The 124,036-nt window shown below is 58.8% G+C and overlaps 1 protein-coding gene across 1 annotated transcript; it reads left to right on the plus strand.

Annotated features, from left to right (window-relative positions):
• The first annotated feature begins 5,618 nt into the window (after positions 1-5,618).
• AHDC1 (AT-hook DNA binding motif containing 1) lies at positions 5,619-115,010 on the plus strand. Its single transcript, XM_039511563.1, has 7 exons — positions 5,619-5,658; positions 6,116-6,236; positions 94,054-94,222; positions 100,095-100,132; positions 100,793-105,877; positions 107,875-108,546; positions 114,364-115,010. The coding sequence occupies exons 2-5, from the start codon at positions 6,140-6,142 to the stop codon at positions 105,832-105,834; spliced, it is 5,346 nt and encodes a 1,781-aa protein (XP_039367497.1). The 5' UTR covers positions 5,619-5,658; positions 6,116-6,139; the 3' UTR covers positions 105,835-105,877; positions 107,875-108,546; positions 114,364-115,010.
• The last annotated feature ends 9,026 nt before the right edge of the window (positions 115,011-124,036 follow it).

The following is a 124,036-nucleotide window of genomic DNA, read 5'->3' on the forward strand; positions in this document are numbered from 1 at the left end:
CTTTTATTCTGCTGACACCAGATGGAATTTCCCAATTTGACTCCTAGCCCAGACACAAGTGCTGGCTTAGCCGCCACTGCCGGCTTCTGGGGGCACCAGGAGAAGCTGATTCCCTCTGCACTGCTCCAGACAGCACCGGGAGGAAGGCGCAAAGCTGGGCCGTCCCCATGCAGAAAGAATAACGCGCCAGCGGGCCTGATTCAGAGCTGATGCCCACTCCGTCGCGTGCCGTGGTGTTACTCCTGATTTACACCAGCGGGTCTCTGCTGGCTGCGCATACGCTCTCCCAGAGGCACTCGGATTTCTCTCACACTCGCAGGCACACGCTGGGTGAACCCACGCCCCTCTGTGACACCCGGAGCCCAGCGATGCTGCCAGATGTCCAGCTCTGGACGGTGCAGGGATTGCGTTGCCACGGCCCTCCCGGGAATTGATTCAAACCGACCACAGCGATTTCCTGCTTTTCAGACTTGTAGGCTGCCACAAAGGTCTGCAATAACTCAGTTAAAATCCGGCCTCCTCTGAGGATGATTTTTTGCTCTGAAACCCTTCCTGTGCCCCTGACCGTAGAAACCTGGCTTCTGCCCCCCTGCTCTGACCCCGCTCGTGATTAGACGCAAGTAGGAACAAAATAAGTTTACAGCCACATCGCTGCAAAGGAAGTGTGCGTCTCAGGAGGCCAGTCCAGCAAGCCTGTCTTTAAATATAAGATGAATACAGTGCATAGGGATGTGTACCTTCTCGCATGTTCACCACGTGCATGGCACAGCAGGGCTATACGGCTAGGCCGTAGGACAGCCTGCCGTTCCAGCCTGGTTTTCTAGGGTTTCCTTTCAAGATTACAGATGGAAGGGTCCCTACCGGGCCTGTAAAGATGAAACGAAAAGCCTGGATCCTATGCACAAGTTCAGCGGGCGACAAACCTGCGCCCAAACCCAGGCACGGAGGAGGGCCGGCCAGCCAAGCCAGCCACAAGGTGGCAGCGTAACCCCGCACTCAGGCTACTGAGGCAGCACCAGGTGGGAGAGAGAAACAAGGCCCCTGGGCAAGTTGGGTTCCCGTTAGCCCCTGGTGCGTCTCCGGGAAGATCAGGGGGGAGTCGGGCCCCCGTGTGAACAGTGACTGATGGGCTGCGGGTGCCGGTGGGCGTGCCCCTCTTTGCAGGCGATGGCGGTTTTGGCACGCACTGGTGCGCGCCGTGTCGTGCCCTGCCGTCGACGGAAGCGCTCAAGGCCTCGCGTGTGGGAACTGACCCTGGTTCGCCTGCCTGAGCCCCGAGCGATTCAACACGCACGGGCCCCGGGGACTGCGCGTCACTAGATTTCCCCCTGGCAGGGAATGGACCCATCCAGGCGCTGCCCGTCGGGTCCGCCTAGACCTGCCTGAACCGGGGCCTGGCTCTGGCCGACGCTGGATCTCGCCCAGCTCCCCCTTCTCTCTAGAGCGGAGCAAGTCGGGACCTCAACGGCCGTGGCCCGGAGACGTTTGGCGTCTACGTCCAAGACGCAGGACTGCGGCCTCTGTCTAATGGGAACGGGGGAGGCTACGGGGTGGAGCCGGGCTCAGGACCGCAGCCCGTGTGGATGCAGTCACTGGGTGTAAGTGGGAGGGTTGGCTCAAAAGCCAACGGGGATGATCAGGACAGGCACCCACTCAGGACTGAGGCTTGAGTGGGGATTTGGGCAGCTCAGACCCTTTTGATTGTTTGCCACCAGGGAGCTGAACACAGCGATGGCACCCGCAGCCCCGTGGTTGTAGGCGAGAGGCTCTGTTCTTTTCTACCCCTTTCACCCCATGAGCTCGGCGCCCTTCACACGTAGTAACGAATTAACCTGGGTCTGGTGATTATCCCCGTTTTGCACAGGGAAACTGAGTCACCTAGAGGTGACGTGACTTGCCCGAGCAAGTCTGTGGCAGAGTTGGGAAGAGAACCCAGGAGTCCGGACGCTGAGTCAGTGTGCGCTCTAAGCAGGGTCTCTTGCTTTAACTGTGTGTGTGTCTAGGTATAGGCTGATGCCTGGGCTGAAAGCCATTACATGGTGAAATTCAATCCAGGGGCTTGGGGATAGAATAAGCTCAAGTGGTCTATATTGATTCTTAGGCCCCTCGGATTGAGTTACAGCCTTAGGAATGGCGCAGGGCCCGTGCATTGTTATTCACAATCGGAGAGGCGCACGTATAAATATTCAGCTAGGATTAATTGCTTCTGGAACAGAGACCGATGCAGGTGGCATAGCCGAACAGGGCCTCCAGAACGAGGACTCTCGGTCCGCTTATAAAGTGGTGACTGCCACCAGCACCCCGTATGACATCTGTATGTGCGGTCACGAGCATCGCACGGGACATATAGACCAACAGAAAGCAGGGGAGGAAAGGGGACGTCCTGTCAAAGTCAATGGGAATTTTGCTACCAGTTTCAAACCGGAGCGAGGGGATGTGGCAGGTCCTACCCATCTCCTTTTAATTCCATGGGGCTTTGGGCCCGGTTGAGATGTATTTTTTTATGATAACTATAGAGATGAACTTCAAACCCGACAAAGGACTTGGACAGTTTTAAGCAGCTCTTTGATTAATACGTGACCTTTCAGTGCTGTGGATGAAATTAATAAATCTTTTCCATTTAAACCTATGCCGCTTGCAATGTAATGTTTTCTGTACAGTCTCCCGGGGGGGAGAATCTGCTCCTTTTCTCTGCCTCAGATGTGTGCTATGCCCACAACTCCACTATAGTGCGGCGTGGGCATTTACACCGAAAGAGGCAAGATTCCTGCCAGGTAAAATCCTAGGAGATCAGAGTATGTGGATCCTTCTGGATTTTGATCAGTGACTAAAAAATAGCGGAACATTCAAGGCTGACCTCGTGGGCTAAATGATAAAAACAGCCTCTCCATGTGCTCACTCGAACACCACGGGTCGTGTGCATGTGCAAATTCTATCAATGAGCCAGGTGGAGGACGTCCATCCTGTTTGCAGCTGCAACGTCTAATATCGTGCTGCTCTCTGCATCATCTGCTTACCTACCAGTCCCCGGCAGACCCACTGCCGTCCCTGAGATCAATGGGGTGAGTGCAATGAAGAGGACTTAGTCTTAGGTGTTTGTTGATCCCCAAATATTAATTAGAATTAAATATACAATAAGCACCCTAGAAGTGTATGCATGGATGATATATCCCGGTGGTACGTTTTCTGTTTCATCTGCACCTATGTGTTACTTCATTGATGACTCACGTGTGATTAAAATTCTAGTGATAGTCCCAATCCTCTGGAGTTAACCCTTCACTCATCACTCGGGAAAATAGAATGTCATAACAAACATCAGTCATGTTATGTATTTTAATTGTATTGTAGTGCTGAGCCTATGTGACATTAACAATGAGCGAGTGCTTTGAGATCCTTGTCAAGACGGGCCTATAGAAATGCAAATTAGTATTTAGAGGCGGAGATGCATGGGGCAGGACACTGGACTGAGGGACAGGAGACCTGGATTTTACTCCCAACCCTGCTACTGACCTGCTGTGTGACCTAGGGCAAATCATCTCCCTGCTCTTTGGGGAAAGGAAGTATTTTTTCACACAATGCACAGCCAACCTGTGGAACTCCTTGCCAGAGGATGTTGTGAAGGCCAAGACTATAACAGGCTTCAAAAAAGAACTAGATAATTTCATGGAGGGTAGGTCCATCGGTGGCTATTAGCCAGGACGGGCAGGGATGGTGTCCCTAGCCTCTGTTTGCCAGAAGCTGGGAATGGGCGACAGGGGATGGATCACTTGATGATTCCCTGTTCTGTTCGTTCAGTCTGGGGCACCTGGCACTGGCCACTGTGGGAAGACAGGATACTGGGCTAGATGGACCTTTGGTCTGACCCAGTATGGCCGTGCTTAGGTTCTGTTTCCCCTCCTGTTTTGACTGTAATCTCTTAGAGGCAGAGGCTGTCTCTTTCTACATGTCCACACAGGGCCGAGCATGGAGCGGTACCAATCTTGGCCAAGACTTCTAAGCATTACCATGATAGCAGTGATGCTAATGCAGTTCCTAGGGCTGTCGATCCCTCACCGTGTTTTACGTGAACAAAATAGAAAGTGAGAAATGGTCATGCAGTTTGCTCGTGCTTCAGGCACGGCTTTGGATTTTGCACATGCAATTTTACCATGCATGTTTGAAGTGTGTGTGTGTGTGTGTGTGTGTGTGTGTGTGTTGATTGGGTATATGAGGAATATTCCACCAAGATCCACTTTGTACACAACCCTGTACTGCCAACTCCATACGTTAAAAAATGACAAGTCAAGGCCCCAAGCACCATGAGATTGGCTTAAAAAGCAGGAGACTCTTTCAAGAGAATTCAGCTGGGGCTCTTTTCGTTTGCCTTCTGGTTTGTGACGCTTTAGGGAGCCTCGAGGTCACATTTTAAATCTTTTGGCCACAACCAGGTTTAAAAACTTACTTGTTTTTAATAAAAGCTGAGAATCTCTTGTACTCACATGACTCCAGGGGCTGGGGCTTTAATAAACACACCCAGTACCATGGCAACCCCTGCACCAGTGGACTGCAAGCACAAGTTCACCCACTGAATAAGTCACATGGAGGTGGCTTGAATATTTAGGCTGGTGTTTCCACAGCCACTGTCAGGGATTTGGATGCTTCCTTCCCAATGGGAATCGGGTCTCAGGATCCTCTTGAATGGCTTTGAAAATGTCAGCCAGAAAATACACAGCCACCCCACCTGGAAACAGGGAACCCCTAGACCCTCCAGCACCACTGCCCTGACCCTAGTGCTGAATCCTGCAATCCTGAGGCAGTGCAAGGCAGTCCCTGTTGGTCCTTTGCCAGCACCTGGCCTGAGCCCTTGTCCACGGCTCAGACCCTGGTGTCACCCCCTCCCAATGCCATAGTCTGGCGACTGGCTTACCTTAGCCCCCCCCCGTGCTTTGCTGCACATTGGGCTACCCACATCTGCCATCCTTGCCTCTCAACTGCCCTTCTCTCCAAATCTGACTGACTACCTAAGAGAAAACCACGGGGGTTTTGGCAATGCTGAAAGAAAGTGGATTTTTTCCCCATCCTGTGTGCGTTTAGGTAGCAAGATAATCAACACCTAGCTCCCTGGGATTGTACGGTTCTCTTTGTCTCTCCCCAGAATATCCTAGCAACAGCAGGGAGGAGAGAACTCCAACCCTCCAGCAGCCCCACTGGAGCGGAAGGAGAATCCCCACCAGCAGTAGAGAGCCTATGACACACACACCGCGGAGCAGTTCCGCTTCCACCCAGCAGAGGGCAGCGGTGCCACATCCCAGGAACTAAAAAAACCAACCAAACAAAAAACAACCCCGAACCGGCCCGTCCTGCGGTTCCCAGCGGGATGCGTCCGGCGGGCCCCGCAGCCTGCCGGTGGGTGCAAAGTTCAGCCCCAAACTTTGCAGAAGTTGGGCGGCCGGGCGTGGCGTGGCTTCAAACACCGCCCGGTTCCCCCCCCGCGTGGGCTCCACGTGCTCCGAGCCCACGCACCCAGCTCCCCTCCCCCCGCAGACAGGCCGGGCGCCCCCGGGATCCCGGGCTCCGCCCCTCCCCGGCTCGGGCTTTGCGGAGACTACAATCCCCGGCATGCCCCGCCGGAGCGCTCCCTGGGGTTCCGGCGGCTGCTCCGGCTGCTGACAGGCGAAGGTAAGCAGAGCTCGGAGGCAGGCGGCAGCCGCAGCAGCAGCCCCCAGAGCTAGGGAGAGGCAGGCGGGAGCGAGCCCGTCCCCAGCCCGGCAGGCTCGCCGGAGCCCGGCAGGCAGAGCGCAGCAGAAGGCGAGAGAGGGAGGCGGGAGGAGGAGGAAGGGGGGGTGGGTAACGAGCAGCCTCAGCTGCAAAAGCCCGAGCTCTGCTCTCTGTCTTCATTTCCTTTTCCCACCCAGCCCCGAGAGCCGCGGCGGAGGGTGGAGAGCGATTTCTCCCAGGCTTGCACCCCCCCTCCCTCGGCTCCTGGCTTTTCTTTTGTGTGGTTCCCAGGCAGGCGGCAAGCAAGGAGGGGGGGGGGTGGCTAGGCTAGGCTAGGCGGGGGGGGGGGGGGGAACAAGCCCCGCAGAGTTGCTTGAGGAGAATGTGAGCAGAGGCGATGAACATGCTGTCATTGAAGGTGGCCAGTGGTGCTGAGGGCTCCATGAATCTCTCTGGCAGCAAAGACTCAGCCCCAGTGGAAGAGAAAAACCTCCCGCGGCGGGCGGCTTCGGAAGGGCTGGGTGCCCAGCAGCCGGCTGGTAAGTACCAACCTTTCCCTTTCCCTGCCCCCCCTCGGCCCTTGGGATCCCCACGCTGCTCCGCTCGCCCGGCTCCTCGGCGCTGCTGGGTTTGCCAAGCAACCCCCCCCCCTTTCCTCTCCCCCCCCCCCTGCAATGAGCTAATCTAGTAACTTGCTGCAGAGTGCTCGGGCAGCAAACTCTGTGGGGAGGGGGTTAAAGGGCACCGTGCAGTCCAGATGAAACAGCCTTTGTCTCCCAGTGTAGCGGCTTGGCAGCAGTGGAGGCCAAGTGGGTTGTATTTCTCTGATTTCCTGTCCGCCCTCCCCGAAGCCCACACCACTCCAGCGACTGCCTCGCAATATGCTGCGAAGCAGCCACCTCTCCATCTCTCGCTGGCTGGCTTTCTGGGGGTGTGCCCTCCCCCCCACCGCCACCCTTTACTGAAAACAAAACCAAAAAAAAGACTCAATCCCTCCCGAAAATCGCTTTAGGTGTAAACACTAATCCTGCCTTGCACATGCAGATGGGGGCGATGCAGGCAGGGGCTGTGCATTTGAGAAGCCCCAGAGTAAGAGGATATGTTTACTAAGTGGCGGGGGTGGGGAGTTGCTTTGAAAGGGAAGGGTGGGTGGCGGGGGGGGGGGGGGTGGAATGGAAGATCAAGCCAACAGTCCTTTATTATTTCAGCATGTGGGTTTGGTTCGAGGCAAAAGCGTGGGGGTGTCGGGGACAGACGCCTTCTGGCTCATTCCCCCCTCCCCTCCAACCCCCCAGTTTGGCAGGGCGAAGTTGCATCCGCTGCGAGAGTTGTTCCCAAATTGCTGGAGTTTTAATTGCAGTGCAAGGAGCAAAAGCCGCAGAAATGTTTGGCAAGGTTGATGTGGTGGGGGGGGGGGAAGGTAAAGGCTGGGGTGGGGAGACATTGTCTGGCAAGCAGAGTTGTGTGCACGCGCTGGCGGGGGGTGTTACTAGAGCCAGCGTTACCTGTGGAACAAAGTCGCCTACTTCTTTAAATAAATAAATAAATAAGCCTGGAATCTATGCATTTCCTTTTGGAGGGATGTGATTTCACAGGGTTCCTCTGCCTGCCTCCCCCTGCATGTGGGATTGCTGAGTGACAGCTGTCAGGCTGGCTTCTGTCCACTAGAAGGCAGGCGGCAGTTATAATGAAGGATGTCAACAAAATTTGTGGTGATATTTCTTTTCTCGTGTGTGCGCCTGTATCTCGGTTGTATCAGCCCAGCCCTTCCTGCTGTGCCTCCCCCCTGCCAGCTCCAAAGGGGTGGGGGCTGCTGGACAGCAGAGGGATAGACCTTTGGATGGTGGGATTTGTGGGGGGAGTTTTCTTTGTGGTCCATAGAGGCCTTTAGTTGCAAGCATGGTGAAGGTGCTTGGCTGGGCTGTGCAGGGGGGAATGCTGCACAAAGTTGGATGCATTGGAGACCCTGCTGCTACCTTAAATTCTACAGATCTAGTTCTTAGGGGCCAAATTTTTGTAAGAGTCTTTTCTTTTGGGTATTTTTTTTTAAATCCCCTTGGTGCCAAGGCGCTGCAGCCCCTGCTTGCAAATAACACACTGGAATTCTTAGCTCAGACCCAGACACAGGGTTGCTGGAGTAACTCCACTGAGCGGCACTAGTGGGAGACCAGAACTACTCCCCTGGGTGCTTAGTTGGAAAACACTCAGATTCTTATACATCTAGAAAACCAAACTACCCTAATATCCAGGCTGAGGAGACTGAATACTCTGCGAGCTCACTTGGCAGGGGCCGGTTCCTCCCATGCAAGACCAGGTGGCCAGTGCATAGAGAACTTGGCATGTTGCTTTGGGAGTGGAGATCAAACGCCCTATTCTGAGCTCAGTTTCGCTGCTATAAACCCAGCGGTCAGTGGAGTGACTCCAGATTGGCACCCACGTGACAGAGAGCAGAAGCAAACCCTAAGGACTTAGGCACCCATTCAGCAAAGCACTTGAGCAGGAGATGAAGACCCACTGAATTCAAGGCGACCTCCTCAGAGCTTTGCTGAATCGGGGCGTGATGACTCACCCGGTGTCCCCTTGCAGTGGCTGTCTTCTTGTCGGTGGGATCTGGAGCGGGGGCGGGGAATGCTGTTCTTTATACCTATGCAACCTGAATAGGCCAAACCATGCCTCGTGCAACTCCGCTGCAGTCCACTGCCCCCGGGATCGTTATGTGGCAGGGCGATTTTAGCCCACTGGACCCGACTGTGCCCTCGCTCGTGCTGGTTTTGCACTGAGCAAGTGCCCCACTCCCTTCCTCTAACGCACATGCAGAATAGTCTGGCTCTGTTGCTTTCAATGGAGCTGCTCCCGGTTGGCACCAGTGTTGGTCAGAGCAGGATTGGCCCCGGTGCCTTGAATGTGGGGTTGAAGGGGAAGTATTGGCATGGACGTGATGCAGCGTTGGGAGCTGGAGGCTGGCGAAGGAGAGGCGGTGGAAGGTTATAGGAGGCCTGAAGGGGCTGGCTGGACAGAGTGCCTGCCCGGGGCGCCTTAGAAGAGGCAGCAGGGACCCAGGGCAGTCTGTTTCTGCTGAGATCCCGAGGAAAGCTCTGGGAGAATTGTAGGCTTCTATAAATAGCGTGTGTCAGCCAAGTGGAAACAGGGCCTTGAAATGCTCCTGCTATTCTCCCGAGTGCTGGAAACCAGCTCTTGGTAAACAGGGCTTTGGTGGGGAGGGCTCTTTCCTACTTCTGGACTTGTAATGTGGATGGATGGGGGGGGATTTCTGCCTGGAAATGGAGCCCAGCACCCCATGGAGAAGGGGCTCTGGATACCAGCCTGGGGCTCTGGCTGGCTGGATGTGCGGTGGGTCCTTTGCATTGGAGATCTTCTCCCCTGCCCGCGGGGCACCGTAATGGTCAGTCAGGTATGTGCTGTCCTGTCGGGCTGAGCCTTACTGAAGTGACTAGGGATTCTGGGTGCCCAACCTGAGACCCCGTAAAGGGGCCTGGGTTTTCAGTAAGTGCTGAGCATCCTGCCTCTGAAACTCAGCCCCCTTTAAAGTGGATCAGGTCAGGCCCCCAAAATCCCAAGTCGCTTCTGAAAATCCTGCCTCTCTGTATGAGCGCATGTGATCAATGTATCCATTGTCGACTCGCTAGATCCGTGGGGGGTCATTGTCTCCTCTGGCACGTCACCATTGACTTGGAGTTATTCCTGGTTCTACACCTGGTATGAGCGAGCAGCGACTCAGAACTGAGATGTTTAGCAAACCCATTGTGCGGTGTGTGTGTGTCTGTGTGTAGACCATGTTTTTGGCCAGATCCCTGGAAGGGTCATGTGAAACGTGCAGTAGATCCGTACATTTTATATCCATGTGGAATAAAATCCAGCAGGAGGTGGTGTTACATTTCCAGCCCTGCTGATAACCTGGGTCTCTGTAGGGAATAAGAATAAATGTTCAGCTTTCCCCACCACCTCCATGTCAGGTGATGCATGACGGGCGCTCGAAAGCCCTGGCTTTTGGTGTGTTTGGGGCAGACAGGTAAAGCTTTGCTGTGGAGCATGGGAAGTGTATTGCCCTGTGGCCTGCTGGTTCACAACCCTTCCCACACTGGTACTCGCTGGTGCAATTCGCTGCCCCTTGGCTCTGCTGTGCGGCATTGTCTGTTGCACAAGAGTGCGTTGCAATGCATGCTGTGACTCCGCCTCTCTGTAGCACACCTGTTCTGGTGCTTTGCACAGTTCCCCAGGGCACTTTGGCTCTCTTCTGCAAATGTGTGACTGCATTGCTCACTGGGGCATTTGTGCACTCCTGAGGCAATGCCCTGACCGCTATGACACACCAGCCAGAGAACATATGTGCAAATGCACTGTGCTCTATGGCTCCTAGGCTTTGTGCACGTGGGTGTATTACTCACTGTGAAATAACCGGTGTGTCCCCCTGGCAGGGCCAGTCATAATGCCTCCTCGCACGTACTGGTGCATTGCACAGACCAGCAGGACACCTTTGCTTCTTTGCACACTGTCCTGTGCAGAGCACTAGTGCACCGCCTCTCTCCTGCATGCTCAGACTGGTGCGTTGCACTCACCGTTGCCATGTCTCTTGTGTGCACATGCACTGGTGCATTTTATCATCCACTCTTTCACCTTTGCTTGGGCACATGGGTAAATGTTTTGTTTCCACAGCAAAACATAGCTTTACGGCTGTAATTTTCTTTTTCTTCAGATGTGATCTCTGAGGTGCCTGCTGCGATTCTTAGTGGGGTATATTCTGGAGCCCAGGATGACAGGGATCTGACACACTCTTGAGATAGTTTGGCGGTGTAAAGAAAAACAGCCTGGAGTTTACTGGGCTGCATTCGGGGCCCAGGCTGGCTTGCTGTCGAGAGGGTAGCATGTGCTTGCAAGGTGATAAGGTGTGTGCGGGAGAACACACGAGGAAAGCGTCCCACTTCCCGCTTGGCAGTACTCGTCCATTTGGGCTGGGAGCTTGCTGAACTGGGCTCGGTCTCAGCAAAGCACAAAGATATGTGGGGGGCTGAGTCCCTGTTCCTTTCTGTGGGTTGGCTGCTGGGGCTGCGTATGGGGAAGATGGGCGCGACTATCTCCTCTGCGGGGCTGGCATCAGTCACCGGTTCCATTGGCTGTCACAGAACCGGGTGTCCCCGTGCGTCCTGGGTGCAAAAATCGGCATCAGTGAGTCCTGCCGCAGCCGGGGGAGGGGTGTCACTGGGAGTCGCATCCCTCTCCTTCCTCCCTGCTCCCCGGCACTGCACCTTGCCGAGCCCCGAGACAGGCTGATGTTTTCTTGGCGTGGGGAAGGCTGCGGGCCCCCAATGCCCTCGGGGCGGGGAGGTTCCCGGGGCATGGAGAGACCACTCAGGGGATTTAATTAACTAACGGAGCCCCCTGGCCCAGGGGAAGCAGGGTGCTGGGGGAGGGGGATGTTGGGTGGAGCGGGTTTCCAAACAATGGGTTGCCCTTTGGGGCTAGTTACTTGCCTGGGCAGGAGGGCTGCCCCAGGGGAGCATCTGTTAGAGCTTGCAGGATGCATGCAGAGCCGAGCCGGGGAGAGAGACGCAGCGTATCTGAAGTTGGTGTGTCCCCCTCCATCTGGGAGTGAGCTGCTAGAGAGAAGAGTTGCCTCAGTCCAAGGGAGGGGTGAGGCAGTAGCAGCCTGGGAGACCCCAAGCCCTTCCCCCAAAAGCGCTGACAGCAGTGGTTCTGTTCCCAGCTCTGGGAGTGGGATCTAGTGGTTAACGGAAGTGGCTGATAGCAGCCCGTGGTCCGTAGCCTCCGCTTGGCTGGTCGGCGTCTCTGCCATGGGAGAAGGGTAGGACCAGACCGGGTTTGTGAGACAAAGGTGAGCCTGGCTCTGCGCGCCAGGTGCTGGAGATGGGGAGCCGGCTGCCTGGTACCCAGGCCAGGGGAGTCTGTTAGGGCGGAGCTGTTCTGCGTCCTCTGCCAGCCCAGGTGGGTAGCAGCAGACGCGTGAGGTGGTGGAATGTGACTTGCAGGCCAGGCGGAGGCTGGGTGCAAAGTGCGAGAGGCTAGTGAGAAGCGGCAGCAGCCGTTGGGCCCTCTGGGGGGGTGGGGTGGGAGATCCCAACCCCCCTCCATGGAGGGGGCGAAAGGGATGCAGCAGGGCATGCTGGGTCGGGGGCAGGAGACTAGGTCATGGGTCTGGGAGACTCAGATTTTCATAGACATGGCAAGTCGAGGTGGGTGTTGAAGAGGCCACAATGGGGATTGTGGAGGGATGCCCCATCAGAGGCGCGTGCTTAGAGATGGGGGCTGTTGGGGATCCCCAGCTCAGAGGAGATGATGGGTTGGTGAGCCGAGACCTGGATGGGGAGGGGACGTGTGTGCAAAGGTAGGAAAAAAGACACTTTTTAGGGACCGAGAGACTCCCCCAGGCACACCCCTGGGGTGGAGAAGGGGGGTGAGACACATTGACGTCTGGCAGACACGACCAGGGAGGGCAAGCGACCGCTCAACATAGGTGTATGTGGAGACGTGGTTGAATGCCGACGCATCCTCAAATGGCAAGATATGAGGAGACTGTGGGAAATTGACCGTGGTACCAGTCTTCCAAAAGGAGGATGCCCTGATCCTGGCGTTCACTGGCCAGGAACTTCTCTCCTCCCATGTTAAATAAAGGGGTGCACTTAAGAGAAAAATGTCAAAGGTCCCAAGCCTCTAAAGGCTTGTGCAGGTGCTTAACATCCATGGTTCTACCCAAGCTAAGCCTGGATGTTAGTCTGTGCAAGATCAGGGTCTAAATATCTGGAGGTTAATGGAACCTTGGCGCAATAAAGATCAAATCTTGCAGTACTGTAAATCCAGGTGGCTCTTTGGAAGTGGCTGAAGCTATGCTGATTGACCCCAGCTGGCCCCCAGGAATTTCCCCAGAATAAAATGTGATGGCTTTGGTTGGGGTGGGATGATACAAGGGACGCTCTTAGGGGAGCACGGTGGATGAGCTGTGATGCACCTCGATTTTAGTCGCGTCTTTGATAGGGTCTCACAAAATCTTACGGGGAAAGTTCAATCGTCTTGGTCTGGAAGGGGCACCTGTGGGGACCGAAAAGTGGCTGAAGGATTGTGGTCAGGCAGGGATGATAAAAGTCAGCGCCTGGCCCAGTGTTAGGGGCCTACCAGGGGCTGCTTTAGAACCAGTCTTGATGGTCCAGAAGATACTAAACTGGGAGGAGCCGGGAACGCCAAGACAGACAGAATAACCCCACGGGCTCTGGAGAGATCAGAAAATAACAAACGAAGATTTGAGTTTGGTGGAGGACATTCAAGTTGGATGGGACTTTGCTGCCAGAATGAAATTTTGACCCGAGATTGAAGAGGTGGAAAAGCCATAACGTTTAGGGAATGTTTTCTTCTTATTATTTTGTTCCTTGTTTTTCAGTGTGGCTAGTAGAAAGCCCTGGGAAAACTAGCCGGACCAGATCTTGGATGAGAAGGGAGGAATGTGGGAAGGAGTAATGGCCTGGAGGAACCGAAATGTGACAGTGGGCAGCAGGTTGAACAGGGAGGGCTTTGCATACTCGCAGTGCCCTGTGATAACAAAGGAAGCCAGGGCAGCCTTGGGCCTGTGTGCTCCAAGACCTGGAAGAGGGGAAGCTAGTGTCCTCCTTCCTCCCGGTACCACCCACCCCCTGCTTTGTGTGATGGGGGGGCTGGGATGTATTGACCCTCAGGGCCTGTTGGAAGGACCAGCAGGGGAGACTGACTGGGATCTGGGGAAGGGTTTTATTTGTGCCGTGATTTGGAGGGGTTTCCCTTGAGGCGCCCTTCTCTTGCCTACCGATCCACCAGCCCACTGGCGCCTTTGTAACACTTCCTGCAGCTGCTGGCGTGTTGGGTGCTTTTTATAAGTGGCAGTAAATCTATAGGTGGTTGGATTGTCCCAGCAGCAGTGCCCCGGGTATGCCGTGCTCGGCTCTGGGCATCTCGTAACCAAGGGAGAAGTGGGCTCATTTGCAGAGGGTCGAGGGAAGAGCAGCAAAACCGATTCGGGGCTGGAGAGGCCAGCTGACATGAGGTTGGCTATGGGCTGGAGTGAATGGGGCTGGGGGCATATGCCAAGGCTGCAGGGAGATTAGTTTGCATGGGCCTGGGAGAGGAGAGGAAAAGAGGCGGAGGGAAAACTTCGGCTGCTGTCAGGGGAGGAAGCTTCCTGGCAGTGGGAGCTCTGGGAGCGTGGCCTAGCAGCTCGGGGCACGTGCTAAACCCGTCAGCGTATCGCGGGCTCTGAGCCTGCTTGGGACGGGGAGCTGGGCTCTGGTTTTAGGTACTTCTATGGCCCCTCTTACTATAATCCCTCAGTGCCTCCAGTCTTCAGTGTATTTGGCCTCACGTGCCCCGGGAGGCCAGGCAGCGCTGTTACCCCCTTGTGCAGAGGGGGGACCTGAGGCACAGAGTGATAAAGTGACCGGGGGGGGGGGGGTCTGTGGCAGAGCAGGGAATTAACGCAGGGCTCCCAAGTTCCAGGCTCATGCCCTAACCCCTGGGCCCCCCTTTCCTTGCACCAATAGGGGTTGCTGCCCATCGGTCTTTTCCATCTCTGATTGCTAGGGGTCCACATGTGTTGTGCGTGCTGGGGTGGGAGGGGAGACCCCAGGGATTTCTCCATGGCAAGGGAAGCTCCTGGTTCTGCAGCTGGTGGGGGGCGTTGGGCGCATGCTGTAACATGACCCTGGCCTGCTCTGGCCCAGCCTGGGCTTTCCCCAAAGAATCCTGGGTCAGTGTCTTGGACCATCTCGCTCCATAACCAGGTCTTAGCTGGTTTCTCTGCAACTCCCCCCTGTGCCGGCTTCCCCAATAGCCGCCACTCACATGGCGTGTTCTCCCGGGTGCCCCCAACATGCAGACCTGGTCCACCTGGGTGTTCATGGGATGTTGTGGCGTCTCTCCCCCGCTCCCCAGCACAGCCATCCCTGAAAAGCTGCATCCTGGGAGGGCCGGGGGTGAGCGTGATGAGAACTCCGGGCCAAGAGGGAGGGCAGGGGATAACCCCGTTCAAGATGGGGCAGGACCCCCTGGGTGGGAGCTCTGGGGTGTGCAAACAAGGGAAGCAGTGAGGATGGGCTGGGCCTGCCATGCCCAGGGGAGCTGGTGGGGAAGAGAGAGGCAGGATTGGCAACAAGGAAGCACCCACCTCCCCACCACCACCTCCCCATGCCCACTCACCTGGGGGCTGGGGTGAACCCCCTTGGGGAGGGCCGGGGGGAAGAGGCCTGGGCTGACCCATGACCAAAGGGGGATGCTGAACGTCCAGGATGAGACAGGGTGCCAGGACCTCACGCGGCGGGCAGGTGTCTTCAGGTCCCCAGGGCCCGCTGCTGGGTGCAGAGTGGGGGCTACCGCTGGAGCTGCCGTGGGTCTAGTGGGTGCTGTGCGGGAGGGGCGAAACGGAGGGGCCGAGCTCTGTGTGACGGGGTGGGGGTGGCTGCCCCCCCCCCCCGATATGCTAGTGACGGCCGAGGCCGAGTCCAGCTGCTCATGTTGGCCGTTGATGTGTCCCAGCTGTCTGCTGGCCCCTGGGAGCGGCTGGGCGGCTCTGAGGTGCTGGGGAGTGGGTGTGGAGAGCCTGGCTTGCCAAAGGACGAGCCCGGGGGGGTGTCTGCTGTTTGGCTGCCAGGCGGGCGTGTGTGCGGGGTCCGGCTGGGGCCTGCTCCCCACGAGCCAAGCTGCCATCTCGCCCCCGGGCTTGGGGTGGAGGGGGAATGGAGGCGGGTGGGGGGCGCGGTGCCTGGTTGGTTCCTTGCCTGGCGAAGGCCTGGCTAGCGCGGAGCTGTCGCCTGGCTGATCAAAGGTGAATTCCTGAGCCAAAGGCCCAGGAGCTGTAATCCTCGGGCTGCAGCCTCCTGCTTTCCTTCCCCCCCCCCCCGCCCACCCCCCAGCCCCACAAGCAAAAGGAGCCCAGGTGGAGGTGCCTTCCTCCCATCCAGGGGGCTCCTCATCCCAGGCAGTGTCCGCGTCAGCGGTTTGTAAGGAGATGAAAACAATCCATAAAGCTTGTTCTCAGGCCTGGCATTCTCCCTCCTTCCCTCCCTCCCCCTGTTTTCTCCCTCCTCCTTCTCACCTCTGCTCCTCTCAGATGCTTCAAATGCAGGGATGCCCCGAAGGCAGCAGAAGCACCTAGCGAGTACACACTAAATATTTGAACATGGATGGGCAGCTGGAATTTTGCCTGTGGGCCTCCCCCACCCCCCGCCATGACCCCTTCTCCTCCCAGGGCGATGGGGCAGGAGGGACAGACATAAGAGTGGCCAGACTGGGTCAGATTAACGGTCCATCTAGACCAGTATCCTGTCTTCTGACAGTGGCCAATGCCAGGTGCTTCATAGGGAATGAACAGAACAGGAAATTATCAACTGATCCATTCCCTGTCGCCCATTCCCAACTCCTGGCAAACAGAGACTAGGGACACCGTCCCTGCCCGTCTTGGGTAATAGCCATTGACGGACCTACCCTCCAGGAATTTATCTAGTTATTTTTTGAACCCTGTTATAGTCTTGGCCTTGACAACATCCTCTGGCAAGGAGTTCCACAGGTTGACTGTGCATTGTGTGAAATTCTCTGCCCTCTCTACCCCGCTGGCCATCCCCATGTTCAGGAACGGGGCTGTGGAGGCCTTTGCTCTCTGCCAGGCATGATGAAAAACACCAACCCCCACCCCCTCCGGCAAGCGCAGGCCTCTTTGCTAGAGGGGGATCTCGGCTACCTATGGAGAGCCGAGGAAATCAGCGGGCATCTCTCGGACACAAAGCACTCTCTCTGCAGCCCCTGGCACACAGACACATGCACTAGGAGCCGCAGTACCTGCCTACGAGCTAGCATCTCAGTGCATGCTAGTATCCCATCGCTGACACCAGCGTGCCCCCAGCCCACACTTACGCTCCCCCAAGCCAAGAGGCGCTGTCCCCCATCACATATATCTGCACCCCCGAAATGTTCTGATACACACACATCCCCCGCCCAGCACAGGCCTGCAGCTCCCCACCAGACACAGGCAAACATCTGCTTTCAGAGCCATGTCTCCCCCCCCATGGTTTCCCCCTCCCCCAGGCTGAGAAGCACCCTCCAGCCCAGCCCCGAACCCTGCAGGGGCTCCTGACTCCCCTCCCCTCCCCAGCATTCCATGGGAGTGAAACACACGAGCTGGCAGGGGCTGTCTCTCTCTCTCTGGCCTGCTCTCTGATTCCTGAACAAAGCCTCCCCTAGTTCTCCTGGGAGCCAGGGCTGAAACAGGAGAGGCGGCTTCTGCTGCCGCTGGCCTGGAATGGCTAATGATTGTTGCTCGGTTCCACCTCGGCTTTGCACTGGGAGAGCCAGAGCCTGGGGTAGGGGCACTGGGGAGGAGAGGAAGGGGCTGCACGGGTTTGTAGCTTGTGGGGGCTGGTTTGGGTAGTTGTCAGACTCTGCGGGGGTTTACCAGCACACTCCCTTCCACACCCCCGCCTTCCAGGCCTTCCCCAGGGGGCATGCGGTGCTGAAGGGTGTTCTTGCCTCTGCTCTGGGGGGTTCCCTGTGCTGTCACGGGGCTACAGTGACTGCCCAGCTGCGATCCTTCCCTGGGGACCTCTCAGAGAGGAAGTTGAGATGCAACTGGAGTGTAAGCACCCTACGGGCAGAAATGCTGGGCCAGTTCTGTTCTACCTGCCCCTGGCTGGAGGGCAGATCAGCAAAGCCGGATTCCTTCCAGTGTGGCCGAGAGCAGAACCTGATCACTGCTATCCCTGCACCTCAGCAAAATGCCAGGCACCCAGTGGTGCTCCCAGAATTACAGGGCTCTCTTGGAGAAGGCTTAGAAATCAGTCACCCTGGTGGATCGAGGGGAGGGGAAGCCACGCTCATGGATACTGCTGAATTCTGGGGTCCCCAGCAGGTCCCCTTCACTTACCTAGCCCCGGTCATCTGGGGAGCTCCCTGCATTTTACACAAACCTCACAACTGCCACATTGCGAGGTGGGTCAGTACCATTATCCCCATTCTAGAGAAGGGGAAACTGAGGCCTGGAGAGGGGCTGTGACTTGACCAAAGCCATGCCAGAACAGGGCTTTGTCAGAGCCCAGCTTAGAAGCCAGGATTACCTGGGTCCTAGTCCAGTGTGCAGGCCACTGGACTGTGCCATGACGGTGGTATTCAGGTGGGCGCATGTGAGCCTGCTCACTCTCTAGATACATGCAGCAGAATGAGGCTTCCCCTCCCCATCCGCCTCCGGTGAAGCAAGCCCCTGTCGGAGCGCAGTCCCCGACAGCGAAGGTTATTTTAATGGATGCATTACTTTAAACGAACCCTTCGCCATCTGTTCCACCCCCTAATTACGAATGCAAAAAAAGCCCATCTCGCAGCCAGCGCAGGAGAAAGTAAAGATATAAGTGATTTAAATGCATGTAGCCGCAGCTCTGCAAGCAGCTGGGATGGGCTGACTTCCACTCCTTCCTTTCGTCTCCTAAAGTGGGGCAAGTGGCAGGGGGCAGGGCCTCTGGTGCCCCACGCTGAGGGTATTTCTTCTTGCAAGGGGAAGGGTGGCTTTGCTGGAGAGCAGGCGCTGGCTCTCAGGAGGGGGCAGCAAGGGGGCACCTTGTTCCCCTCCCCCGCAGGTTAGCTTTGCCCCACGGCTAAATTTCTCAGCTCCTAGGATTCTGAGCCTTCAAAGTGCAAGGAACCGTTTTCTGCCTTCGTTTGCTCCAGTGCATTGTGGGAATGCCAGCGGGGTGGGGGGAGTGTGTGAGAGAAAGAGAGAGACACACAGCTGCATGCCGTTTCAGACAAACCCTGGTTCTAATCAGCTCTAAGCCGTGCCACCACTGACACGTTCAAGGCAGCTATTCGGTCAGGATGCTGCTTATTAGATGTTTACGCTGCAGTTGTGCCTCGAGACCAGGCAGTTTGGGAGCTGGGGCGCTAGGCGCTGTACAAATAGCTGGTAAATGACGGTGCCTGCCCCATAGAGCATAGGGGGTGAGACTAGGTGACTTGCCCAAGGTCACAGGGGAAGTCGGTGGTGGAGCAGGGACCTGAATCCAGGTCTCCTGAGTCGTAGGTTAGTGCGCTAACCACTAGCCCATCCAGCCTGCTAGTAGCCCCATGCTAATATAGCTTATATGGACATGTGGACAATGGTGCCTCATAGGCCAATGGCAGAGATGAGCCTCTCAGTCCAGGGAGCTTCCAGTCTAAGATAGATGAAAGGGTCAATAAAAAACAACTGATCACCCCAGGAAGAGAAGCGAGGCTTGGCGAGGGGGGTCAGAGGGTTAAAGCCCACAAAGAGCAATGGGAGAGGTGATGTCTCAGAGAGTGTCGGCCGTTCCCAGGGCAGTGGGTCATACGCCGTTGCCTGGTTTCGCGTCTTTTGGGTCCGTCAAGGTTTCTGGCAGCCTGATCATGCAAGATTTCCCGGTGCCCTGAGCTTGGCACCGTTGGCCCCAGGATTTTGTAATTGTACAAGGAAAGCTAATGCGAATGCCCACGTCTGATGGGTGGCTATTGAAAGGGTTGGCAGGGGGGCTTTGTCAACGCCACCTCCCTGTAAGAGCAGCTGCACGGCTCTTGCTACAAGATTCGGAGGGGGAGCTGCTGGAATCACATGTGGGGTCATGGGACAGCGAGAATAGGGAATGCCGAGACCCACTCTGCGCCCTGGGGGTAGGGTATGTGCGTTAGACTGCGCTGGTGGGACAGAGACCACGAGGTTCACCCGGCTGCAGAGTCATTGCCAGCCTGTTCTTGGAGGACCAAATTCTGCGCTCGTTCACACCAGTGTAAATCGGTTGTCTTCAGAGCGGTTACTCTGGATTTACACCGAGAGCAGGACCTGGCTGGTAGTTTCCAATGTCGTCATTGCGGCTGGCTTTGTTGTATGTTGTACACGTGAAGGGGAAAGACTATTCAAAACTGTAGGGCAAGATTTTCTAAAGTGGCTAGTGATTTTGGGGGCCCAACTTGGGCACCTTAAAGGTGCCTGATTCTCAGAGGTGGGGTTGCTCGGTGCTTTCTGAAAATCAGGCCTCTGTAAGGTGGCACCAGAATCACTACCCCTCTGATACCAGAATCACTAGTCGCTTTCAAAAATCTTGGGCGCATTCTTTGACAAGGGAGCTGAGCAAAACTCCTAGCTGTCCTTTGTCTCGCAGAGCAGGAGAGCCTGAATCAAATGCAATGAGACCATTTCTGCAAGGGTAATGCCCCATTTCACTCCATCGGTTTGACCAGCCAGGTCAGCTGATATGCCTGAAAATCCAATGCCACACGGAAGGTCGGGGTATGTTTTGCCTAAGTGGTGCTGTACGTGTGCATGCATGTGTGCAGCTTGTGCGCTCGGGGACGTTCTCTGGCTCTCAGCAACACCCAGCTCTCATGACCTTTTCTATTTTTTCTTAAAGCCGCAGCTCCTGGAGTCATGTGATTACAGGAGACTCTTGGCTTCCATTTGGGGGCGGGGGGGAAGTGTGTGTTTCTCCCTCCCCCTGTATGGTTGCAGAGAAGCTGGAAAACCCAATCCCTAAAGGGTTAAATACCAGAAAGCAAATAAAAGGCCTAAAATGTGTATTTTTAAAATCTCATTATTTTTAAGCCAATCTCATGCTTGTGGGGGTCCTGACTTGAGATTTTTGATCACTTGTGGGTGATGAGTCTGTCTTCTGTGTATGCGCAGGGCCATGTTTCTCCCTCTGGACGGACGGACACACACACACGGACACACACTCACTCTCTCTCTCTCTCGAAACCGGCAGCTCCCTCACACTGGTGTGGTGCCCTGGGGTCGCTATAGACCACCAAGGGATGAACTCTGCCAGCCCCGCCGTACGGTGTGTATTATCCGCCCCCTTACAGATGGGGAACCAAGGCAGAGCGAGGAGAAGTGACTTGCCCTGGCTCCCGTAGAGAGACTCGGGCAGAGAAGGGCATTGGACGCAGATGGCCAAACTCTTCGCCCTGTGCCTGACTCCACCAGATCCAGCCTTCCTCTCTGGGAAAGGCCAGGGGAACCATGGGGCGGGTTGGCGATGGGGGCGTGGGAGCCGTAGGGAGAATGTCACAGGCTCTGCAGCCAGCTGGTTCCTCCTGTCCTAGGGAGGGGAGGCAAGTGGATGAGGGGCTGCTCTGACCCTTTTTGCTGTTCCTGGGGATGGAGTCTGCCAGTGAGTTCAGGCCCACCCCTAGTCTTGTCTGTGTTCCTGGGTGCTCCAGTCTCTCTGTGTTCAACTGCAGCAGATGCGCCAGCACTGCAGGAAGAGGGAATTAAGTTGGGCTGGAGGAATTTGAAAGCTTGCTGCAGGCCTAAGGGTCTTAGACACCCCTGTGGAGACGGGCAGTCATGCAGAATTAATCCGAGCAGCAGCCCGGCTCAGCTTCAGCCAGTGCAGATCTTCAGGAGAACAAGAGGGGAGTGGGGTGGGATGGGGGAGCGTGCCGAAGTAAAAGGCAGCTCTCGATGTGGAAATTTAATAATAAAAAATTCAAGCTCTAACCTGGCCTTCCCCAGTCTCCAAGGTGGGGAGAGGAGGCGGATGAATTCTGCCAGGGCTTAAGGCAGACTTGTCGGAGATAGCAAATGGACCCCCACTGCTCCAGCAAACAGCAGGCGTGGGCTTGGGGGGGTGGGCGGATTCTGCTCTCATGGCCCTGACAGAGGTCGCCTGGCTTTGCACGGGTGTGACCGAGTGTGTGTGTGTGTGTGTGTCCACCAGAGAGAGCGCTCCCTGATGTCTCCCCCATCTGTCCCCCGATGGGAAACCTCGCAGCCCTTCCCTGGATGGCTTTGGGCCGTCTGCTCCGGGGGTGCCTGGGCTTTAAAGGGAAGGCATGTGGTGTGGGGGAGACGGGGAATCCTGGGCCGCCTCCACATGCTGGACCTCTGTGACCCGCGTCACGTGACCGGGAAGAGCCACCGATGAAGGCTGATCTCATGGAGCAGCAGGCCCCGGATCATGTGGCTGGCGGAAGCCCCGGTCTGCAAAGGGGCTGCGGGAGGGGGAGAGGTGCCTGATGTTCCTTCCCCGCCCCCGAAGGTGGAGCCCCTCCTGAGCGGGCAGAGCATGAGGAACGCCCAGCCGCCCAGGCTCGCCCTTCCACGGGAGGGTGGGAGAAGGGGCAAGACTTCTGCAGACCAATGGGAAAATTCCCCAACCCCCTCCCCCGTGTGCAGCCCCCCGGATTTGGGGCCGTGCCCGGCGGGGTCGTGGCGCTGTCGAGTGCTCTGCAGCTGTTGCCTGGCCCTCTGCTCCTGGGTTTTATAAATAATGCAGCACAGAGGCGTGTTGGCAGAGAGCGGTGCAGACAGTCGGATCGAAGGAGCCTTCAGCACAGAGCGAGAGAGCGAGAGGCTTGTGCAACTTGAACCTTGCGGTCGCTGAAGGTAGCCGGGCTTCGTCTGGCTGGCGCATTCACCTGCCCTCTGCTCAGCCGCCCGGGAACGGCCGCAGGGGCCCCGCCGGGTAGGTCTGCGCCAGCTGCCCGGGGAGCTGTGGAAGGGAGCTAGGCCTCAAGGGAGCTGCTTCCCTGTGTTTTGGAGGTGGTGTCCGCACTGGCTTTCAGCCGAGGCCCGCTGGGTGCTGCCGGGGCCTTAGATAGCCTCACGGCCCCGCTGGGGTGAGGGGAGGTCTCTTGTGCCCACTGAAACCGAGGGACGGGGACTTGGCCAAAGACGCTGAATGGCAGAGATGGGGGTAGGAGCCAGGCGCACTGACCCCCAGTCGTGGGTCCTGACAGCCTGAATACAGCTCAGAGAACCCAGGTGTCCCCAGTCCTCTCCCGGAGCTGGGAATAGAACCCAGGAGTCCGGACACCAAGCTCCGTGCTCTCGCCGCTAGACCCCACTCCCTGTCCCCGGGGAAGGAGGTGTGCATTTTCCGAGTGTGAAGGTGTGCGTGTGCGAGCCGCAAGGAGACCGCCGATCAGCCTGTTCTGGGGGCACCCCGTGGAGTCTCCAAGGTGACACCCACACACCACGGGGGCCCTTGCGCCCGCGCCTCGTGGCTTAGTCGCCCGATGGCGGAGCCTGGCTTGAAAGGTTGCCATAGCAACCTGCCGTTGCTAAACTAACCTGAGTAAACATTAACGAGGCAGCCGAGAGCCCCGCTTGGGTCGGGGTTGGAAGTTGGGATGCTCGGCAGGGGGTGGCAGAGGGAGCCGCTGGGGGAGGAGGCGGAGGGGGCAGTGGGTGGCACACAGGCTTTGTGCGGCTTGGTGCTTGGGCCCTGCAGGGATTAGGGCAGGGGGGGTCCGAAGCCAGTCCAATGTCCATGGTCTTCCCTATGCCCATCTCCCCTTCTCCTGTCTCCGGCAGCTTCTGGTGCAGCCAGCAGGAAAGCCAGGCTCCCAGTGAGGAGCCAGCGACGGACTAGAAAACAGTCTTGTGGAAGTATTTTTTTTTCCTCTTTAATTTAATTTCCGGCTGCGGTTGGAAAGATGCACAGGGAGGAGTGTGGTCTATTGGCCAGAGCAAGGGGCTGGGAGTCAGGACTCCTGGGTTCTCTCCCAGGCTCTGCGTGGGAATGTGGGCCAATGGTTAGAGCAGGCGTCGCTGGGAGTCAGGATTCCTGGAATCTTTTCCAGACGCTGGGCGAGGGTGTGGTCGAAGTGCGGGAATAGGAGCTGTGGCTCCTGGCTGCTGTTCCCAGCTCTGGGGGGAGAGTTTACAGCAAGGGCCTAGGAGCCAGGACTCCTGGGTTCTACTCAGGTTCTGCTGCTGCCTGGCCGGGTGACCCTGGACATGTCACTTCCCCTCTTTGTGACTCGGTTTCTTCTATAAAAGGGGGGTGAGAACACTTCAAAAACCTTTGCGGCACAAAAATCTCTTTCTGCTGTGTTCCTCCAGCTGGCCTGTTTGCTGAGTGAAAAGGTCCGAGCCCAATAGGCAAGTGGTTCCAGGGACAGGGCACGGGGAAGGTTCCCTCCCTGCTAATAGCAAGCCGTGGGGCTACCTGTGTGGAGGGGAGCCGAGCCTGTGAGCGGGAGATCGTGCCTCAGCAAGAGGCGAGGGGGCCTGTGTCCCAGTCCAGCTCCATCAGGTGGTGCTGGGAATTCCCGGAGAGCCCTGCCCAGCCAGGGCTTCTGGCGCTTACCTTGGGAAGGAGCAAAGCAAACCAGGCTCTTGTCCTGGGGGTGAGGATCGTGCAGGGAGCCAGGAAGTTGCACTGCAGAGGGCGGGTTTTCTTTTTGTTTTTTCCCCAGCTCCGGGCTGCCTGCGGGGGCTGTTGGTCTTGTTTGATGGGGGGGGACGGCGGCTTCACGGGCGACGTGCAGATGTGTGGTGCTTCGAAGGGAGTGGGCTGCAGGTTGGCAGGCTGGAGGGGAAGCCCCTCAAGCTGATGCAAAGCGGCTGAGTCCTGCCCGGGTATTAACACTCTTGTCAAAGCGCTTCAAAGAACTGAGCCTCCCAGCCCACAGGGCATGTAGCCAAGTGTCTCCACTTTACAGATGGGGAAACTGAGGCACGGGGCATTTAACTGACTTGGCCAAGGTTGCACGAGGAGTCAGTGGCGCACAGCAAGATTAGAACGCGGCTTCCTGGACGGCCGCCGGGGGCCTGGCCTGTGTGGCATAGGGTGTAAGTCAGGGCAGAATCTGGTCTCCATGTGACATGGGTCTGGCCCCAAGCGCTAGGAGCTGGAGTCAGCGTCTGAAGTCAGTGATGCAATTGACAGCAGTGGCATGACTGAGATCAGAGTCTGAATCTTGGCTCCCGGCCCCTCAGCTATCAGCGAGGCCCTGCCCCGGGTGCAGGTGCATTTCTGCTGCAGGAGTCTAACCTTTCCTTCTCTATGGGTAGGGGGTGAGTCACAGTGATCTGGGGCCGGTTCCCCCACCACCACCCCGGTCCTTCAGCCTGGCACAGCTCCCCTACAGCCTGGGCTCCAGCAAGTGAAGACGTTACCTGTGGCCTCGAGCACACCTGTATTTTTCTCGCGATGGGTGGGTGGCCGCAGCCCCTGCCCTGCCCCCTCGGGCATAGCGGGGTGAGGTGGCACTGGGAAAGGCGAGAGGAGGTGGGCATACTGAGCGAGCTGTTTTGGGGGAGACCCCCCTGTGTGTTGGGGGGTGTGTGTGGGGGGACTGGAAGGATGGCCTGAGCCCATGTGCGCAGCTGCTGAGGTCACCCCCCCCACACACACACACACAACCCCCGCATCTCATCTCAGGGCTCTTGCTCCCTGCTCCCCTGGGGCGTCCGCCCCATATCCCCTACTGTGCTCCCCCCCACCCGGTGTGGGAAGCTAAGCAGCACTTCATCCCTGTGCTCCACTGACTCTGAGCCTGACTCTGGCGGCGGGCAGGGGCCGCTGGCGGCTGTGGGTGGCGGCCAGGCTTGTGGCACAGGGCCGAGGTGCAGGGAGCGTTCCGGGGGCGTGTGCGTGCATTTGTGGTGAGGCTAGGGCGTTTCTCGGCAGCCGCCGCCTCGCCTCCCCACCTCCCTGCAGTTGCCACGATGAGTCAACTGCCCGGGTCCCTCCCTTTCCTGGTGGCTTCTCTCTTGCTTTGTGGGGTATGGTGACCCCGTAGATCCAGCACCCCCTGCAGTCAGAGGCAGTGCCGAGCACCAGGATTTGCTTGTTCCTGTGGCTGTTTCTCTGCCCTGGCCGTGCTGGCCGCTGCGCCGCCTGGTGAAATGGGTGATGATTGGCTCGTGGCAGTCCGGCATCAGTCACGGAGAAGGCGCTGTGCCCCCTCATTTGTGTCGCGGGGCTTCAGGACAGTAATGGAGCTCATTAGAGTCGGAGGTGCAGGTGCCCTAGGTACCTTGCTCATCCCAGAGGGCTGTTAATGAGCGGCGTTAACGAGCAGCTCGGCACTGCACTGCTCACTCCTCCTGAGTCTGAGTGAGGGAAGAGGCTTGATTTGAAAGCAGGACTCACAGGGCTGTGTCTGAAATTGCAGAACTGCCTTTCGGTGGGAGGTGGGAGCGGCACAGCTGTGGCTGGGTTTGACAGGAAGGGGTTAATGAAAGGCCAGTGGTGGCTGGGGTCCGGCTTCTCCTCCCTTACCCTGGGTCTCAAAGGTCCCCCTGGTATTTATTTGTTTGGTTTGGACCTGACATTTATTTCTTCTTTTCAGTGCGGAGGCTTTCAGGTTCTTTTCTTTGCTACCTGCTACCCGCTGAGTATTTGTGCAACAAAGCTTTGCTTGTGATTGCACAGCTGCCTTTGTGCAAAAGTGCTTCCGCGGGGGATCCGTGTGTTGCACGGCTGCCCCGGGGCCATAGTGCTTCGGTGTTGCAGGCGCGTGGTCGCACAGCCTTTGTGTCACCCCCTTGTGCGCTGCTGTTCCTTTCCGGGCACCAGCCCCCTTGGCCTGGCTGCCCCTCGGCTGACTCTGTGGCAGTGCCCTCCCCCTTCCGCCGGCTGCTGCGATTGCTGTCGTCCTGGGAGTTTGCTATGGTCCTAGTGGTTAAATGCTGATTGCACTTGCAGGGCTTCTGGCCCAGTTGTCTAACAGCCTGAAACCTGCAGGAAGATTGAGTGGAGACTCCCTGCCAGCAGCCCGCTGATTTCCTCTCTCACATACATGCTGCACTCGCACCTGATTAGACTCAGGAGCCTCTTTCCTTTTGCCTGCATCACTGCAAAATAAATCCGCCTCTGCTTTTCCCTCCCTCCCTCCCCTGGGCCAAACTGTCGGCGCCTCCCTCTGCAGCTACTGGCTGGGTCTGGCATGCCACAGCCGGGGAGGTGTGTGCAGCCTGGCACGGGGAAAGGATCTGAGTGCTAATGCCAGCTCTGCCACTGACTCCCCATGTGTCCTTGGGCAAGTGACGTCCCTGCTCAGTGCCTCGGTTTCCCCAAGTGCTCTTAGCTCCATTTTTCCAGATGGGAAACTGAGGCCCAGAGGAACCGAGTGACGTGCCCACAATCCGCCAGGAAGCCTGTGGCAGAGCTGGGCTTCAGCCTGAGCCCAAACCTCTACACTGCAGTTAAACAGTCCTGTAGCTGGAGTCCTGGGAGCCCAAGTCAGCTGGCACTGGCCAGCCGCAGGTGTTGATTACCGTGTAGACACACCCACAGTGTACTCAGCACCCACAGCGCCAGCTGAAGCCAATGGGAGCTGCAGGTGCTCAGTGCTTCTGCAGACCAGGCCCTGGGCATCTCAGGCTGAACGTCTGAAAACGCGGGCTCCCAAAATTAGGGGCTACTTCTGAAAAAGTTTGGCTGTAAGCGCCGTGCCTTGGTTTCCCCATCAATGGAAGGGGAATGAGTAACCCCTTCTGGGGTCGGGGGGAGGGGAGAGATAATGACTTCATTAGTGTTCGGGACAAGCAGCTGAAGCTATCGTGGCACTTGCTGGTGGGGGGGACGCGTGGGGAGGTGAGGGTGGGCACGTGAACCCGGCTCACTTCCTGCCCCACTCAGCTCCCCACACCCAGCTCCATCTGCGCCCTGCATGTAAAACCTGGCCATAGCGCTCCGGTCCACGTGAGGCCAACTGCCTGCCTACGGCCCAGTGGGGCTGAGCGGCGAGGCGGGTTCGGGTTAAGGAGATAGTCTCTAATATCCCTTCCCCCGCCCGCACTCTCCCTGTCTCCGACTCCCCCTCCAGCTGTCTCCCGCCCATCAGGTGCCGTCCAGTGTTGAAGCTCTGGCCTAAGCCGAAGGATATTTCACTCTTCCCGCCCCCGCTGGTGACTTCAGCTGCCTCTTGCATGGTCTCTGTGGATGAGGCCCATGTTAGGACGACCTGGTCTAAATAGAGCCCCTGGAGCGGGTGGGTCTCCCTGGTGCTTTCGTCCTCTCTGCCCAGTCGGCCATATGAAGCGGGCCCCGGGTTCTCCTGTCCCTGCCCCACTCTGGCAGTGGTGTGCCCACCCCCCTTGAGCCCGTCATCCAGGTCTCACGTCGTGCGTGCGTGGCCACAGCGCCGGCTTCTAGGAGCCCTCCACGAGGTCTGGCCCGGGTGAAACTGGCACGTTGGCAGCCGAGGTAGCAGATGCAGGAGACCGAAGGGCAATGGGGTCGGCTGAGCTTGTGCGGCGGGGAGTGGGGGCGAGAATTTGGTGCTCGTGGAAGTAAAGGACTCAAGAGGGGGACCAGGGGAAGGAGGGGTGCAAGCAGCTCTGCCCATACACCTCCATGTTAGCCAGTCCCGGGCCTCTCGCTGCCCACGCTGCCAGCTGCACTGGGCTTGCAATCTGAGTAAGAGCCCACCGGTTGGTGGCTGGAGACCCCCTGGCTTGCTTGCTTTAGCGCGGAGCAGACTGTGCGCCTCATAGGGGGCAGCCGGGACCCCCCCACATCTTCCAGGTGGCGTGAGGGACGTTCCAACCCTCTCGTGGCGCTCTTCAGGGGCGGGCGGGTTGGCTGCCCGGGACAGGCATGGCTGGCGCCCATGGAGCTCATCTGTGGGAAGTTGGGGTGAGTTTGGCAGATTGGGGTGAGGGTTGGGGGGCACTTAGCTGGCAAGAGCAGGCAGCTGGGAGGGGGGAGAGGAGGAGTCATAAAGGGGGATTCTGCCCTGGCCCCATCCTGCTCAGTCTGGATTTGGAGTTTATTCTATCAGCCACTTCCTGGCCTGGGGGGAAAGGGGCGTGGAGGGGTAGGGAGCTGAGGAAGGGGCGTGTTACCAGTGCCGGGGGTGGGGAGCTGGAAGAACGGCTCCGTTAATGAGCTTTGGGTTATGTATGCAGCGCTCGGGCTTTATCCCTGTCCCCGGATGGCCACATCCTCCCATTCAATCCGGCCACGGCGCCTCGGCAGCAGGGTTGTCTTCCGGCCGGGGCAAGTGGGGAGGTCAAGGTTGCAGCTGGGCTCTGGGGCCCATCTCTGGGCAGCGGAAACCACAGGGCACCTTCTGCATTGGGGTGGGGAGGGACCCCGGTGTCCGGGTGCCAGAGCAGGGTCTATCGGCTGAGTGTGGAATGGCTGCTGGGTTGGCACCTGCCGTCACAGCACGGCTCGGGCCTACCTAGCCCATGGGAAGCAGGAGTCCCTGCCCGTTGGCTCCTCTGGCCTGGATCCCCCGCCCCTCTCCACAGGGGTGTCTCTCACACACCCCTGCCCCAGGGAGCCCAGCCCTTCACTAGAGGAGGGGGTGCCCCCCCCACACACTGGAAGAAGGGCCAAGGAGGGGGATGAGCTAAGACCAAGTGTTGCCTCCTTCCACCCTAATTTCCCTCCCTCCCCCTCTCCCCTGCCAGGGACTCTTGCCCTCCTCCCACTCCCAACTCCTTCCTCTTTCTCCCCAGCGAGGAGGCAGCTCAGCCCAGCCCAGCCCAGCAGGCAGGCTGCCACCAGCAGCAATCAGCTGGGCCTCTCCTCTGCCACCTGCTACTCTGCCTCTGAGTCACTGCTTGCATCCGGGCCTCCCCCCCCAGCCGTGTGGTCCTGGGGAAGGGGGTGGGATTCTGCCTCGGCTGGCCCCGACTGGCCCCATCGCTTCCTGGCCGAGGGGAGTTTCTCGCCTCCAGGCGGTTCCAGTCCGTGGCAAGGGTGGATCCTGGGCAGGCGGGCGGTTCTGGGCCCTCGCCAGCCACTGGACGCGAGTCCCTGGGCCTGCAGCAAGCTCGCAGCCTCGGTGCTGTAGACGTTTGCTCTAGGGGGAAGTCAGGACACCGGGGTTTGATCCCCAACCCCGCCCCGAGTGTGTTCAGTGATGTGTCCAGGCAGACAATACTCTGTGTTTCCACGTGCCCCAGACACCAGCCTCCATCCCGTCCCGCTCAAGCCAATGACCAGACTCCCGTGGGCTCAGGGGCAGTAGGGACGGGCCCCCGTAAGGCAGGGGCTGGCGTCCCCACGTTGTGGCTGGGGAGGCAGCCGGAGAGGGGAGATAACATGTCCATGGTGACGGGCTGGGATCAGAGCTGGCGCCTCATGGTGCGGGCTGGGAGGTCCTCGATCGTGCCTGGCCGAGGCGATTATGGAATACACTGTTAATGACGTAGTTAATGGCCATGATCCTGCAATGTGGGCTGCTAGTTCGGATCCCCGAGTCTTTGTGCAGTCCCAGTGACATCTGTGTACGCGCTAGCTCTGCCTGGGGCATGGGCAGAGAAGCGTTGCTATGCTCTGTGCCGTCTTATCCTGCAGCCCTGGCCGTGACCGCCTGCCCTTCTCCGGCAGAGCCCTGACCCCCGTCTGGGAGGCATGGGGCTGTGACGTCTTTTAGCTCATCCTCGGAGCTGCTGTAGTGAATGGAGGGCGGACGGATCCTGAGCTAACCGGGGTGGGCGTTTGGATAGAAGGGGGGGTCTCCTCCTCCGAGTGTCCTGGAGAAATGGTGGGGATGGGCCGGGCGTCTCTCCCAGCCTGGCCCTGCTGGAGTATCGAGGTGCCCGCTCTCCTGCCAGGGTGATTTCCCCCTGGCTGGGCCGTGGGGCTGAGGCAGAGCTCCCTGCACATCATTAGTGAGTCAGGAGCACTGAGGGGAGAGTAACCTGGTGGAGCTGGAGTTCACCCCATGAAGGCTGCTGGGCGCGAGGGGGAGGAAGGGGTGCAGACCTCACTGCTGCTGCAGGCGGCTCATGCTTGGCTGCAGATGGAATGGCCCCAGGTGTTGCAGGGAATGCGGGCGGCTCTCTGGGAAGCTGGAGGGGGCCGGGTGGGGGCTGGGCAGGAGAATTTAGCCTCATAAATCAGAGGTTCGTCTTCTCCCCCCCCCCCCCCATTTCATCTCTCGCCAAACCTGCTTTTCCTGCTGGCCGCGTGCAGGGCCCATGTCCCTGATCATCCCCAGAATGCAGAGACTGGAACAGCGCAGTCCCACTCCCGTGCGGCTAGGGGTGGGATCTCCAAAAAACACATTGTCCTCCGGACTATTTCCCCCTCTGCCCCTTGCCTCCCCCGCTGTCTCACCCTTCTCTCTACCCCTCACCCTCCTGTGCCCCCCACCTCTTCCCGCCCCATCTCCACTGGGCTCTGAGCCGACCCGAATTCTGCAGCCCAGGGCGCGTGTGTGAGATGTGCCCTGCACAGCCCATAAACCTCAGCCTACCCAGGCCTGGTTGCACTGGGGACATTAGACCGCTGACGCCGTTTGGAACAGGGACTGGGTTGGTCCGGCGCCTAGCCCAGCGGGGGCCTGACCCAGACCAAGGGCTCCTAGGCGCAACCACCGTGTGGCTAATAACCAGGGGACAAGGGGGGGTTGTCCCCAAGGACTCCTTCGGTGGTTGCTTGGTAGTTCAGCTGCTCCTCCTGCAGAGTCCCCCAGCTGAAGTCCTAATCCACGGTGACACCGCGACCATCTCCGCAGCGGCTAATTGTGGTGTCCCCAGCCGAGGATTATGGTTTAAAGTGGGGAATAAGCAGCGGGAGCAGATGAGCTCCTAAGCAACAAAGCTCCTGTTTTCATGCAAGCGACTTTTATTATTAATATAATTAAAAGCCAACGGGAGGGGAAACGTGCCTCTGCTGAGCGTTCCCTGCAGGGTTGGCTGAGCAGGGACAGTGCCGCAAAGCTTTCTACCTGTCGGTGGGTGCGTTTTAGGGCATCCTGCCAGCCGTCAGGCCAGGAGCAGAACCCAGGAGTCCTGACTCCCTGTCTGCTGCTCTGACCATTCACCCGCGCTCCCTCCCAGGCTGGGAATAGAACCCAGGAGTCCTGTCTCTACGCACTCGCCCCTTCCTTCCCAGCTCCATCTCACACATGCTTATCCAGCACCTTCCATTGGAGGGTTTCCAAGTGCTTCACAGACATCATAGTCTCATAGAAGATCAGGGTTGGAAGGGACCTCAGGAGGTCATCCAGTCCAACTCCCTGCTCAAAGCAGGACCAACCCCAACTAAATCATCCCAGCCAGGGCTTTGTCAAGCCGGGCCTTAAAAACCTCTAAGGAAGGAGATTCTACCACCTCCCTAGGGAACCCATTCCAGTGCTTCACCACCCTCCTAGTGAAATAGTGTTTCCTAATATCCAACCTAGACCTCCCCCACTGCAACTTGAGACCATTGCTCCTTGTTCTGTCATCTGCCACCACTGAGAACAGCTGAGCTCCATCCTCTTTGGAACCCCCCTTTTCAGGTAGTTGAAAGCAGCTATCAAATTCCCCCGCGCTCTTCTCTTCTGCAGACTAAATAACCCCAGATCAATAAACATCCCCGGGTCAGGTCCCTCGCTGTCATCTCTGAGATGGGTTCTGCGGTGCTGTCCCCATTTCACGGGAGGGGGAGCTGAGACTCGAAGAGGGGAAAAGTGACTCACTCATGGTTCCACAGTGAGTCTGTGGCAGGAAGAGCAGCCAGGAGCCTTGATCCCCAGCCTCTCCCTGCTCTAACTACTTCTGCCTCCCCACTCCCCTCCCAAGGCCAGGAAGAGAACCCAGGAGTCCGGGCTGCCAGCCCCGTGCTCTAACCACAAGCCACCCCCAGTGCTGTAATGCAGGCAGGTCTGTCTCTGGGGTAATCTGTGTGCTGAGCGAATCTAAACTCGGCCCCTATGAAAGGGGCTTTGTATACTCAGGGTAGAAGCAGGCCTGGCTCCTCCCCGGACCGTCTCTCGGTCCTGTCCTGCTGCGCCTTTGCATCAAGGCCACCATTTATTGCGTCCTGCTCGGGAAGGTGACACAGTCAGCAGCTGTGGTTTAGCTCAGATCTGTCTGGCCACGTTTCCACAGCTGAGCGATAAGCGCAAGCTCCTTGCAAAAGCCTGAGCTGCTGAGCCCGGCGCAGGCGATGATTCTCTTTCAGAGCCACGGGCCTCAGGTTTGCCCTGTTCTCTGCACTAGGCAGGTGAAAATGGAGCTCGGAGCACTGAAACCGCAGCATGCCTGGCATGTTCTCTTGAAACAGAACTGAAGTGGATTTCGGGCTGGGCGGAAGTGACCCTGGAATGATCCACAGAGCATCAAATGGGGAGCAATTTGGTGAAAGGCTCTGTGTTTCATTGGCAAGCTCCACAGATGAGCGGAGGAGGAGTTTTGTCCTTTCTGTACTTCTGTGGCCGTCCCCACTGGAGATGTCTCCTAGCCTTTCTCCCTGGAGTTCAGTCTCCATGGCCCATTCAGTCCTGGGGGCCTCCGCTGAGCCTGCCACGACGCTGGTTCTCAGGCTGTGGATTTCTGATCAGTAGGAACTGGCCCGAGACAAACCCATTCGTTTCAGGGAGCCCATCAGAAGGGGAGGAATTCGCAATGCCTACCTGTCCGTGCTGGATTCGAACCAGTCACCTAGAGGTGAAAGGCTCCGTGTTTTATGGGCAATCCCCTAAATCTGAGCCAACCGCCCCCATCCCGCAGGTGGCCCGCTCTAGCTCAGGTGGCCTCCCAGGGTGACTATTAGGCTGTTGCAGCTGGCCGCGTGTGGGGCATTTTGCCGCACTCAGGAACTGCCCTCCCATAGCCCGCGGAGCAGGTCTCCCCCATGATCTGAACCGTGACTAGCCTGGCAAACCCCATGGCTGCAGTAAAATCAATCTCCTGCTTTTTTAAGCCCTCCAAAGCCCCTTCAATCCAGTCCCGTATATGGGCGTTTCTGGCTGCGCTGCCCAGAGGGGAGCAAAACGACAGTGGCTGTGCCGGAATACCCAGGCTATTTATGTCACACCTTTGAGTTTGTCAGAGCGGCCTTCCGCCTATCAGTGTGACAGAGCAGTGCCGGCAAAAGGCAGCTCTTTCTAAGCGGGTGCTTCTGCCTGGGAGCTGCCGGTTCCCCAGTGCCTGGCGCGTTTGGTTTCTCTGCAGGGAATTCAGGGAGAATCAGCACTTCAGGGCGCATGCAGGATTCTTTGGGAGCCATCTGAAAGCAGCCGCTTGGCCGGAGGAAGCTTGTTGCTGGCAGAGGGGTGTGGTGATGTGCTGGGACACAGGACTCTCACTTCAGCTGTCTGCGGCGTCACCCGTGTGCCTCAGTTTCCCCTCCCACTCTGTCTGGTTAGGTTGTGAGCTCTTTGGTAGTGGGGCCGTCCCTCACTACTTGTCTGTGCGGCGCCGATCCCAGTTGGGTGCCTCCCACACCTGCTAACTAAGGGTGATGCTGAGCCCCCGTGTCTGTGCTCATTGCCTGCCCCAGGTGCCCGCGCTGGCCTTGCTGAGGCCGCCCAGGAAGGAGAGAGAGAATTTGGTGCCTGGGGCTTGGCTCTTGGAGGACAGCAGCTTTGGGGCAGGGCTGGATGTGCATCGCACATTCCAAAGCAGGTGGGGCCCAGCCTGCCGCCCACCTGGCCAGTCAGACAGGTAAGGGGCCAGAAAAACAGGAGAGAAGCCTCAGATCTCTGGTGCTCCCTCATCTTCCCATGTGCACTACCGTCGTGCCTTCTTGTGTGCGGCCCCCATGGCACGTCCCTGCACTCAGCTGCGAGGCCCTGATCCCGGCCACGTTCAGGTCCCTCCTAAAGACCTGCTTTGGCCATTCCGCTTGGTGACAGGTATAGAAGTTGCCCATTGTTCCCCTTCTCCTAATGCCTGTGGATTGGTCCTTAGACTCTACGGTCCACCCATCCCTTTGTGAGTGTTTGGAAGATGCCTGGCAAGCAGCGGGCACTGCCAGAAACAATGATACACAGTGGACCAAGTTCTTGCTCACCTTAAATATTCCCCTTCAAAGTTAATGTGGGGGAGGCATGATCATGGGAGAAAGGGGAGCGGGATTCAGTGCTCTGCGTCACTCGGTTCCCTGAGCTGGAGCCTCTCGCTGAGCCGTGGTACCCGCGCTTGGTACGCCCACGTTTTGAATACTGCGTGCAGATGTGGTTGCCCCATCTCAAAAAAGATCTATTGGAATTGGAAAAGGTTCAGAAAAGGGCAACAAAAATGATTAAGGGTTTGGAACGGCTGCTGTATGAGGAGAGATTAATAAGACTGGGACTTTTCAGCTTGGAAAAGAGACGACTAAGGGGGGATATGATTGAGGTCTATAAAATCATGACTGGTGTGGAGAAAGTAAATAAGGAAGTGTTATTTACTCCTTCTCATAACACAAGAACTAGGGGGCACCAGATGAAATTAATAAGCAGCAGGTTTAAAACAAACAAAAGGACATATTTCTTTGCACAACGCACAGTCAACCGGTGGAACTCCTTGCCAGAGGATGTCGTGAAGGCCAAGACTATAAGAGGGTTAAAAAAACAAGAACTAGATACATTCCTGGAGGGTAGGTCCATCAATGGCTATTAGCCAGGATGGGCAGGGATGGGGCCCCAGCCTCTGTTTGCCAGAAGCTGGGAGTGGACGATGGGATGGATCACTTGATGATTATCAGTTCTGTTCATTCCCTCTGGGGCACCTGGCATTGGCCACTGTCAGAAGACAGGATACTGGGCTAGATGGACCCTTGGTCTGACCCAGTCTGGCCGTTCTTAGGTTCTTATGAATATTAGGGGATCATAGGGTGGCTGCTGCAGGTACGTTCTCCCAGACCTGCTCACTGCAGGGTGTCTTGCACCTTCCTTCTGTCAGCCACTGAGCAAAGTGCCTCCCTGCTCTGATGCTGTCCTCTGGCAGGTCCTGGGGTGCTAGGAGTGGGCGTGGGAGACACGCCGGTCTGAAAGGTGGCTTTGTGTGCAGAGGTGAGGCTCCGGATTGTCCTGGCATCAGCATATTGGGGTTGATGTCCCCCCTTAAAGCTGCCCTGCCCCTGAAATGGGAACCCAACCATTATTTCCCTGGCCTTTGCTGGGGTTTGAAGTCCTGCCAGTGGCACTCTGCAGATCTGCCTCATTAACAGGCACCAATTAGCACCCTCCCCCCGCCCTTGTTCAGCCCCCTGAGGGGTGGGGACAAGCCGCAGGGCAAGCACCCCCCTCCCACCCTGTGGTCCCTGTAAGCTCTGGCTCTCTGCCTTGTCCCGTCCCATCCTGCTACGTCCCTGGCCTGATGGTTTATTCCCCTTGATTCTGGCGTGTGGTGCCGGGGCTGCTCTCTCTCTGGACAGGAAGACGAATGAATTCCATTACGGGATCGTGATTTTATTCCACGTGTCAGGGAGTCTGAGATTAACTTGCTCACCAGTCTGTGACAAACCCAGACACACACACACACGCGCGCGCGCATAAACACAGAGGTGTTTGCGCGCCTGCTGCAGGTGGGGCTGGAGCGGTGCACCGAGCCCTCCCCTTCCAGCGGCACCCGCAGCCAGGCGTCCTCCTGCGCTGCAGCCCCTCATGCAGCAGGAGCAAATGCCACTGCCTTTGCACGGAGGCCTTGCAGCATGCACCTTTCCTGGGGGTGCAGAGGGGGACCCTAGGGTGACCTACAGGATGAGACCCTATGGACCGGGCAGAGCTCCTCGGGGGCTGGTTCAGGTTCATTTGCAGTGCTGGGGGGAACGGTGGACTGCTCCTCCTGCTTCCTCGGCGTGGTCTCGAGAGCAGCTGTCGTCCGGGTGCCTCCGAGCGCGTCAGCCTGCCCTGGCGGGTGCTGAGCTCCCAGCAGGGGTGCGGTGGTTAAAAAAAGAAGTGGGGGAAATGGCCCTGCGCTAAACTCCATATTCCCCAAGTGAGAAGTGTACGGCTGGCTCCCCAGGTGGGCACCACCCCACCCCTCCCATCCCCAGGCCTGTGCTCCTCAAATAGGCCGTAAGCAGCTCATAAGCGGTGCCCGGCCTTTCTACAGGCCCCCGGCGCAGGGGTAGCGTCGCCTCCAGCGGCTTTCAGGGTGGGGCAGTGAAGTGTCTTTGCCCTGGGGAGGGACGGCCTGGTGGCCCGGGGTGCGTGGTTAGAGCTGGCGGAGGAGGCGTCCCTGGCAGTGTTCCTCCTTCAGCCCTCTGTGTAATCCCTGGCACGCTGGCTCCGTGTCACTGTTGCTAGGAGAGTGGGTCCCAGGCTGCCCTGCGCGGACTGGCCTGTCGGCCGCGTGTAGAGAAACAGGAAGGGCTCCTTGGCCCCCTCTCTGGGCCCTGGCCCAGCAGGCTGCTGGGGCGGGGGGTGGGGCGGGGGGAGACCCGGCAGGAAGGGCTGAGTTAGCACAGCTGCCTGGAGGGCTGGAGCGACAAGCCGTTCAAGGCTGGAATGGCGGAGCCTGACTCCCGAGTACCTGGCTAAATGGCACCGGTTGTCGGGGGCCGTGCATCTGCCGGGGCTGCGTGTGCCACATGGCTGCAGTGCCAGGGAGGGCTCGGCACGGCTCGGCTCAGCTGGCTGCATGTTAACAGCCAGGAAAGAGGCGCACACGCAGGCAGTAATGAGCCAGGGAAGAATAGAAGGGCTGGGGAGTTGCAGTTGACCTTCCCAGTGCAGCTGGCGTCCTCCTTTCCTCTCCCGCCCCGCCCTGCGCTGATATGGGTGCAGGCAGCTGGCTATGTTTGCTGGAGGCTTTTGCATTCCACTTCTTGGGTCACTCGCCTTCTAGACCTCTCCAGGGAGTGAGGCTGCTGGGAGCTGGAGCAAACAACTGGAGGGCTCGGTGGGGGACAGACCCCAGCGTGGGGGCCGGAGGGGGGCTCCCAACACCATGGCCTCACTCCTCTTGCCTCCCCCCCCCCCTCGCCATGTGGGCACGTTTGCCTCTTGGAGCAATTCCTGGGGTGGGCGTCAGTGAGATGCCAGGGGCTGGGAAGCAGGGTGCTCCAGTTACGCGTAAGGAAAGCCTGGGGCACGATATTGTCTGGGCACTGCCTGTATCATGGCAGAGGGCCCGCTAGGTATGGCCTGGTCGCCTGGGAGGTACCCCCGCCTGGTGGTGGGTGGCAGAGTGAAGCCAAGGGAGGGGCGAATGGAGGTTTCACATGACACAATGGCAGGTGGAGATCGGGGTGCGGGTGGGGCCTGTTCTGGAAAGGAGAAGGAAGTCGGCTCTGGCCCTGCTCGGTGGGTCCCCTGGTTCTGAGCAGGCAGAGCTGCCGGGCTGTAGCAGCCGCATTGTTCCTGGGCTTGCCCTGGTTAATGTGTGCTGGAATGCGCTGTGGAATTCTCCCTGGGAAGATTAAGGGTCTGTGCGGAGCCACAACAGCGCAACATGATTCAGTGCTGAAGGGAAAGGGAGGGGGTAAGTGTGGGGCAGGGAGGAGGAGGAAGGTCCATGGGGGTCGAGCTCTCCCAGGGAGCCTGGCTGCATGGGGGAAGGTCAGGTTTGGCCAGATGCAGCCCCTCCACCCTCCCTCCAGTGCTTTGCACATTAATGCAAATGCACAGGCCTGAGTGGTTCATTAGCAGTGTGTGGAATGGAATAATGCATCCGCATCCCATTAGCCTAATGAAAAAAGCGAACGGGCACCTGGAACAAAGCTGCCGACTCTTGGCTAGTGTCCTGGAGCTGGCGGCGCTGGGGCCCCCGCTTGCATCAGCCGGGTAACTTCAGCGGGAGCATCCTTGGGGGCCGGGCATGCCCAGCGCCCTGCGAGGGGAGGCCAGTGAGAGAGGTGCCCGCTCTGGACAGGACCGGGACGCACATGGCCAGCTTCCCTGGCGCCTCAGTGCGGGAGCTTCTCCTCAGTCCGTGCCAGGCACAGACAGCCCAGTGTGGGGTGCATCAGGCAAGGGTGGGCAGTAGAGCTCATGAACTTCCACCCTGCAGAACAGAACCCTTGGCCCCTGGCCTGCTTCTGTGGCTCCCCCATGGCTCTGACCCCCGGGGCGCTTGGGAATCAGTGCCACCCCCTGGTCCTAATGGCCCATGCAGCTTGCTGGCTGTGTTGGTGTCTGGACTGGGGCCCAGGGAGCGCGGCGGGTGTGACCCAGAGCTTGGCGCGCCCATGGTCCCCCATGAACTGGCCACATCCTGATTAGGATTATGCCGGGATTTACTCTGACAAATTTGCTCCGTTTGCTTTGCAGCTTCCCTGAGTGCTCAGCAGGGCGGAGGCTGCTTGGACTCCGCACAGGACCATGCAGAAGCAGAGGTTGGCGGGGGCGGGAGGGGGGAAATTTGGCTCCTCTCCTCCCAGCAGGAGGGGCTGTCCAGACGTGGAGGAGTGTTAGCAGACAGCTCCTGCCCTCCTCCCTTCGCCCAGCCTCTCCCAGCAGGCGGCGCTAGAGGGAGCAGCGGGGGAGTGTTAGGTGTGTGGGAGGGAGCGGGGCAGGATCAGGGGGTTCACAGCAGGTGGCGCTAGAGGGGAGCGGGGCAGGAGCAGGGGGTGCTGGAAGGAGCGGGGCAGGAGCAAGGGGTTCCCAGCAGGCAGCGCTGGAGGGGAGCGGGCAGGAGCAGGAGGGTCCCAGCAGGAGGCGCTGGAGGGGAGCAGGGCAGGAGCAGAGGGCGCTGGAGAGGAGCGGGGCAGGAGCAGGGGGTTCCCAGCAGGCGGTGCTGGAGGGGAGCGGGGCAGGAGCAGGGGGTTCCCAGCAGGCGGCGCTGGAGGGGAGCGGGGCAGGAGCAGGGGGTTCCCAGCAGGCGGCGCTGGAGGGGAGCGGGGCAGGAGCAGGGGGTTCCCAGCAGGCGGCGCTGGAGGGGAGCGGGGCAGGAGCAGGGGGTTGCCAGCAGGCGGCGCTGGAGGGGAGCGGGGCAGGAGCAGGGGGTTGCCAGCAGGCGGCGCTGGAGGGGAACGGGGCAGGAGCAGAGGGTTGCCAGCAGGCGGCGCTGGAGGGGAGCGGGGCAGGAGCAGGGGGTTGCCAGCAGGCGGCGCTGGAGGGGAGCGGGGCAGGAGCAGAGGGTTCCCAGCAGGCGGCGCTGGAGGGGAGCGGGGCAGGAGCAGAGGGTTCCCAGCAGGCGGCGCTGGAGGGGAGCGGGGCAGGAGCAGAGGGTTCCCAGCAGGCGGCGCTGGAGGGAGTGGAGCAGGAGCAGGAGGGTCCCAGCAGGAGGCGCTGGAGGGGAGCAGGGCAGGAGCAGAGGGCGCTGGAGAGGAGCGGGGCAGGAGCAGGGGGTTCCCAGCAGGCGGCGCTGGAGGGGAGCATGGCAGGAGCAGGCGGCGCTGGAGGGAGAGGAGCAGGAGGGTCCCAGCAGGAGACGCTGGAGGGGGAGTGGGGCAGGGGCTGCCCGTCGGCCCCAGCAAGTTTTGAAAACAGCAAAGCAAAGCCCAGCTGCCCCAGCCAGAGTGCCCGACTCAGCTGGGCAGTCGTTCTGAGCCGGGCAGAGAAATGCCCTGGTCTCCGGGGCTGGAAGAGGGGAGGCTGAAGGATTAGGAGAAGCGTCGCCAAACAAACCAGGCTGTGCCGGAACCAATTAGCCTCTAGCAGGCAGCGTTTCAGATGCTGTTATTTCTGCCTCTGCTCTCCCTCCTTCTGTCTCTCTCTGCCGTTCTCTCTCTCTCTCTCTCTGGCTCTGCGTCCCTCCCCTTCCCCGCGCGCCCGCCCGCCCCCAGCATCTCCGCTGTCTCCATTCCTCGCCGTGTCGGAGCTTGTTTTGGGCAGCGCAGGGTTGGAGTGAGTCACACCGCGCCGCGCGGAGGGGATTAGAGGAGACGTCTGCTGTCGCTGGGCCTTGGGCTGCTCTGGCACTGTGGGTGGAGAACGGTGTGTTTTTTGTGAAACCCCCCGCCCCCTCACCCGTCCGCCCCCCACCCTGTCGCCCGCCAGCATGGCCCGGAGGGGGTGGGGGGTCTCTTGGCCGAGGCAGCCGGCGGCTGAGTCACGGATGAAACTTTAGAGCCGTTGGAACTTCCCCCGAGCTGGGGGAAGTGGTTTATCGGGGCGACTGGGCCGGGCATGTGGTTACCCAGTTTCCAGACTGGGCCCAGCGCACCGGCGTGAAACCAGGGGTTTTAAATAGAAGCCCGGCTCTGAGGCGAAGGAGGAGAGATGTCTCTCCCACCCAGGGGGTGCGGGGTGAGGTGGCCTAGTATTTCCTGCTGGCCCCCTCCCCATCTCCTCCCCTCGCCTTGAGCTGCACTGGTAAGATATTGCAGCGCCACTGGATCAGGAGGAGATTTAGGTCAAGTGCTCAAGTGAGTGGAAACAGCCATCTGGGTGGGGAGAGGCCAGGCCATCCGGAGCCCAAGGAGCCGATGGCCAGCGTTGCAGAGCAGGCCTCAAGGTGGGGGAGGAAGAGACCAAGGCGAGGGCACTGGCTTAAAAAGGCGCCGCAGACTCGCCGGAGCGGGCGCTCTTCCCGTCTGCGGGCTCACGGCCTCCCTTTGTCTCCTTCCTGCAAAATAAAAATACCACCCCCCCCACCCCCACCCCACCCCATGCACACGCACACTGGCAGGGCTGCTGTCAAAAGGAGCTGCCTTGGCCAGGATCCAAGACCCTCCTGACATCTAACAGGAAGGTGTGTGTTTGGGGAGGGGGGAGGATAAAACGATCCGAGTGCCAGGCAGAATTAGGCCTCGGGACGGAGCGCTGCAAAATCCCAGCCCTCTCCTGGGGGCAGGCGTGCAAATCTCCCCGCTGATCACGATCTAAACCAGGAGGAAGCATGGCCTAGTGCGTGGAACAGGACTCCTGGGTTCAGGCAGGGAACGAGGGTGGAGCAGCGGGGGACCGGGAGTTCTCCCAGTGTGGTCGGAGGGTGCTGGGGAAGAAGGTATTTTCTTACCGTGCGTTAGCCACCGCAAGGTAAAGCCTAGTGAAGACAAGGCCGTTCGTAGGTTTCACGGGTGAGCAGATCGGGGCAAAGACTCCAGCACGCTAGGGTTTGCCCCAGTCTGCTAACACATGGGAAGACCAAGCTGGGGTAATTTTAAAGTAGGCTTTTACCTCATGTTAATTACAGGGTAGCAAACGTGTGTTAAGGACACACCTTTGTCCTGGTGAAGACAAGGCCTGAAGGTTAGAACCAGGGCCTGGGAATTAGGACTCCTGGGTTTTCTTTTTGACTCTCACTGGCTCATTGGGCAAGTCAGGTCACACCTCTGTGCCTCAGTTTCCCCATCTGGAAATACTATCAGCTTCAGTAACCCTGTACCACCCTCCCCAGAAGGTGGCATTGTATGTGTGGGCGTATATGGCCGTAGTGTGTGAAGACCCCAATCAGGTACCCGCCGTTGTGCTAGTCAGAGGTTTACAAGGTTCTTAAAAGGGCTTTGAGATCCTCAAGGGAAAGGCACCAGAAGAAGGTAAAACAGTGTCATTAATAAGTTCCCAGGCATCTGAGAACGGCAGGATATTGGGACCGCAAGGGATCATCCTCTGGGTAGGAAACCGGAGTCTGGCATTTTCTGTCCTTCACCTGCCGTTCTTGAACGGTCTCTGTGTTTCCTGTGGAGTTCTTTAATTTTCTGGTTGCATGCGTGCATGTGACGGAAAAGAGGAAACCCTTCAAAATCCTGCTGTGGGCGGGCATATGCAAACCAGGCTCTTTCCTGCAGGTGGCACTGACGTGGGGTTGTGGGGCTGGCCGGGGCCTGCTGACTCAGCGTTCCGAAGGCAGCTGGGTCACGGGAGATTTCCTGTCCCGCAGTTTTGGGGGGATCACATAATCTCCAAAGTTAGAGGTGTGTGCAGTTAGAGGCAGTCAGGTGGCCTTCGGCGGTCCGCTGGTCACGCGGATTCGGCGGCGTTTCTGTGGCTGATCTGCCGGTCCCACGCCTTCGGGCGGGATCGGCGGACCACCCGTAGGCATGCCGCCGACTCACAGAGACTGGCAGGCCGCCCCCTGCGGCTTGCCGCCCCAGGCATGCGCTTGCGGCGCTGGTGCCTGGAGCCACCCCTGGATGTGTGTATGCGGGGGGGGGGAGAGGGGGGGCGAAGGAAAAAGCCTTTCTGTGCCATCTCGTCCCTTCCTCCAGACCCGGAGCTGCATCTGTCACTGCAGCGCTTTGCCCAGTCATGTTCTAAATGATCCAAGCCAAGGGGGCTCTCCGGCCCCCTACTCGGGAGGCCGTTCCCCAGGCTCATGGACCCATCGCACTGCTAAGAAGCTTTGCCCTGTTATTCAGCCTGTTTACATGGTAATTTCATCCCCATTTGCTATGAAGGTGAAGCATTGGCTCAGCAAGTGTGTAGCTGTTTCCTGGGCTGCTGAGGACAGAGTTTGTCTTGGTAGAGTGGGGCTGTTTGGGGGGGCAGGGGATGGTGAGATCCCAGTGCACTCTTAGGTCCTGGTCCTTTCCAGAAGCTGGGAATGGGCGACGGGGGATGGATCGCTTGGTGATTCCCTGGTCTGTTCATTCCCTCTGGGGCACCTGGCACTGGCCACTGTCGGCAGACAGGACACTGGGCTAGATGGACCATTGGTCTGACCCAGTATGAGCATAAGAATGGCCACACTGGCCGTATATGGCCTTTCCTAGGTTCCCCTGTCCTTCAAACTGCTGCCAGCAGCTGGACCCCAGCACCCGCTCAGAGTCGCACCAATGTCAGGCCCTTAGTGCCCTGCTGCCTCCACCCCCCCCCGCGTGACGCCCATTAACCCAACGGGGAGGAAAGGCTCCTCAGTGCAACGTTCTGCTTTTAAACTGAGCTGCTCTCTCGCCTTTAAAACCGGGCTCCCGGGGCTCCCAAGCCATCCTCGTCGCGGGGGGGGGGGGGGGGCTTTGTCCTTTCCATTTCCTTGTGTTATTTCGGTGGCTCTGTGCAGCTTTGCTGAATCTCCACTAGGAGGGTGATTTGATTTGATTTTCCCTCCAGGAGTCCTCTCTCCACTTTGCACTTGTTCTGCCGGCTCTGTGTGGGCCGGGGGGTGAGCAGCACCTCCAAGGAGGAGGCATGCGGGCAGCCGGTCTGGTGCTGGGGAGGGGTAGTTGTGGCAGGAAGAGGTGGTGTCGCACATGTGTGTCCGGAGGGATTGTGTGGGGTGGGTAGGGAGAAGGGGGGATCTGGGACGGATGGAGAGGCATATGGGGCAGTGATGGGGGACTGGCTGAGAAAGAGGTGGTGTAGGGTGCTGTGGGGGCGGGTGCCATGGGAGCTTAGTGCTGGGGGAAGGTTGGGGTCAGGGAGTGGGGTGGTGGTTAGGGGAAGGGAGTTACTATGCTGATTTCCCCGAAGCAGGGGATCCTGGGGGGGGTGTAGTGGCTGGGGGCTGGCGGGCGGAAAGAGTCCGTGGATTCCAGGAGCTGCCAGTTCTTTACCGTCTCCAAGGGCTCCATTAATTCTTTAAATATCCAGCCTTTCCAGGTGGGTTTTGTTGAAAATTAATTTCCGGAGCTATTTTAATTTCGCTGTAGTTAATTTGCTGTTTATTTTAATTAATTAACGTCGGGTAAATCTCCTCCCAAGCATCCCGCAGCCGTCTGTGGTGGCCGAACCCGGGTGGGAGCAGGGCCGCCCAGAGGGTTCAGGGGGCCTGGGGCAAAGAGGGGGAGCTGCAGCGCTTGTACTCACCCGGCGGCGGTCCGGGTCTTCGGCGGCGGGGGGGCCCTCAGTCGCTCCGCGTCTTCAGCAGCACTGAAGGGCTTCCCGCCGCCGAAATGCTGCAGAAGACCCGGACAGCCGCCGGGCCAGGGCTCGCGGGGCCCCTGCAGGGCCCGGGGCTTGGGGCATATTGCCCCACTCCCTCCCCCCCCCCCGGGCGGGAAGGGGATGGGGAGGGAGGGAGCCAGGGATGCCAAGGGGATCGCGGGGGCCAGGGGTGCAGGAGGGAATCTTAGTCCCCTGCCCCATTCCTCTGTCCCGCTTGGGGTCTTGCCCCTAGAATGGCCTTGAGGATTTGGCTGGAGAAACGCATTGGGATCGATTAACTGGAGCGTCCCTTCTGTGTCCATCTGTGCTGTGGGCCTGGTGCCCCAGGCCACCATGGCCCAGCAGCAGCAGGAGGCAGCAATGCTCCAGGTCCCTGCCCTGTCGCCCAGGGAGGAGCCCTCGGCTCGTTGAAGTCAAGCTGAGGAGCAGTGTGGTCCAGGAGGTAGAGCGCTGGCCTGGCCGTCAGGGGATCTGGGTTCTGTTCCTGGCTCTGCCGGTGGCCTGCTGGGTGACCTGGGGCCAGACGCTTCATAATTCTGCCCCCTTTGTCCCCGTTGGCTAATCGGGCCGTAAGCTCGTCAAGGCAAGGAGTGTGTGTGTGTGTGTTTGTGCAGCGCCTAGCACAACTCCCTTCCTGCCCAGGAGCTCGGCTGGGGCCTCGAACCACGCCTGTCATGTCAATAATAGTAATAGCATCAACCCCCACCCCCCGGCTGGAGCTGTGGCCTCCTTCCGGCCGGGGCGGGGAGCTGCCTGCTCCCCAGCTTCTCACAAGGGGGTAGAGCCCCAGGGTGGGGGGGCTAGCGGGGAGAGGAGAGCAGGGAGCTGTGGCAGGCACAGGGTCTGCAGGAGCAGCGAGGAGGCTGGGGGGCAGCGTGGCCAGGGACAGGGGAGTGTGCAGTGGGATCTACCTCCTAACCCCTTTGTGACTCCTGGGGAGGAAATGGGGGCGTTCCCCAGGAGCCCCCTGCCCCGGGCTGCTGCTCTCCCCTCCCGAGGAGCATCAGCCGGCCAGGCCGCTGTTGAGAGGGGCCTGCAGCCCCGCGTGTGTCTCCATCCTCCCCATCTCCTCCCCCCCAGTGGCACCACGTGTGGCTCACCTGGCCTGCTCAGGGTGCAGGGCAGCAGCTGACTCCAGCACAGCGGCCTGAGGGTCCCCCGCCCCTCCCACGCAGGGCATGTTTCCTCAGAGACAAAGGGTTTAGGAGCCTTGTCCTGTGGAGGGAGCCTATCTCACCTGGAGGCGGTGGGAGCCGCAGGCGTGGGGCTGGGCCTTGTGTGCATTGCAGTGGAGTCCAAAGGCCCCAGGCGGGAAGGTGCAAGGGGAGGCAGGATGGTTTGAGGGCCTGGCCTGGTTGGTCCTGACCCGCATACGTAGCCGCTGGCGGGGGAAGGGGTCCATGCTGGCAGAGTGGGCCCAGCCCCGGGCACCTCTGCGTGGGGCTATTGTATGGTAGCACCTTCTCTGGCTGTCCTGTGCCTGCCTCCCCATGATGCAGGGACACTGCCCGGCCTGCTGCAGGGGCTCCCCCGGCCCCACGTCTCCTCTCCACGCCCCTCAGTGGCTCCTTCTCAGTCCCAGACTCGCTTCCAGCCCCTGGCACAGAACCAGCCCTTGCTGGGGCGCTGGGTCCCCTTTATCCTGCCTGCAAGAGCTCTCCTGGAGCTATGGGTCCCCCAACGTCCTCCCCTTCACTCTGGGGCTCCAGGCCCCTCTCCTCCTCCCTCCAGACCCCCACAGGACAGCTTTTTCCCAGACTCTGGGACCCCCTTTTACAGCCCTGCTCCCAGCAGCAGCCCCCAGCTGTCTTCTCCCAGCCACGGGTGATGGCTGGGGCGGGTGCCTGTAGGTAGGCCAGGGAGAGAGAACGACTGAACGGGTGGGGATGACAAACGGAGGAGTGCGTGAGAGGGGGAACGTGCAGGGAGGGAGAGGGAGAGGGTGATGGGGCGGGAGGGGGTGAGGTGAGGAACAAGCTGACATCAAAGCAAGGAATAGGAGTGAGACCTGAACGCCCTGGTGGGGTAGGGGATACGGTGGGGCTCGGAGCAGAGCTACAGGTGATAATTGGCGGGGGGGGATGGCCTCTGGGGCCCCAGCTCCTCTGGGATCCACAGGGTCTGGTCTATGCCCCAGCGTGTAAGCAGGCCCTAGGGAGAGTGACCCCTTTTGTGGACCGGGCCCCGAGGGCCCCCACACTTCCGCAGGCTCGCGGCCCTGAGACCGAACCTGGGCTGTTGCTCAGAGGGCGCCCTGGGTATGTTCAAAACTGGCTGCCCGTCTCCTTCTGAGTCGGGCCCCCCTGCCAATTCCACGCCGCCCCCTAGGCCTCCCTCCTCAGAGCCCCACCTCGGCTCCCGCTGTCCGGGCCTGACCTCACGGGTCCCTTGCGTTCATTGCGGGTGAATGCCGGGAATGAGCTGTAGTCATCGGGGGGCTATCGGGGCCCACAACAAACCCACCAAACCGTGTGATGCTCCCAGATGCGCCCCTGCCTGGGTTTGTTGCCTGGCTAATTCCGGAGAGGTCGGTGGGAACTGCAGGGGCTGAGCAGAGGCCCTGGGCCCCGATCCTGGGCTGGAAAGCAGACGGGTCCCCTTGCTGGGAATTCCCCCACAGCGGTGGGGTGGGGTGGGTCAGGTAGAACAGACCGATGCTGCCCCCCTCTGCCGGCGTGGGAGGGGGTGTGGCTGGAGCCCTGTTGCCCTGCTTGCCCGGGGTCGTGGAGTGGCCCGAAGAGGCCATAACTTCAAGCAGCGTCTGGGGCTACCCTGCCTTGCGTGAGCAGCCAGGCGAACCCTCAGCCAAGCCCAGAATTCAACAGGCACAAAGGTGGCTCCTTCCCCCAAATTGGGGCCCTGGGCTCTGGCCCGCCTGGCAGTGCCCTGCACATTTTGGGCACTTGGGGTGACGACCGCTGTTCTCTCCAGCACTGGGGCTGGGTGGGGCTCTGCGTGGACAAGTAAACAGGCCCATTTCTGACCTCCAGGAGCTTGCAGTCTGACTTGGACTCAGAGTAACCCCGAGCCCTGGGCCATCACATGTTGCAACAGCTGCGCGTGATCCAGCCGAATTGCTGGGCTGACTTCAGTGGGGTCCTGAGAACGTGGAGGTGGAAGGGAGTGGTGAGGGTCTCCAGGGGGTTGCAGAGAGCTAGTCCTGGTGCCTAGGGCACTGGTGAACCCATGGAGACCCTCACAACGCCTTGCAGTTACTCAGGGGAAGCTGGGCTCTGGACCAGCGGGGTCCCCGGAGCCTTTCCCTGCTGCGCTGTGGAGCGTTGGAGGGTGGGGTCCGTCCAGAGATCTTTCCCTTGCAAAGCCGTCCAAAGAATGGAGGAGTTGAACTTGCCGGTGTGGGGGGATAAAGAGGAAACCTAAACCTCTCTAGAATGGAATCGACACAAGGGGATGCCGGGCCAGGGCTCCATCCGCGAGCACGCGCGCGCTCGGTGCACGCCAGGGCCTTGACTTCCCTGAGCCGGGGGATCCAAGTGTGGGAGGCTTTGAGGAGGCTGTTGCTAAGAGGTGGCAGGGATGTGCTGAGCCGGGAAGGGTTAATGGCACCAGGACTTTCGGAGAGTCCCCCTCCCTCCCCTGCCTGCCTTGTGTTCTTGGCAGGGAGGCTCCCCTAGATAAGGGGAAGTGCACAGGGGGGAGTCGACCAGAGAGAGCCCTGCTGCTGGCAAGGAAGCAGAGACCTTTATTCAAACTATGTGTCTGGAACCAGCCTCCGGGAGCAACAGAGAGAGAGACAACAACAGGGACCCAGGGGTGTGGTGGGGGAGGGAAACGCCTGCCTCCCTGTTACATTTCACCCTCCGGCCCAACCGTCTGGTGAACGGCAAAGCAGGCTGGGCTGGTGGGGAGGCAGGGAGGGAGCAGAACTGTGTCTGTGCCTAAAGTGAGTCCAGATCCGCTCAAACCGCAGGGCTTTGGAGGCACTGCCTGTCCCGAGTGCTGGGTGCACAGCCAGCCTCTGCAGAGAGCACAGCTCCTAGGCTGCAGTGTCTGCCTGCCTGCCCCTGCCTCGGCCGGCCGCTTCGGCTTGGAGTGCGGGATAGCCCAGCTCCCCACCCCTCCGCGCACGAGTGGGAAGGCGTCTCCCCAGCATGGAGAGGAGCGCCGTATGGCTTAGCGAGGGAGGGAGCACTGCCTCATGGTTAGAGCAGGGCTAGGAGGCAGGCGACCAGAGTGCTGTGGACATGAACTGGAGCGTTTAGGCTCCATCTCCATCACTGCCTGGAATGAGCTCAGCTGGCAGTGCCATATGCCCAGGCCCAGCCATCCAGGCCTTTCACAAGCATTGGCTGCAACGCCGGGGGACGAGCCCTTTATCTCGGCTCTGACTGAGTGGATGCCTCGTCTAATGGACCGAGCAGCCACGAGGGATTTTGCCTGGAGCTGGCTGTGCTCAGCACCTTTGAGAATCAAGCCCTTTCAGGGCCGTGCCTCGGTTTCCCCATCTGTAAAAGAGGGATAATACTGAGCTAGGGAGAGGGGCTTGAGGATTCATTCATTAATGTTTGAAAAGCGCTTAAATAATTCACCACATTCAGTGGCAAAAGAAACCCGGCTAGTGCATCAAGCCCCCTGCGTCAGCCTCTCTCTGCATCCCTGAGCGTCACTCGCAGCATAGCGCATAGAGGCAGGAGGGGAGCAATCCGGAACTAGGAACCTAAATGGGTCAGAGCCTACGGGTGCTGCATGGAGGGGATCCTGCAGACTGGGCTATGCCCCGGGCAAGTCTGGGCTGGAAAAGTTTACGGGTAGCCCCAGTTATGCTGGTGGTGTTTCCCTTTGCATGTGTAAATCCTCTCCTTTAGCCCAGGAACGGCTGCCCTCACCCGTGCAAATGCACATATAAGCAGATGCATTTGCAGATCCAGTGCACTTGCAGATTACGGGGGCAAATTACTGCTGATTTATTACCAATTCATTATTTGTATTCTGGTTGTGTCCACAGGCCTTAAAGTAGGATCAAGGCCCCATTTTACCAGGCCCTGGGCAAACATGGAGAGAGATGCCTTGTGCGAAACGTGGAAGATACTGAAACGCTCTGACTGCCGTAGTACTTTGCACGGGTATAGAACCGTTTGTGCTTACTGTGTCCTTACTTAAGCAGATGGTGTGGACAACTGGCTCGAGCAGTGGACCAGGACTCAGGATACCTGGGTTGTGTTGCCACTTGCCTGGTGGGTGTAAAATGAAGCTATTGATACTGAGTCCTTTGTAAAGTGCTTTGAGATCTGTTGATGAAAAGTGCCATAGAAGAGCTAAGAATCATTATTATTAGTCTCGCAGAGGCGAAGTGATGTGCCCGAGGTCACACAGGCTCCCCATTGCCTGCTTTGTCCACATGATCATGCACCACGATCGATCTGTTTGGTAACACCACGCTACACGCTTGTTGCAAGACTCCACCAAAGATGCTGGGATTTAATGATTCATGTCAGAAGTTTAGCTGAGGCCCGAGAACCGGGCTGGTTGAATTATTTCGTTAGGGATTTTTTTTTGGATGAAAATGGCTTTTTTGGAGGGGAGGTCAAAATAGAAATTTCTGTGGGAAAATGTTGATTTTGAGAAAATGGTGGTGGGGAGGAAGGGGGTGTGGCTTCGCCAAGAAACAACACATTTTCTGTTTCTAGCAACTGAACGTTTTCAGCCAAATCCCTGCAAAATTTTCAGCTTTGGCAGCTCGAGACTGAAGCCGTTTGCAGAAAAATGTCAATGAAAATGAATTTTGTTTTCCATTTGGGGGGAGGGAGAAAGGGAGAGAGACACACAAAAGCATCTGCAGCCGTGTTCTACAAACAGACCTGTGGCATGAGCCTGGCTGTATCAAAAGTTCCTGAAACGTGGGGATTTCTTTTGGATTTGGGAGCTTGAATTGCAGTTTCACTCAGAGAAATGCATAGTGAGTGTGAGAATGTATGCGAATTCCTATGACTCAAATGTGAGGAAAGGTTCCTACAACCCCCCTGTGAACTGAAGATTGTCCTCGCCCTCTGTTCTGCCGGGCTCCAGGAATCTGCAATGCATTACTCTTTGCCTCTTCTTTATCTATAAAGAACATTGCCATGAGAATGGGAGCTTTGTTTCACAGGGTGCATCTACACTAGGCAAGCAAGCTGCTGCAAGGACGCCACTGGCATGGAGTGGCTGGTTCCTGCTTGTCCTTGTATCGGGTCAGTGAATCCAACCCAGCATCTGACGGAAATGCTTTCGCTCCTTCGCACGCGGTGCACGCAGCCTGGCTGGGCCGGTGCATTGTGGGATGCCTGTGGCACCCAGCGCGGTTGCTGGGAGCAGAGGCTTTTGGGTAACTTCCACATGCGGGACAGAGTTAGGAGCAGCAGCCTGGGTTTTTGTTTGGGTGGTTTTTTTCCCCCTAGCCACACCGGGGAGAAATCCATTATACGAGGCATCCACTCAGCCAGAGCCGAGATAAAGGGCTCGTCCCCTGGCATTGCAGCCAATGCTTGTGAAAGGCCTGGATGGCTGGGCCTGGGCGCATGGCACCGCCAGCTGAGCTCATTCCAGGCAGTGGTGGAGATGGAGCCTAAATGCTCCAGTTCATGTCCACAGCTGCCAGTTCTGTTGCCTGCCAGTGCTGGGAAGCTACTGACAGGGCTTGTGCTTTGGACTCCATTGCAAGGCATGGGGTCGGGAGAGCACTGCGTTATTTACAAAACGGGGCCTGCCCCTGCTCGGGGCACCTGGCCCCTCCGCACCAATAGGATTCGGGTGTCAGGTGGGCAGTGAGCAGCAGGGCTTGCAGGATACCTTAAAAAGCGCAAAGCTCCTGTTTTCATGCAAATTCCTTTTGTTCTGAGTGAGCTGGGAAGGCTGGAGGAATGGGGGTGGGGGATGACCTCTGGGGAGACAGGGGTCATCATTCACGTGGAGTCAAGATTGAAACCTAGTGCTCCGTGGGGCTCTCCTCCAATTATAATGAGGGGCGAGGGCTCGGAAGAGGCCTCCCGCTGGGACAGCCAGGCTGACCCTGTTCCACACTGAGAGTCCTCGACATCCTAGGACCAAAGCATCAGGGACGCTGGAGCTCTGTGGGCAAAGAAACAGCGACCCTGGTCCTAGACCTCGCTGTGGGCAAAGCCAGGGGTCTCTTGCTCCATTGCCAAAGGCCTCCCAGATATTAGAAGGTGTTAATCAGGAGAGCGGCCCTCTGTCCTCGCCTTATCTCTGGCCGTTCCGGGCAGATCACGCGTCCCGCCTTCACCGAGCAGGGAGTTGTGGGAGACGAGCTCAGGCCCTGGGGATAGAAGGGTGCCTCTGTTTTTGCGGGTCCAGCTTGAGACACCTTGAGCCTGGCTCTCAGAGGGGCCAGAGCTGAGCGGCTCTACACGCTTCCCGAAACCAGGTCCCTGGTGTCTCAGGGGCTCCTGAAAAGAGCAGCCAAGAAGGCTAGACATCTGAGTGCATCGCCGTGGGACGTTGGAGCCACGCAATAGCCAGCATGTCTGGATAGGGCTCTGCGGAAGCCATCCGTGGAGATACACCCTGACAGAGGGCAGGGCAATCCCGGTATATAAAAACTGGGCTCCTGGTCCTGGAGTCCCATAGGGCTACTCCCAGGAGGAAGGGCTGTGGGGTCAGGGCTTAGTGTACGTGGGTAGCCTGTGGAATCTGGCACTCTCAGGGGCCGGGAGAGCGAAGCTCGAGGGGTTTGGGTTATGGTCAGAGGAGCGCTGAAAGATGCGTATACATGCCGCAGCCTTCATAGCCATTGAGGGCAGGAGGGACTCTTGCCATCCCCTGGTCTGATCTCCTGCAGAGCGCAGGCTGTAGCAGTGCCCCCAGCGATTCCTGCCCCATTTCCTGCCCAGTGCTTTATACGATGAATGGATCCCCAGGAGTCTTAACGAGGCACCCGTTCGGGTGGATGCACCCTCCCTCCGCACGGGGCTGGCCTCGCCGTGACGTTTGCCCTGGGCAGGGCTGCTGTGGTACGTGGGAGATGTTCCGAGACCCCTTCGTGCCGGTCCGAGTTCAGGGCAGCGCAGGAGCGGCTCTTAGCAGGGTTTGCGGCAGGAACGCAGTCCGTCAGGATACGATTCACCTTTGGCAATTTCCTCCCGGTTCTCCAGTCAGCTACAAACTGATATTTTGTAGTATTGACATCAGGGCCATGAAATGTGATGTTGTTCCTAGCCGGCAGTGGAGCAGGTTTATGCACAGGCACCGGTGAGCTATTTAGAGTGTGACCTTTGCGGGGCAGAGGGCGTCTCTTGCTCCATCTGAACAGCACCTCGCACAGCAGTGCCCTGATCCTGCCCGGAGCCTCGAGAACATGGCTGCAATCCAAATAATTAGAAAGACTCCTATTTTGTGTGTATGTCTGTCTAATTAATCCCATAGGAAACTAGGGTTTGCCAGACCAGCGGCCAATCTAGCATCTAAGAGTGGCCTGCAAGCATCGTCCCATAATGCACCTGATCGGTTGTGCATCTCGGTAGATGGTGAAGTAGGAGCAACTTCTTCCTGACCCCTGAGGTGCCCAGCTCCTACCCTGAAGCCTGGAACTGGATCCCCCTTAGCATGTATATAACGGATAGTGGTGGTAAAAATTTTCCAGCCCTTTTAAAATCCAGCCACGGCACATGACCCTGAAACCTCCAGTGGCAGCAGTTCCCATAGGAACAGGGCCTAAAGAAGCAATGTCTTTACCTGGCTCTGTCTTGAGCGACCGACCCCCTCGTTCTCTGATGATGGTGCCAGAAAGCAAAGGAGCATCTGATCTGCCCTTTGCAATTGCAGATCTGTGCACTAAGCCTCCTCATTTAAAATGTAAATAACCCTCTAATTTCTGAAGCTCTTGGGCCTGGGCCTTTCCCATCCTCCACTTGCCGACATTTCTTCAACCTCTCCTGCCCCTTTAAGTTGAGGCAGCTGAACCTGGGTGTTGGAGCTCCCCCTGTTCTGCTCCTGTTTGTACCGGGGCAATTGCAGGGGTGATTTTAGAGAACGGAATTCTGCCCATTGCTGGAAATGAGCGAGCCCTGATTGACCTTAGCAGTTGTCTTCCGGCAGCACCTAGGATCCTGAACCAGGGAGCGGGACCCCATTACGCCAGGGGCTGTACAAACACATAGAAAAGACCATCCCTGGCACACCAAAGCTACAGTATAAATAGTCAGGCCAGAAGAACCAATCTAGACAAACAGCTTGTCAGCTGTACAGCTCTTGTAAGCTACTGTCCCTCCCCACTTTTCCCCTCCCCAAACAAGTTTCCCGACTATCAGGCTGCCACAGCCGACCTTCTGCCCAATCTAATCTGTCTTGCATTATTTCCTGTCTCTTTATTAATGCACCCAAGTCTCCTGTTTGCTTCTTTCACTGAAGTAACCACAAGAGGGAAGTTGGAGCGCTCTATGGTCCTGTCAGAGCACGGAGAGATGTGTATAAACTCATTCATGGGGTCTCCTGCCTTGTGATCTGTGGAGTCAGAAGGCTTTCTCTGTGAAGCAGCTTGCGCTGACCACTGTCAGAGCCGAGACGCGAGGCTAGATGAACCGTGGGTTTGATTCAGTCTAGCGAGCCCTGTGCTCCTATTGCAATTTATTTTTTAACAAGAAGATCATGCTTTTTATCAGAGCCCAGAATACTGTGCCCTTTGCCCTATGGCAGAGTGGCTGCAAGGTTCTGAGCGACCCGCACAGGAGGAAAGTTGCATCAGGATTTGTCTTCTAACTAGAGCTGGGCTTTTCAAAGCAGCCTAAGGGGTTTAGGCACCCAACTTGCACTGACTTTCAGCTGCCTTAGGGCCCTTAGCCTGGATCGGTTTCATGCACGGCTGAAATGTGGTGGGGTGGGATTGTGAGGGGAGTTAAGCCCCATCTGCACCGGAATGGAAAATGGTGCTGCCTGCAGCCATTCTGGAAAGCTGTTCAACGGATGGGCTCCCTGCCGTTTGATAAGTCCGTGCTGCCGGCCTCTGGGAAGGAGAGGAGTTTTGCTACAGCATCCACGCCCCGAGCTGGGATTGGACTGGGCGGGAGGGAATCCTGCAGCAAAGATGAAGTCAGAGTTTTTCCCCAGCTCAAGTCGGGCGGAGGAGATAGACTCCGTCTTGGGACCCCACCCCCGAAGAGAGTAATTGCTGCTTCTGGGTAATTGCACACGGGTGGTAGCAGTAGAGTAGACAGGGCACCGGCACTGTTAACCACTCTCACTTAATCCTGCTCCAAGCAGATCTACCCCTGCCTACACTAGTGCTCTCCTCCCATTGCTGCCACTGGCGGTGCCACCTCTGTGGAGAACCCCGAAAGGAACTAGCAGAAACGCAGCCTAGTGAATTATCTCAGTCCATTCTGTGGTCCTGGTCCCCACCTCGTGTTGATGGCATCGTTTCATCACCCAGTTTGCCAGCACTTCATGTGAACGTAACCCAGGTTACAGGATGCAGCCGTGCTCAGACACGATCACGCGCTCCAGAGTGGAGGTGAAATTCAATTGCTGTTGCTCCGCGGCGGTTGTGATTTCCACCAGCTGAGACTCCGGCCCGTTGACTTCACTGGGCTGGAATGCTCCAGCGGCGTGGGGTTACCTGTGCAGGAACCCAAGTGGGCTTTGTGGTTGGGGCAGCACATACGGGCCTGTTGTGGGAGACGAAGCCAAACGCTAAGTGGCTGAAACCACTTGAGCCATGGAGTAGTTGGGTCTAACTCTGCCCTTTGAAATCATCTTGCTGCCGTAAAAGAGGTCTTGATTATGATGATTTTTTGTTATTGCAGGTTTTAAATAAACTGGAGGGCTGAGACTCAGGAGATCGGGGGTTTCTTCCCAGCTTTACCCCTGCCCTGTTAGGTGACCTTGAGCAAATCATGTCCCCTATCTGGGCCTCAGTTTCCCCCAGCTGTAAAATGGGGGTAATGCTACTGATTCTCCTTTGTAAAGTGCTGGTGAAGAGCACTGTATGAGAGCCAGGTGTTGTTATTGTGGGGAAAATGGTACATCCACAGCCCAGTGCCACTGACTAGTGCTGGCAGACCAGCTGGTGGGACTGTAGAAGCACAGTGGCTGCGGGTGTCAGAGCTTATGAAAAGGTTCTGGGCGGAGGGTTTTATTTTAGAATGCCATCTCTGGACATGGGCCAGAAAGGACCCTGGAGACCTAAAATAAAATATTTTCCCAGTCGGATGTCTGTGATTGGAGGATCTGCTGCTGCCGCCATCGTGCTGAGTGGGGTTTTGCAGCTGTGTCTCTCCGGGTGACAACCCTGCATGGTTGTGTGCGTGCGCAGTGAGAATAATTGGGACGTCTGGAGCACTTTTGCTTGCGAGGGTCTCCAAGTGCTTTTAAAAAAACGTCCATTTGTTAATCATCACAGCTTAACAAATGGGGAAACTGAGGCAGAGAGCAGGGCAGGGATTTTTCTACGATGACACGGGGGGGCTCAGTGGAGGACATGGGAATAGAACCAAGGAATCTTGACTCCCAGATGCCAGTGGCTTTCACTCTAGCTGTCGGGTATCCTGGTTCAATGGAGACAGGGACTGTCTTTCATTATATGTTTGAAGAGCACTCAGCACAATGGGGACCTGATCGTGACTGCCTTTAGGAACTTACAAAATAGTATTTTCACTTCTTATGTTGTCGCTTTAGGATATGAGATGTATGTCAGACACACTCACGCATGTTTTAAAGTTGTAGGAGCATATGAATAGCAGTTAGAGCGGGGGAAATGAGAACTGGGACTCCTGGGTTCTCTTCCTAGCTCTGCCACTGATTTGCTATGTAGCCCCGGTCACTGCCCCCGCTCTGTGCCTCCATCTGTAGAATGGGGTTGCTAACCAACCCGCCAAGATACTGGCGGGGTTCTGGCTGCCAGTGTAAATTTCCAGGTGAATGACCATCTGCAGAGGGCTGGGGAGTCCCCAGGTGAAAGGCAGCTTCACAACACAACGTGTTATCATCGTAACTTAAAATGTGCTCCCTCCTCCCCCCCAATTTGTAGCACTGAAGTTCGTATCCGAAGCGTCTCTGCCACCTCTCAGCAGGCAGCTGAAATCTACAAGGGAGATTGTGTCCTTGCTCCGGTGGATTTTCCCCACTGCCTCCCCCTGTGGAAAAGGGGGGGTCGGAGTGCTGAAAATCAGGAAAGAGGGAGTTAGAAGAGAGCCTCCCTTTGAAAACCCTAACCTTATTTTCCCAGGTCCAATGCCAGTTTCCATGGAAACAACAGCCGGGAGCAGAAACGGGAACCAGAATCCAGAAATGCAAAGCCTAGAGCTCCTATTAATTTCACTCGCTGGATTCCAGCTCCCGTTTCCCCAAGGAAACTGACTTCAGATGGAGGAGAATATAGGAAGGCTTTCTCTGTGGGACCACAATGGCTGCTCCCACCGACTCGGCCAGAGCCCGGAGCTTGCATTCCAGGCCAGAACTGGGCCTCATTTTTTGTTGCTTCAAGCCCTGTTTCTGGAAACGCAGTCAGAAAAGCAGCCGGCAGCTGGGGCCAAGGCCTCGCCTTGGGAGATTTCAGCTGCTGGCTTCCTGCTGGGGGATGCGAGTGTTAGGTTCCAAAACCAGCTACGGATTTGGACCCATCTTGGGACAGGCAGTGGCTGGGCTGAGGGTTAATGAGCTAACACGTTCCAGCCTGCACTGTTAGCAATTTCATTCGCACACATACCACGGGGCAGCTGGAGATCACCGCAGTCGGGATCTGTGTCAGCCAGTTGGGCTCCTCCTTTCATGGCAGCCGTTCTTTCCTCGCTTTAGAAACGGTGCCACTTGGGTTGTCCTTTTAGGCGTTGGGGCTCTTTTTTCTGATGTGGCTCATGGCGATTTAATCGTCCTCTTTATTATTGCAATTGTCTGAACGGGGCCCCGAGCACCTTGGCCGAGGAGGGGAAGGGCATGGCTTCTAATGTGTACCTCTCTGCGGGTTAGTGTGTGCTCTGGGTGTGTATCTGTAGTGTGGTGCCCGGCGTCTCAGTCCCGATGGGCTGGGTATCGCACAGACCTGCCCCTGCTTCCCACTTGCCATATAACCAGACACAACAGGTGGGCAACACAAATGAAAAAAAGATCAAATAAGTTGAACAACCGTGAGCAACGTAAGAAGCAAGGAAGATATTTATTATTTGTTTTCCGATTGTGCCTAAGACCCCCAGGCATGGCCAGGCCCCTATTGGGCCAGGTATTGTACAAACTCAAAACAAAAAGACGGTCCCTGCTCCAAAGGTGACTGTGTGTGTGTGTGTGTGTGAGAGAGAGAGAGAGACGTAGGCACTGAACGCCGTGCACTACCTGTATATTGCTGCACCTGGCAGGTCTTGGCAGAGGGCCTGGGGAGCGAGGCCCATTTGCAGAGTTCCTGTTCAGAACAGGGTACGGGATCAGAACCTCCCCAAGGTTTGGGTGTGTCCGGGACAGGGGTTTGGCCAGCCAAGAAGTTTAGCTCCAGTTCCCAACTCCGCAAGCCCCAGGAGGATCCAGATCCAGTGTTTTGATTTGGGGGCACGGGGGTGCTGGAGTGAGGGGGGGGGCTGAAACTGTGCAGGGAGGGCTAGTGCTAAGCAGCCTGAGTAGAGGCTCTGGGAATGCGGGAGGTGTCTTAGCCCGAGTCCGGTGCGGTGCAGTGAGGGTGCTTTGTGTCTCAGCAGCGCTGGCTCTGGCCCCGAGCTCCCTGCTCGCGTTCTCATGGCCGGATGAATGCTTTTGCCGAGGGTTTCAGGCTATTCCTCGGGGTCTCTTTCCCGGTCTGCTGGCTTGGCTGGGGGAGGGGTGTTTGCAGCCTGACGGAAGAGAAGCAGAAGCATTGTACTGGAGACAAGAGCAGAACGTTCACGTTCAGAGAGGGGTCGGGCTCCTGTGTGACCCCTGCATCCATCTGTCCTTGCTGTCCTGCCATCCTAGGGGGGCATACAAACATATGCAGAGACCTAGGCTGGCACCCAGTTAGAGAGAGGCTGAGGGGCGGGGCAGTATTTTAATCAAGTCCACTGTATGTGCTACGTGCGCACCTGGGAATCAGGTTCTAGTCTTGACTCTTCTCCCTACTGGCTGGGTGACCCTGGACAGATCCCAGCCCCTTCTGGGATGTAGGTTTTCCCATCTGCAAAATGGGAATAAGGAGACTTGCCGTCCTGTGCTGGAGTGCTTTGAGGGTCTCTGGTGACGGGTGCTGGTCAGATTCAAAGTTGCATTATTGGTCTGGGTGGCTTGCTGTTTCGCACGTGTTACGAGGTGCCCAGAAGCGACTGAAATGGGAGCTGTAGAAATACTTAAACAGAGATGGGCCCGTTGTGTATTTGGTTCTGCAAAATCCCCTGTAGATTTGGTTCTGCAAAGCCTCCTGGGCCAGCTGCATGTTCTGCAAAGCCGCAAAGGCCTTGGACCTGCAATCCCATGTTTTTGGGCTAAGCTGCCTGTGTTTTCCCAAGTGCATGTGCCTGCAGGCTGGAGCTGAATGTGCTCCTCGGGCGGTGCGTGTGCAAATCCCTGCCTTGCTCTAGCAAAAGTGCTTGTGTCGTAACGCGCACGGCGTGTGAGGTACACATGCCCTAGCGTCTCGAGGGTGCGCTATGGAAGATTTCTGAGGGGGTGGCATTGCTGCAGAATGGCCCAGGAACCCAGGAGCGTCTTGAAGGCAAATGTTGGCGCCGCTACTAGTGCCCTGTGTAATATTGACCAAGTTGCTGATGACCTGATTTTCCAGAGCACCCGAATGTCCACTGCGGTGAGGGATAGCTCAGTGGTTTGAGCATTGGCCTGCTAAACCCAGGGTTGTGAGTTCTGTCCTCAAGGGGGGGCCACTTAGGGATCTGGGGCAAAAATCAGTATTTGGTCCTGCTAGTGAAGGCAGGGGGCTGGACTCAATGACCTTTCAAGGTCCCTTCCAGTTCTAGGAGATTGGTATAGCTCCTATTATTTATTATAAGTTAAGCGGAGTTGCTGAGTGCTCTGAAAACCAGCCCATTAGGCTTTCCCAGCCTCTGCTTCCCCATCCATACAATGGGCACAGGGCAGCAGCCCTCCCAGGCAGGTGTGCTGCGAGCGGGGCTCGGGAGTGATTGTCCAGGCCGAGCTTTGGCGCGAAGCGTTGAGTGGTATTTCTCTCCTTCTCCCTGTGCTGTGTGTTGAGATTCTGGGATCTGTGCATTCTGACCGCTTAACATCGGCGTTGTGTGCCCACACCGGTATACATCATTTGCAGACGGACAGGTATTAAGATACATTATGGATAACTCACGAAGAGAGACGCTATTAATAATACAGACACATACAGAGGGAGGAAAGTGCACACTTGATTCTCATGCTGCTACCAGGAGTTCTGAAGCTGGCTCTGGCTGCCTCTTCCCACACGTGACTGCAACACAGTGGGTAGCTGACAGCCCAGAGAGACTGGCTTGGGGCCAGGAAAAAAGCAGAAAACACAATGTCTGTGCATATCCTCTCTCTTAAAATAACACTCCAACACCGTCTGAGACGAATTAAAATAAGATCAGGAGCGATCTTGCAGGGAGAGACGGAGGGAAAGGCAGGCAGGGAAATGTACATGGCTGGCTTTCGTCAGCCGCTGCCGCATGGATGCAGCCGCCTCCCCGCACTCTCTCTGGGTACAGGGCTCTTGGGTTTGAAACTTAAGTTTAAAAAAAAAAGAGAGAGAGAGAGAGAATCCAAATCCATGTCAGGAAGCGGGAAGGTGGTGGGGGGAGAGAACCATGACGTCGTGTGTACTGGATGCCCAACACATGTCGGTCCTTTAGGGGAGACTTGGCAAGGCGAGGGATTGCGAGCAGAGCCTGCATGATGGAGATCATCAGGAATTTCCTGCAGCTGGAGAACACACCAAATACCAGAATGAGCGCGCGAGAGAGCGCGAGAGAGCACAGGGCGGCCGAAGGGGGGAGAGGAGAGAACTTTAAATAATCATTAATGAAAGCGCCGCCAACGACACAAAGCTGCTGCTGCCCCAGTGGCTGCGGGGGGGTTGTCAGGAGCGAGCGGGAGCCGGGGAGGAAGGTGCTGGATCGGAGCAGGGCTGGGCGGAGGGGACCCTGGATCGAAGAACCTTGGCTCTTGGGGTTTTTTCCATCCGTTTGTTTGCCTTTTTTTTTTTTTTCATGGCATGCCGTGGGCTGGGAGGCTGCCCTCGGCTCTCCCAGCGCGATCTACAGCAGAGACGCTGGCTTTTGCTTCCTTCTGTCCGACCCTGTCCCCTCCCCTCCTGATATATATAGGATGCCTTTCTCCCCAGCTGCATCCTGGCATGGAGCATGGTGGGAGGTGTCACTGATTCCTTGACACTGGGACGTGCCCGAGACCAGGGGCTCGGGTGCGCGTTTCCCTGGTGGGACTGTGGCTTGGGAAAAGCTTGTTGGCTTCAATGTTTGTTTTTGAAAAAAAATCAGCCCCTCAAGTGCCCAGCCTGTTTGCAAAACACTGGCTGGACTTGGTCCGGTCGACCTCCGCTCTGCTTCCTCATCTGCTCCCTTGGCTCATCCACCATTTGCTTCCCGTCTGCCCCTTCACACCAGGAGTCGTCTCCTCTGCAGCGCCTGCCATGTGGCTCCCTCCCCCTTAGATCTTACCATCCGGGTTCTTCCCACCCTAGTCCTGTAATGGGGCAGGAGCTGTGGTTGCCCCCGTGTTTCTGGTTACAGGGGATGGTTCATGTTTGCGGTTTTCCCTCTGTAGATCTGCAATGCAATTTGGGAGGCCTGGGGGGTGGGGGAGGCAGATTGTTACTTATCTGTATTGTGGTAGCACCTACAGGCCCCGGTGGTGGATCAGTGCCCTGCTGTGCCAGGCGCTGTACAACGCAAAGCTAGTCACAGGGGATGGAGAAGGGTTAAAAGCAATAGCAGTGGGAGCCTGCTTCCCGTCAGGGCCTGTGTTGCAGGGAGACAAGTTAGTGCGGTGACGCCACAGGCCCCGAAGGGCAGAGATCTGCAGCATCCGTGGGTGTGCTGAGTTTGCAGGGCATGCAGTGAGCTGAGCACAAGCAGCTGTGCGTGGAGAACCCTGCAGGCTCCTGGCTCCGCCACTCTCCGCAGCCCCGGATTAATGTCCTGGGACAGGCTTTGTACAAAACGAGCCTTTTCTGGGGCTTGGAGCCGCTAATGCATCCAGGTGCAGGCTGCCCCCTCCCCCTCCCTGGCTTCTCCCCCTTGGATTTAGTACTTGGCTGTGCAGATGCTCACTCTGGCTCCCTCGGGCGGGCGTGTGGGGGGGCGAAGGGGGGGAGAAGAGATCAGAAGGGGGCATCTTGCAATGCAGGAGCCAGGTAGCTGAAGGTCACAGGGAAAATCTGGAAGTGGAGTTTGGAGCTGGACTGGAGAGCCCTCCGCCTTTGATGGCGGGGAGATGGGAACAAAGCACGGCAAAGGAGTTAGAGGGGAAGGGAGCAGCATCTCTCTTCATCCGTGCCCTCCTCTGCCAGGGGGCTGAGCGCCAGGCACCTCGTCGCCACAGGAATGGGTTCCTTGGGATGTCCCAGACAGGCAGCTGGTGGCAGGGGGTGGGATCTTTGCAGTTGGGACGGTTTGTTTATCACGTATTTACCTGCAGAGCCTCTGTAATTAACCAGGCGGAAGGGCCGGAGAGGGGTCCCGGGGACCGGCTTGTGCGTTATTGCCAGGTGGCAGCCAGCTAAGGTCGAAAGCAGGCCCTGGGTTTGCAGTCCCAGAGCCGGGCACCTCAGTAGCTCCAGCACCGAGGGAAAAGGCTCCATTTATTCCAGGCCACAGCATCTCCTTGCCCACCTGACATGGCTCCTGGGCCCGTGCTAGGGATGCTGGGAAACAGCTGATCTTATTAGCAGGCCTCAGACTTGCCCAGCAAACCTGAGTCCAAGTGCAGTGGCCTGGGGCAGAGGGAGTGGGACGTCTGACTCCTGGCCTTCTGTGTGGGCTTGTAGCCGAGAGCCGTGGGCATGCTGTCTTCCCCGCTCCCTGTTTTTGATGTGGAAGGAGCTGCTGCTTGTGCTGTTGGGGTATCAAGCTGGGCAGTGGCTTCCTGGGCCTCCAGGTTGTCTCCGTAGCCGGGCGCGTTCCTGGCCTTTCTCCCGTCTCGCCGGCAGGTTCCCATTTCCACCTGGGGCGGCGGGAGCATGAGGTGCTGCCAGTGAGGGACCTGACCTGCAGGAGGTGCTGTGCCAGTGACGGAGCTGCTCCCCTTGCCGGCACATGCACGTTGCATAGACTCTAGAGACGATGGCGACCCCCTGTCCGTGACTCATCCGGACAGATCCCAACCCTGCTGCATATTGCTCCGGCCCCTGGCACCTGAGGAGCCTCAGCTGCTTTGCAAGCACTACTTGGTGACACGCACGCACCCCCCCGCACGGCGGCAGAGCGCCGTTCACACCCAGTCTGGGACTTACCCAAGGTCACGCGGCAAGTTAGAGGCAGAGTCCAGGACGGAATTTGGCAGCCTTGGTGTCCAGTCCGTTGCTCCAACTTCAGACTGTGCTCCCCTCCCCCAAAACAGAGTCATCCCCCCGCCCCCCCCCCCAGCTGGCTTTTGGCCTTGCCTCTGGGGTGGCTGCTTCCCAAACAAACCCCTGGGGCGGGGGACACCCTGGCTGCGCCTGTGCTGCCGGAGCGATGCGGCTCGCTTGTCTCAGCAAACGGACCGAATGGGGAGTTAACCCACTTTGCTTTTTCCATTGTTTCCCTTTGCAAGAATCCAGAGGTGCCCAAATGCAGCAGGGAGCCTAGTGATGGCAAGGGGGCAGGGGAGGCCCTCAGGGGGTGACTCAGGGCTGGCTGGGGGAGGAGGCGCCAGCAGGCTTGCTCCTTCGTCTTTGCTCCTCCTCTCCCCTCCCTATAGTTCTTCTCAAGACTAGATTGTAAGCTCTCGGGATCTGTGTACTGCGTCTGTGCGGCACCTTGCACAATAGGGCCCTGGCCCTGGTTGAGGTCTCTGGATGCTGCTAGACTACAAATAACACTAACAATTCGTGGGCAAAGGAAAAGCGGCTACTGCAGGGAACGGCACAGGGGTGGAGGATTGTCCGGGGAGCACAGAAAGGCAGCGGGCCATACAAAGCATAGACTGATTCCTGCCCTAGCCAGCAGGGGGCACTGCAGGGGACGGGCTGGGAAGGGCATTGCGTATGCTCTGCTAGCAGGGGGGGCTGCCTCCCGTCCCATCGCTGGTGCCGAAGAGGGCACTGGGGCCATCTCCCTCTCTGCCGAGATAAGAAGTTGTCTCCGGGATTTTTGCGTGACGGGAATCTCTCCTGCCCCGGCTCGCTGATCCGCGAGGCGTCCCTTTGATCTCAGCGCGAGATGCCGCAGCCGCGGCACAGAGAGGGGCTTCGTTTTTACGTGTAATTGCAGGTCCTCTCCGGCTCCTCAGTGGGGGAGAGAGGGAAGAAAAGGAAGGAAGCAAAGAAAGAGAAGTGGGGGGAAGAAAGGAAAAGCAGAATGGATTTTTCGCTAACAAGCTTGAAACCCTGGGGAGGAAATTCGGGGTGGGGGGCTGGTCCTGGCGGCTTGGTGCTGCGGGTCTCTGCGTGACGTGAGGAGCCGAGGTAACCCACCCCTGGCATTGTCAGTCAAGGGTTACCTTAACATTGGGTGAATTGGGCACTCTGAGAAGAGCGCTGTGGAGGGAGCAGGGGTGCAAAGCATCCACTGCCCCTCAAACCTCTGCCACATCCCCTCTTCCTCCAGTCCTGGATTCCACCCAGCTGTGATCTCGAGCTGCTGTTCCCGGCGGCTCTCCGTCCACTCAACAGCTCCCTTAATGCGCTGCTAGGCCAGTCTTGGGCTCCCCACTCAGCGCTGCTAATGCGCTTCGTTCCTGACCCTCTCCCAGCTCTGCCGAGGCCCCTCGGCCCTGAACGGCAGCCCCCCTGCTGCGGCAGGGCTGGGTCTCTCCTGCACAGAGCGCGCTGGAGCCTTGTCTGCTCTGTGCCTGTTCTGGTTTTGGGTGCCCAGGCAATGCGCTGATTCATCCCCATTCGGATCCACAACAGCCCCTGCCATCCTGGCCCCACCCACCATCAAGTGCCTGCAGCCCAGCTGCCAGCGCCTTCTCCGGGGAGGGGCTGTTCTGGTCCCCGCCCAGGCCCATCCTTTGGGTCACTGCCTGGGATGAATGCAGAGCATCTGCAGTGCTCCCGCACCCTCCCTGCCCAGGGACTGAGCTACCCTCTTGGGAACCCACCTGCGTCTTGGTGCTGCGGTGGCAGATGCCCAGGGGGCTCCCCTCCTACGCATGCGCTGAGACAGGCTTGGGGTCAGCTCCCTAGAGCTGAGGCGGGTTCCCCCCTCTCCCCCCAGCCACGAGGGAGCGATGCCCCCAGCCAGCCGTGCTCCTAGGTCTCTGTGCATTCACTTACACCGGAGACGGGATGCTCCAGATCTGACCTGTGGATCAGTCTGTCCGCTCGTGAGCGGTGGGATCGGCTGCTCTGCCTGAGGGAAGTGGGGGCTGCGAAACATGGGGGTGATGAGTTAAAACCAAACTAGTTGAGTTCCTCCTTTGCTGGGTTTTCCGGCACGTCCGTTCCTAATTCTCCTCCTCTTGCTCCATGCCCGTCATTCTGCACAGCCTGTTAGCTCGACAGCCCAGGGGCCCGTGGCCATTGTAGCCAGGGCAGTCCCTGGAGTGGCCAGCAGCAGCATTGTGCTGCTTGCTGCCGTGGGGGTGGGCAGGAGGAGCTGTGGGTCCAGGTGGATGTTATGCCGTGGGAAGGAAGGAAGCGGTGGAGGTCTGGGAGCAGCTTCCACTGCAGTCATTGACCCGGGGATGGCTGGAGCTCAGAGCACGGGTCTCTAGGTTCGAGCTCCCGCGCCAGGCCTGCGGCTGGGGCTTGTAACAAACTGGCACACTCTGCAGATGGAGGAGGCGGAACGGGCACTGCCCAGGTTTCATCCTGGGCACACAAGAAAGGAGAGCGAGATGGCTCTGGGCTCGCTGGGGCCCTGCCTGGGCTGAGATTTGAGCCTTCACTCAACAAGAGCCCAGCTCAATCAGCCACTAGCACCGTTCAGGGGGTGCAAACCCAGGCATCAAACCCTGCCTTAAACTGGGGACCTCCCAGCCCTGTTCAGCCGACGGCAACGTGCCCGTTGGCTTCAGTGGGACCGGAGCTTGCCCCGCTCGGCGTGGAGCAAACCATTTTAACTGCTGCCTAGTTTAAACAGGACCCTAAGGGTCACTAGCTTCTAGCAGCCCCTTCGCCTTTGCTAGCGGGGGGGCGGAAGGAAGCACCCCACCCTGGATCTCTTCTTCTAACCCACACCGCTCCATTTTCCTAAGCCTGTGGCTGAATGGCACTTGCAGGGGGCCGTAATCATTGATCAGCTTTGCTCCGGTACTGAGAAGAGTCTGTCAGAGGGGAAGGTCAAGCCGGCTGCAGGGGGTCCCTGGCACAATCCCCTTGGCCCTTTCACCAGGGGCCGGTGCGAGGCATGGCTGGGGTACCCGCCCGCCCCCTTGGGCTTGCTTGTCCCTGGCTCAGCTCGCAGGGAGGTGACCGGGGATACTGGCTGCAGCAAGTCTGAGCCTGGCATCTGTCGAATGTCACCTTACCCAGACAGTCTGTGCTTCCCTCTGTCTCCATATCAACCGTTCTGCTCCAACCACCTGCACGGGGGTGCGGTATCGAGTGGCTGGAACAGAAGAGCCATTAGGCAAGAAGTATTAGCTCGCTGCCTCGGATCTGCAGCCAGTTCCCCACCTTCCGCCCATTTGCCTCCTCCCCCGGATGCTGGGCTGAGGCCCATAAATCACAGCTCTGGGGCCTAATCCCGAACGGCTGACTCAGACTCTCCTAGTGCCATGGTGAAAGAAACAAGCCGAGAGAGCCTCTTTCCCCGCCAGGGCCACTCTGCACGGCTTCATTTACTTTAACCCTGGGAATCGAGGGTGACGCCTCCTACGTGCCAGGGCCAGCTCGGATGGGCTGGCAGCTGCCGAGGCCCCCTGGTCCCACCCTGACGAGGATGGTGGGATGGCCGCTGTGCGAGCTGCAGGACCGCGCAGTGAGGAACACAAGCTGCTGGGAGCCATGTGGGGACAATCCCTGGAGCATTTAAGCTGCCTCCCCCAGTAGGCAGGGACAACGATCCAGTGCGGTGGGTGCTCACAAGACGTGGGCTCGGTTCTCTGCTCTGCAGCCTTGGGCAAGTGAAGTCAGCTCGCGCTGTGTGCCTCGGTTTCCCCGGCTCTGAAATGGGCAGGGGTGGCTACTGATCCGTTTGTGAAGTGATTGGAGACCTATGGGTGGAGAGCGTTCATGATAACGCTCTCTCAGCTCTGCTGGGGACACAGCACAGGCCTCTGTACCGGGACAAATCCAGGCCTCGCAGAGAGCAGCTGTGGGGAAGGAGGAGGGGGCCCTGCACTGTGTCCTGCCCTCTGCAGACGAGGCTCGGGGGGTGGGAGGGAAGCTCCCTCCAACAGACCAGATGTTCTCACCCCACTGAGGGGCGGGTTGGGGAGTGAGGGCTCTGTCTGTGATTGGAGATAATGTGCATGTGCCCCAATTACATTGTGCCTCTGGGGTCCGAGCGGCCCAGAGCAGAGAAGCCCGGAGGCTGAGGGCACCTCCTGACTGCAGTAACGCAGGGAGGACAGCAGGGGCCCGGGGCTTTGTTCTGAGTGACCCAGCGGCGCTAGGCGCTGCGCGCTCCCCTTCCCCACGCCCAGCTCCAGGCCACGGCCAGGCCCTGCGTTGGGCTGAAACTAGGGGAAGGGGCTTTGTGAGCTGTACAGAACCCGAGGAAGCTCTCAGACAGACAGATGGACAGATCCCTGGGGCGTGGGGAACGCGGACGCTAGAGCTCTCCTTTGGCAGGGCCTCCGTGTTGCTAGGGGAGCCCTGTGTTCAGTGGAGCTGAAGGGATGTTGGTGTGTTGGGGTCGGGGGATCCTCCACTGATGTGACTCGATGGAGCCCCATTGACGTCAGTAGATCTGGGCCAGTTGGCATCCGCCAGCGATCTGGCCCCAGGAGCACGTGGGCACGAGAGAGGCCACGGGCCTGATTCTGAGCAAACGTAGCAACCGTTGCCGTCGGTGGAGCGGCTCCCAGTTGGGGCCGGTGCCTGCGATCGGAAGTGCGCGGGTGCGTGGGATGGCAGAGTCTGGCTCCCTGCTGGGGCAGGCCGTCTCCGCCAGCATCCGTGCTGGGCCCAGCGCGGTTTGAATCCACTGCAAAGGGAAGGGCTCAGCCCCGCCTCCCGGCACCTGGTCCAGATCGGGAGGATGGGGGGAGAGAGATGGGCCACAGATAGCGAGATTTGTTTTCCTTCTAGCCCTTCCACTGCAAGTCCGCCTGCTAGTCTGTAATTTTACCACGGTGCCTAAATGAGGGACAGAAGTAAATTGACCTTTTCACCCTTTTTCCTACCAAGGGATTATAGCCTGTTTCCTGTTAAATCTCCTCAAGAACCGGTTTCATCCTGCTTTGGGGGGGGCGGGGGGAGTCCAAGGGGCTTTATTTTTCCTTCTCTCTCTGCAGTTCCAGTTGGGATTTCCAAGGCCTGCTAATTATCCCAGGCTGAGCGCTGGTTGTTGTTCCCGGTCCGTGGCCCGGGCTCCTCTCTAGCCCGGGAAGGTGGAAAATCGCTAACAGGAAGGAGCCGAAGGCAGGAGTGATAAATATTGAAAGGGTGGGATTTGGATGTGGGCGCAAGCAGCTGCGGTGGTTCCAGTGTCACACTATCTCTCCACAGGTTTACTGACCCATTTCCATTCACAAGGCTGCCAGTATCTTAGCAACTGCAACAGTCCCCCAAGAACAGGCATATTGCCTGCTATTAGTGACTGCTGCAACTGTGTCAAGGTTAGCCTGCTCCCTGAAAGCCCTGCAGTGTTTGTTTTTCACGAGAAGCCAGCACAGGCTGTTTTCTGACCCAGGCGCGCATGCGCAGGTAGAAAAGACTGGGTGTGTGTGTGTGGTGGTGGTGGTGGGGGGTGGGGAAACAGCCCCTCTCTCCAACCCAGCCCCCTTCTTCCCCAGATCGTGAACCGTCCGGCTGTCCCCTGTGTCAGCTCCCTGCAGCTTTCCCGGGGTGCCCCCAGCATGCTTCTCGGTGTGCGGGAAGGAGCATGCGGTTGGATGCGCCTAGCTGCCCTGCTGTACAATGGAGCTGTGGGTATGGACGACCTTAGCCCTCGTCTGGGGTGGGGATTTACCCCCATTCCAGCAATCTGTGGCTGGCCACCCAGGGGAACCTTCTGGGGGACTTGCAAGGGGGCAGTCACCAGCAGCCGGCCAAGCTCCCAGCACAGATGGCGAGTGCCTTGGATTGGGACGCTCCTTGGGGAAAGAACTGTGGCTGTTTTCACCGGGAGATAGGCATTTGGGCAGCTAACTCCTTTAAGGTCCTTTGAAAATGCCAGCTTGTGTCCACCGATGGGCCTGCTGCTTGTGGGTGAGCTGCACTCATTGCTTCAGAATAGAGCCCTGCGTGGGACTGGTTTTCTTAATCCCATCCCCACTCCCACCCGCTCCCGCATTGTTTCTTGCGTTTTTATTCCACTCCCATCTGCAAAAAACTTAGATCCCGCAAGCAAGACAGATTCCCCCATGCTTCTGGAAAAAAAAAATCCCAAATGCGGTCGGTTAATATATATAACAATGGCATTCAGAGACAATTTTCACCACTAAAAGAATAAAACAAATCTTGCTTAAACCATTTAGCGTTTTCCCGCAAATTACCACAGTCTGGTTTGGTTTTGTTTTTTTGCCACCCAATCCCGCCCGCAACAAAGTACATTTTACCTGCTCCCACTACTATGGCAGCGGGTCCAGTGGGACCCGCAAGATCCCAGTCCCGGTCTTCAGAGCCGTGACATAGCTGCAGTTCCAGGTGCAATGGGCCACACAGCTCCCAGGTGGTCAGGCACCTAACTAGCAGAGAAGATTATCACAAGAGCGTATCACCCAGCGGTTCCCACTGGGACCCGTGTGGCCTTGTATCCCAGCAGCGGGGATCTGGGCCTGACTGCAGGGCCGGAGCACTTTGGGAACTCACCCTCCATGTTGGTACTCCTAACACAAACGGGGCAGGGCTCCCGTCAGTAATAACAGTCACTCAGGATGGTTAACGCGGGTCCCTAAGACAGGTGCTCCGGCCTAAGAATGCACTAGCCCCGGGAATCAGTTTTTCCAAAAGGCTTTTTGGGTTGTTAGTCTGAAGTTGGATCCGTCGTGTGTTTTCCGTTACTGGAAGTTTCCTCCATTTGGATGTTTATCTCGTATTTTTACCATTCAAAACCAGGCTGTTGGGATATTTTATTTTTTCCTCCCTGATGAAGTTTGGCAGGTGATTAGTCCTGGATGTGTCTAATCGGTTTTTTCCTTCTTCTTTGGCATCTTTGTATTGAAGAGACATAAATAAATCAGGCAATGGGGAGAGAGAGATTTAACTTTTAAAAGAGTCTCTCCATCCTTGTGCTCATCGCAATCCTCTGGTGCGACGGTGCATGCCTGCTTGTGTACCACTGCCCTCTACTGGATAGAATCAGAACTGCACAACTGTGTGCCATAGGCCCTGTATTCTCAGGTGATCGGGGATCTATGCGCTTTGGCGGACCTGAGTTCTGCTTCTGCTAGGATCAGTGTGGGGAGCAGTACGTTCCCGGGCATCTCAGAATTGGTTACGAGAAGCATCTCCATAACGGAGCTGCTAAGTGATTAAAGCAGATAGGTTGGTTGGGGGAGACACCCAGTTTCTCAAAGTCTCTAAATACAAATGAACGTAGTATAGTGCTGACTGTCTGTGGGGTAAGACCCCTGCCGTACTGTGTGTGTTGGGCGGGGAGGGGTCTGAGCCTGATTTACATAGAGATTTACAGAATGTTTTACAATCAAAACTAAGCGCATCTCCTCCCTGAGTGCAGGGCAGGAGCTGTTCATTGGCAGAGCTCACCCGCAGGACAACCCTGCTGCCGGCTCTGTTTTGGCCTTGCCACACGTTTGCAGGGCGAGGCTGTGCTTGCCCCTCCAGAAGCCCCTGCCGTGCACCACCACAGTGCAGGCTGCGCAGAGCCACCGTGGCAGGGGTTTGCCTTTGTACCCTTTGCCTGTTCAGCCATTGCCGCTAACACACCGCGGGCCTTCCAGGCGCACTGTAGGCCTTTGCCATCCCCGCGAGCTAGCACAGTGTCAGTAGTCTCATATGCAGATGGGGAAACTGAGGCACAGAAAGGGGCAGGGACTTGCCCCCTGGCAGTATGCTGAGCCAAAGGCAGAGCTAAGAATAGAACCCAGGAGTTCTGGGTCTAGGGCCAGAATATTCACAAGGGTCCAGCTCCTGTTTAGTCACCAAAATAAGGGCCCAGATTTTCAGAAGAGGTCAGGATGGTGGGCGCTGAGCAGGCGGAAAACCTGGCCTTCAGTGTCCCACTCGGAGCTGTCAGGTGCTATTCCCCTCGAGCTTTCGGAAATCGAGCCCCAAACTCCCTTTGACTTCAGTGGGAGCGGGAGCAGGCCCCTGCTGTCTGTGCATCTTTGAATTGAGACCGGATCCTGAGTGTTGGTTCAGTGCCCGTGTGCGTTGGTTCAGCAATACCTCCAGGCCTCGTAGTGAGACCGTCCAAGCCCCATAGTGCTTGTGAGCTGGATGGAAAGACAGACAACCAGGCACCAAGGGGGAAAGGGACTTGCCCAAGGTCACCCAGCAGGCCAGTAGCAGAGCCAGGAATAGACTCCAGGTCTCCTGACTCCCAGTCCTGTGCTCTTTCCATTAATCATGCTGCTGCCCATGTAAACAAAAGGTGTCCCTGGCCACCGCTGCTAGGCAGTGAATCATAGACGTGTAGGACTGGAAGGGACCTCGAGAGGTCGTCTAGTCCAGTCCCCTGCACCCATGGCAGGACTAAGTATTATCTAGACCATCCCTGACAGGTGTTTGTCCAACCTGCTCTTCAAAATCCCCAGTGGTGGAGATTCCACAACCTCCCTGGGCAATTTCTTCCCGTGCTTCACCACTCTGACAGTTAGGAATTTTTTCCTAATGTCCAACCTAAACCTCCCTTGCTGCAATTTAAGCCCATTGCTTCTTGTCCAATCCTCAGAGGTTAAGGAGAACAATTTTTCTCCCTCCTCCTTGTAAAAAACGTTTATGTCCTTGAAAACTGTGATCATGTCCCCCCTCAGTCTTCTCTGCTCCAGGCTAAACAAGCCCAGTTTTTTCAATCTTCCCTCATAGGTCGTGTTTTCTAGATCTTCAGTCATTTTTGTTGCTCTTCTCTGGACTTTCTCCAATTTGTCCCCATCTTTCCTGACATGTGGTGCCCAGAACTGGACACACAACTCCAGCTGAGGTCTAATCAGTGCGGAGTAGAGCAGAGTAATGACAGGGCTGCCTGTAGAGACCTGGGGTTGAGAATGGTCAGCAAACTAGGCATGGATTTGCAGTTGGATCGGGCGGGGTCCTGCAGGGGTCCCCATGCCCAGAGGTATCAGCCCAGCCCAGAGCAGGGAGATGAAGATTTCTCTCTGGGCGGCCCTGGTGAGCCCCCACAACCAGCGAGCTCCTGAGCATCTCGGTGATGTGGACAAATTAGAAGGAAGCAACAAAAATGATTTAAGGGGTTGGAGGGATTGATTTATTCAGAACAATTAAAAGAGCTGAATCCGCTTATCTCAGCCAAACGACAGCCAGGCAAGGTGGGGCTGAGACCTGTCTGCCTTGTCCAGAGTAGCCCAGGGGAGGAACCATGCAGGTTAGGGTGGGTAAAGGGGACGCTCCTGGGCACCATGGTGCAAAGGGGTGGGCGAGTCCCGGCTGAGTAGCCAGGACATTGTGCCCGTGGTGGCATTTGCAAGGCCTCCCTGGTGGTGGAAGCTCCACTGGCTCCTTGAGATAGTGCAAACCAGCCTGCCTAGCCCAGGGCATGGTCCTGACTGGCTGGGGGGTGGACTTGGCCATCAGCTGTTTTTTGTCAGCGCTGTCCTGGCACGTGGGGCCCAGGAAGGGACCCGCCCCACCCCGCTGCTGGAGCAGCTCATGGGCATCGCAGAGGTCTGGGCTCAGAACTGAACTCCAGCTGGGAACGGAGAGAGACCAGGAGCCGGGGCTCCCATAGCGAACGCAGGGGCAAGAGACTGAAAGAGCCGACGACTGAGCCCAGGCAGGGAGGGCCGCCGAGCTCTGCTCTGGATTGAGGCGGGGGCTAATCTTGTTGGCCTCGGCGGAAGTTGCAGCCAGTTACCCCAGGGCTGCCTTTGGCCCAGCGTCTCCGGGTTCAGAACCAAGTGGATGGCAGGGGCAGGTGTAGGGGTGGGGGGCGCAGCTTGATCCTGGAGCTGGGCTAGCTGCCATCCAGGTGTCCCAGAGCGCCGGATGCCTCCCAGGCGTATCCTGAGATGGATGGCAGGGGAGGCTACAGCCTGGGTTTGTGCTGTTGCCAGCTGCTCCCCTTGTTGAGTCGCATTTTGAATGAGACAAAGTTAGGAAAAAAACCACCCCCCACCCCTATTCTAAAACTAGATTCTGGTCTAAATCCTGGTGGGCGGGTAGCTGTGCTAATCCCTGGGGTTAATCCGCGCCCCAGGAGCAACCCCTAGCGGGTGCCGTGGCAGGAGAGTTGGCAGGACGTGTTTCACTGTCCTCACCATGCTACCCACGCAGACTGAGGAATGAGGTGTCCCGTACCCAGGCGATCCCCCGGGGAGAATTTCCGAGGTCGGCAGGACGTAACTACCTGCCCGGGGGGTCTTGTGATGGGATTGTCAGGGAGCACACGGGGCGGGGGAAAGGCGGTCGGGGGGGCCTCTGGCTCTTCCAGGAGTCAGCACCTCTCTCAGCACGGGGTCCCCTCGGACCTGTGCAGTCACTGAGTCACTGCTGACTCAGAGGGAAGTGCACCCCCTATCGACGCGCCAGTGCCGCTGCTTGAAGCACGTGAGGTTTTCTTTGAAGATCTCCTACCCCAGTTCGGCACAGGCCATGCCTGGCTTGGAGGCTGGGATCTGCTCCCAGCCCAGCCTGGAATGGACACAGACATCGTTTGCTTTCCTCTGCTCCCGCCTCTCCTTCACTCAAACATTTTGTGGGTCTCGCCGTCTGACCCGAAGCAACTCAGTGCAGGAAGCTCTCCCCAGCTCGGCAGTCAGAAAGCAGAGAGCTGCCTCCTTTACTATGGGTGTTTGTAGCCATGTTCAGGAAACTATAGCTTAAAACACTCAAGCTAATGAAGCCAGGGGCCCTGGCAAGGCTGGGTTGGGGGGTCTAGCCAGTACGTCTACCCGCCCTGCGGGACCACGGGGAGAGAGGATCCTTGTCTGAGTACTGGGAAGGGAACTAGGGGCATTCAGTGAAAAGACAAGGTGGCAAATTCACAACCGATGAAAGAAAATACTTTTTCACCCAAGGTGTAAGTAGACAGTGGAACTCATTGCCACAGGAAGTCATTGAGGCCACGAACTAGGCGAGATTATCTGGATGACACCAATCCAGAGCTGGAATAGTTCCCACCAACATACGTTTTGAGAAAGAGAGGAATCCTCCATGCGAGGAGGGCTCAAGCCAACCTCCAACTACTAAGATGAAACCTAATGTTAAGGCCTCTGTCCTCTGAAGCATTTGGGGCTGATGCTGCTGGAGACGGGCCCCTGGACTAGACGGACCTTGGTTCTGATCCAGTCTGGCAATGAGTATGTCTCTGCACTCCAGGCACCGCTCGGCCCCCACCCCCAAGCAGCACCGTGCTGCTCGCTCCTGCTGCTGCAGCTAGGGAAGGGGGAGGGTGGGCAGGCTCGCGAGAGGGTCTGGGCGCTGCGCTCAGGGACTCTGCCCGTGTGTGCCCTAAGCTCCCCCATCATCTTCCCCCGCCGGCCCCTAGCGCTGACTCTCGCAGGCAGGATTTGCAGCCAGGAAGTGAGGGAGGCGTGTGCCGGAGGCCATCAGACAGATAGGAAAGCCGCCCCCCCCACCCCCAGCCCAGGAAATATCTTGGGATAAGCAGGGGTGGCACCAGTGTAACCAATGGGGATTTGGGCAGTTCCTGGTGCCCTACCCTTTGCCAGCTGCCGGGGTGGTGAGGTCAGCCCTGCTCGGGCCAGCTGTGGCTGTGGAGACGCTCCAGCACCCTGGCCTGCCCGGGGCAGGGTTGCTGCCGGCAAAGGGGCCCGTGGAGAAGGGAGGCCTTGGAAGGCCCAGCCGGTTTCAGCAAGTACAGGTTGAAGCTTCCTGCAGCTCCAGCGTAGATCTTCCCGGGCCCGCAGCAGCGGGAGCCGTGGCAAATTCTCCAGCTGCTTCTGTCGGGAGACGTTAGCCTAATTAAAACAGCCTTCCACCTGGCAGATTGGTTAGCGGCTCCTGGCTGCCAGAGCCACCGGGGCTGAAGGCTCTCGCCCAAAGCATACGGCTCCGGGAGTGTGTTTGAGAGCGAGGGCACAAGCAGGGTGCCCAGCCGGGGCGGGCGCACAGAAACCGAATTGCCTTTTCAAGGAGATTAGCTGGGCAAGGGCCACTCCACTGGCTGCCCCCGCCCACCAGATGGGTTCTGCCACAGCCAGCTCCGTGCCCCTGGGCGGTGAGATCTAGAGCCAGCCGGAGCTGGGCCGGAGCCGGGAGGCAGCGAGGAATGTGATGAATAGGAACAAAAGGTCTAATATGCCATTGGATGGGGTGAGTGGAGCCAAAAGGTTTTCTGCTGACCCCGCCACCGCTCAGCCCCATCCTGGCTCCCTCCCTCCCACACACACAATCCCTTCTGTTGACATGTCAGCATTTCTTCTTGCTCGGGCCACCAGGTGTGGGGCCTGCTTGGGGGGCTGCCAGCAGCCAGGTCGGTATGGAGGGTGTGAAGATCTATTTGTTTCACAGAGGGCTGGGGAAGGAGGTTGTTAATAATGTGTAGCTCCGGTGTAGATAGGGCTCTGCAGCCGTAAAGCACTTTACAAAGGAGGCAAGGGGAAACGAAAGAAAGGGAAACTGAGGCACGGGCAGGAAGTGACTCGCCCGAGGTCAGCCAGCCAGCCACTGGCAGAGCTGGGAATAGAAGCCAGGTCTTCTGTGTCCCCGTCCAGCGTCCTGTCCGCTAGGCCACACAGCTTCCTGGTGTGATATTGCATTAGACCAGGTTCCCCCGTAGAGATCTTCACCTTTCCTCTGGGACTCCAGGGACCTTCTGATGGGCCTTCCCGTTTGGTTTGTGGGGAGCGATGCTCTGTGTGGCTCTAGTACTGGTTTGAGGCTGGACTCCTTTATTTGCGCCGGGAACGGGTCCAGAAGCAGTGCAAGCTTTCCTGGGGTCTGGCCAGTGCTTGCTGTTAAGGGGGCTGGTTCATGCTAGTTACAATAGATTTCATTCTTCTTCTCTGTGCTCCGTTGCGCTAGGTGCTGCACGAGTACATGGGCGGTGTCTACACAGGAGTTGTTATAGGCGGGAACCGAGGCCCAGAGAGAGGAAGTGACCTGTCTGTAGTCATATGGGGAGAGCTGGCTCTCCTGAGGGCTTTTAGCCACAAGGCCATCCTTCTTCCCGGGGAAGGAAGGTGTCTGTGATGTACCCCCTACTCACTGCACACAGCTCCCCCCCATGCGATCAATGCCTTGGCATTAGTGGAACAGGGAAGAAAACACTTTGCATTGACACTTCCCATCTCTCATCACCGCCGACCTGGCCTGGATTAACACCAGCATCCTAGGAGGTAAAAGCTGCTCCCGTTACCAGTCACTAGCCAGTCAAGGAGGGGAAGTCAGCTAAGAAACACATAGTAAAAGAAAAGACTTCCAGAGCTCCAGTCTGCTCTGAATCACCCCTCTCTAAATCCAGAGTGACTCCGTTGGATTTACACGGGGGTAGCTGAGATCAGAATCTGAGGCACCGTGTTGGTCTGTGTGTCTAACCTATATTGAGCTCATCAGCATGGTATCTTGGCACTCTAAGAACTGGGCCTGTTTTCTAAATGGGGACGTGATTCTGATCTCCCCGGAGGAGGTTTTACACCCATCCATTGACTTCCTGATTTACCCAGGGGTAAGCTTGAGGAGAGTCAGGCTGTGTCAAGCAAACGGCCCCCCCGAGCTGCCCCATTTCACCTCCTCTTTGCCCCGGCCCTTCCAGATCAGCAGGCGCTGCCCGAGTGATGCGTCACAGGCTGGGACCCTGTTGCTGCTGTCTGGACGTAAAGCGTGCAAGGGTGTTTCTGTCCCCACGCGCGCTGCACCAAACCAACACCCTGCATTAGAAACCGAAGGGGCCCCGGCGAACGAATCCCTGCTAGAGTGAGGCCTGGCTCCCCTGCCGCCGCGTGGTGCCTCTCGGAGCCCTGTGCCCAGAGACTTACAACTCCACGCCAGCAGCAAATCCTACAGTGCTGTGCTGGGGAAGTGATGAGCAGGGTCAGTTCTCTGCAGAGTGGCCCGGGAGGGGGGACCCATTCCACTCCTTTGCAAAGGGGGGGGTGCACCCCCATCTCACTTGGGTCCATGGCCCCCTGCCGTCCTCTCAGCCTCCGAGGGGCATCACCTTCTGCTGGCAGAGCCAGCGACTCAGGGCACAGTGGGACGGGGAGGTCTGCAGGGGGAGGTAGGAGAGGGTTCGCTGGCCATGGGTGCATGCAGGTAACTCCTTTCCCCCAAAGGCTGAGCCAAGGACGGCCACCCCAGATGCCCCTGCCTATGACTAGGCTAGGAAGGCAGCTAGGAATTGGTGCCTGTAGTTGTTTAGCAGAACTGTTCCTCTCCCTCCCCTCCCATCTCCTGTGGCCTGAATAGAACAGGCAGCCGTGGGAAAAGTCACGTGCCCTTTAGCTGGCTCACCTTGCTGCACGGTGCATGACACTGTCCGAGCTCACCGGGGGTGTCCGACGCTGCTCCCTGCTATGGAGTCCCACCCCCGTCACCCTAGCCCCATTGATGCACCAAGTTTTGCCAGCATTAGCCCCATTTTGCATGGGGGAAACTGAGGCACAGAGCGATGCGTGACATGCCCCAGGTCGCCCAGTGGGTCAGTGGCAGAGCTGGCAGTAAAACCCAGGGGTGCCCCGCTCTAACCACTAGACAATGCTGTCTGCCTTGGTGAGTGCTCTCCACCTCTCCCGTGGGCGGGTCCCAGCTGCCTCTGGCCGCGAGGCGGCTTGTGGCCCAGTTTCTGGGGTGGGCCAGGTGGCAGTGGCCTGGCGCAGCGACCCCGGCAGCGGCCCGGGAAGGGTTAATGGCGAGTTTGCTGCTCCTGCAGACAATTAGTGCCATCTCGCTGACAACGCCACAGTGAGCTCCCAGCCTCCTCCACCTCCCTCTTCCCGGCCATTTCAGCTGTTTATTCTGAGCCTTCACAATTGGGATTCTGACTGGAGGAGCTGGCTCCCCTCGCTGCCCTCTGACCCGCTGTTGCTGTGGAAACTGGAGCCAATGTAGGACTCTGATGGCAGGATTACTGAGCCTGAATTCACAATCTCTAAACTCCCTTGAACATATAGAGAGCTCCCCCCCCCACCCCGTTCCCATGGAATCCAGCTCCCGTCCCATTCGAAGTCGGGGCGCTGAGTCACGTGCCCTGGCCCCAGCAACCCTAACGCCAGAGCCTGCCCTAAGGGGGTCACGCTCCCCATGCCAAGGGAGGGAGCATGGGCCTGGCAGCCAGGGACTGTGGCTCCGAACGCCTGGGTTCTCTTCTCAGAACAGCGGGGGGGCGGCTTTGTGGGGCTAGAACAAGAGACTGGGTGCCAGGACTCCTGGGTTCTATCCTCAGCTCTGCCCCTGACTCTCTGCATGGCCCCGGTCAAGCCTTTGCCCCTGCCTATGCCTCAGTCTCTCCAGCTGTAAATTGGGGCTAAGTGCCCTTTAACCATCTCACAGGAGCGGTGGGAGCTTTCAGAGCTTGAGCTTCCCAGGCGAGCCGATGACAAAACCGCCAGTGACGGCCACGGGAGCAGGGTTGGGCTCAGCTCGCTGGTGTTCGCTGACGCTCAGGGTGAGCCTTGCGTGGAAGATGGCGCGGAGCGGCAGAGGGTGCTAACAGCCTGGCCCGGGCCCGACCTGAGTGCCCGAGATGGCGCCCACGGGCTGTTCTGCGGGCTCTTTGGGGCTGGCTGGGTTGGGGGGATCATAAAACCTCCTGCCCTGTAATAGCAAGCGTCTTCCTTCTCTCTGCCAGCTCTCCGGGCTCCCCCGCGGAGCCCCACTCCCATTTGGGTGGCTAGATCCATCCCTGGGGTAAATCCCTGGGTCTTGCAACTTTTCTCCTCCCCTCTGTGGCCTCAATTCCCCCTCCCAGACTCGGGGCTCCTGACGGCTTCTTGCTGGCTGCCTTCCCGCTTCACTCCCAAATCTCCCCACCGCTAAATAAAGCGGGAGTGAGCCGAGGGGAGAGCTCGGAGTCTGGGCTCGGCTGTCAATTGCCTGGAGAGAGCCCAAGAGGTAGAACCGATAAATCCACTAGCCCTTGATTTCCCCTTCCCCTGCGCTGGGCGCGCGCCCTCTGCCCAGCTCTGTAGCCAGACACCCCTGCCCCAGCCCAGCCCCCTGGCCAGATCCTTTGTGCCTTCGTGCGTACGACCCCATTGGCTCCGGTGGGGTTTGGCTGGCAGGAAGGCTGCAGGATCCGGCCCCCGTGTGCAACGGGGAGACCCGCTCCGGTGCCCAGGAGCAGAGCTCGCTGTTGGTCCTTGTGCTGCCCGCTCGTTTCCCCCGAGCAGCCAGCTGGGGGCGCAGCCCTTGTGAGGACCCCGATGCCGCATCGCCCCCCATCTCGCCCCCCGCGTGCCACAAACAGAGGCAGCATTGCACGCACAGCTGGGCGGGTGGAGGACCCAGGGAGAGTGGCCAGCCTGAGGGGCGCTGCCAGGTCCTGGCTCTGCCCCGGGAGCCATTGCTCTGTTCCCCCCCCCCCTCCCCGCCAGGCTCCGGCCCTCTGGCCTTTCCTGAGAAACCAGACCCCTTTCCCACACTCTGCTCCCAGCCAACTGCCCCCAGCTGAAACCTGAGCCAAAAGCATCTGCAAGCCTCATGCCCCAGCTGACATTCCAGTTGTGAACAGAGCCCTCCCCTCCATCGCCCACTCGCCCCCTCCCCATCACTCCTCTCATCTGCTCCCTCCTTTCCTCTCTTGCCTGCTCCCCTCCTCCTGTCTCTCCCCCTGTCACTTCCCCCCCCCCACCCCCCACCTGCTTTCCATGGATTTTCTTCAGGGCTGCGAGCCTGATTTGGCTTCTGATTTCTCCTTTCCCTCCTGCAGGCGCCTGAAGTGGACCTCGTCCACCCTTCTGCTCCCTCTTCTGTCCGGTGCTGTATCCCAGCGATTGAGCTGGGGGGAAGGGCATAAGCCTTTGAAGTCTTTTGAAAACAGGGAGCCCTGTCCCCCATTTTAAAGGTCGTCCCCTCTTGCTCATCCCGGGGGCGGGAGGGAGGGAGAGGCCTTGTTTGGCTGCGCCACTGGCTGGGTTGGTGGCTGAGCGTCAGGCTTCGTGCTCCGGGCCACTCAGAGAACCCGGAGCTGCGTTAGTCATGATCAATTAGTGCTGCTTGCCGCCCCTCAGTTCTCTGTGTCCCCGCGTTGTGCCGCTCTGGGCCGGCCCCTTTCGGTACCGATCGCACCTTGCAGGCGCACGATGCCCCCCAGAGCCCCTCTGAGCCAGGGCACAAGCGCTGGTGCAGCTGGGACAGGCAGGGCACCCTCCGTAGCAGCAGCGTGGTGTGCTGGCATCCTGCAGTGTGGGCCGCAGCGGGCGCTGGGGACTCAGGAGAGCTGTTGGGAAGATTGGAGAAATGGATGTTTTTGGTGCCTCGCTACCCGACCAGCTTTAGTAAGTGCGTTTTGTCTGTGCTAGATGCTGCGTGCCCCAGTGCAGACTCCCTGATCTGCGTCCAGACGCTCATTCTGAAGTATATCGCAGCAAATGCCCCCAGATCTGCCCGCGAACCTGCTGGTTCCCTGCAGCATCCTGCTCCGGGCTGCCCTGCCAGCCAGTCTGTTGTGCATCGGGCTGCAACCAGCTCCGTCTGCACTACAGTCCATTTTGCTGCATTATCCTGCAAGGGTAGGACGCTGGGCTGCGACCAGGCATCTCATTGCCAGGAGCCCGGTTCTCCTCGCTCTTCCCGCGGGTAAATCTAGGGGACGTGTGCTGAAGTCAGCGAAGATCAGAATCAGGCCTCTGGGCTTTGGAAGGTGCTGTGAGCAGCACAAGGTGGAGGGAGGAGCCCGCTCACTGAACTGTGGGTCGAGTCAGGTTTGCAGGAGCCGGCCCCCGTTGACATGCATGGAGATCTAAGCTCCTTGCCCCTCCCTGTCACATGCCACTCGGTGGGCTGGATTCCCCTGGGCATAAGCAGGTACAGCTGCACCAGGGCGAACAAAGCTGGCTGCAGTGGCCTTGTGCATGCTTACAGCAGGGCTGAATTTGGCCCAGGCTGTATTTCCTGGGGGGTGGGGGGTAGGTCTCCTCGAGGCTCATCCAGGGACTCGCCCCAGATGCAGTGAGCGCCCACCTCAGCCCCCCAAAATACACAGCCCCCTCGCTGTGCCCGCTGGAGGCGTCGCTGGGGTTGAGCCGAGTGCTGGGAGAACCTTGCTGGGGCAGCGGGAGCTTTGCGAATGGTGCGTCAGGCCCTAAAAGGAGCTTGCGTGCCCCAGCCGTCCAATCCAGCAGCGCTGCCCCTGCCCTCCCCAGGCTGGGCACTCAGCTACACTGCCTGGCGCTGTGGCCATGTCCTCTGGAGCCTCAAGGGTTTCCACTGCTTTGTATCAGAAAAAGCAGGAGGCGTCGTCAGGACGCCAGCCCCATCCTCTCCCTCCCCTCCGTTGCTCCCCCCTGCCCCGGGTGGGGGTGTTCCTGGAGGGGAGGGCTGGCTGCACTCTGCTCTTTGGCAGACCCCTTGTTCCTCCACAGCTGTACCTGTTCCCAGATGTGTCTGCCCCTTCCCATTCTCTTTGGTCCCGTCCTCTCTTCGCATCGTCAGGGTGCAAGGTCCTACCCTCCCCCTGCCTGCCTGCCTTGCAGTTTTGGAGAGCAGTTTGCAGTTCCCACTTCTTGAAGACGCGGCGGCGGCATCGCAAAAAGCAGAGGCGCGTTCAGTCGGCCAGCGCCGTACGCCTGCCGGGTCCGTCTCCGCCATCACGGCATCCAGCCAGGCAGGACTCCAGCACTTCAGTGTCCTTTGCACCAGGCACTGGGGAGATCTGGACACGTCCTCTCCGGGGAGGCGGGAGTAGTCCGTGAGGATGGATCTCGGTTTGCCTGCGCCTCTGTCCGTAGCGTAGCTGAGGGTAAAGGCAGGTGAACGGAGTTGAGGAATATGGAGTTTACCCACATCTCGCCCTTGGTGTCCACCATTGCCACTGGCCTGCCACACCAGATAGCCTAGTTCACCCTCTTCTACCACCACCCCCTCGATAGAAGACCTCGGTCTCCTTCACCTCCCCTGCCCCTCTGGCTCTTATCCTGCTGGAGCCCTGCCCCAAGCAGCTCTGCCCCAAGGGCTCAGCAGGGCGGGTCTGCATGGGCCTCCCCGCCGAGAAGGCGCTGCATGCACAGGCCAATGGATCGTTACTTCTCTCCCAGGCCTAGGTCTTCAACGTCCCCACCTGAGACCCATCCTCTTAATGTGGGGAAAGTGCTTTGAGGCACTTGGAGGAAAGCCCTAGAGAGTGGCAAAGCCTTCGCTCCTCTGCAGCTGTGGGATCGCCGGCGTCATGACAAATCCTAGCAGGAGGTAGCCTCCTGGCAGGTCAAGCCCTGCCCAGTGCTCCGGCTGGATATTCAGTTTATGCCCAAAGCTTTTGGTGACGGCTTGATTGCCGGCCACGTAGCCCCATTCATTGGTAAACACGCTTCCGAGTTCATTCGTCTTCCATCTGAATAACGTGGCTGTACCAAGAAAGCTGCTGAAACCGAACCAGTGCTGGGGCATGGACCCCCCCCCAAAGCGGTGCCCTGGGTTTGCCGTCACAGGTGCAACGTGGCTGCGTTTGTCGCTGGGCATTTCTTAGGCGTGGTATTATTTTGTCTCTTGGTGGAGCTCCCAAGCGCCACCGGAACCCGTCGACAGAGAGCGAGCCAGCCTTCCAAAGGAAGCCGCTCCGTCAACGCCCCTCAGCAGCTGCGTTCTCCTCAATTAGAAGAGGTAATGGAGCAATTTATGGGCATCTCCAAAGTGATGCCTGAGTGACAGGCTGCATACAATCAGCGCCGGGGCTCCGCCAGCAACTTGTGTTTTTCCAATTTGAATGGAAAGCTCCCTGGCAAAAATAATAACAAATCCCCCAGTGCGGCAAGCTGGCCTCTCTCCCCAGCTCCATCATCAGCTAGGAGTAGGGCTGGGTCCCGCCGTTCCTTGCACTAGGGCTGGGACGGGTAGCCCAGGATGGGTGCCCACGTTCGGGTTCAGGTTTACTCCCAGAGCTGGCAATGCCATGGCTGGGGTGGGGTTGGAGGAGAGCTCCTTGCAGCACCCAACAGTGCCCCCTCTGCCCACGTAAGGAACAGCATTCGCTCCAGCCCAAGGATGGCGACTGCAGTGCAGAGGCATGGCGGGGCTCTTAAACGGAGAGGATCCTCCTGCAAGAGCGAGAGATGAAGGGCCTCGCTGCTGGGTCTGGTTTGGGGAGGTGGGGCTGGGAATCAGGACTCCTGGGTTCCGTTTCTGGCCCTGCCGCTTGCTTGCTGTGGGATCTTGGGCAAGTGGTGTAATCTCACCACGCCTCACCGGTAAAACAGGTCTGATCAAACGTACCTGCCTTGCAGGTGTGCGTGAGGGACCCCTCGTTAGTGTGGGGAAAGTGCTCTGAGATCCCAGGGCTCTGTACAAGTGCCTAGTGGTGGTGCTCTCCTCTCTGCGCCGTTCTGCCTTGGGGCCCAGTGTACACGCTCTGGGAGGGGTTAGGGGACAAGGAGAGTGGGGCAGGAAAGATTCCAGGAAGCAGTGGGTTTGGGGGTGCTTGGCAGGGGAGGACAGGGGGGCTGGGTGCCGTGGGGCATGTGATTGAAGGAACAGAGGGAAGGGGAGAGCTGAGCGGGGAGGGGGTCTTGCAGGCGAGGAGCTTGGACACGGTGCAGTGAGAGATGGAGAGTTTGAGGGGGCGGCGAGTGGCCTTCCAGGCAGTGTCCTGGCTATACCTGGGAGGTGGGGCAGCTGGAGAGGTGGAAGCTAGAGGCACAGGCACCGTGGGAGGATTGCGGGGGCTCAGCCCCACGGGATCAACCCTGTCAGCCAGGGGAATAGACACAGCTGCCCTCCACCGGTGCTCCCACTGCCCCCCTCAGACCTGCTCCCACTGGGCACAATGGCAACCCCCAGCTGGGGACTGAGCCAGGAGCTGCTGGGCCCGATACAGTGCACGGCTTGGATCCAGCACCCCCCCACACCCGCTGTGGTGTGAATGCCTGCGCGAGGGGTGGGGCTGGGGGACCCAGGACGGCTGTCCCAGCTCAGTGTCCCATGGGGGCAGCATTGGCCCGGGCGGGGGGGAGCTCCCGTTCCCGTGGCCCGCTCCCGGGTGCCGTGGCTAGCCGGCCTGGGTCTCTCTCTCTCTCTCTCTGCAAATGGCAGATGGGGAGCTGTAGCTTGTGTGTTTGCTTCACATGCCTGACTGGCATGCTCACTTAGGCGTTATGCTGTCCCTGGGTGTTCACCTCTCCAGCCGCCGGGGTCTGTGCAGCAACATGCCTCCTTTGGCAGCCTCCCCACAGGCCCCTCTCGATCCCCGTCAGCCCTTCTGAGCCTCCTGCGCCGACGTCTGGGTCTCCCGGGAAACCGGCTCCTCGGCCAGGAGTTTCCGCTCAGCGAATGCGCGCCTCCCAAAGCCCACCAGCGGGCTCGTAAATCCTGCCGGGGAATTCTGCCCTTCTTGTCGAGCTGGTTTCTAAAATTGGCCGAGGGAGGGACCTGTGTGTCTCCCCCCCTCCCCCTTATCTGCCCTCCTCCCCTGCCCGTTTTGCTAGTGAGTCACCAGCATGGCAGGCGAAGTGCACAGGGGCTGGGCGGATTGAAACCCAGCCTGGGTTCATTGCGCTCGCGCTGGCCTATAATAAGGACAGCGTGTAGGGGTGGGTCACCAGGCGAGGGTGAGTCGGCGCCCGGGCACTGCCAGCCCACAGACTCGGTTCCGCGGGCTAGGAGGGCAGACAGGGGCATGGTAGCTGGGGACACGAACCGCTGCAGCCGCTCGCCTTGCACACCTGAGCCAGGCTCGGGAAACGGGCCCAGCGATTCCTCTGCCTCTCTCGCTCCCTCGCCGCCTCTTTCCCGCTCTGTCCATCACGCCCTCCGCTGCCCGCCCTGCAGCTCCCTGGCTCTCTCCTCCCCCCGCCCCACAGCTTCCTGCTCATGGGGCTAAAAGCCGAGGTGGGCACACAGGTGACTGGAGCCCATGCGGGGCGCCGCACACCCGCCTGTGTGACAGAGACCCAGAGCGGGATCGCTCTGCCTGCCCTGGGTGTGTGCGTTTCCACCCTCCTGCCCCTCTCCCCCCGGCTCTGGGGAGCACCGCCTCTAGAGCTTGGGACGGGCACGGTTCCAGCTGGCACCTTCCAAACATTACTTACCTCCCAGCATCCAGCCTGCCCAGCATTAACCCCCCGCGTGCCATAGAAAGGTTAGAGCCTGTCCTCCCCACAGCCTCCCCCCCCCCACACCCCGGCTTGGCTCCATAGCCAGCCTGCGATGGGAAAAGAGCCCCCTCCCTGCGCAGAAAAGCCAGCCTGTGCCATGAGCCGGCGTGGGGCGGGCGCTGGGCAGGGATACACCCTCGCTCAGCCTCGTGGTCTGTCTCTAAGGGGGGGCCCTTCTGCAGATCCTTGGGGGCAGGGTGGTAGCCACCGTCCTACCCGGAGGGGGCAGTGGTGGGCACGAGGCCCAGGCGTGGAGCGTAGGTGACTGCGCAGGTCGGGCCCGAGGTGCGAAACAATAAAGCTGAGAGCAGAGGCAGGCGTCGGCACGGCCGCTCAGCCCTGCAAGGCATGCTGGGCCAGGGAGCTGCTGGAGGAGAGGAGCACCGTCTCCAGCTCAGCGGGGCGGGCGAACAAAGCTGGCACTGAGGAAGGCAGCTAAATTTATCCCCTTTCCCTGCTAGCTCTCTCTGAACTGCAGCTCTCTGTTCCAGCCGGCCGAGGTGCCACGGCTTCGGCAGTCCATCTGTCGGCTGATTTCCCAAGCCCCACCTCCTCCGCCGAAGCACCTTCCCTGAGCCCCTCCGAGGAAGGGGAAGGGGTGGGGAGGGAAGGGGCTGGAGGGAGGCAGGCCCGGTCGCTCCACCCCAGCCAAGTAGGAAACAAGGGTCCGAACCCTGCCCAGCTCCCCTGGATCCAGGGGTGGTGAGGCAGGGAAAAATCTGGCCTTTAAGGATAGAATCACCCGCCCCCCAAGTGTGTGGGGGGAGGCTAGTTTGTTGCCTGGCAGCCCCTGGCCAGACTGACTGGCTCCAGCAGGGAAAGGCCCCTTTCAAGAGGCACCAGCAAAGCCCCCTGGGCTGACCGGTACCAGGCGGGCCGAGCATCAAAGGCCCTGTCTGCCCAGGTGGGATGGAGCCGAAAGAAGCCGCAGGCTGGGCCCCTTGGAGCGCGCAATGCCTGGGCTGTGTCAGCCGCCCCCCTTGACAGCTGCAGAGCGCTGGGGCGCCCCGGGAGGTTGGTCTGTCTGTCCGTCCGGTGTGGCTGCAGCTGCAGCATCTCTAGTGGTTTCCACCCAGCATGGATGGGGAGACGGACGCGTTGAGCTGCTCCCGGGTCAGACGGGCTCCCTAATCCTGTCCCACCGGGCAGTGCTTGGGGGTTGGAGGTCGCCCGGAAGCCCATGCTCCCAGAATGCACTGGGATGAGCCGCATTGGTGAGGTGCGTGGTTGGGGGAGGAGGCCGGGCGGTTCTCTTAGGGTCGCTGTGTGACGGCCGTGCTGAGCCAGGGCAAGGGGGAGCGGGGGGCGAGAAACCAGCTCTCTGCTGCCATCGGTGCCCCTGCGGTGGTCTCGTCTCTCAGCGGAGCTGCCCCCGAAGGGAGCACGCTCCTCTCGCAGCACTGGGAGAGCAGACTTTGTGGAGTTAGGCAGCAGGGCGGGCTGCGCCCGTGTGCCCAGGAGTGGGAGGGTCATGCCTGCACGCCGGGCCCAGAGCGGGCGAGAGTGGTGGTGCTGAGCCGTTGAAGTCAGTGGATACATGTTCTCATGGGGGTCGGTTAAGCTGATTGCAGCAGGGAAGCGTTGCGGCTGGAGAGGGGGACAGAGGCGTCTGTCCACTCCCCGGAGCGTCCCAGAGGCGGGAGGTGCCTTCACCTTGCGTGTGGCCTGCCGTGAAGATCTCTGGGATGCCGCTCTCTGTCGGGTGAGAGCTTAACTCTCCACTGCTTGTGTCTAGCGAGAGCCCTGGATGGCTGGACTTTGTGCATGGGTTTGCGTGCACTGCTCAGATCCCAGACGTGCCAGAGTCGTGAGGAAGGAGGGGACTGTCTCTAATGCACCCTCCAGGGGTCCCCGTCTTCTGGAGCCTGCATTACCCCTGCGGGGGCCAGCCAGGTGGCTGTGTCCAAGCCTGCCGCTGTAGATGCTCCACAGATGGAGGCTTCTACCCCTTGCCGAGAGCTAGCTTGTCGCCAGCTCCGTGTGCCAGGTCTCCCACCCAAATCCAAAGAGTGGGAGTTTCCCAGGCGGTGCCCATAACGGGGCCATCTGCCTAGCAATTCTGCACCCCGCTGCTAGGCTCCCAGCGCCCGCCATGGAGCATCTCACATGTGACATTTCTCTCCATTCGCTGTCGCCGCTAGAGTGGAACTGGGTTGTGGCCATCTCTGCTGGAGAGAGCTTCCCCAGCTCGCTACCCGATTCCGCTCCATGCGACCTAGGAAAGCTCTGCTCCCATGACCTTGAGCTCCAGTGGGGCTATAACCCCCTGATACCGTCAGCGGAGGTAAATCTGCTGGACCCGTTACCTAAGATGAAACACTCTGGCCATCTGTTCTGTCTCCTCATTATAAATGCCAAAGAAAAGAGTCGGTGGCGGAAGGCTCAAGTGGTGTGAATAGTGATGGGAGCACGGGGGAAGAGGGTTGTTCTTTTCTGCAGGATGATGGCTATCGTTCAGGTCAAACAATCCCTCCGCACGCACACACCCTCCTCCTAGTCCTCCCCTGTTCCACCTCCAAAACCCCGGCTGCCCAGCTGGAATGAACTGGATAAAATGGCTTTATCGGTCTCCACCTGCTCCTCTGTCTTCACGCAGCCCATCTGCGGCCGCGTTGCCGACTCTCGTGGATTGAGCGCGAGTCTCACGATGATTTCATGGGTTTCCTACAGCTCCAGCTCCTGGAGTCTTGGGAGTTTATGTGAGAATCTCCGTTTTCATTGGGGGCGGGGGATAGTTTCTCGCTTGGAAACATGCAAGACAAATACAAAAGACCGCCGCCACGTTTTGTGATTTTTTAAAAAAATCTTGTCTTTTGGGGGGGGGGGGTCTGACTCCTGATTTTTTAACACTGGGGTTGGCCATGCTGCCGTCACCACCGCTGTTCAGTGAGAGCGGCTGCCCCTGCTGAAAAGTAGAGGAGATCTGGAAGGCCGTGGGCTGCCCCAGGACTGCAGCAGAAATGGAGGGGCTGCAGTTCTGCTCTGGTTTGCGTCAGGACAGAAGGGAGTTGGCAGAGATGGGGGTGGAGCTAGGAGTAGTCTAGCCGGGGGGCGTTCTCAGGTCAGGATTCTGGGGCACTGAAAAAGCTGTGTGGACAAATTTCTCTTCTGGGGTCTCTGCCCTCCCCCAGGGTGTCTGTGTGACTGGGGGCGGGGGAAGCCGAGGGTTGCAGTTGCTACGCCGAGGTACCCCCCAACACAGGCTCATTGTGGGTGGTCCTTGATAAAAGGCTGGAGTTGCGAATCCAGACCAGCTCTTCACCGACGCAGCGAGCGGGAGCGTGCCCAGGCCGGTGGGGGGCTCAGTGGCGCGTTGGAGGAGCGGGGCTATCGGCGAGGCAAGCCTCATGTGCAGTAACATGGACAGGAGGTGCCAGGGGGTGAGAGCAGCCGAGCGTGTGCCTGATTCATCTCCTCTGGAAAGCCTGCTGCAGCGCCCTGCGGGGCTGGGCAGCCAGTGAATCCCGGAAGAGGCTTATTCCTGAATCCAGCATCAGTCACAGGCAGGTCTCTGAACTCCATGTGCATTTGCATCCAAGGATTTGGTGACAGGAGGTCTGTGGCTGCACCGTCCCCGCTGCCATCAGCCCTGAGCCCTTCACTGATGCTCTGTCAGCTGTCTCACCAGAGCCGGGGTGGGGACGCGATCCCGGGTAGTTCTTCCGGTTTGCGTCTTAAGCCGTCAGTTCTTGTTCTCCAAGCCCCTAGCTTTGAAGGATTCTGCGTTTACAATGTACCGCCGCTTGCTTTTGGGATAGCACCGCTCTAGGGCAGGGGGAATCAATCAGCAGCCCGCGAGCCAAATCCGGACCGCCGGATACTTTTGAACTGACCCCGGAATCTTTTTTATTTACTTATTATTGTCGTCGATGTTATTTTTTATTATTTTCTCTGGAGTCTGGATCTTGACTCTACCTTGACCGAGAAATTTGGACCTTAGCAAAAATCTAAGTGACTACCCCAGCTCTAGGGTAGTACCCAGAGGCCCGCTGTGCCAGGCACTGCACAGAAACAGGGTGAGACAGGCCCTGCCCGGAGACTTTCCGGTCGAAATAGACAACAGGCGGGGTTATCACCCCATTGTGCGGATCGGGAGCCAAGACACAGAGAGACTAATTGGGTTTCCCAAGGAAGGTTGTAGCAAGGCCAGGGATTGAATCCCACTCTGCCGCATCCCAGTCCACAGCCATCACCACAACACCATCCTTCCTTTCGCTCCTCTGCCTCCCTCTCTTCCCCCAAGAGCCGCAGAGCGCTCAGCATAGTCAGTGTGATGACGGAGAGGGAGAATGACCTTTGGAGGTCGGGCAAGGGGAGGAAAGACCTGCAGTTCGGCAGTGAATACAGCCAGGAGCTGCAGAGGAGAAGGCTCTTGCACCAGATGGCGAGAAAAGGCGGTTGAGGAATGGGGCGGGAACAGACATGGGCATGGACAGGAGAGGGACAGAGATGGCCATGGGGCCAGAGTCTTCCTGGGCATCAGTGTGTCAGAACCGGGACTGACTGCCCCGGAGAAGGTGATTTAGTTGGAACCTGCTGAAAGAAGAACTCTGGGTTTCTTTTGGCGTTTCAGTTTCCCTGTTACATCGAGATTGTGAATTTGTTTCTCTTCACAGCCCTGCAGCCCGGGGCGGGGTTCGGACCTGGCCAGCCCCGGCCCGGGCATTTTTCATCTGCACTTTGTATCTCGAATGAAACTAAACAGAACCCCCCGGTTGTGGGGGTGCGCCCGAGGCTGGCGGGGAGAAGAGCGTTCTGGCACTCCTTCCCCCAGCCCAGTGCAGAGCTCTGCTGGGTGGCACGGGTGAATACTTCCTTCTGTTCTCTTTTGATATAAAGCAGCCCATTGGATGTGCGGGGAATCGGTTGAAAGTTGGGACTTTCCCGGGGAAACCCCAGGGCTCCCTGTGCCTCCCCACCCAGGTAACCGCCGAGCTCCTGCCCCGGGACGCTACACACCGTCTGCTCCTCTCCCCAAGTGACCTCCACCTCCCCGCCCCGTCCACCCTGTCTCTGTTGAAGGCCTCTTCCCCTCCCCACTGCTCTGAGCCCTTCTCTGTGGCTCCCCCCCACTGCTGAGGTGTCAGCGTGGGGGACCCGGGCCTGGGAATCCAGGCCGGCTGGGCTGGGCTGTTTGCCTCACTGTTTGCTTTGGCTTACGGCCCTTCCCTGATTTCCCCAGCTGTGGAAGGGGGGGTGATGAGACTGCCCCGCCATTGCGAGCGCTGGCGGGGGGGAGCGGTGGTGGTATTTGCACTGGGCTGGGCGTGATGGCTTTCTGAGCTAGCAGATGCTTGGACATGTTCTGGAAAGGCCCAGGAGCATGCTCAGGGCAGGTCTATGCTGCAGCCATGGGGTGCAGGGGGAGCGGGATGGGGAGCCACAGGAGTGCGAGGGAGCAGGAGGATGCGGGGGGCAGGGCTGCGTAGGGCCACAGAGGGGAGGGCTCCTAGAGTTTAGACTCATGTAGCTTTTAAGTCCAGAAGGGCCCATTAGATCATCTCCTCCGACCCCCTGCGGAGCTCAGGAGAGGAGCTGAGTGCGGGGAGGTTGGACAAACACAGGAACCCTCTGAACCCACCTGCCGGGGAGTCAGCACCCTGCTGATCGCCATTCACGTCAGCAAGGCCCGGCCTGGTTCCCGGGACATTTGTGCAATGGAGCAGGTTGGGGCCGGCGGGGGCTGAGCAGTGACTGCCGGGGGCGTGGGGGGCCCACAAAGCACCATCTACAAATGGCCGAGGGGCAGAAAGAGCGAGGAGGGAGCAGCTTTGTTTGGGGTAAGGCTGTGAGCAATGGGGTGGTGTTGAGAGAGCTCCGGATTTGCGGTCTCGCCCCCCAGCAAGGACGGGCACTGGGGCCATTAGGAGGGTGGGAAGAATTCTGGAGCCAAGGACAAATCGGCCAGGCAAACTGGGAAGCCAGGGAAGGGTCAGGTGGCTGCGCCCAAGGTGGCCAGCGTGTGGCGCTGTTTCAGTGCCACATCCTGGGTAGTGAAGGAATTAGCAGGCGCAGTCCAGACCCGGCAAATGTCCCTAGCGCTCCAGTCTGCACAGCTGCTGGGTGACTGCCATTTGCCTGCCCATCCCCGTGGTCTCCGGGTGGGCCCCGGGCCTCCGTGCAGAGCCCGTCCCCGTGGTCTCTGGGCGGACCTCAGTACCAGTGCTCATCCGTGTCCTGCAGGGCATTCCCACTCGGATCTCATCTCCGGCATTACAAGTCCCTTCCCCATGGGCCGCCGCCGCCCAGCACTAGGTGGGGTTGGGCTTTCAGCCGGGTTGGTGACAACTCACTCCCCCACCTAATGCAGTCTCCCCTGGCACCGCTGGCCAGCAGCTGTCGCATGGGTGGGCGAGCGGCAGAGCGAAGCTTCTCTGTTACCCCATCGGCCTGGTGCAGGCGTGCAGGGCTGGGCTGTGGCACTGACCGGGGGGAGGGGGGGCGCTAGACCTTGGGGCAAACAAGCCCTGTCTTAGCTCACCCCCTCCACGCTTGGCCTGGGCCACCCCATCCGCCTGCTGGGCTCAGAGCGGTTCAAGGTGGGCCTGACCACAGCTGGCTTTCCTCCCCCGGCCCCCAGCTCAGCACCAGACTGAATTAAACACCTTGAAAGAGGCCGTGTCCTTCCTGGAGTCACCTCCTCCAGCCGGGGGGGGGGGGGAGGTTGGAGCTTCAGAGGGAGCCCCCTGTGCCCCTCATCCCTCCAGCATGGGGCAGCGGGCGCTGGACAGCTTCCCAAGAGGGGAGGGCTGGCGGAGTCTGTGTCTCTGCTTCCTGCCACCAGGAAGCCTGAAACTGCTAAACTAATTAAAGATTTTCAGCAGCAGGATTAATCCTGGGAGGGAGGGGGGGTGGCGAGCCCAGGTAGTCGGGAGGATATTGGATTTCTGAAAGGCGAGTCAGCACTCTTCAGGGCTGTTATCTTCCCGAGGCTCCGGGGGTCAGGAGGTGGGAAACAGAGGTGCCTGCAATCTCTCTCTCACACACACCCTGTGCATTGCTCCTCTCTCTCCTTCTGTGTCTCTTCCTCCCTCCTGCTTCTCCATGCATCTCCCCCCCACACACACACACCATGCATCTTCTCTCTCTTGTGTGGTCTCTAGCCGTGTTTTGTAACCAGAGAGAGAGAGAGAGAGAGAGAGAAATCCCCCTGGCTAACAACCCGGGAATGGTGAAGTCCAGAGCTCCTAATGCAGAACATGTGGCAGGCTGCCTGAGGCGAAGCAGAGGAGGTGAAAGTGAACATTGTGTGGAGAGCATCCGCCTAACGGGCCCCTCCCCCGGACCCCCTCCGCAGTCCGCTCCCACCCCTCTCTGGGCTGGGTCTGCCGGGGGCTCCCAGCGGAGGGGGGTTGAGCTCTGCCAGGCAGCAGCTCAGGGTGGGAGCTCACCGCCCCCTAGGCACATGCAGGGACGAGGTGCCTCCCTCCCCCCCCCCAACTCCCTCTGGGCATTGGAGCTGGGCGGGCAGTGCACTAGGCCAAGGGGGCTGCATTCTGGTGCACCCCCGCCCTCCATTTGGAAAAGCCCCAGAGCAGGGGTGGAGGGCAGAGGCCGCAGTCTCTCTCTTGGCCAGGTGAGCATCCCCTGTTCACCCGGCATACGTCAGCAGCAGCTGAGCCCGTCAGATATTGCAGGTCCCCATGCCTAGCACAGAGCTGTGTGCTCCAGTCCTTCTGCCTTTTGGGGGCCAGCGGTGCAGGGGGAGTCGCCTCCTGCCTCCCCTCTGTCTGCTCAGCAGCTGCTCAGGCCTGTGCCTAGTCGTTAAGAGGCTTTGATAACCCAGAGCAAGTGTGGTCTTGTTACAACCAGAGAGGGGCCCGCGCAGAAGCTGGCTGGAGCTGTGTGTGCGCGTCGGTGACTGTCTCTCTCTGGAGCTGTGTGCGCGTCTCTCGGGGTGCGAGTGGGCCCATGTGTGTGCGTGTGTTTATGTGCAGCGTGTGTTGCCCTGAGTGTGTCCGGGTGACTCGGTGTCCTTGGGACTGGGGGGGCGCAGGCTGTGCGTGGCATGAGCTTGCATCGCCCTGGCCACGGCCTGCCCTGCTTTATCCCGGCGTCGGGCTGGAGTAACTGCCCCGAACCCGACGGACGGAGCCGCTCTTGATTAACGGACACACGGCTCTGGCCCCATCCCAGTCCCTGACTGGTTTTCAGTCTCTCCACGTTTCACTTGAATTAAAAGGGAAAGCAGCATGTGCGGGGAGGGAGGGGGGATTGGTACCCCGGGGGCTGTTCTGGAAAGTCGTCTGTGCGCTTCCTGCCTGCCTCTCCTCCAGCAGCTCCCAGCTCCGGGCACATTAGCAGCTGCAGGAGAGACTAGACCGGTCTTTCTAGTGCATATTTTGCTGCTCCACGTTGCCCCTTGGTGTAACTCGACACCGCTCTGTGCAGGGCTGGAGGCAGAGCTGCCTGCATTTCCCTGCCAGCCAGGAGACCCAAGGATGGGGAGGGAGGGGAAGAGATGGGGATTGAGTAACTGACAGGTTTGAATTCTCCTTCCCTGCCTTGTTGATAAGTTGTCACGCTAATGCAGGCAACGGGAACAGTGTGTGTGTGTGTGTGTTGGGAGGACACAGGCAGACAGGGAGAGGGACAGTCGCACAGGCTAAGGGTGGGGAGCAGACAGACACACATGGGAGAGGCAGCGGCAGACACACAACGATACAGAGAGACACACACACACACAAAAGGATACAGAGGAAGAGAGACGGAGACACACGTACAGACGCGGGCGCACAACCCAGGAGAGGCTGGTAGCCACACAATAACACCGACTCACAATCGCACAAAGAACGAGCGACACAATCCGGGAGAGACATGCACACACACACTAGCGCCCGCACATCCGCACCAACACAAAAGAGAGGGTGAAAACCACAACCCAGCAGCACACCCACAGGCAGGGGGAGCCCTAATGCAGAGCTCAGAGCCTGGCTGACTTCCCCTGGGGCTCTGGTAGATCCTGAGTGAGCCGGACAAACGGACACGAGCCAGAGGAAGCCAAGAAAGAGCGAGATGGGGATGGGGCCGGAGTGACGAGTGGTCAGGAGGGGAATCACCCTGGAAAAACACTGGAAATGTCAGCACGTGGCCTGCAGCTGGTGCCGCCGGGACAGGCCGAGGGCCTGTGTACGTCCGTGCTTCCATCCAGGCTGATGGAAAGCCGTCCGTGTGCAGAACGCTGCCCAAGCAGTGACCTTGGGAGGGTGGGGGAGAAACGGGGGGAGAAGGAGGCGCCGTCACCCCTCACTCGGTGGCCAGAGGGAGCCTGTCAGTTCTCTCCGGCACATTTGGGTGGAGAGGGAGAGAGAGCGGCTTAGACAAACAGACAGTTGCAGACAGATGGGTAGGCGTGAATGCCTGTGCTGCTATCTGTACCCGCTCGCTCTCTCTCTCTCTCTCTCACACACGCGCACACAGGCTGAATAACCCTGTGGGAGCCTGTGTTTAAGATGCCAGAGTGGAGCACGATTCAGCAAAGGGCCCTGCTGGGCTCTGTGCTGCTGCTGCTGCTTGCATAAGCCTCCCCAGGGCCTGCCATGCGGGGGGTGGGGGTGGGCGAGAGCCGCTGCCCCTTTGCGCCCCAGACGCCGTTGCTGCCGCCCCTCCCCCCGCGGGAAGGGCATTTCTGGGCCCGTTCACCTGTCGCTGGAACAAACCCCCGTCACCACCAAGTTCCCCTGCCTCTCCCTTGCCCCCAGCGCGGGACCCTGCGTTCCCCCTCGGCTCACGCGCCCGGGTCTGTGTCCTGCTCTGTCACAGATGGGAGCTCCCTCGCCTGCCAGCCCATCGGCCTGGAAAACGGAGCCAGCCCGCCAGCCGAGTGGTTCCAGCGCGCCCAGGGCTCCGGGCTGTGCCAGCCCAACAGCGAGGCGGACGGCGGCGAGAGGAACTTCAAAGTGAATCTGCACTGCAAGCACTCGCGGCCAAGGTAATAGCTCCAGGGCACAGGGCAGCCTCGTGTTCTCTGCGGGGGGCGGGGGGAGCAGCCCCGTGGTATCTGGAGGGGATGGGGGCAATCTTGTATTATCTATAGGGGATGGGAGCAGCCCCCGTGGTATCTACAGGGGATGGGAGCAGCCCCATGGTATCTGGAGGGGATGGGGGCAGTCCTGTGTTATCTATAGGGGATGGGAGCAGCCCCGTGGTATCTGTAGGGGATGTGGGGAGCGCCATGTTATCTATAGGGGATGGGGCAGTCCTATGTTATCTATAGGGGATGGAAGCAGCCCTGCGGTATCTGTAGGGGATGTGGGGAGCACTGTGTAATCTATAGGGAACAGGAGCAGCCCCGTGTTATGTACCGGGGATGGGGCAACCCTGTGTTATCTATAGGGGGTGGGGGAGCAGCCCAGGTTTTCTTCAGAGGATGGGGGGAAGCCCTATGTAATCTATAGGAGATGGGGTAGCCCCATGTTATCTATAGAGGATGAGGGGCAGCCCCGTATTATCTATAGGGGGTGGGGGAGCAGCTCTGTGTTTCATTTTTCCCAGCGCACTGGAGGCCGGGGCCATCAGAAATTGGGCCTCCGGATCTGATTCCCACCCCCTAGGTTGGCCTGTTCTGGGGCAGCCATGCGGGTGGGTTGTGCTGCCTGTCTCTCCCCTGAGCCGGCGTGCTGCAGAGGGGCTGTGCCCAGGGTTGAATGGGGCCTTTGTGTTTCTCCCCCCACCCCCAGCAGCTGAATCCGGGCTGGGCCTGCCAGCGCTGCCTCCCCTGGAGCACCTGCCTTTGCCCTGGGGCGAGCGTCTCACTCTCCGCTGCAGCTGGCCTGGGGTGGGCGGTGAGCGAAGGGAGTGGCAGCACCTGGGCACTTTGCCGTAGCCTGGCAGTCCAGACTGAGGATGAGTGAACTGACTGGGGCCGTGAGGGGTCAGGTCTGCAAACCCTCATCAGCCTGGGTTTGGAGCCAGCTCCGTTCATCAGAGCACCCAGCTTGGAGGGGATGAATGGTCGGCTTGGGTAGGGTGACCAGATGTCCTGATTTTATAGGGACAGTCCCGATTTTTGGGTCTTTTTCTTATATAGGCTCCTATTACCCCCCACCCCCTGTCCCAATTTTTCACACTTGCTGTCTGGTCACCCTAGGCTCTGGGCTTTGCCCACCTCTGTCCAAGACCTCCACCTGTATTTTGTTCTGGGGGGGCACCTCAGTGTTTCTGGCTGTTGGATTGTTCTGTGCTGAATGGTGACCCCAGGGCTTGCGTAGTGGGGGGGGGCTGCAGGTTGGGATTGGGGGGCCCTGGCAAGGCTATGTAGGGAACGCTTGCACTTGCCCATAATACGCTAATGCTGCCCCTCACCAGCTATAAAACCCACCCAGCACTTAGCCAAAACCCAGCTTTGCTGGCCAGTCAGTGACTCCCCATGGAGCCTGCCCCTTGAGCACGCTGCGGGAGCGCAGGTCCCGGGCCGCATGCTGCACAGAGAACCGGCCTGTCAATAGCCACCCTGGGCCGTGGCGACTTGCCCAGGCAGGCAGCCTGTTTCGTAAGTGCAATGAAATAACCCAGTCACCCCAGCCCAGTGCCCCTCTCTGCGCCCGTGCGGGGGAGAGACAGGGCCCAATGTCCGAAGCTTCCCCACCGCCCGGCACCGCGTCCTCTGTCCGTGGCAGTTCTGCCCCAGGGAGGCTGGTCAGTAGCATTAACTCAGAGGGGAAATTGAGGCACGGGGCAGTGACGCGACTGGCCCAAGGTCCGAACTCGGGTCTCCTGGTGTCCCCGTTCCCCCCTGCTGCAGCCGCTGGCTCGCCCCGCCTCTCCTCCCGCCCCGCACATAACGACAACGCCGCTGCGTTTGATCCCTGCTGGCGCTGGTGCTTTTCCATGGGATCCTGACCCTGCTCACTCCACATCTGGCCAAGCGTTGCCTGGAAACGGCAGCCCTAAGCACCGGGTGTCCTCAGGGGGAGGGGGCGGGAGAGGAAGGGGAGCCAGGGCCCCTGCCGGTGTGTGAAAGGCAGGCCCCAGAAGCCAGGATCCTGAGCCGAGCCGTGGGGCGGGCGACGCTGAAAAAAGGAGGGACACGTGGTGGGGCTGACATGCCCGCGCTGGGGCAGGCGGGGCGGAGACGGGGGCCTTCTGTCCCGGCCCGCAGAGGGTGCTGGATGGCGCAGCGCCCGGCCAGGCCCTCACGGCAGTGCCCAGCAGGGCCTGCCAAAAAGCTGAGGTCACTTCCTGCTGCAGCAACTTTCCATGAGCGGCGCCGGGGCGGAGGGGCTTCGGGGGTGGAAGGGATTCGGAGCAGGGCAGGAGCCATTGAAAACCACAGGGAGGGGGCAGTAAGGTTGGGGGGGACGAACGCTAAACAGGGAGTGAGAAGGAGGGGTGCAAAGGGGGACGAGGCCTGGCGGGAGGGGGCAGAAGTTGACCCTCGGGCGTCCTAGCCTCCTGTGGAGCTCCAGCCTGTGGGGAAGGATGCTGAGTGCCCTCCCATGCCCACCCCTCCCTGATTTACCTTGCACCTCTGTGGCAAGGGTGGGGGAGGGGTGGACCAACCCCTCCCCCTCTCCTGCTGCCTTGCAAATGGGTTTTGTTTGGTGCTGCTGACAGGAGGGGGGAGAAGACTCCTGCCTCATGGGGAGGTTGAGGGGGGAGCCAGCAGCTCCTCGTTATTTAGCCTGTTTGAAGCAACAAGGCCGGAACAGCTGGGCCCAGTCTGAGAGCAGCCTGCGTCCCTGCTGGGTCCCATCCCAGCCCCCCTGCTGCAGTCCCGGCACGGGGGGTGTTTGCTGCCTGTTTAATAGTGCTGGCGTTCACGCCCCACTGGGCCGAACGGGGGAGCCTCCCGCTTCCCTAGGTGCTGTCGGTCCTGGCAGCATGCGCTCCGGAGGAGCGGCTCACCGCAGGCCTGGTCGCACACCTAAAACGCAGGGCGACCGGGCTGCGAAAAATCCCCCGCCCTGTGAGACAGAGCGTGGTGGCCCTGATGGGGCTGGGCGGGCAGAAGGGATTGTCCGTTCACCTAGCGACTGCCTCTCGGGGAGGTGGATTGACCACAGTGATGGGAGAACCCCGAAGCGTCTGCGTACAGCTCTTCAGGGAACGGGGTCAACCCCCAGGAAGAGCTTGGCCCTGTCAGGGGGCTGGGTTCCTGCCATCCAGAGGGGCCAAGTGATGGGTGTGGGGGGGTGGAGATTTGCTCGGTGCTGGGGGTGAGCACCCCCTATTGCAAGACGAGCTGACCATCCAGGTGGGGGACATTACACACGGGTCTCTCTCCTCGCTTCGGGCTGCGGACGAGGGTCCCCAGCCTGACCGCCAGGTGCCAGACCCCGGCCCTCTCTGCTCTGGAAGGATGAATGAAGCCATGTTCCCTGAAGAGCCCCTCACTGCCTGTGGGGCGCGGGGGAGATGGGGCCTGGGCCGTCTCCGCTCCGGGCCCATCCATCCATCCTCGGGAAACGCTGGGAACAAAGAACTTTTCTTTCTCTCGTCCCCTTCCTTCCTTCCTTGCAGACCCGGGATGGGGGGGAGGGGACGACCAGGCTGCAATGGATCCATTTCCAAACCGTAGTGCCAGGTGCTTGCTTCTCCAGGCGACTGGGTGGAAGGAAAGGGCTGGCTGGCCGGGCACAAAGAGGAATACAAAGGGGCTTTCTCTCAGGCCACAAGGAGCGCAGGTTGCAAACTTTAAGCAGTAGGTGGGAGCAGCTCTGCCGACGGGGAAGGGGAGGGGGCAGTGGGGAAGGAATCCAGGAGTGCACAGGCTTAGCTGGTTAATATGCATCCATACTTGGAGGAGGATCCGTAGCTCACAGGGGACACCTAGCGGTGGTACGTCCGCAAAGCCCTTTCCCTCGGTGTGGGCTGCTTGGCACTCTCTGCCTGCTGCAAAGGGACCAGGAGGCTGAAGGAGCAGGCTGGAAAATGTGCAGAAGGTCCAGGGACTGTGGAGCGGGTGCACAAAGCCCAGGGGCAGCATCCCTGCCCATGAGACAGGCTGCAAAGCCCGGGGCAGATCCCCAGCTTAAGGGCAGGTGTGCAAGGCCCGAGGCAGATCCCCAGCCCGTAGCTCAGACGTGCAAGGCCCAGGCAGATCTGTAGCTCAGGCGTGCAAGGCCCAGCTCATAGCTCAGGCGTGCGAGGCCCAGCCCATAGCTCAGGCGTGCGAGGCCCGAGGCAGATCCCCAGCCCGTAGCTCAGGTGTGCAAAGCCTGAGGCAGATCCCCAGCCCGTAGCTCAGGGGTGCAAGGCCCGAGGCAGATCCCCAGCCCGTAGCTCAGGCGTGCGAGGCCCGAGGCAGATCCCCAGCCCGTAGCTCAGGTGTGCAAAGCCTGAGGCAGATCCCCAGCCCGTAGCTCAGGCGTGCGAGGCCCGAGGCAGATCCCCAGCCCGTAGCTCAGGCGTGCGAGGCCCGAGGCAGATCCCCAGCCCGTAGCTCAGGCGTGCGAGGCTCAGCCCGTAGCTCAAGCGTGCGAGGCCCAGCCCGTAGCTCAGGCGTGCGAGGCCCGAGGCAGATCCCCAGCCCGTAGCTCAGGCGTGCGAGGCCCGAGGCAGATCCCCAGCCCGTAGCTCAGGCGTGCGAGGCCCGAGGCAGATCCCCAGCCCGTAGCTCAGGAGTGCGACGCCCGAGGCAGATCCCAGCCCGTAGCTCAGGTGTGCATAGCCTGAGGCAGATCCCCAGCCCGTAGCTCAGGCGTGCGAGGCCCGAGGCAGATCCCCAGCCCGTAGCTCAGGCGTGGGAGGCCCGAGGCAGATCCCCAGCCCGTAGCTCAAGCGTGCGAGGCCCAGCCCGTAGCTCAGGCGTGCGAGGCCCGAGGCAGATCCCCAGCCCGTAGCTCAGGCGTGCGAGGCCCGAGGCAGATCCCCAGCCCGTAGCTCAGGCGTGCGAGGCCCGAGGCAGATCCCCAGCCCGTAGCTCAGGCGTGCGAGGCCCGAGGCAGATCCCCAGCCCGTAGCTCAGGTGTGCAAAGCCTGAGGCAGATCCCCAGCCCGTAGCTCAGGCGTGCGAGGCCCGAGGCAGATCCCCAGCCCGTAGCTCAGGCGTGCGAGGCCCGAGGCAGATCCCCAGCCCGTAGCTCAGGCGTGCGAGGCTCAGCCCGTAGCTCAAGCGTGCGAGGCCCAGCCCGTAGCTCAGGCGTGCGAGGCCCGAGGCAGATCCCCAGCCCGTAGCTCAGGCGTGCGAGGCCCGAGGCAGATCCCCAGCCCGTAGCTCAGGCGTGCGAGGCCCGAGGCAGATCCCCAGCCCGTAGCTCAGGTGTGCGAGGCCTGAGGCAGATCCCCAGCCCGTAGCTCAGGCGTGCGAGGCTCAGCCCGTAGCTCAAGCGTGCGAGGCCCAGCCCGTAGCTCAGGCGTGCGAGGCCAGGCACAGGTCTGGTGCATTACCTGTTTGAAAGGAGCAGACGGAGCTCCAAATCCCATGCTCCTGTGTTGGTTTTACCCTGCTCGATCGCAGCAGAAGGGCACGTCCCCCTTGGGGGCCAGGCAGGGGTCAGCCTGCGTCGAACGAAAGGGTTAGCGAGATGCCTTCAATCCTTGCCTCGGTGCTAGAGCTTTGGGCCAAATCCAGCCCATGCCATAGGCGCACGCAAGCCAGGCTGGTTTCCACAGGAGCGGCCCCTGCTGTGGAATTCTTACCGTGGCCCCGATACCACAGTGATGGGCACATTAGAAATCTACAGGCCGTGCCAGCCGGGGGTGAGTTAGCCGTCCAGAGTCAGCGCCAGCCCAGGGTGAGGGAGGGGAGTCGGGTGGGGGGGTGCGGACACAGGGCTGGGGTCTCAGCTGAATCTAAGCTCCAGGCTGTGCAGGGAAGGCCCCGCTCTCCGGGCTAAACGCCTCTTCTCTTCCCTTTGCAGAGAACTCAAGTGTAACAGCCGGAGCAGCAAGGCCGAGGGTAAGTGCCATTCCTGGGGCCTTTCACCTGGGCCCTGCAAGAGGGGCTGTGGGGCAGCCGCAGGACTGGCTGGGGGGCTATTTGGGTATCGGCGGCCTCACCCCTGTGAACAATTCCCAGCAACTCCCGTTCCCCTGCCCCCGCGGGTGGGCTCTCCCTAGAGGGGCTTTCAGTGCTGACCCCGTAACGAGGCTGTGAGTAAGGGGGCCCCAGGGATTCCTGGGAAGCTGCCATAGAGAGGGGTAGGGGTCCGGCCCTGGCAGGCTTCCGCTGGGGGGGCGGGAGGGATTTTGCTAGCGGGCATTGGCTGTGGCTTCTGTGTCGGGCAGGGATGGGAGTATCACAGCATTGTGCTTGTGATGGGCTGTGGCAGGAGAAGCTTTCCAGCTCTCAGGGGGTTCAGCTCTGGAGCAGGGTCCTTAGGGCGCTTGTGGAATCCCCGTTTTTGAAGGTTTTTAAGAACAGGGTGGACAAACACCGGCAGGGACAGTCTAGGTGTACCGGGTCCATCCCTTCCAGCCATCCGCAGGAGGCATTGCTGTACCGTGCTTTATGGAGCATTCACCCCTCCCGTGGAAGCCTGCAGGGTGCCAAGCCAGCTGGCCCAGTGCTGCCCTGCCCTGCATTAAGAGCCTGACTTTGCTTCTGTGCCCGTTTCAGGTCCATGCATCGGTTTCCCCGACACCCATGTCAGCAACTGTTCCACCAAGAGGCACCCGGGGGAGGAGGAGTTCAGGATGCGCGTGAAGCCCCCAGGCCCAGTGGTGACGTCTGGTGCCATCCGCAGCTCACCTGACTACGTCCGCGAGTCCAAGTTCTACCAGGCAGGCCATCCTGGGCAGAGGCCGGCAGCGTGCCCGGCAGAGAAGGCCTTATCCTGTAGCGTGCTGAGCTTCCCTGAGGGTTCCTGCCCGGCGCTGGGCCGGGAGCACCAGTCCAGCTCGCTGCTCCATGGGGACCCGGCTGACAGGTGCCAGAGCCTCCACGCCCTTGGTCCCACCAAGGGAGAGGACTTCTCGGCCAACGCTCTGGGCTGCGCCAGTGACCCCCGGATCCTGGTGGGGGGCCTGGATGAGACAGCCACCCACGACCGCGCCCCCAAGACCTTCTCCAATGCGACGTTGGCCTCCGGCCGCTACAACGTCGACAACATCATCTTGCTGCTGAAGAGCAAGTGTGGCAACGGGCGAATCAACCTCCACCCGGTGGTGCAGCTGATCGACATCATGAAGGACCTCAACCGGCTCTCCGAGGACCTGAAGAACAGCGGCGTCCACCTGGACTGCGGCAGCCTGCGGCTCAACAGCCACCCAGCCCTCAGCGAGGAGAGCCGGACGCCGGCCAGCACCGGGGACCGAGATCTCCAGTACAGCTTCTTCTCCTCGGCCACGCTGGCCAACAGCATTCGCAGCCCGGAGGAGAGGGTGGCACAGTGCAACGCCAAACCCGAGCCGCCCAGGCAGACTCACCCTGCCCCCTCTGAGGAGGAGATGGAGGGGGGCAGGGAAAGTCCCCAGGCACCAGGATGCCAGAGCAGCGCTGCCTCCGCCTCGAAGGCACCCGGTAACCCGGACGAAGCCAGCTGCTCCGAGCCAGACCCCACGGATTACTCGGAGCTGGCTGACGCAGATATACTGAGTGAACTGGCCTCGCTGGGCTGTCCAGGGGCCCAGCTGCTGGGGTCTCAGTCTCTGGAGCCCCAGCCCCAGTTGCTATCAGCCCAGGAGCTCGATTCCCAGTCCCAGTTACTAGATCCTCAGTCTCTCGAGTCCCAGCCTCGGCTCCTAGATGCCCAGACCCTGGAGCCCCTGCCCGAGTCCCTGGAGCTGCAGAGTCTAGAGCCGCTGCCAGAGTCGCTGGGGCTCCAGTCTCTAGAGCCCTTGTCCGAGTCTCTGGAGCTCCAGTCTCTAGAGCCCTTGTCGGAGTCTCTGGAGCTCCAGTCCCTGGAGCCGCTGTCTGAGCCTCTGGGACTCCAGTCCCTGGATCCTCTGCCCGAATCACTGGACCCCCAGCTCTTAGACTCCCAAGCCCAGCTGCTCGACCCCGAGGCCCAGTTACTGGACAGTCCGTCCCTAGGCCCCCTGTCCAAGTTGCTGGAGCCACAGCCCCAGCTCATGGCAGCCGAGCCCCTGGGGTCCCATGCGCTCCAGCCCCGCCTCAGTAGCTGCCGGCTGGGCGAGGTGATGAAGCGGGGCTCCTGTGCGGGGCGGGGCGTGGGGCGGGGCGGGGACGACCACCGGAAATACGCACTGCGCAGAACAGACAAACCAAAGATGCTCGGTCGCCGGCGGCGGGCGGGGCGGGGCCGGAGGGCGGAGGTCTCTGCCGAGAGCCGAGTCCTTCCCCTGGCCATGCCAGCAGAGGTAGTGCCGGGGCCAGCCGAGCCCAGCGTCTCCATCCTGCTGGCAGCTCCCGCCCCGGAGGCCGACGACGTCCAGAAGGCAGCCCTGCAGGCCAAGAAGGGCAAATGCCGCGGGGTGCGCAAGATGGTGGTGAAGATGGCCAAGATCCCCGTCTCCTTGGGGAGGAGGAACAAGACCACCTACAAGGTCTCCTCCCTCAGCAGCAACCTGAGCGTGGAGGGCAAGGAGCTGACGACCCGCGCCTCCATGGAGCCCACCCCGCTGCTGAAGATGAAGAACAATGGCCGCAATGTGGTGGTGGTCTTCCCCCCGGGGGAGATGCCCATCATCCTGAAGCGCAAACGGGGGCGGCCCCCCAAAAACCTGCTGCTGGGGCCGGGCAAGCCCAAGGAGCCCACCCCGGAGGTGAAGAAGAGGAGGAGGAGGAAGCAGAAGCTGGCCTCGCCCCAGCCCTCCTACATCGCCGACACCAACGACAGCAAGGCCGACTACTCGGATGTGCTGGCCAAGCTGGCTTTCCTGAACCGGCAGAGCCAGTGCTCAGGGCGCTGCTCCCCACCGCGCTGCTGGACCCCCAGTGAGCCCGAGTCCATCCACCAAGCCCCCGACACGCAGAGCATCTCCCACTTCCTGCACAGGGTGCAGGGCTTCCGCCGGCGCGGGGGCAAGGCGGGCGGCTTTGGGGGCCGGGGAGGGGGCCATGCCGCCCGCTCGTCCCGCTGTTCCTTCAGCGACTTCTTCGAGGGCATCGGGAAGAAGAAGAAGGCCCCCGCGGCCGTGCACGCTGACCCCGTCCACCCGCGCAAGAGGGGCCGGCCAGAGCCGGATTCCCTGGGGAAACCCAAGCGGAAGAGGCGGGCTCGCAAGAACGGGGTGCTCTTTCCAGAGCAGAACCCCAGCCAGAACTTCAGTGACGGCACCTCGGAGTGGGCCGGGGACAAGGGGAGCCCATGGGCGCCCCACCACAGCCACCTCTCCAGCCAGGCTAGCAGGAACTGCAGCTACCAAGGGGCAGAGTCCCGGGCATTCCACTCCTCGGCGCTGGAGTCCAGCTCTTCCAGCCGGGCTGGCTTCTTCACCGGGAGTAACCCGTCCTCCCAGACGGAGGTCAGCCAGGAGAGGCACAACCTCTTCACGGGCTACTTCCGCTCCCTGCTGGACTCGGACGACTCCTCAGACCTGCTGGACTTTGCCCTGTCAGCCTCGCGGTCCGAGTCACGGAAGTCCTCGGCCACCTACACGGCCCCGCCCAACACCATGCCCAGCCAGCGGGGCCTGGCCTCCTACGCTGGCAGGAGCGCCAAAGTCACGCCCGCTGCCGCCGCCACCACTGAGACACCGTTCCACGCAGTCATGGCAAGCCGGCAGTCCTTCTCCCACAGCCGGGCAGCCGGCTACGGGGTCTCCCAGGCCGCCTCGGATTGCCGCGGGGCTGACGCTTTCCAGAAGCTGGTGCCACCCTCAGCCGTCTCCAGGTCACCCACCGCTCACCCCACGGCCACCGCCAGCTATGCCCAGTACGGCAGCTACGGCTCGGGGCAGAGCGTGACGCCCTCCAGCGTGTTCCAGCCGGGAAAGCAGTACCCCGCTGCCCAAGACTGTCCCAACAACAAAGACTGCAGCTTCGCCTACGGCAGTGGGAACAGCCTCCCTTCGTCCCCCAGCAGCGCCCACAGCGCCGGCTACGCCCAGCAGACAGTGGGGCCCAGCTTGCCGCTCAGCAAGGCCTCCTTCTTCACCAGCTCCGAGCCGGGCCAGTTCTCCAGCTCCTCGCACACACCCCTAAGGTGCGACAGCCGGGCCAGCACCGTGTCCCCCGGCGGCTACATGGTCCCCAAAGGTTCCGCTGCTTTCCAGCCCTCGTCCGAGAACTGCCGACAGTTCCCCAGCGCTGCCCAGTGGACTTTCCGACAAGGCTATGGGGGGCTGGACTGGAGCTCCGAGGCCTTCAGCCAGCTCTATAACCCGGGCTTCGAGTGCCACATCAACGAACCCAACGTCATCCTGGACATCTCCAACTACACCCCCCAGAAGGCCAAGCAGCAGACGGTCTCGGAGACCTTCTCGGAGTCCTCCTCTGACAGCACCCAGTTCAACCAGCCGACCGGGTACAGGCGGGCCAACAGCGAGGCCTCGTCCAGCGAAGGCCAGTCCAGCCTGTCCAGCCTGGAGAAGCTCATGATGGACTGGAACGAGGCCTCCTCGGCCCCGGGTTACAACTGGAATCAGAGCGTCCTGTTCCAAAGCAGCTCCAAGCCTGGGCGGGGCAGGCGGAAGAAGGTGGACATGTTCGACGCCTCCCATCTGAACTTCTCCTCCTCTTCCTCCTCCTCCTCGGTGTATCCCTCCAAGAGGAGCACGGGGCCCAGGCAGCCGCGGGGCTCCCGAGGGGCCTGCGCCTCCAAGAAGGAGCGGGGCACAGGGAAGGCCAAGTTCCCCACCAAAGCCCAACAGGTCAACGCGCTGTTTCAAGAGAGCACGGACTTGGGGCTGGATTATTACAGCGGCGACAGCAGCATGTCCCCACTCCCCTCCCAGTCCCGGGGCTTCGGGCTCGGCGAGCGAGAGCCGGGCGAATACGCTGGGCCCTACTCCATGAACCCCTCCACCCCTTCCGACGGGACCTTCCTCCAAGGCTTTCAGAGCGATTCCCCCGGCCTGGGCCAGACGGACTTGGAGAGCAAACACTTCCCCGCCCTGCCGCACCAGCTGGCCGCCCCGGCCCAGCAGACTGTGTTCGAAGCCAGCTTGCAGAAAGCCTTCTCGCCCAACTGCTCCCCGACCCTGGCCTTCAAGGAGGATCTGCGGCCGAGCGACATCCGCAAGCTGCCGGCCTGCGAATCACTCAAGCACAGCATGCCGGGGAGCGGCCTGCCCCACCCTGCGCACATGGCCTGCCGAGACCTCCCCATGCCTCAGCCCCTCTACGACTCCCCCAGCTGCAAAAACCCCACCTACTGGTACTCGCCCAACTCCAGCACCCGGAGCCCCCCCTACGAGAACAAACCTGGGGCCGGCCTGCTGGTGGACTTCATGGGGAGGGCTGATGCCTCCTGCCTCAACCTCCACCTGAGCAACCCCAACCCCTCCAAGGGCGAGAAGGAGCCCCTCGAGATGGCCAGGGCTCACCACCGGGGGGCGTACGCTTGCCCCTTGATGAATGACTTGAATATCTCCCCAGTACCGAGAGACTCTATGCTGCAGCTGCAGGACAACTACAGGTACCCGAGCTTCCCGCCCCAAGGGCATCCCATCATGGCCGCGGCCCAGAAGAGCGGGTTTTTGGGTCCAATGGTAGAGCAACACCCCGAGGACACTTTTACAGTCACCTCATTGTAGTGTCATCTAAAGTGCCAACCGGACAACGAGGTTTTGTTACAGGGTAGGTTCTGGGGGGGCTCGGGGGGAGGGGAGGCCCCGAGCTTGGCCTCTAACACCCAGGGACGCAGGCCTGGGCCGCCACGTTGGGAGGGTGTGGTTAATCTTGGAGGATAAAGTGGGAGGGGGCAAGGATCGAGGGAAGGAATGGAGGGGGAAGCCCCCCGGGACAAGGGGGGGCAATGAATTGAGCTCAGCTCGGGCTGGGGAACGGATCCCCCAGCAAGGCTCGGGTGACAGGCTCGGGGTCCCGCGAGAATGCCCGGAGGGGAACCGGTGCTTCTCGCGTGTTCACGTTTCTGCCCACACGCGTGCGCAGGGGCTCTCACGTCCCCCAGTCGGGGAGGTGACACCCTGATGGTAGCGTCTCGGTGCATCTAGCTGCAGTACGTAGAGGGGACCTGTCCCTGGAGGGTCAGGGTGCAGGGGTATATCCAGCATGACGATGCCATAGAGGTTTCAGAACATAACTGGCTGCTTCTTGGGCTGGTCTCACCTTTCTGTAACTGGGACCTGGGCATCCTGCCCCCCTGGATTTGCCCCAGGAGCCCCAGGACACCCTTCCAGCTGCGGTGCTGTTATCTTCCGTGGGAAATCCTGAGCCCCAGCCTTGAAGCCAGGGTGCTGTCAGGAGCCAGATATCCTCGCTGGCCGATGGCTACCAGATCCCAGTTCAGCCACGCTCTATAGCTTGGGCTGCTAGGAGGGACTGTGGGTTTGTTTGCAGTGTGTGATAACTGTCCGGTCCCTCCGGGCTCTGTCGAGTAGGTCTGAGGATCCTGTGCGGGCCGCGGCAGGGAGCAGAGCCCTGCCCCACTTTGCACCTGCTCCCGCTACATCTCCAGACACAGGATTTGCCTAAGCATCCCAAGCACTGGCCCAAGCTTAAGCCCAGGCCCAGGGTTTCCATGGCACCAAGCCACTGAGGGCTTAGAGAGCTCCCTATTCCCCCCACCTCCCCCAGGGCTATTGGATTCCTTTCCCAGCGAGTCCGTTTGCACCCAGACTGTGCTCCATGCCCTATTCGCAATAGAGATCAGCCAGCCTCTCACTTCCTGACGGCGGCAGGGGCAGGAGGGCATTGCTTCCCATGCAGAGCATTGCAAGAGGGCTGAGGGGCATTGATGGGGATGGTTTGTCATTACATCAGCCAGAGGCAGGACATGGGAGGTTATTGACCAGTAGGTGGAATCCAGACTATATAGACTTGATGGGCAGAGCCCAGGATGGCAATTGCTCTTCACGGGTATAAACTCACTGAGGGTAAGATTTGGACGGTGTGTGGGCTGGGATCTCCCCTCTCAGGGGAGTGAGATGGTTTGGAACAGGGAGACGCCTCCTCTCTCCCCGCACACATGCAGGTGTAAATCAGGAGTAACTCCACTGAAGCCAGGGGAAAGCCAGAGGGAGAGGGGAAGGTCTGTCTTTGTGGGTCCCGGGAGAGCTGGCTCTGCCACAGACACCCTGGATAGCCTTGGGCATGTCACTTAGCTCCCATTTAGCACATGAATAAGGCCTGGATCTCCCGAAATGCCCAGCGCTTAGCGTGCCGCCTGGAGCCAGATTTTCCAAAGAGTTCTGAGCTCGTTTGCAAAACAGACCACTTATTTCACTGCCCCAGTCTCTCGGGGCATAAAACGGGGCTGTTCGTCTTTCATTTCTCCCACCCCGTGAGCCTGATTCTCCTTTACACTCTGGCCTCTTTATGCTGCTCCGAAAAAGCAAGTCACGTTCCCATGGACTTTACGGCCTCTTTACGCTCCCAATGGCGTGTGAAGGGGCCTTAGTGTAAACAAGAATCAGGCCCGTTGTCTGGATTGCTATTAAAACTGGAAGCTCTTTAGAGCAGGGCCTGTGTCTCACCACGTGTATGTACAGCACCAAGCACAGTGGGGGCTGATCTCTACTGAGCCATCTAGGGGTGACCGTAATCTCCACGGGGATAGGCTGGGTTTCTCCTGTCCTTTTCTCACCCCACTCTTCTGTCTCTCTCTTTTTCAGAGCTAATTTAGCCAGCACTTTTTCTGGAACACTTTTCAAGTTCTGTATTTAACTGAGATCGAGACCTGTTTGTTTGTTTGCTTTTCTAAAAAAAAAAAAGAAAAAAGAAAAAAAAAAGAAAGAAAGAAAGCGGAGAAGAGGAAGAGAGAAGCCCCCTGGTTTTTTTTAAAAATAAGAACTTGCTCCGTCTCTGAACAACGTGGCTGTGATTTTTGGACCAAGCCGTGTTGTTGTGTCCCCCCCCACACACACCTCCTGCTCCACAGCCTCTAGCAGAAAGACAATCGGACAGCAGCCGCCTCCTTCCCGCCCCCGCCTGCATGCGTGTGAGCCGACAGAGGGAAGGCAGCGGAACACAACTCGGGACGGCGACGGGAGGGGCTGGGGGGGGCTGGGATTTTTTGTTGGTTGGTTTGATTGGTTTTTCTACAAAAATAAATGAGATCTGTGAACTCGAAGGAAAAACTTACGGCTGCCGACCGAGGACTTGGCTACGTCCCCTCTTCCACCACGTTTGCCGTTTTGGAGGGTTTCGTTTATTTTTTGTTCCCCAGTGTGTTTGTTTTTGGGGGTATTTTTGTTGCTTGATTTTTTTTTTTTTTTTTTTGGAGAGCCAAATATATATATATTAAAAACTCCACCAGTGGATCCCGGAGACACACCTATTGCCTGGTAAGTAACTGAGCAGGATCTCCCCTCCCCTGCCTCCCAGACCCGCTTCCGGGAGTTGATGGCTGTCGGTGTTAGGGGTCGTCCCCTTCCCTGATGGATCTTGGGGGGCTGGAGTCAGCCGCTCTGTGCCGTTATCAGAGCCGGCTCAGGTTGGCGATTGCTGCAGAGGGCTCCGTTGATGGGGGAGCTAAGCTGTGGGTGGGAAGGGGAAGGCCTCTGCGTCCCGCAGCCAGTGTGGATCAGGGGAAGGCTGCCGGTTGAGTTACTCGGTGAGTTTAGTAGTGGAAGAATAAAGCTGTGCCCTGGAGGAAGGGCCCCCGCAGACTCCGGCGTGGTGTTGGTCCTTCCTGGGCTGGGGGACAAGCCAGACACCCCATGGGGCGGCAGAGGGGGTCCCAGCATCACAGCCCGCCAAGATCAGTGGACAGGCTTCTAGGGTTTGGCGGGAGCCCCAGTGCAGTGAGGACGCTGCCGCTAGGGTGATCAGAGGTCCCAATTTTATAGGGACAGTTCAGATTTTTGGGTGTTTTTCTTATATAGGCTCCTATTACCCGCCCCCCCCCCGTCCCGATTTTTCACACTTGCTGTCTGGTCACCCTAGCTGCCACCCACGCGCTCCCCAGGTCTGTGTTCGTGTCTCACTCATGGAACTAGGAGCTAGATTCTCCCCTCGCTCGCGCTTGTGGGCGTCCCGGCAGCTGGGCGTGTCTGAGGCTGGATCTGAGCTGCCCTCCATTCCTCTTGCTCTGCTCTGTCTCCTTCCCCCCAGCTCTCCTCTCCCATCGCCCCCTCCCGGCTAGTGCCCCCTCAGCCGCCGTGGGGCTGATGAGACGGACGATCCTAGCACACCTGCCCGGATTTCAGCGTGGTCTGACTGGGCCGTGTTTGGGGAGGTTGAGCAGCCTTCGCCCCCAGCGGGGCACGTGAAATGTTCCCAGTCCCTGTTCATGGTGAGGCTGGTAGAGGCACGGTCACGTGCGTCTCCAGGCACGGACGTAAAGGGCTGGGTTCAGGCTCCCTCGCCCTCTGTGCAGGGGTCGGGTGAGAGGGGGCAAGGAGCCCTTTCCTTCCAACTCCCCCCCGTGCAGCGGGCAGTCCTCAGCCCGGATCTGACACTCCTGGGGGGGGCTTACAGCGGCTGGCCCGATGCCAGGTTAACAACACTCTCCCCGTGATGCTGTCCTGGGGGTGGAGTTTCGGGGAGGCGGATCTGTGAACTGGGGCTGGATGATGCGGTGAATGGCAGCACCTGCAGTGATACCATCGGTGCTGATGGGAGGGCAGGCGACTCTCACCAGGGCCATAAACTGGTCACTCTGGGGCTGTGGGAGGGATTCTCCCTCGTCACCCCTACTTGGCCAGGTGCCCTGTGGGTCTGGGTGCTGGGAGGCCCTGTCTGAAGCATCGGTCACTGACTGCTGCTGTCGGCGGATCCTGTGCCCTGAGGCCTCCGCTCGCGTGGGCTGTTCGGTGGAGGAGGCCGCTGGGTTTGGGATTTGTGCCTAAATCAGGCGTCAATAGGAAGGACTGTAACACACCGTCCCCATGCCTCCTGGGCTCTACAGCTCAGCCTGCGTTTGACTGGCAACCACCTACTGCGGGGACCACCCGTGTCGCTGGGCTTGGGTCTCCGCTCACCCCCCACCCACCGGCCCTGCACTGATTTCAGCAGGATCGCTCCTGATTTACACCCGGTCTGCGTCCCATCCAGCTCCCACTGCTGTCAACAGGAGTCTTTCGTTGGCTCCTTTGGGAGCCGGATCAGGCTGCCGGGGAGGGGAGACTCAGGTTCTGCTTCACCCCCTCAGCAGGCTGCCCCCGTTAGGCAAAGGGGCAGCCATCAGCTCCATGCGGCTGGAGTCGCTGCCTGTAGAAGTGGGTGTGAAAAACGGGACACGTGCACACGCCTCTTTGGGTGTCGGCGTGTGCACACGCATGTTGGGGTGCGGGGGAGAGAGACATGTTAGTGGGCGGGTGTCCATATTTGTGTGTCCCTTTGTGCATATACATGTCTGTGTGTGCGCGTGGCCGTGGGTGGGGTGGGGCGTGTCTGAATGCCTGTCTGTGGGTGTGTAGGACTCTAGATCAGTGCTTCTCAGCCTCTCTGTGCCAGGAGCTGGCCCCAAGCCCTTCCCAGCTAGCAGTATAGGAAGGGTAGGCTGGCTGCCAGCCCAGGAGCCCATCCGTGCCCCCCAGGGTAAGAACCCATGACTCGGATCCTCTGTCAGAGCCCGCTGCCTTGGGTTCCCTACGTTCAGCCTGATTGATCCTTCCAGGTGTGTGCAATAGACCCCTCCATTCCCATCCCAGCTCTCTGCCTGGGAAGCCACTGGCTGTTCCCTGCCCCTCGCCCTGCCGGGAGGAGTCCCCCTGGGTGCTGAGTCCCAGCCCTTAGTCAGGGTGCAGTTAGAGCCGTCAGTGGCTGGGTAATTGGGTGCTAATTGTGTGCCAGGTTTGTTTCTCGCTTGCTCTGTGAGTTTCAGTAAGGGGCTCTCCCTCGACAATGGAGCGATGTTGAATTAACAGGCCAGAACTGCCTTAGGAGTGGCACAATCAGGGCTCAGGTGAGGCCTTTCACGCTCAGCTTCTCTGTAGGCACCTAATGAAATGGGTCGACTTCCAGCAGTGTTCAGCATCCACTGAGAATCCCCCATCTGCCCCACTGAGAACAATGGGGAGTTCCCCCCACACACATCCCTCCCCCTCCTGTTATTACAGTCACACCGAGAGGCCCCAGCTGCGATCCAGGCCCTGTTGTGCCAGGCGCTGTACATTCCCCCAGTGAGAGACGGGCCCAGCCTCAAAGCACTCACAATCTCAATGGACATGGTAGACAAAGGGGGACAGGGGACAGAGGAGAAGTGATGTACCCAAGACAGAGCAGAGATTAGACTCCCGGTTCTGACTCGCGGCCCAGTGCCTTATCCTCTGGCCTGTGCTGCCTGGCCAGCTGGTGTGAAAATCTGCACTGAGCTCTCCTGAGCCTCCAGCCTCTCATGCCCATGGGCGGATCCTGCAAGGCGCTGAGTGCCTGAGAAATCCCCAAGGCCTCTCCAGGGCAGGACGGAGCCAGCATTCCCATTGCCCTGGCTGTACCTGCTGTCGAGAAGCAGGAGCCCTCGGTCTCTGGGGCTGGAGGATTCGAAGCTGTGGGGCCTGTGGGAGAGTGACAGCCAGGCCTGCAGTACTGGCACCATCTCTAGCTCCCGGGGGGTGGGGGGCACCTCCTCACCATTGCCTTTGGGAGCACCGTGGCCCATGCCCACAGCGGGCAGGCGTGTGCCCCTGTTTCCAAGCCAGCCCTTTCCAGGGGAAGGAGACTGACCCTGGGCTGGGGGGCAGCGCAGAGGGAGGGGTTTCTGCAGGGCGGGGAGCTGGCGGCGTGTTCGGGAGGGCGCTTCAGGCAGCGGGGCGAGCCTCAGGTTAATGCCCCGTCCTGCAGTGCAAACTCCCACTGCTCTCATGCCCACCAGCCCCTCAGCGGGCACCGCTCGGCAGAGCTCCCCTGGGGGCGGTGGAGGCCTCCGGAGCCGGGGGAGCTGCGCTGAGTTCCTCCAGCAGAGGATCTGGCCCTGCGGGGCCTGCTCTACAATAGGTGATTAGCTAAGCCGAGCCCAGCTCAGCTGCCGTATCTATGACAACTGATCTTGGCTCAGGCCTGAGCGCTCCTTGTCCCCCTTCCTCGGCGGCCTAATGGGCTCCAGAGGCCGACCCCAAGGGCGAAGGCGGCGCATTCCTCCGCGTTCTCATGCCTCTGGATCCTCCTGCTCGCTGGTCTCCTGCCCTTCAAAGCTGGGCCCTCCAGGCTCCCAGGCAGCTTGCTTTGCTTTGTCCAGCTCGGCACGACTGCCTGATGGCACGGGGCCAATGGGAGTAACCCAGCTGATGTCAGTGGAGTCACTCTGGATTTACATCAGTGTAACCCAGAGCGGAATCTGGCCCTTGGAGCATTTCTTGTATCCGTTAACACAATGGATGTAGCGCAGGTCTGGTTCCTACATGGGGCCCCCTACTCTGCGGTGGGTGGCCAAGCAGCCGTACCCATTCCCTCCTGCCCCCACCGTACGTGTCTGGTCCTCAAAGGCACCCAGGAAAGGTGCCATGGTGGCAACTGGGTGCTGCACGTGCACCCAGGTCCCCGCTGTGAGCGCAGCTCCAGAGAAGATGCATCTCAGAAAGACGTCTGCTGCGCGGCAGGGAAATCTTTGCCCTTCTCCCCATGTGCTCTGGGCCAGGCCTGGCTCCCTTCTGGCTTAAACAGGTTCTGCTGCTCTAGATGCTAAAATGCCTCTGAACTTCAGAAACCTGCCAAAACACACACACACACACCCCGCAGTTTGAAACAAGCCGGGTTCCATCTGGAGCGCCTCACGGGTGTCAAACCAAAACCAGACCCTTGGTCTACCTAGTGAGTCACCCCTCTGACAATGGCCGAGCAGCCAGTGGATATCCTGTGTGCTCTTTTGCAATCCTGTGCCATGAATAACATTTCTTCCTGACCCCCAGCTCGTCAGGTTATGCCCTGAACCAGGAGGGCTGAGCGTCCTGGGAATTTTTATCCTACGCTAGTGTGATTGCAGATGGTTATGGTGGGATTGTGTTTGAACTTGACCCTGAGGTGCAGGTACCTCTGAGCAGCGAAGAGAGACTTTTCATGAGTGACATGACCCACAAAGTTCAATGGTTCTGCCTCAGCCCACGACAAGATGGTGTCATTGTAACCGGCCCGTTCATCTAACAGAACCTGGATTCAGATCAGGCTTTGAACTGCACTCACACCTCTCCTGACACTATACTGGCCTGATCCCCTCTCGCTGCCAGCCATGGGACTCCCCTGACTCATACCAGAGTAACCGAGAGCAGAGCCAGGCTCACAGAGCGTATATGTCATGGTGATGAGTTCAGCACCACCCGGGGACCTGGCACGATGCCCAGCGCTGCCAGCAGAGAGGCAGAAGGGCCCTGCGGGTCAGGCGTTGGCCTCGGGTGCAACTGACTTCAGTTCCTGCCTCTGGCTCAGGTTTCCTGTGGGACTTTGCGCCAGTGTCCAGTTCCCCACCTTGGAAAGAGCGAGAGAACATATGGCCTGCACCTGGCACCTCTGTGTCCTCCCACCCTTTGACTGCCGGCTTTATTTAGACTAAACGGTTTGGGGGCAGGGACTGTCTCCTATTCTAGGTTTGTCTACACTGGGCATGCTACAGCCGCAGTTGCGACGCTGTAGCACTTCAGGGTAGACGCCGACCACAGCCACGGGAGGGGTTCTCCTGCCCGCAGAGGTGCTCCACCGCCCCGAGAGGCGGGAGCTGGGGCGACAGAAGAGTTCTAGTGCTGTTTAGGGGGTTCACTTGGCTTAACTCGGGGTGGGTGTTTCACACTCCTGAGCACCGTCGTCGGGCCTGGCCTCGGTGTACGTACCGTACCTAGCGCAGCGCCTGGGAACCCCAGCCGTGGACCTGGGGCCGGATTTTCAAAGGTGTTTAGCCACCTAAAGCTGCAGAGGAGTTGGGCACCATGGTGCCCTTCTGTGATTCGCCACCGGTTCTTGTCCCGCCCTCATCCCCGTAGTGTCCTGCCTAGCGGCGTCTTTAGGCACCTAAATACTTTCTGCAGCTTTTGACCCCCGTTGTGCTAGACACTGAACAAAAACACAGGTCCTGCCCCCATGGCAAGACCCCCATTGACTGCAGCGGGTGTTGGATCAGACCCAGAGGCCCCGGGGTGAGAGCAGTGTGTCATCAATGTCTGTTTCATACCAGTGAGCGGGTGGAGACAGGTGTGTCCCATTAATTTCCTCTCTTGTTTTGTCTTTTGCAGCTTATATAAACAAATGAGAAGACCCCACCCTGTCCCATCCCAGCCATGAGTTCACTACACCACAGTCTAGCATCCACCGGCAGCTCTGGGCAGCTTTTTTTTCTTTTTTTGGCAGGGGCGTGGGGAGATGGGGAACGTCCCCCACTCCCAAAGCATCCGCGTGCACCGAAATCCCAGCCAGAAGAGTGAACGGCGTTGCCCCGCTTTTCGCCCGCCTGATCTCCACCCCGGGTTGGCCTCTCCGCCTCTCTTCTCCTCCAGTCCCCCTTCCCCGCTACTTTCTTCTCCTCTCCCACTCTGTTTGGCAGCAGAGATGCCCCCGGTCTCTCCTCTGTTTGGAAGCAGAGGGACGTCTATTTTTTTTTCTGCACAAAACCAGCAATTGTATATACTTTTGAAGAAAAGAAAAATGTAAAAAAAAAACCACAAAAAAAATCAAAAACAAAAAACCCACACACACGGAAAAAAAATTAAAAATAAATAATCAAAAAAAAAAAGTTGAAAGGCAAATATGCAGGAGAAAGAAGCAAAAACCCACCAGTATGCACTGAGAAAATTTATTTACAGATCGATCGACAAAAAAAAAAAGTAACAATAACCTATTTATTGTATATACTGTTTTATTATAAATCGTGTCTTGTATATTGCATTCTGTACATCTGCTGTGGTTTGTGATGTGCAAATTCCGCATGGTTTCATTGGGTTTCGGTTGCCTTTTTTATGACAACGACGACGACTTTATTTTTATTTTTATTATTATTAATAATAATTTTTTTTGGCAGGACACACCCAAAGATCCAAATTTGTATAAAAAAAAAAAGGAAGAAAAAGATTTAAAAACAACAACACACCCTCTTTGTGGGGAAGGGGGGGTTGCTTGGTGGGGGGACTTCGGGGGAGGGGGGGGTTGCGGGGCCAGGCTGAAGGAGTTGTCTGAGTTCTTGTTTGCCACTTGTGTGCTACACCAGTATTCCTTCCTCCATGCTTTTCCCAGCTGCGCCTGTGATGAGCTCAGGGTGTGTGTGTGTGTGTGTGCACGCGTGGGTGGGTGACTTTTTATTTTTGCCCTCTCTTTATCCTGCCCCACCCCTCCCTTTCCCAGGGTTTGGAAACTATGTACAGCTTTGTGGATTGTGCAAAAAAACAAAAAAACAAAACAAAAAAAATGCCCTCCTGTGTTGTCCGTTACTGATCTAACCTGCAGTGCTTGTATGAACTAGACCAGAAATCTGGTCCCTTTCAGGCGCCGGGGCGCCTGCTCTGAGCATCCGTTCATTAAAGACCATGAGCTCCTCCTGCTTTATGATTTCTTTGAAAAGGCCCCTTGAGTCCATACCCCTCGCTCACCCCAAAAGTCCCTTTCGCTTTCCCACTCGACTGGTCTTTTTGTGTATTTAGGAAGGAATTTTTAATAGGCACTTTTTTATATTAAAAGAAACCTATATATTGAGTGATGAGGCTTCTTCTTTTTGCTTCTGTGAAGGGTTGGAGAGGATGATGGGGGGGGGTTAATGGAGTCTGTCTCCCCGCCCTCCCCCCATCCCCCGGTGGTGCAAGGGGGTTCTGGAGCTCTGCAATGGATTAGCTGGTATGGCGTGAGATGCTGTGATTATGCATTAGCTGGGGGGTTGGGTGTTGGCGGGGGAGGGGGATGGGTGTTGCTTACGAGGCTAGATCCGGAGCTAATGGGAGTTTAAAGCTGCCTGCTGGAAATAACCAGTATCCTGAGTGACAGGCAGCAGCCAAGTGAATGTGATTCACGGTGCAGGGCTTTGCATGCAGCCCTGTCAGTATTGGGATTTGCACTGCCAGCCTCTGAGGGGATGTCTGCCATGCAGCTGGGCGTGGGCCTCCCAGCCCGGAGAGACAGACGTGTGCTAGCCTGCTTAAAATAGCAGCGTGGACCAGGGAGTGAGGGGGGACTGGCCCGGCCTCCACCGTGTTATTTTTAGCAGGCTAGCTCGAGCCCTGCTAGTGCGAGTCTCTGTGTGGACGTCTGCGAGGAGCCTTTTCCCAGCCACGGGTGCAACCATCCTGGTGTTGGTGGGACCCGGGCATTTTTACCAGTCTGTGTTCAGCAAAGCTTAGAGGACCCAGGGTGGCACTAAACTTGCACAGGGAAACCAGGCTGAAATCTAGCTTGGACGAGGCCTGAGTGAGCCTGGAACAGCCTCTTCCAGGGCAGGGCTTTAGGAGATCGGCCTTTCCCCTCCGACGCGGAAGGAGAAAGCAGCCAAGCCAGGTTTCAGCCTAGCACTGAAAAAATCAAGTAGCAAATGGAACTCGGCAAAGAGCTCCGGGGCTCCCCTCTGCAAGGCGAAAGCTGCCTCTTTATGGCAGATGCATTGCTGGAGGGAACGTGGAACCCACGAGGAGCGTCGGCTGCACCAAAGGGCTGAAGCAGGACTTAACGCGGTGCATAGATCTTGTGGGACTTGAGCGGTGCCTGTGCCTGCAGCTGGGGCTGAATTCCTTGCTTCTTACCAGGCCTGGCTTTGCAAACATGCCACAGGCAGGGAGAAGGCGCCTGCTCTTTATCTGCTAAATGGCTTCTGCTTTGTCTCTTTCCTCATCTCCCCTGTTGTGTGTCCTTTCAAATCCTCCCTGTTCTAAGAGGGGGTTTGGTGCTGGCTCAGTGCAAGCAGGGACAGATGTCAGGATCCGAGGGGGGCGGCTGGGTGCTGCTGGATTCCTGCGTCCAAAGTCTTGGGCAGGGGGGGACCCACTGCAGGGTGGATGAGCAGAAATGGGAGAGTCGGGGCTCAGCTGGGACCATGGCGGAGCTGCAGCAGGAAAGGCCAGAGATGCATGTTAGGAGGCAGGTGCCAGCGAGCGTGTTTACAGATGGGCTGGGTTGCCAGTGCTCCTGGTAGCTGGCGTTTTTCTTAAAGCCCTGGCTCTCAGCGTCACGAATCTCGGCTTCTATTGGGGAGGAAAGTACGTTGCTAGTTGTGGTGCAGGGAAAAGCTTGAACATGTGATGCTCTGAGACGGGGAGGTGAAGAAAACAAACCCCCAAGTCTAATTGATTTAAAAGACCTCATGATTTTTAACTCGATCTCATAATTTGATAGGGGGAGGGGGGGGCTGATTTTGAATGCTTGAGGTTGACCATGCAAGATGTAGGGGGAAGAGTGGCAAGATGCCCAGAGCCTCTGTTCCTTACAAGCAGGGCTGGATGTGACTAGGGGCCTGGGAGACAGGCTGCAATCCCAGGAGCTCTGCTCCGGAGAACGGCCTGATTCAGCGAAGGGCTGCGAAAACTGCTTTCGTTTTTGGTGATAGCATCCAGGTGGCCGGCTGGGACCAGATTCCTGCCTTTGGACGGGCGCCGGTCAGGAGCAGCTCTGCTAAAGCCCTGACCCTGCTGTGGAAGCGGGAGAAGCAGGTTCCAGGAGGGAGAAGGGGAGACAGACAGCAGTGGACGGAGCCATCAGAGAGAGGTGACAGCTTGGACAGGGAAGGAGGTGATGGGTGAGACGCGTCTCCCGGCAGAGCCTTGCACTTCCAGCCTGGTGCATTATAATGCATCACCCATCATAGCAAGGGGCACAGTGAGCAGGAGTGGCAGACAGGCTTAGGGGCTATTGGGGCAGGGAGCCTGGCCTACTGGGTTTTAGTCCCAGCTCATCCTGTGTGACCTTGGGGTGAATCACCTCCAGCCGCCCTTGGATTTCCTGACTGGGAAATGGGCATAATCAGGAGCTGAAGTACTGGGGGAGGTAAATGTTGGGCGTCTGCTGTGGCCCCACTGGCCATGGTATCACCCTGAGCGGCTCTGCCTTGGCACTACATTGCCCCTTCTTCCTTGGCGGCTGCTGCCTCCTTCTCGCGTTCAGCCTGCCTGCTAATGAGGAGTAACAGGGTGGAATCAAGAGAAGGAAAACGTAGCCTGCAAAACCCAGGGCCTAGCAGTGAGGGAGGGGCCCGGTAGGGAGCAGAACAAGCTCCTAGGGGAAGAGGAGAAAGCCACATCGCTTGGGACTTTTCAAGCTAGCTGGGAGAATATAGAGCTATAGACGAATCCTGCACTGGCACGGAGGCTATTACGGGGCCTAATTGCTCTTTGCTGTATCTGACATCTGTGTTATCCAGACCCTGACTAAACTCATGAGTTGGAGCAGCAGTGAAATAGGCAACAGTGTTGGCGGCAAGTTGTGATGTTTCAGAGTCAACACCTCATTCGGATGAATGGGGAAATCCAAACCTCTCCCAGCTATTCTTCCATATTGTCTATCTACAGGTGTAGAGACACAGCCCTCCATCGGGGCCCATTGGAAGCGCTTCCTCTGCGACCATAAGAGCTGGAAATGGAGGGATTTAAGGCAGAATGAAAGGTTAAATGCTAACAAAATGGATAGGGCCAATGGAGAAGAACTGGAGCTGTGAGCCTTGGGAATAGGAAAGCCCCACTCTTCACCTTCAGTGCCCACTGATACTGCAACACCAGATTCTTTAGCAATTGCAAAGTGTTTTAAGATCTTCAGCTGGAAGGTGGCTTGGAGGTTAAAAGTGTTGTTGTTATTATTGTACCTCCTATTTGTCCGATACCCAAAAACGAGGGGCATAGGAGAGCGACTGCTGCAGCAGGACGATGGGCTACAGCTGCTGCAGGGGGTGGCTTCGGTCCAGTAGCACAAATCACGTTGTTCTGTGGCATCTCCAGCCCGGAATGCACTTATCACCACAGAAGCTGGGCATAGCTGGGTGCTTCCTGACGCAGCACAGCTGATGTAAATCGGGTGCAGTAATAGAGGTGAGGCAGCAGATTTGGGGGCTAGAGAAGGGCTGGCCCTGGTAATGAGCAATGTGATGAGGGATGGCAGGGAAGGAGGAGGCGGCCCATGGGTGGAGTGCAGAAGGCAGAGGTGGCTTTCATGGGGACTCTGCACTGAGCAGGAGGCAAGGCTTGGGGAGAACGGGTTAGGAAAGGAGGTTTTTGTGGCTGTGGGGAAGAGTCTGACAAGAAGAGGAACGGATGTGCCCTGCTCCCCTGTTAACGGCAAAACTCCCATTGAGCGCAGTGAAAGCGGCCCTGCTACGTGTGATTCCACTGAGCACTTCTTGAACGAGAGGGTGCGCGCTGGTGTCCAGATGATTTCAGTGGGCACTCAGCCCCCTGGGGCAGCAGGGCCCTGGGCCCAGCTGGACTGAGCCCCGGGGTCTGGATTTGAGCGCTGGGCACGAAGCCCTGGAAGCAGAGATTCTGTGTCCGCCAGCCAGGGAGCACATCCTGGGACAAGCTCCCCCTCCGCGGAGCAGCGGCTGGCGGAGCGCTAGGCAGCAGGCCCGGCCTGCCCTTGCTCAATGTGACCGTGGCCCCTTGAACATGATTGATCAGCACGCTGCCGGCTCCCCTCCCAGCCCGCCTCTCGCTCAAGGCTGCGGGGAGCAGGAATCAGAGCCGGCGCTCTTTCTCCTGGCCATGGCGCCGCGCCCTTTGCCGTCCTTCGGTGTCAGGGAGGGAGCCGGGCCCCCTAGCACGCCGGCCGAAGGGGGCTCTCCATGCCACAGCGACGGGGTGCTTGACAGCTAGCTCAGCTTCGCTCGGCTCCCCGCCAGCAACGGCAGGGGGAGAGTGCATCGACTTGGGGCTGCAGACAGGTTAAGAGAGAGAGAGACGGATGGGAAAAGCGCCAGTGCCATCAAGGGAGCCCGGCACGCAAGTTCCAGGAACGGGAAGCTAAACCGGCCACTGCTGGCCGGGAGGGAGGGAGGGAGCCAGCCTTGGGGCCTGTGGGCAAAGCGCGCCAGCTACCTGTGGGTGGGAAGAGGTTAGCAAGATCCGCAGGGTCATGGCTACTGCAGCTAAGTGCTTTTTGCATTGTTGGGGGGGGAGGGGGGGAAGGAAGGAGGTTGCCATGGAGAAAAACACATGATCCAGACTGATGGACGAGGGGGGAGTGAGATCTGCCGTAGCAAATATGAGAGGCTTGAAAGGCATCTGCACAGTGCCAGGAGAGAATAGCGGGTAGGGGGGCGGGGGTTGGACTCTCCGATGCAAACCCCACTTCCCCTTTTTTGGGCGAGTGCTAAACCAGCCGCCTCGGCGTCTCCAGCCCCCCCTCTTTGTCTCTGACCCCTGCACACACACACACACACACCAAGGGAAAGGACACCCTCCCCCACGTCGCTTCTGAAGGCAAAAGAACCTCCCAAGTTCCTGCCTTCCCTCCTGTGCCATCACGGCCAAATCAAACAAGAGCCTGGAAACAAATCAGAACACCGCCTCCCCCCGCTCGCCCACCCGCCCGAGCCACCTGCCAATCTGCCACTTCTGAGCGTGACCCGGTGGTGCCTGATTTAAAGGGCCAGCGCCCCTATTTTCACAGGGCCTAGGCAGACAGATGCGGAGTGGCATTTAAAGGGCCACAGGCCCTGATTGATATCGGCCTGCCGGGAGGGGCTGTGTTTGCAGTGAGCGAAGGGGATGGGCCCAGGAGGAAGTGCTGTGGGGCTTTTCAGAAGGATTGAGTGGGACTTGGCATCCGGTGCCTGCTGCCCTCACATTCGCCTCCTCCCCATCGGCAAACTGCTCCCCTGCCAGCAGGGCAAACGGAATGGGCCGGTGGGGCCCGAGACAGGCCGTTCGCTGCTACATGGCAGGATATGCAGCGGCTTGGAAAGGTTCAGCATGGGGGGGCCACAGGCTTCCAGCCAGAACTGCAACATGCACAGCCTAGGGAAGACAGCACCCATTCCAGCCAGCTGCTCCAGGGCCTCACACTCCTTCACCGCGGGTCCCCGTAGCAGTGCTCTGGAAATGCATTTCCCCTGATGCACCAGCCAGGAGAGGCTGCTCTATGGTGACTGCCGCTGCCAGGGGCGGCTGCCAAACAAGCCTTTTCCAGGTCACAGCACAGCCGGCGTGGCTGCAGGTGCCCAGAGGCCCGAGTAACAAGGGCGGAGGGTTTGCAGGCGCTCTCAAGAGATTGATGTCTCCATAGCAGCCACCCCACGGTTGGCTTATACAGAATGAAGGCTTGGGACCGGATTTGCTTATTGCAAAAGGACCCGGCAGGCCTTAAAGTTCACCCCTCCTGCCCGCATGCTGCTGAGGGAGTGATGCAAGGTTCAGGTATCGCTTACGTCCCACTACATCCTGCCTGGGCCTTGTCTACGTGGATCCAGCTCTTGGAAGGACTCGGGCGCCAGCAAGGAGATCAGGGGTGCAGGCTGAAGAGATCATGCTCCTGGGGGGGCCAATGGCTTCAGCCAAGCTTTGCGGGGTGTCACTTATGTCCAGGTGATTGGGTGGGAGGAGTTTAAAGGCCCCCCCTCCGTAGCACCAATACCCATGACCCCTCCCTGTTCAGATGAGGGCAGAGCATTACTCCTGCACTAGGAAGCGGCAGGATGCTTGGCAAGGTGGGACTCAGCAGGGCTTGGCTGAGGATGGCTGGAGGTCTCCGAGCCAGAGGAGGGCACATCAGCAATGTGTCTCGGAAAAATACCCCCGAGCTTCCTTGAACTCCCATCACTGGGCAACCCCCCAGCCCAGCCATCCCGCCCGGCTAGTGTATGACGTGGCAGCTGCCAGGCCGCCGGCCCGGCCCCTTGCCACCCCCTTGCCCTGAGGCCAGCGGCTGGAATTGGCCTGCGCACGGCGCTGTGGGGAGCCAGGCGCCACCCAGCGAGGCTGGCGAGGAAGAAGAGCAGGGCCGTTGCCTGGCAACAACTCAGCTGTCTGTTGACCTAGAAGGAGCCGCTCACTCTTGATACAGCTGGTGTTTACACGGCGCCAAGGCTCTGCCTTCGCCTTCGCATGGAGCTAGCGCAAGGCCCCGGCCTCTCCCCCACCCCCGAGAGCCACTTGCAAAAGGCAGAGACAAAAGAGAGAAAGCACAGAGCGGGAGGCAAAGTCAGCTACACACACACGTGTGCACACGCACACGCACACACAGCTTGGCAGGGGTGAGGCTGCCTGAGCCCCGATGCCATTGCTAGCTGTGCACTGCCCAGCCCCGCCTTGATGCCAGCAACCTCCCGAAAGGGGCTGGTGGCCCTTAGCCCCTGCTGAGGTCGGTGGGCGTGACTGAGGCTGAGGGACTGGCACAGCCAGCGGGCGAGGCCCTGGGGAGAGAGGAATGACTAGTCACTAGAGTCAGACTGGGGCGCTCACTGCTAGCGCTTAGCACCACATAGTGAATGGTTTTGTCTTTCAAAGTACATAGTGAATGTTAACAGATGACTCCTCCCCCTGAGAAGTGGCTAAGTGTCGTTAACCCCCCATCTTACTGATGAGGAAACTGAGGCCCGGGGGGGGGGGGTGGAAGGAACTTGCCAAGGCTGCACAGTGAGTCAGTGTCAGGATTAGAACTCAGGCATTCCTGGCCCCCAGCCCTATGCTCGCACTGCTTCACTCCACAGCTCCCTGTTTATACCCCTGAATCAGGGTGTATTGCTTGTAGCAGGGGAGGGCTAGCTCAGTGGTTTGAGCATTGGTCTGCTAAACCCAGGGCTGTGAGTTCAATTCTGGAAGAAAAACAACACTGTGAGGGACAGTACTTGGTCCTGCTAGTGCAGGCAGGGGACTGGACTCCATGACCTTTAAGGTCCTTTCCAGCTCTATGAGATAGGTATAGCTCTGTATACAGGCCCCACTGCATCATTGCTGTGCACTAGTGTAAAAAGGATACAAAATGCTATAGCATTCTGAACTGGTAGCATTTTCACACTCACCTTGCATTGGTGTAAAGGACTGCACAAGTGAATTGGGCCCTGGTGTCTAATTGTGAACATGTTTAAAAAGACCACAGATCCCACCCTGATTTACTGCCTACCTGAAGGCCCCGGTGTAAGGTTACCCCTTCTGCCCTCATATAGAGTTCTGCACTATAAGTGTTAAGGTTAAGTTATAATTTCTATTCAGATCGCTCTTTTCGATCACTCAATTATCTCAAGAAAAGCATTCCTTTTGCACTGAAAAGGCCTATGCTTGGTCTCAAGATTATTCTTTTTTATTATTTTTCCAAAGTTTCAGACAAATTAATTCAGATTTACCTTAGTTACTAGTGTATGGTTGGGGGGGGGGGGGGAATCCTTCCAATGCACCAGTGAATAATTTTGCATTCAGGTACCAGGAGCGAGAGACTGATTCTAGGCACTGCAAATTTGGCTTGTTGTGCAGATCTCACTGAGATCTGAGACTCGAGTCAAGTTTGAAGACACTTGCTATTGTAGTTTTGAAGTGACGAGCATTTAAAAGGACCAGCTTCACAGCTGCACAGCAGAATTTTTCCAACTTTAAACGTTTTCAAACGCCTGATCTGATTTTCTTGAACCACAGCTTGATTTTTAAGACTCGGTTAAAAACTGCATGCGCTAGTAACGTGGCTGAGGAAAAAGCTTTTCCGATTGGTTTGATTGCTATGTTTTTTATCAGCGTAATCCAGCCTCTCCTATCAGCACAGCTCCTAGATGTGTGTAGTTGATTACAAAGTTTTGCCAGCAGAGGCTACTTGAAAATGACTTTAGATTTCTTGGGGGGGGGGGGGGGGCTGAAATAATCACATTTAGTTGATTAATTAATTGTAATAGCATGTGCCTATCAAACATGATTTACATCGATTATAGATCTCTATTATCAGAAATGATTCCAGATTCAAGCCGGTGTTATGTTGACTTCTTTGAAAAATGTCTGCCCCCAGCCATACAAACCTACAGTCTGACAG

The sequence above is a fragment of the Mauremys reevesii genome, linkage group 23 (genome assembly GCF_016161935.1).
Source record: "Mauremys reevesii isolate NIE-2019 linkage group 23, ASM1616193v1, whole genome shotgun sequence".
NCBI lineage: Eukaryota > Metazoa > Chordata > Testudines > Geoemydidae > Mauremys > Mauremys reevesii.

Bases quoted from the DNA above. Each gene is read 5' to 3' on its own strand.
- AHDC1 (XM_039511563.1), top strand. From the start codon at position 6,140: ATGAATCTCTCTGGCAGCAAAGACTCAGCCCCAGTGGAAGAGAAAAAC. The intron at 94,223-100,094 runs GTAATAGCTCCA...TTCCCTTTGCAG, and splicing joins TGCAAGCACTCGCGGCCAAG to AGAACTCAAGTGTAACAGCC. The intron at 100,133-100,792 runs GTAAGTGCCATT...TGCCCGTTTCAG, and splicing joins CCGGAGCAGCAAGGCCGAGG to GTCCATGCATCGGTTTCCCC.